Here is a 110,615-nt window from a genome sequence, read left to right on the forward strand (position 1 = left end):
ACAAACAAGTAAACACATGCCGGCCCAATAATCCAGCTCTGTATTCATAGGAGAAAGTCTGTTATCTAACTCCTCGAGTGGATGGAATAAAGAAAGATCACAAATGTAAGGGCCCCTCGAATCCATTGTAAATACCTTCTACATCCTGACAATAATCAAGGCGGCTAATGGATTGTTGGCCTTTATCTCGAGGGGTTGGAATACAGAAGTGATGCTCCAGTTGTACAGAGCCTTGGCCAGACCCCATCTGGTGAACTGGGCAACGAACCTCAGGGAAAATATGTTGGCCTTGGAAAAGGTATAGCACAGATTGAGTGCAATGAGACTGGCTAAGGGACAGAAAGCAGAAAGTGGTGGTGAATAGTGTACGGGAGAATGAGAAGCAATATGGGGTAGGTGGGACCATTTTATTGGGGATGTAGGAACAGAGAGACCTGGGGATGCATGTACACAAATCTTTGAAGGTGGCAGGACAAGGTGGGAAGGCTGTTAAAAGAGCAATGGGACCCTTGGCTTTATTAATAAAGGAATAGAGTGCAAAAGCAAGGATATAATGCTAAACCTTTATAAAACAGTTGTTTGGCCTCAGCTGGAGTATTGTGTACAATTCTGGGCACCACATTTTAGCAAGGATGTCGAGGCCGGAGGGAGCAGAAGAGATTTACTAGAACGGTACATTTACAGACGCTCCCTGACCAGTCACCATTTCATAAAATGATACAGTACAGGAGGAGACCATGTGCCCATCGTGCTTGTCCCAGGGGTTTGAAAGAGTGATCCATTTAATCCACTGCCCTGCTCTTTCCCCATAGCCCTGTAAATGTTTTCCCTTCCAGTATTTATCCAATTCTCTTTCGGATGTTACTCTTCAATCTGCTTCCACCACAATTTCAGGCAGTGCATTCCAGGTCACAACAACTCACTGTGTTTCCTCAAGTCGCCTCTGATTCGTTAATCTGTTTCTCTAGTTACCGACCCTTCTACCACTCAAAACAATTTCTCCTTATTTACTGTCAGAACCGATCATGATTTTGAACACATCTGTCAAATCTCCTCTTAAGCTTCTCCAGTCTCCCCATGTAACTGTAATCCCTCATCCCAAGAAACCATTCTAGTAAATCTCTCCTGTACCCTCTCCAAAGCCTTCACATCCTTCCAGAATTGGACACAATATTCCAGCTGAGGCCGAACTAGTTTTATATAGATTTAGCAGAATCTCCTGGCTTTTGTACTCAATGCCTCTATTTATAAAGCCCAGGCTCCCAAGTACTTTATTAACTGTTTTGTTAACTTGTTCTGTCACCTTCAAATAATTGTGTACAAACATCCCCAGGTCTCTCTGTTCTTGCACCTCCTTAAAATCCTTACAACCATTTAGTTTGTATGGTCTCTCCTTATTCATCTACCAAAATGTATCACCTCATACTTCACTGTGTTGAATTTCATCTGCCATGTGTCTGCCCATTCCACCTTGAATGTCTTTGTCCTCCTTGAAATCTATTACTATCTTCCTCAATGTTTACTACACTTCCAAGTTTCGCGTCATCTGTAAATTTCAAAATTGTGCCCTGTACCCCCAAGTCCAAGTCATTAATGTGTATCAAACAGCAGTGGTCCTAGTACTGAACCCTGAGGAACACCACTGTATACCTCCCTCCAGTCCGACAATAGCTATTCACCACAACTTTGATTTCTATCCCTTGGCCACTTTTGTATCCATGCTGCCACTGCCCCTTTTATCCCATGGGCTTCAATGTTGCTAACAAGATATTATGTGGTACTTTATCAAATGCACTTTGAAAGTCCATATACACAACATAAACTGCATTGCCCTCATCCACTCCCTCTGTTACCGCATCAAAAAACTCAATCCAGTTAGTCAAACACGATTTGCCTTTAACAAATCCATGCTGGCTCTCCTTCATTAGTTCATCTTGTCCAAGTGGCTGTTACCTTTCTCCTGGATTATTGTTTCTAAAAGCTTCCCCACCACCGACGTTAAATTGACTGCCCTGTAATTGCCAGGTTTATCTTTCTCCCTTTTTTGAACAACTGTGTAACATTTGCAGTCCCCCAGTCCTCTGGCATCAGCCCTGTATTTAAGGAGGATTGGAAAATTGTGGCCAGCACCTCTGCTGTTTCTACCCTTACTTACCTCGGTAACCTAGTATGCTTCCGATTTGGACCCTGTGACTTATCCACTTTAAGTAATCCCACCTTTCTCGTAACTCCTCTATATCTACTGTTATCTGACCCAGTATCCCAGCAACCTCCTCGTTGACCGTAGCTTTGTCGAAGCCGCCTTCCTCGGTAAACACCTGGGTAAAAGGAACACTCGTTATTGAGATTGTTGGAATAAATTTACCTCGGAGAATAAATTTACCAGGCGCACCAACATCAGCGTCCTCATTCAGGCTAGCATCCCCAGCATTGAAACACTGACCACACTCGATCAGCTCCGCTGGGCAGGCCACATGCCAGACACGAGACTCCCAAAGCAAGTGCTCTACTCGGAGCTCCTTCATGGCAAACGAGCCAAAGGTGGGCAGCGGAAATGCTACATGGACACCCTCAAAGCCTCCCTGACAAAGTGAAGCATCCTCACTGGCACCAGGGAGTCCCTGGCCCAAGACCACCCTAAGTGGAGGAAGTGCATCAGAGAGGGGGCTGAGCAACTCAAGTCTCAATGGCGAGAGCATGCAGAAATCAAGCGCAGACAGCAGACAGAGCATGCGACAAACCAATCCCACTCACCCCTTTCCTCAACGACTATCTGTCCCACCTGTGACAAAATCTGTGACTCTCGTATTGGAATTTTCAGCCACCAAAGAACTCATTTCAGGAGTGGAAGCATGTCTTCCTCGAGTCCGAGGGACTGCCTATGATATGATGATGATGTGCAAAGAGCTTACACAGCCTGAAAAAACAACGCACCATTCACAGCGGGGAGAAACCGTACACGTGTTGTGTGTGTGGGCGAGGCTTCAACTGATCGTCCAATCTGGAGAGACACAAGGACACCCACACCATGGAGAAACCATGGAAATGTGGGGACTGTGGGAAGGGATTCAATTACCCATCTGAGCTGGAAACTCATTGACGCAGTCATATCGGGGAGAGACTGTTCACCTGCTCCGTGTGTGGAAAGGGATTCACTTAATTATTCACCCTGATGAAAGACCAGCGAGTTCACAAGTGACTGCAGGGTTTGGATTCTGCTGTTAATCAGATCCAGGATTGAACCATGTTCATTCTGTCAGTTATAGGAACAGGAGGAGACCATTTAGCCCCACGAGTCTGTTCCACCATTTATGAGGTCATGGCTAATCTGTGAGCTAACTCCATATAACCGCCTTTGCCCCATATCCGTTTTACCTTTCTCCTGGCCCTGGCATCCAGGGAGGACATGGTCTTTACCAACACCGAGTACAGCCCCAGGCCCGAATCCTAAACAATGAATATTCAGCATTGGGAGAGGAACCAGTGAGTGTAGAACTGAACCCAGCCAGAGTCAGCACCTTCAGGGCAGAAGAGGCACCATGTAGAGGGAGATTTACTCTGTGTCTAACCTTTGCTGTACCTGTCCTGGGAGTGTTTGATGGGACAGTGTAGAGGGAGCTTTACTCTGTACCTAACCCGTACTGTACCTGTCCTGGGAATGTTTGATGAGACAGTGTAGAGGGAGCTTTACTCTCTACCTAACCCATGCTGTATCTAACCCATGCTATACTTGTCCTGGGTGTTTTTGATGGGACAGTGTAGAGGGAGCTTTACTCTGTATCTAACCTGTGCTGTACCTGTCATGGGAATGTTTGATGAGACAGTGTAGAGGGAGCTTTACTCTGTATCTAACCCGGCTGTACCTGTAGCTTGACCAGGTCCTATACAAGTTTAACATAACCTCACTGCTTTTGAATTCTATACACCTAGAAATAAATCCCAATGCTTTAACATTTTTAATTGCTTTGCTGACCTGCGATGCAGCTTTCAAATGATTTGTTCACCTGTATCCCCAGATCCCTTTGATCTTTTATCCTTTTCAGTTTCTTATTTTCTAAGCTGCAGGTGATGTTTCTGTTTTTCCAACCAAAGTGCATCACCTCATATTTATCTATGTTATAGTTCATTTGCCACTTAACTGCCCAGTCTGCAACTTTTTAATATCTTCTTGTATTATGTTGCATTCTTTCTCTGTGTTAGCTGTACCCTCTAGTTTGGTATCATCTGAAAATTGAGTTATTCCAAAGTCCAAATCATTAATACAGGCGGAAATGTTAAAATCTGTTGTTAGGGATGTGGTAACAGGGCACTTGGAAAATGATAATATGATTGGGCAGAGTCAACATGGATTTAGGAAAGGGAAATCATGTTTGACAAATCTAAGAGCTTTTCGAGATTGTAACTAGCAGGGTAGATAAGGGGGAACCAGTGGATGTAGAGTATTTGGATTTTCAAAAAGACTTCAATAAGGTGCCACACAAGAGGTTATTACACAAAATTCAAGCTCACGGGTTTGGGGGTAATGGATTGAGGATTAGTTAACAAACAGAAAACAGAGAGCAGGAATAAACAAGTCATTTTCGGGTTGGCAGGCAGTAACTAGTGAGGTACCACAAGGACCAGTGCTTGTGCCTCAACATATTACAATCCATATCAATGACTTGGATGATGGGAGCAAGTGTAATGTATACACGTTTGTTGACGATACAATGTTAGGTGGGGGGGGGGGGGTATGCTGTGAGGAATACAAAAGAGCCTGCAAAAAGGGATACAGACAGGTTAAGTGAGTGGGGAAGTGTGAAGTTATCCACTTTGGTCAGAAAAATAAAAAATCTGAATGTGTTTTAAATGGTGGCCAGTTTATTTGGGGGTTAAAATCTCCCATGATTATTATTCTATGCCTGCTACTCACTCATAGATTTGCTTAAATATTTCTTCCTCCAATTCCCTTCCACTATTTGGTGGTCTATAGTATACCCCTATTAGGGTGATGGATCCCTTCTTATCTTTTAACCCAATCTGTAACTACCTTACTGCTGGTTACATCCTTTATTTCTAACACCATTATGCTATCTTTCACAAGTACAGCTACTCCACCTCCCCTCCTTCCTTCCCTTTCCTTCCTAAATGAGCAATATCCGGCATTATTTAGTTGCCAATCCTCTTCTCCATGTAGCCATGTTTCAGTCATCCTATATCCGGATTCTCTCTACAAATTATTGCCTTCACTTCATCCATTTTGTTTTGAACACCTCGTGCATTGCTGTACAACAGTTTAAATTGTTTTATTTATTATTCCTCTCTTTGTATTTAGTAGTTAGTTTACCTTTATGCTCTTTGACTTCATCTGATTTCTGGTCATTCGTGTTATCCTTATTCCTATAGTTTGTTCTTTACTCTCTTTTCCTGATTCTTTTGTAAGGTTTCTTTCATTTCTAGCAGTTGTCTCCCCCGATGTTATTGGTCTTATTTACAGCCTGAGTTATCCTTTCCGATAGGACGTTGTTCCGAGCCCGGTTTGGGTCCCAGTGGTACAGCTCCCTCCTGTTCCAGTACTGGTGCCAGTGTCTAATGAAATGGAACCCTTCTTTCCCACACCACTCCTTTAACCATGTGTTGACTTTCCTAATCTGTTTGTCCCAATCCCAATTTGCACGTGGCTCGAGCAATAATGCTGAGATTATTATCCGTGAGGTCCTAACCTAGGAGTTAGCTCCTAACTCCTGAAACTCCCTTCGCAGGACCTCTTCCCTAACCATTCCTATGTCATTGGTTCTGACATGGAGCACATTAGCTGGAGCCTCCCCCTTCCTTTCCAGATTATTTTACAGTCGTTTCGAGATGTCCTTTACCCTGGCATTGGCTTCGGGGCTCTCAATCCTGAATGCAAATTAATACAATCTATCCTCCTAATGATAGAATCTCCTATAACTACAATCTTTCCTCTCTGCAACTCCTCCCCTTGAACTCCCCCCCCCACCCCTGTTTGATGGTTCCTTTGGCAGCATTCCGGCTGTCCTTCCCACTATCTTTTTCCTGATCCTCACAGGTATCGAATATTTTAGACCTATTGGACAGGAGCAGAGTCTGTTGATCCTCCTTCACTCCCTCTCCTATGTTCCCCATACCTGGTTGACTGACAGTCACACTCTCCCCTTCCTGCACCTGTGCTTTCTTCTGGTCTGTGACTGTACTCGAGTAAATTATACAGTCATTCTTGTACCTCCCTTTTATGTCGGAGTGTCTCGAGCTCAGATTTCAGCTCACCGACACTGAGCTGGACTGGTCGCTGTGGCATGAGTCCGGGGATCGACAGAGACCTGTAAAGGCAGCGAGAGGCAGCGGGAGTTCGTGGTCACTGAGGTGTAAGTCCGGGGATCAGCAGAGGCCTATAAAGGTCGCGAGAGGCAGCGGGAGTTCATGGTCGCTGAGGCGTGAGTCCGGGGATCGGCAGAGACCTGTAAAGGCAACGAGAGGCAGCGGGAGTTCGTGGTCGCTGAGGTGTGAGTCCGGGGATCGGCAGAGGCCTATAAAGGCCGCGAGAGGCAGCGGGAGTTCGTGGTCACTGAGGCCTGAGCCTGGGGTCGGCTAGAGGCCTATAAAGGCCGCGAATTCAGCAGTCGGGAGGTGCGTCACTGAGGCATGAGTCCGGGGTTGGCGAGAGGCCTATAAAGGCCGCGAGTTCAGCAGTCAAGAGGTGCGTCGCTGAGGCGTGAGTCCGGGGTCAGTGAGGCCTATAAAGGCCGCGAGTTCAGCAGTTGGGAGGTGCGTCGCTGAGGCGTGAGTCCAGGGTCGGAGAGGCCTATAAAGGCCGCGAGTTTAGCAGGCGGGAGGTGCATCGCTGAGACGTGAGTCCGGGGATCAGCAGAGGCCTGTAAAGGCTGCGAGAGGCAGCGGGAGTTCGTTGTTGCTGAGGCGTGAGTCCGGGGTCGGCGAGAGGCCTATAAAGGCCGCGAGTTCAGCAGTCGGGAGGTGCATCGCTGAGGCGTGAGTCCGGGGATCAGCAGAGGCCTGTAAAGGCCGCGAATTCAGCAGTCGGGAGGTGCGTCACTGAGGCCTGAGTCCGGGGTTGGCGAGAGGCCTGTAAAGGCTGCGAGTTCAGCAGTCGGGAGGTGCATCGCTGAGGCGTGAGTCCGGGGATCAGCAGAGGCCTGTAAAGGCGTGATTGTGCAGCTACAGGGAGAAGGCAAAAAAGAAGTAGAAAGAAATATAAAGGTGACGTTACAGCCAAAGGGGCAAGTGATTGGCTGGTGATTGGTGAGTAGTTTTTCTTTTTTCTTTTCTATATCAGTAAGTAACATTTAGCATTGTTGTTGCCAATTTAAGTGTATCTGAGGGTTAAGTCATGGCAGGAGAGCTCGGACATGTGTTATGCTTTGTGGGAAGTCAGGGACGCTTCTAGTGTCCCTGACGACTAGGTGTGCTGGAAGTGTATCCGCCTCCAGCTCCTGACGAACCGCGTTGTGGAACTGGAGCTGTGGGTGGATTCACTCTGGAGCATACACGATGCTGAGAATGATGTGAATAGCACGTTTAGTGAGTTGGTCTTACTGCAGGTAAAGGGTCCACAGCCAGATAGGGAATGGAATACCAACAGGAAGAGCAGTGCAAGGAAGGTAGTGCAGGGATCCCCTGTGGCCAACCCCCTGCAAAACAGATACACCGCTTTGGGTACTGTTGAGGGGGATGACTCATCAGGGGAGGGCAGCAGCAGCCAAGTTCATGGCACTGTGGCTAGCTCTGCTGCATAGGAGGGCAGGAAAAAGAGTGGGAGAGCGATAGTGATAGGGGATTCAATTGTAAGGGGAATAGATGGCCGTTTCTGCGGCCGCAACCGAGACTCCAGGATGGTATGTTGCCTCCCTGGTGCAAGGGTCAAGGATGTCTCGGAGCGGGTGCAGGACATTCTGAAAAGGGAGGGTGAACAGCCAGTTGTCGTGGTGCATATAGGTACCAATGACATAGGTAAAAAACGGGATGAGGTCCTGCGAGACAAATTTAAGGAGCTAGGAGCTAAATTAAAAAGTAGGACCTCAAAAGTAGTAATCTTAGGATTGCTACCAGTGCCACGTACTAGTCAGAGTAGGAATCACAGGAGAGCTCAGATGAATACGTGGCTTGAGGAGTGGTGCAGAAGGGAGGAATTCAAATTCCTGGGACATTGGAACCGGTTCTGGGGGAGGTGGGACCAGTACAAACCGGACGGTCTGCACCTGGGCAGGACCGGAACCAATATCCTAGGGGAAGTGTTTGCTAGTGCTTTTGGGGAGAAGTTAAATTAATATGGCAGGGGGATGGGAACCTATGCAGGGAGACAGAGGGAAATAAAAAGGAGGCAGAAGCAAAATATAGAAAGGAGAATAGTAAAAGTGGAGGGCCGAGAAACCCAAGGCAAAAAACAAAAAGTGCCACATTATAGCAAAATTCTAAAGGGGCAAAGTGTGTTTAAAAAAAACAAGCCTGAAGGCCCTGTGCCTCAATGCGAGGAGTATTCAGAATAAGGTGCATTAATTAACTACGCAGATAGCAGTTAACGGATACGATGTGATTGGCATCACGGAGATATGGCTCCAGGGGGACCAAGGCTGGGAACTCAACATCCAAGGGTATTCAGCATTTAGGAAGGATAGGCAGAGAGGAAAATGAGGTGGGGTGGCGTTGCTGGTTAAAGATTAAATCAATGCAATTGTAAGGAAGGACATTAGCCTGGATGATGTGGAATCGGTATGGGTGGAGCTGCGGAATTCCAAAGGGCAGAAAACGCTAGTGGGTATTGTGTACAGACCACCAAATAGTAGTAGTGAGGTTGGGGACAGCATCAAACAAGAAATAAGGGATGTGTGCAATAAAGGTACAGCAGTAATCATGGGCGACTTTAATCTACACATTGATTGGGCTAAACTAACTGGTAGCAATGCGGTGGAGGAGGATTTCCTGGAGTGTATTAGGGATGATTTTCTCGACCAATATGTCAATGAACCAACCAGGGAGCTGGCCATCCTAGACTGGGTGATATGTAATGAGAAGGAACTGATTAGCAATCTTGTTGTGCAAGGCCCCTTGGGGAAGAGTGACCATAATATGGTAGAATTCCTTATTAAGATGGAGAGTGACAAAGTTAATTCGGAAACTAGAATCCTGAACTTAAGGAAAGGTAACTTCAATGGTATGAGGCATGAATTGGCTAGAGTAGACTGGCAAAGGATACTAAAAGGTTTGACGGTGGATAAGCAATGGCAAACATTTAAAGATCACATGGATGAACTTCAGCAAATGTACATCCCTGTCTGGAGTAAAAATAAAACTGGGAAGGTGGCTCAACCGTGGCTAACAAGGGAAATTAAGGATAGTGTTAAAGCCAAGAAAGAGGCATATAATTTGGCTCGAAAAAGCAACAAACTTGAGGACTGGGAGAAATTTAGAATTCAACAGAGGAGGACTAAGGGTTTAATTAAGGGGGGAAAATAGAGTATGAAAGGAAGCTTGCAGGGAATATAAAAAGCTTCTATAAATATGTGAAGAGAAAAAGATTAGTAAAGACAAACGTAGGTCCCTTGCAGTCGGATTCAGGTGAAATTTTAATGGGGAACAAAGAAATGGCAGACCAATTGAACCAATACTTCAGTTCTCTCTTCACGAAGGAAGATACAAATAACCTTCCGAAGATACTAGGGGACAGTGGGTCTATTGAGAAGGAGAAACTGAAGGATATCCTTATTAGGCGGGAAATTGTGTTAGGGAAATCGATGGGATTGAAGGCCGATAAATCCCCGGGGCCTGATAGTCTGCATCCCAGAGTGCTCAAGGAAGTGGCCCAAGAAATAGTGGATGCATTGGTGATCATTTTCCAACAGTCTATCAACTCTGGATCAGTTCCTATGGACAGGAGGGTAGCTAATGTAACACCACTTTTTAAGAAAGGAGGGAAAGAGAAAATGGGTAATTATAGACCGGTTAGCCTGACATCAGTAGTGGGGAAAATGTTGGAATCAATCATTAAGGATGAAATAGCAGTGCATTTGGAAAGCAGTGACAGGATTGGACCAAGTCAGCATGGATTTATGAAAGGGAAATCATGCTTGATTAATCTTCTGGAATTTTTTGAGGATGTAACTAGCAGAGTGGACAAGGGAGAACTAGTGGATGTGGTGTATTTAGACTTTCAGAAGGCTTTTGACAAGGTCCCACACAAGAGATTGGTGTGCAAAATCAAAGCACATGGTATTGGGGATAATATATTGATGTGGATAGGGAACTGGTTGGCAGACAGGAAGCAGAGAGTCGGGATAAACGAGTCCTTGACTAGTGGAGTGCCGCAGGGCTCAGTGCTGGGACCCCAACTCTTTACAATATACATTAACGATTTGGATGAAGGAATAGAGTGTAATATCTCCAAGTTTGCAGATGACACTAAACTGGGTGGCGGTGTGAGCTATGAGGAGGACGCTAAGAGGCTTCAGGGTGACTTGGACAGGTTAGGTGAGTGGGCAAATGCATGGCAGATGCAATATAATGTGGATAAATGTGAGGTTATACATTTTGGGGGCAAAAACACGAAGGCAGAATATTATCTGAATGGCGGCAGACTAGGAAAAGGGGAGGTGCAACGAGACCTGGGTGTCATAGTTCATCAGTCACTGAAAATGGGCACGCAGGTACAGCAGGCGGTAAAGAAGGCAAATGGTATGTTGGCCTTCATAGCTAGGGGATTTGAATATAGAAGCAGGGTGGCCCTTACTGCAGTTGTACAGGGCCTTAGTGAGGCCTCACCTGGAATATTGTGTTCAGTTTTGGTCTCCTAGTCTGAGGAAGAGCGTTCTTGCTATTGAGGGAGTGCAGCGAAGGTTCACCAGACTGATTCCAGGGATGGCTGGGCTGTCATATGAGGAGAGACTGGATCAACTGGGCCTTTATTCACTGGAGTTTAGAAGGATGAGAGGGGATCTCATAGAAACATATAAGATTCTGACAGGACTGGACAGGTTAGATGTGGGAAGAATGTTCCCGATGTTGGGGAAGTCCAGAACCAGGGAACATAGTCTTAGGACAAGAGGTAGGCCATTTAGGACTCAGATGAGGAGGAACTTCTTCACTCAGAGAGTTGTTAACCTGTGGAATTCCCTGCCACAGAGAGTTGTTGATGCCAGTTCACTGGATATATTCAAGGGGGAGTTAGATATGGCTCTTATGGTTCAGGGGATCAAGGGGTATGGAGAGAAAACAGGAAAGGGGTACTGAGGGAATCATCAGCCATGATCTTATTGAATGGCGGTGCAGGCTCAAAGGGCCGAATGGCCTACTCCTGCACCTATTTTCTATGTTTCTCTGTCATGAGGCAGAGACATTTGCTACAGATGAGGCAGTGTGGGATCGTCTCGTTTTTCACAAGCTCCCAGATACTACAATCTCGACACATTGCCTGGTCTTTATCAATGAATGAATCGTTTTATTTTGTTATCTGTAGTTTATTTCTTCAACTGATTAATTAATTTGCTATTTATCACTTTTAAGCATCTTTAAATGCAGTTAGAACTGAGTCATTTACCTCGTTTAACTTTGCCTTGCACTAATAAATCCTTACTAAGTCAAGCTTAACACTAACCACTAAAGAGACTAAATACACAAAGGTATATCGATGTACTTACCGATATACTTATCCTAACTTGCTCGGGTTCCTCTCGGTGTGTTGATCATGACGTCACTTTTTCGTTTTCCTCCAGTGCGATTATTTATTATTTACTGTTGCTCCTGGGTTTAAATTACTGAGCACCTCCCTCTCCCTCAGCATCCAATTTGCGCTCTGTTTAGCAAGCCACTCACTTGCTAAGAAGAATCTCCAGCTCTGTGCTGCACAGCTCCTCCTCCTATTCCCTTCTCCAAAGGTATCTCTGTCCTCCTCAGCTATTCCACTCACATTGGTGAACAAAATGGCGCCGGATATTACCCGGGATGCACCGCGCGCCGGGACAGGCCCTATCAACGCTGCAGGGGCCTAGTGCGCAGGCGCGGGGAGGGCTTGGGGCGGGTCCCGGACGTGCGCAGTGCCGCCAGTCAGGCGATGGAGACGGAGGGCGGAGAGAAGCTTCCGGAGTGGGGAGGAGGCGGCAGGGGAGCAATGGAACCGGCGAGGAGGCTTTATAAACACTCGCTCTGGGCCTCAGGCCCCGAACAACAACCTCCGGCTCTGGCCTTTGTCCCGAGCAGGGCCCCCGGGGGAGGGGCAGCTGCGGGCTTTCTCCCGGTGACAGGCCGGGGAACCGTCGCCATCTTGCTGGGGCAGGGGCAGCAGGACGCATGCGCGGCCTTTCCCTGGACCAGGAACCAGGAGGAGAGAATGTTGTGAATTTCTATCCTGGACTCACAGTCAGGGCTTTTGTAAACTGCTGTTCCAGGCTGTGAGAAGGGCAGCATTTACAGGCCGCAATCTCAAACCCAACATCACATCCACATCTCACACACTCACTCCATTCATCAGGGCCTGAATATCAGCCGCCTTTCAATGTGGAAGGAGAAATGTCTATCTCTTCTGTCTGTGGGAAAACATTTCAAACATCAGTGTGACTGGAAAAGCCCCGAGACACACACACCTGAGTGAGAGTGTTCCAGTGCACTGACTGTGGAAAGAGCTTTAACCAGTTACACAGCCTGAAAAAACATCGCACCATTCACAGTGGGGAGAAACCGTACACGTGTTCTGTGTGTGGACGAGGCTTCAACTGATCGTCCAACCTGGAGAGACACAAGGACACCCCCACCATGGAGAAACCGTGGAAATGTTGGGACTGTGGGAAGGGATGCAGTTACCCGTCTGAGCTGGAAACTCATCGACGCAGTCACACCGGGGAGAGACCGTTCACCTGCTCCGTGTGTGGGAAAGGATTCACTCAGTCATCCAGCCTCTATACACATCAGCGAGTTCATACTGGAGAGAGGCTATTCACCTGCATTGAATCTGTGAAGGGATTTAATGCTTTATCAAACTCCTGACACACCAGCAAGTTCACTCTGATAAGAGACCTTTTAAATGTTCTGACTGTGACAAGAACTTTAAAAGCACAAAGGATCTGAACTAAACTGGGTGGCGGTGTGAGCTGTTGATAGCTAAGAGGCTGCAGGGTGACTTGGGACAGGTTAGGGGAGTGGGCAAATGCATGGCAGCTGCAGTATAATGTGGCTATCCACTTTGGGGGCAAAAACGCGACGACAGAATATTATCTGAATGGCGGCAGATTAGGAAAAGGGGAGGTGCAACGAGACCTGGGTGTCATGGTTCTTCAGTCATTGAAAGTTGGGATGCAGGTACAGCAGGCAGTGAAGAAGGCAAATGGCATGTTGACCTTCATAGCGAGGGGATTTGAGTATAGGAGCAGGGAGATCTTACTGCAGTTGTACAGGGCCTTGGTGATGCCTTATCTGGAATATTGTGTACAGCTTTGGTCTCCTAATCTGAGGAAGGACGTTCTTGCTATTGAGGGAGTGCAGCGAAGGTTCACCAGACTGATTCTTGGGATGACAGGACTGACATATGAGGAGAGATTGGATTAACTGGGTGTTTATACATTGGAGTTTAGAAGGATGAGAGGGGATCTCATAGAAACATATAAGATTCTGATGGGGCGGGACAAGTTAGATGCGGGTGGAATGTTCCCGATGTTGGGGAAGTCCAGAACCAGGGGACACAGTCTTAGAATAAGGGGTAGGCCATTTAGGACTGAGATGAGGAGAAACTTCTTCACTCAGAGAGTTGTTAACCTGTGGAATTCCCTGTCGCAGAGAGTTGTTGATGCCAGTTCATTGGATATATTCAAAAGGGGAGTTAGATATGGCCCTTATGGCTAAAGGTATCGAGGGGTGTGGAGAGAAAGCAGGAAAGGGGTACTGAGGTGAATGATCAGCCATGATCTTATTGAATGGTGGTGCAGGATCGAAGGGCCGAATGGCCTATTCCTGCTCCTGTTTCTATGCTGACACACCAACACACTTACACTGGGGAGAGGCCGTTCACCTGCTCTGTGTTTGGGAAGGGATTCACTTGTTCATTCAACCTTCTCACACATCAACTTGTTCACACTGATAACAGACCTTTTAAATGTTCTGACTGTGAGAAGAGCTTTAAAAGTAAACAGCACCTCCTGAAACACCACCGCATTCACAATGGGGAGAGGCCGTTCACCTGCTCCGTGTGTGGGAACGGATTCACTCAGACATCCCACCTGCTCACACACCAATGAGTTCACACCGGGGAGAGGCCTTTCATCTGCTTGCTGTGTGGGAAGGGATTCACTCAGTCATCCTCCTTACTGAGACACCGGCAAGTTCACAAGTGACTGCAGAGGTTGGATTCTGCTGTTATTACTGCTGTTAATCACATCCAGGACTGAACCATGTTCATTCTGGCAGTTGGAGTTTTTATCTGCTGATGTTGATCACACCTGCAACTGGGCTGGAGTTTAATGTTTGGATAAATGTCAAATAAATCAGCTTTGTTTCAAACACACTTTGTGTGGATTCTGTGGTGTCTCCATATTAAGAGGAGACCAATTGATGTCCTGTTACTGACTGCTCCATTTTTGGGCCTTTTCTCCTTCCTTACTCTGGATTATTTCAGTTCTCATCTAATTGGCCTTCTACCATCCTGGTAGTCCCATGATGCAGCGATATTGGAGTGTTGACCAATCACAGTAATCAGTCGCTATCAATGAGTGTACAACAGACCCAGACATGAGGCGAGGAAAACACCAGGGATGGAGAGCTTTAGGACCCAGAGGACCAAAGTCATCTGTTCCTCCCGAGCATTCTACACTTACCACACGTCACATCTCAAATTACTCTCATATTGTGTCCCAAAATGGCATTCTATGAATGGAATCGGTCCAATTTGTATTGAATGAATCAACACGAACTGCTTCCACTGTCTCCCGAGGGAGCCTGTCCCATAGATTGACCACTCTCACTGAAATATTGTTCCCACAGATTGGATTTGAATTTACCCCCTTTAAGCACAGGCCGTGCCCTCTGGTTCTACTGTTCTGGACAAGGTGAAATAACTTGTCATGCTCTACATTATCCAGTCCCTTTAGAATCCTACAAACAGTAATCCTATCACCTCTCAACCTCTGTCCCAGTGTGAACATGTTCAGTTTACATAACCCAGACACGTTGGCTCGATAATCAGTTACATTCTCACACAAACTCTCTGATGCTTCTGTAATAGCATTAAACTGACACTTCATAGAATCACAGAATGATACAGCACAGAAGGAGGCCATTCGGCCCATCGTGCCTGTGCGGCTCTCTGAAAGAACCTTCCAATTACAGAAACAAAATACTGCGGATGCTGTAAATCCGAAATCAAAACAAAATGCTGGAAATACTCAGCAGGTCAGGCAGCGTCCGTGGAGAGAGACCTTCTGTCAGAACCTTTCATCACACATTATAATTGATTCTGTTACTCACTCTGTATGATGCTTATATTGTGGTTAATAACGGAAAACTCTGTTGTTTCCTCTGATCTGATTAAAGTTTCCAGCCAGTGGGTTCAGTGGAATGGAATGTCTTATCAGTGTTGCCACGGTGACCTGTCTGCAGTGAAGCTCCTGTTTGAGTTTCTAACTCAGAATAAACTTCTCTCCCATAATACACATTATATCAGACGTTTCATGACAATGTATTTCAGCCACGTTATGCTAATATCTTTAAAACCTACAATGTGTTCATTTACACAAATCGTTAAATGTGGGAGGACAAGTTAATCAAGTTGTTTAAAAATTTTATCCTTGGTTTTATAAATCGGGTGTCAAGCACAAATCATTGATTAGGCTGTATTTAGAATATAGTGTCAAGTTTTGGGGCATTTTACTGTGAGGTGACTGTCAAGGCCATGGAGCGGGTACAGTGAAGATTCACTGAGATGCTAGCAGGGACAAGAGGCTTTAGTTATGGGGAGAGAGATTCGAGAAACTGGGGCTCTTCTGATTAGAACAAAAAGGATGAGGAGATGTTTAAAATGTTCGGGACACTCACTGACCCTCAGGACCTGCGTCCAGGGAGAAGCTGATGGGTTTATCTTTCAGTTGAAAGGTGTGTTCATCGATGTAAGCAACTCGTGTCAGCATCAAATACACTCAGAGCAGGTACAGCACAGGTTAGATACAGAGTAAAGCTCCCCCTACACTGTCCCATCAAACACTCCCAGGGCAGGTACAGCACGGGTTAGATACAGAGTAAAGCTCCCTCTACACTGTCCCATCAAACACTCCCAGGGCGGGTACAGCACGGATTAGATACAGAGTAAAGCTCCCTTTACACTGTCCCATCAAACACTCCCAGGGCGGGTACAGCACGGATAGATACAGAGTAATGCTCCCTCTACACTGTCCCATCAAACATAGAAACATAGAAAATAGGTACAGGAGTAGGCCATTCGGCCCTTCGAGCCTGCACCGCCATTCAATAAGATCATGGCTGATCATTCCCTCAGTACCCCTTTCCTGCTTTCTCTCCATACCCCTTGATCTCCTTAGCTGTAAGGGCCATATCTAACTCCCCTTTGAATATATCCAGTGAACTGGCATCAACAACTCTCTGCGGCAGGGAATTCCACAGGTTAACAACTCTCTGAGTGGAGAGGTTTCTCCTCATCTCAGTCTTAAATGGCCTACCCCTTATCCTAAGACTATGTCCCCTGGTTCTGGACTTCCCCAACATCGGGAACATTCTTCCCGCATCTAACCTGTCCAGTCCCGTCAGAATCTTATATGTTTCTATGAGATCTCCTCTCATCCTTCTAAACTCCAGTGAATAAAGGCCCAGTTGATCCAGTCTCTCCTCATATGACAGTCCAGCCATCCCTGGAATCAGTCTTGTGAACCTTCACTGCATTCCCTCAATAGCAAGAACGTTCTTCCTCAGATTACGAGACCAAAACTGAACACAATATTCCAGGTAAGGCCTCACCAACGCCCTGTACAACTGCAGTTTTACCTCCCTGCTCCTATATTCAATTCCCCTAGCTATGAAGGCCAACATACCTTCTTCACCACCTGCTGTACCCGCATGCCCACTTTCAGTGACTGAAGAACCATGACACCCAGGTCTCGTTGCACATCCCTTTCCTAATCTGCCGCCATCCAGATAATATTCTACCTTTGTGTTTTTCCCCCAAAATGGATAACCTCACATTTATCCACATTATACTGCATCTGCCATGTATTTGCCCATTCACCTAACCTGTCCAAGTCACCCTGCAGCCTTTTAGCGTCCTCCTCACAGCTCATACCGCCACCCAGTTTAGTGTCATCCGCAAATTTCGAGATATCACACTCAATTCTTTCATCTAAATCCTTAATGTATATTGTAAAGAGCTGGGGTCCCAGCACTGAGCCCTGCGGCACTCTACTAGTCACTGCCTGCCATTCTGAAAAGGACCCGTTTATCCCGACTCTCTGCTTCCTGTCTGCCAACCAGTTCTCTATCCACATCAGTACATTACCCCCAATACTATGTGCTTTGATTTTGCACACCAATCTCTTGTGCGGGACCTTGTCAAAAGCCTTTTGAAAGTCCAAATACACCACATCCACTGGTTCTCCCTTGTCCACTCTGTTAGTTACATCCTCAAAAAATTCCAGAAGATTCGTCAAGCATGATTTCCCTTTCATAAATCCATGCTGACTTGGTCCAATCCTGTCACTGCTTTCCAAATGCACTGCTATTTCATCCTTAATGATTGATTCCAACATTTTCCCCACTACTGATGTCAGGCTAACCGGTCTATAATTACCCATTTTCTCTTTCCCTCCTTTCTTAAAAAATGGTGTTACATTAGCTACCCTCCTGTCCATAGGAACTGATCCAGAGTTGATAGACTGTTGGAAAATGATCACCAATGCATCCACAATTTCTAGGGCCACTTCCTTAAGTACTCTGGGATGCAGACAATCAGGCCCTGGGGATTTATCGGTCTTCAATCCCATCAATTTCACTAACACAATTTCCCGCCTAATAAGGATATCCTTCAGTTCCTCCATCGCACTAGAGCTACTGTCCCCTAGTACATTCGGAAGTTTATTTGTGTCTTCCTTTGTGAAGACAGAACTGAAGTATTTGTTCAATTGGTCTGCCATTTCTTTGTTCCCCATTATAAATTCACCTGAATCCGATTGCAAGGGACCTATGTTTGTCTTCACTAATCTTTTTCTCTTCACATATTTATAGAAGCTTTTGCAGTCAATTTTTATGTTCCCTGCAAGCTTCCTCTCGTACTCTATTTTTCCCTTCTTAATTAAACCCTTCGGCTTCCTCTGTTGAATTCTAAATTTCTCCCAGTCCTCAGATTTGTTGCTTTTTCTAGCGAAATTATATGCCTCTTCCTTGGCTTTAACACTATCCTTAATTTCCCTTGTTAGCCATGGTTAAGCCACCTTCCCCGTTTATTTTTACTCCAGACAGGGATGTACAATTGCTGAAGTTCATCCATGTGATCTTTAAACGTTTGCCATTGCTTATCCACCGTCAACCCTTTAAGTATCTTTTGCCAGTCTACTCTAGCCAATTCACACCTCATACTGTCGAAGTTACCTTTCCTTAAGTTCAGGATCCTAGCTTCCGAATTAACTGTATCACTCTCCATCTTAATAAAAAATTCTACCATATTATGGTCACTCTTCCCCAAGGGGCCTCGCACAACAAGATTGCTAATTAGTCCCTTCTCATTACACAATACCCAGTCTAGGATGGCCAGCTCTCTAGTTGGTTCCTCAACGTATTGGTCTGGAAAACCATCCCTAATACACTCCAGGAAATCCTCCTCCATTGCATTGCTACCAGTTTGATTAGCCAAATCAATATGTAGGTTAAAGTCGCCCATGATAACTGCTGTACCTTTATTGCACACATCCCTTATTTCTTGTTTGATGCTGTCCCCAACCTCACTACTACTGTTTGGTGGTCTGTGCACAACTCCCACTAGCGTTTTCTGCCCTTTGGAATTCCGCAGCTCCACCCATACCGATTCCACATCATCCAGGCTAATGTCCTTCCTTACTATTGCATTAATTTCCTCTTTAACCAGCAACGCCACCCCGCCTCCTTTTCCTTTCTGTCTATCCTTCCTAAATGCTGAATACCCTTGGATGTTGAGTTCCCAGCCTTGGTCACCCTGGAGCCATGTCTCAGTGATGCCAATTACATCATACCCATTAACTGCTATCTGCGCAGTTAATTCGTCCACCTTATTCCGAATACGCCTCGCATTGAGGCACAGAGCCTTCAGGCTTGTCTTTTTAATGCACTTTGCCCCTTTAGAATTTTGCTGTAATGTGGCCCTTTTTGTTTTTTGCCTTGGGTTTCTCTGCCCTCCACTTTTACTATTCTCCTTTCTATCTTTTGCTTCTGACTCTATTTTATTTCCCTCTGTCTCCTTGCATAGGTTCCCATTCCCCTGCCACATTAGTTTAACTCCCCCCCAACAGCACTAGCAAACACTACCCCTCGCACATTGATTCCGGTCCTGCCCAGGTGCAGACCGTCCAGTTTGTACTGGTCCCACCTCCCCCAGAACCGGTTCCAATGCCCAGGAATTTGAATCCCTCCCTTCTGCACCACTCCTCAAGCCACGTATTCATCTGAGCTATCCTGCGATTCCTACTCTGACTAGCACGTGGCACTGGTAGCAATCCTGAGATTACTACTTTTGAGGTCCTACTTTTTAATTTAACTCCTAGGTCCCTAAATTCGTCCCATAGGACCTCATTCCATTTTTTACCTATATCGTTGGTACCTATATGCACCACGACAACTGGCTGTTCACCCTCCCTTTTCAGAATGTCCTGCACCCACTTCGAGACATCCTTGACCCTTGCACCAGGGAGGCTACATACCATCCTGGAGTCTCGGTTGTGGCCGCAGAAACGGCCATCTATTCCCCTTACAATCACATCCCACTCTTTTTCCTGCCCTCCTGTGCAGCAGAGCCAGCGACGGTGCCATGAACATGGCTGCTGCTGCTCTCCCCTGATGAGTCATCCCCCTCAACAGTGCTCAAAGCGGTATATCTGTTTTGCAGGGGGATGACCGCAGGTGACCCCTGCACTACCTTCCTTGCACTGCTCTTCCTGCTAGTCTTCCATTCCCTATCTGGCTGTGGACCCTTTACCTGCGGTAAGACCAACTGACTAAATGTGCTATTCACATCATTCTCAGCATCGTGCATGCTCCAGAGTAAATCCACCCGCAGCTCCAGAAAGACTGAGTTCAGTAGTTTTAGGTCCAGGGAAGAATAAGGCAAAACTTCATACTATTTACCCTCCTCGCCTCTCCTTCCCTGTAGGTGCTGACTCTGGCTGGGTTCAATTCTACATTCACTGGTTCCCTTCCCTTTCATCCCCTGAAGGTGCTGACTCTGGCTGGGTTCAGTTCTACACTCACTGGTTCCCCTCTCTCTCCCTTCCCTGAAGGTGCTGACTCTGGCTGGGTTCAGTTCTACACTCACTGGTTCCCCTCCCTCTCCTCCTCTGTAGGTGCTGACTCTGGCTGGGTTCAGTTCTCCACTCACTGGTTTCCCTCCCTCTCCTCCCCTGAAGGTGCTGACTCTGGCTGGGTTCAGTTCTACACTCACCAGTTTCTCTCCAATATGTGACCCATGTGCCCAATCTCCATGTGTGAACCTCGACAGTGTGTCGATGGACTATTCCACTGTCCTTACCTGAGGCCTCATACGTGCATTTCCCAGCAGGGTTACTGGACCCTCCTCCTAACGGCTCAGTGGGTAAAGGCACCGTCCATTGAAACTGAGTGCTAGGAACAGGAGGGACCCAGGATTAATCCCGTCTGTATATCCTTCCCTTCTAATACCATGTAAAAGTAGTTTACAAAAGTCAGGATTATAAGTAGGAACAAAGGAACTGGAGTCGGCCATTCTGCCACTTGAGCCTGTTCCACCATTCAATGCGATCACGGCTGATCTTAACTCCATCTTCCCACCTTCAGTCCCGAACCCTTGGTACCCTTGCCTAACAATCTAACGCACAGTTTTGACATTTTCAGTTTTTGGGGAACAGAATTCCAGATTTGCACTACCTTTTAAGAATAGAAGAAATAGGATCAGAAGTTGGCAATACGGCCCCTCGGGCCTGCTTTCCCGCCCTATCTCCAGATTCTTTGATTCCTTTAGTGTCTAAAATTTGATCTCAGTCTTGATTATTCTCAATGACTGAGCATGTACAGCTCCCTATGGTAGAGAATCCCAAAGATTCAAATGCTCATCTCATTCCTGAATGGCCAAATCCTTATCCTGAGACTATGACCCTAGTTCCAGCTCTCAGCATCTGTATGAAGAAGTGCTTCCTGACATCATTCCTGAATGGTCTCGGGCTAATTTCAAGATTCTGCCCCCTTGCTGTGGACTCCTCCACCAGAGGAAATAGTATCCCTCTCGTTACCCTATCAACTCTTTAATCATCTTAAACACCTCAATTATATCACCTCTTCGCCTTCTATATTCTCGTGAATACAAGCCTAGTCTGTGCAATCTGTCCTCATTATTTACAAATGCCATCACTCTAAGTACAGGATAGAAATTCTGAACAGTTTTAGTTTCATTGAAACATTCTTTCCTATCTAGCCCCTCCTAAGCTGCAAATCCCCCGTCCCACGCTCTCCCACTTCTCCAATCCTTGCTGTTTGAAATCCAGATACATTGGAGGATCTGAATGTTGTCCCTTTCTCTCCTGAAGGTGCTGTGTGATGGTGGAGTTTGGCCACAGTCACAGTTTCTCCTCCAGTACCTTGCCAAGTGGTCATTCTGAGCTTGTGAGCCGATACAGCTTGCTGCCATCATTTCGCCCAGGGGGAACAGCACAGCCACCATCCCTCACTGATTCTGTCTGGCAAAGCTGAGGCCTAGAGTAGCACACCAGCAACAACTTGCATTTACATAGCGCCTTTAATGTAGTAAAACGTTCCGAGGCACTTCACAAGAGTGTAATCAGTCAGAAATTGACACCGAGCCAAAGAAGGAGACATTAGGACAGGTGACCAAAACATAACAACATAAGAAATAGGAGCAGGAGTAGGCCATTCGGCCTCTCGAGCCTGCTCCGGCATTCAATAAGATCATGGCTGATCTTCTACCTCTGCTCCACTTTCCTGCACTATCCCTTGATCAAAGATCATACGGCCAAGGCATCTGAAGGTGGAACGAAGGAAGTGGGAGGTTGCACAAGAGGCCAGAGTTGGAGGAGGGAAGGGGTCCCGGAGGGTGTAAGACCGGAGGATGAGAATTTTCAAAGGTGAAGCCAACTTCATCGAGTTTTTTGATGAGGTAACAGAGAGGGCGATGCGGTTGATGTGGTGTACATGGATTTCCAAAAGGCGTTCGACACAGAGCCTATTATGTGGCACTTTGTTGAACGCCTTTTGGAAATCCACATAGTCGGCTTGCCAGCAAAAGTGAGGTCTGTGGAATAAAAGGGAGAGTGGCAGCTGGGAAACTAAATGGGCTCAGTGACAGGAAACAGAGAACAGTGTTGGACCAAAGGTATACAGTGGTGTTCCCCAGGGGTCGCTTCTGGGACCACTGCTTTTCTGGATATATATTAATGACTTGGACGTGGGTGTACAGGGCACAATTTCAAAATTTGCAGAGGACACAAAACTTGGAAGTATAGTGAACAGTGAGGAGGGGAGTGATAGACTTCAAATTACATAGTCAGGCTGGTAGAATGGACGGACACGTGGCAGATGAATTTAATGCAGAAAAGTGTGAAATGTGAAAAGGGAGAAAGGGACACACCGAGTAATTACATGCCAGTCAGCCCAACCTCAGTGGTGGGAAAATTATTGTAAAAAATTCTGAGGGACAGGATAAATCTTCATTTAGAAAGACACAGATTAATCAAGGACAGTCAGAATGGATTTGTTAAAGGAAAGTTGTGTCTGAGTAACTTGATTGAATTTTTTGAGGAGGTAACAAGGAGGGTTGACGAGGGTAGTATGTTTGATGTTGTGTTTCTGGATTTCAACAAGGCTTTTGATAAGGTCCCACATGGCAGACTGGTCACGAAAGTAAAAACCCATGGAATCCAGGGCAAAGTGGCAAGTTGGATCCAAAATTGGCTCAGAGGCATGAAGCAGAGGGTAATGATTGATGGGTGTTTTTGTGACTAGAAGGCTGTTTCCAGTGGGGTTCCCCAGGGCTCAGTAGTAGGTCCTTTGCTTTTTGTGCTATATATCAATGATTTAGACTTTAATGTAGAGGGTATGATTAAGAAGTTTGCAGATGATACTAAAATCGGCTGTGTGGTTGATAATGAAGAAGAAAGCTGTAGACTGCAGGAAGATATCAATGAATTGGTCAGGTGGGTGGAACAGTGGAAAATGGAATTCAATCTGGAGAAGTGTGAGATAATGCATTTGGGAAGGGCTAACAAGGCAAGGGAATACACAGTAAATGGCAGGACACTGAGAAGTGTAGAGGAATAAAGTGACCTTGGAGTGCATGTCCACAGATCCCTGAAGATAGCAGGCCATGTAGATAAGGTGGTTAAGAATGCATATGAAATACTTGCCTTTATCAGCTGAGGCATAGAATACAAGAGCAGGGAGGTTATCCTTGAACTGTATAAATCACTAGTTAGGCCACAGCTAGAGTACTGTGTGCGGTTCTGGTCACCGCATTACAGGAAAGATGTGATTGCTCTTGACAGGGTATAGAGGAGATTTATGAGGATGTTGCGTGGACTGGAGAAATGTAGCTATGAAGAAAGATTGGATAGGCTGGGGTTGTTTTCTTTGGAACAGAAGAGGCTGAGGGGAGACCTTATTGAGGTGTATAAAATTATGAGGAGCTGAGATAGAGTGAATCGGATGGACATATTTCCCTTCACAGAGGGGTCAAGAACCAGGGAGCATAGATTTAAATTAATTGGTAGGAGGTTTAGAGGGGATTTGAGGGGGAATTTCTTCACCCAGAGGGTAGTGGGTTCTGGAACTCACTGCCTGAAAGGGTGGTAGAGGCAGAAACCCTCACCACATTTAAAAAGTACTTGGATACACACTTGAAGTGCCATAACCTGCAGGGCTACGGACCAAGAGCTGGAAAGTGGTATTAGGCTGGATAGCTCTTTGTTGGCTGGAGTGGACACGATGGGCCGAAATGGCCTCCTTCTGTGCTGTAGATTTTTATGATTCTATGATGCATTTTGGTAGAAAAATGAGGAGATATAAACTAAATGGTACAATACTAATAGAGGTGCATGAATAGGGAGACTTGGGGGTATGTGTGCATAAATCGGTGAAGATAGCAGGGCAGGTTGAGAAAGCAGTTAAAAAGGCTTACGGGATCCTGGGCTTCATAATTAGAAGCATAGAGTACAAAAGTGTGGAAATTATGAGGAACCTTTATAAAACACTGGTTCGGCCTCAACTGGAGTATCGTGTCTGTTGTAGAGAGTAGAAATATATATATATAGACTTAGGCATTAGGCACCTGCTGGATATTTAAAACTCACATAAGCTTAAATGGACACACACATAAAATGGCTGCCCAGGCATGATGGGAAACCAGGTAGTCAAGCTGTGAACTGTTGAACGTTCACTGACCGAGCAATAACCCTGTGAGGCCCACTGTAGGAATGCCTGGGAAGACAGAGATAAGAAGGAAGCCATCTCCTGTGAGCAAGGCCATAAACCAATTAATTCCCCAGGAAGAAAGATAAGAGGGAAACCATTTGCTGTAAACAAGGCTATATACCAATTATTTCTCCCAGATGAAAGAACTAGGGAGAGAACCTATAAAGCCATCGATCAGCCCAAGCTGACAATGGTTCCCTGGATACTAGGAGAATTCTATTGGGTTAAAAGAACCTATATGTAATCTATAATCGTTGTGATTGGCTTGTGTCCAGCCGTGATGGGCTGTGTAACTGTAGTAAACTGTTTTGTAACTGTTGTGAAACATATAAAGGTACATGTAACTCTTTGTTCTGTGAAGAGAAACCTGGATACGGTCCTGAGTTTTTCCTTCCCGCTGAGCGTAATAAAAGCTGCTTCAGCATTGGAACCGACCCTGAGTGTTGAGTGATTCTTCTAAGAAAACACTAACGCTAACAATGGCGTAGTCGACGGGATTTCCCGGAGTCGCTGGACGCCCTTGGAAAAAAAACCCGGGTGAGTATAAAAAACAATTTTTAAGTATAAAGGGTGCGGAAGGTGGAAGCTGGTTGATCGACATGAGGAGACGGTCTAATATCTCAAACGCCTAGCCTGAGCCTGAATTAAGAGGACTTTTGTCCCACGTGACGGCCAGGAACCAAGTAGGCGTAGGGAACACACTTAGACCGTGGGATCGTGATACCGAGAGACATCTTCCGGACCCAGTAGTGTAATTTGAAATACCCCGGGGTAGAACCAAGCGGTGTACAGCGGCTAATGGAATCCAAACCTGTGAACAGGGTCGGACCAACGGGCTGAGCGGTGGTAGGTAGTCGTTAAGGATACGTAGAGCACTGCGGGAATTGCTTAAACGCGTTTTTAAGAATTGTATAAGTTTGTGTAACAGCAGAACTTGTGACCTGACAGTAGCCAAGAGACAGTTTACTACAAGTCGCGCTAGAAAGAAAGCGGACCTCTGAGAGTAGATTCCTAATGGTACTAGTCCTACCCAGGAATGGCCATGAAAACAAGTAAACTCGAGTGGGGACCAGAAGGGTCGCTTACCCGCCACCTGGCGGAAAAACAAAAGAAGCTAATTGAAAAAATGATTAAAGCAGGGTGGAATCCTCAGGAATTAGTTATGTGAGGAATTATTTAGATAAAACTACGAATTCCCTGAAAGGTCATGGATCCAAAAAATTAGTTATGTGAGGAATTATTTAGATAAAACTACGAATTCCCTGAAAGGTCATGGATCCAAAAATAGAGCCGGCCAAAACAAGAAGAGAGACTGTTGTAAATGTCTGATCGTTGAGTGAGAAGTGTCTGTGTGATTTTTGACTGCAGAATGAATTTTTTTATGTTTTCATGTTCCGAAAGCCTGGTTGGAAGAGGAATGCAAGTGTCTGTTTATTTTAGAAACAGAGTGAAAGTCTTTTTTTAAACCCTTTGTAATGTTGTCCTGTATGTGGGAAGTTTTAAGACATTTAAGTTAGAAACGCAGGTGTGGATTTATTCGGATGATAAGTTACGGAGCTAGGAAAATAAACAAATAAAGAATAGGTTTGTTGAGCAAAATATTTATTTGACATGCTCACTTACTTGCCGAAAGAAAACATGCAATGATTGATTGGGTTGAAAGACATAAATTTAGTCTCGGAATGAGATAAAGAATGCTTTAAAAAAAAAGAGCTTCTAAAAAAAAAAGTTTTAAATAAAGATTGAAATTACAACGTTTGAATTGGGATTTTGAGATATTCAGAGAAGGCACAGGAAATACTGAGGTGGATTTAAAAAAAAAAAGAAAAAGATTAAATTAAATCTGATCAGGTCAAACTCCTGGGCAAGTGGCGAGCTATCTGCGAAGGTGTAAAAGGAACTTTTGGAAAATGTTAAAAAAACAGCAAGCTTTAGTAACGACTTTGAAACTGGAGCATTTTGAGATAACGAAAGGCAGCACTCAAAAGCTGGACTCCATTCCAGTTATGGAGAAAAAGAAAAAGATAAAGACGCCACTTTGAAAGTAAACAAATGATTTTAAATTAACAACTTTATGGAGTTACGAACCCTCCGTGTAAAATACAAAACCTAATTTGAAGAAAGAAAAAAAAAAGATGTAACAGACTAAATGGAAAAAGACATAACTTACTAAATACTAGTTGATGTTTGCTGTGAAAAAGATATTGGTTTAATTAGAAGAGAAAAAAAAAATACAAAACCTAATTTGAAGAAAGAAAAAAAAAAGATGTAACAGACTAAATGGAAAAAGACATAACTTACTAAATACTAGTTGATGTTTGCTGTGAAAAAGATATTGGTTTAATTAGAAGAGAAAAAAAATTGGAATAAGTAAAAAAACACTCTACATGGATTCGAATTTTCAATTATGAAAAAGTTTCAATGCAGTTTGAAAAGATTTCCAAAATGTCCCGAACAGTCTAAACAAGCAGGAGGGTTTTGAAGATAACGAGGAGAAAGAGAGAAATAAAAAAAAAACAGAATTGAATTTCAGTAAACAAAATTGCTATTGTATGTGTGGTCTTGTTTTAAAACAATTAAAAAAAAAAAATTCTTTGGCAAGTACTTGAATTAGAAGTTAAGAAAACATTGGAGTTTACTCTAATGATTTATGCTGTTTAACGGATTCCTAATTTCGAAGCCAGTTTTGAAGGCACAAAGACTTTTTTTTTTCAGATGATTACGTGAAGTCACGTAATGACATCAGGTCTTCTTACAAACCTGGAAAGGAGTTAACCCTTTCCATTGACAGCCGTTTTATACTGAACATTATTAATTTGGATTTCTTAATAGGAAAAAAAAAGACTCACCTAACAGAGGAAACAAAAATAAAAACAGAACTAGCTTATGTAATAATACTTGCCTGATACAATAAAGAAATAGATACTCAATAAAACAAATTGAAGAGTTAAAAGCTAAGATAAACAGGCTGGAAGAGATAACGGGTCTAGACGGATAGTGCAGTGCGCAGCCATAGCACCATCACCTCTGGCAATAGAGCCAATGTACCCCACGGTGGGTAGGTGTAGTCCACAAACCCAACCTAACGGTAAAGCAGACAGCGATGTTTGGAGGAATAGCTTTGGCCTTGGTCATAATAGGAGTTTGGGTAATATTTAAGTGGGTAAAGACACGGGCGCACGCCCTACAGATTCAGCTCGAAATGGTTCGATTATAACCTTGTCCTTCTGATTTTGCAGGGTGACAGGGACACTCGTAGAGCAAAAAAACTTAACCCCTGGTGACGACCAGGCCGTCTGTTTAAAATTTAATGGACGGAATGTGCATCCCAGCAGCCAAGGACTGGAGCAAGGACAGGACTTATTTTAATGCATGGTTACAAGTGAATCCTAATAAGAATCCTAATAAGAATAAGAGTATGTGTACAGTGCTCCACGGGTATAAGGAGCAGATGCATTAAACGGAGGGATGTCAAAGGGCCTGATGAATGTACTTTCGGCATAATTTGCGTGCCTCCGGGACAATCCCAGCAATCAGTCATCCGCAAGAAGGGAATGGGGCTGTGTGGGTATTACGAGGAGGCGGGGGCGGCTGCAATATAATTGTATGTATGTTTCTCACCCCCTCCAACACCGCGCCCCATAAGAATCACTACATTGCCCGAAGAACTGCCTTGTCCCATAACTACTAAGGGACCAGAAAATGGGATTGCAATGTACAACGAAGGGGAATTATTGTATGATAATGTTAAACATGAAATTGTGCCTGTTCTGATCAATATTTCAGGCATCCAGATGCCGGAATATTGTACCGAACAGTCAAGGAAGATGTACAATGTATTAAGTAAAGTCGTAATGCAGCAGGTTGCCGATGCCATGGGTGCCAGTAAGTTCCGGGGACAGGGGTTAGCACCCAGGGTGAAGAGGGAAATAGTAAATGATGTTGCTACCGTTTTCAATACAGGAACCTCCGTAGTGAACTCGATAGACATACAAGGGCTAAATGAGAGGGTAGAACAGCTTAAAGGGGTGATGAAGGGGTTATTGGAGAGGGTGGAGCAAAACCAGGAAGACCAGGCCAACCTAGGAAAGGAGTGTGCCAAAATCCAGCTGGATGGCATCTCAGTCCTGGAAGCTCACGCTAAAACCATCAATCACCTCATTGATAGAGAACAAGAAGATACAATAAAGCAAAGACAGGGGCAACTCTGTCATGCTTATGGTCTGTGGATGGTGGGACAGATCCGCCACAACCTCGACCAGATCCAACGCGGGGAAGTACCCGATTGGATAGACAGTTCACATTTAGCTCAGTTGGCGAACCAAAGGGGGACACTGGATAATTGTACTCTGAAGGGACTGACCCGAGTATACCCCGCAATTCCAGATTGCCAGATGGGTAGGACTACCGGGATAGGGATAGTCCTGTTGATCCCTATAGCAACGCCGGACTCAGGGCCGTTCCCCTTATACCAACTAGAGAATATCGGAGTAATACGGGAAAATGTCTCCATACGCTACTACCTAACCACCACCTCTGCCGTTCGTCGAAACAACATACTTACTGGGATTTCCCTAGCAGATTGCAAGCAAAGGGGGGAAATCACAGTATGCCCTCACCCGGTGGGCCGAGGGGAACTAGACGAGTGCGGGTTTAACCGAACCAACGGGTGTGTACTAGAAATAGTGCCCGCACACATGCACTTCGCGAGGGCAGGCTACGGAGGGAGGGGAAGATACTGCGTCTCTACCACAGAGCGTTCATACCAGTATAATGACCTACAGTGCCCTATACCGCAGCCAAACTTTTGCTTTACACCACTACGACCTGTCGCGATCGGGCAAGCACATATCACCCAGGTTAGGCGCCGGAAGTCCGAAGTTATTGAAGAAACTGATCAGCTCCATGATCATTTGCAGGATTATGACGAGCCAGAGCAGGTCCCTATCCCACATCTAACCGAGGAATTACGGGAGTTAAGGCTCAGAGTGGGGCAATCCGTAAAACTCTATCACCAGCTACAAACTAAAATCAAAGAACTGGAAGAAGATACCGAGGTAGACTTACAAAGTCAGAGTTGGTGGAGAAAAGTCTGGGACTGGGGAATAAATGTGAACATCCACCCATGGATCCGAATTATTTCACACACACTGGTCGGAATACAATAACATGGGGCGTGATGGCCTGCCAGGTATGCAGGCGCCACAAACGGCGGAAACGGACTAATCACCGTTCCCTGGATATTAAACAGGCCTGTTTGATAAGGGGACGGGAGGAGCTAGCCTTTGTTAATTTGATTTAAGCAACCGGAACTCCTGAAACCGCGTGACTGGCCAGCACGTTGAGGCAAGGAGTACCGGGCCGTGCACAAATATCAGATAAAGGCAGTATTTCGGTTAAAAGAGGACTAGGACTAGTCCCTTTACCGAAAGGGGGAATTGTTGTAGAGAGTAGAAATATATATATATAGACTTAGGCATTAGGCACCTGCTGGATATTTAAAACTCACATAAGCTTAAATGGACACACACATAAAATGGCTGCCCAGGCATGATGGGAAACCAGGTAGTCAAGCTGTGAACTGTTGAACGTTCACTGACCGAGCAATAACCCTGTGAGGCCCACTGTAGGAATGCCTGGGAAGACAGAGATAAGAAGGAAGCCATCTCCTGTGAGCAAGGCCATAAACCAATTAATTCCCCAGGAAGAAAGATAAGAGGGAAACCATTTGCTGTAAACAAGGCTATATACCAATTATTTCTCCCAGATGAAAGAACTAGGGAGAGAACCTATAAAGCCATCGATCAGCCCAAGCTGACAATAACCGAACATATGGTTCCCTGGATACTAGGAGAATTCTATTGGGTTAAAAGAACCTATATGTAATCTATAATCGTTGTGATTGGCTTGTGTCCAGCCGTGATGGGCTGTGTAACTGTAGTAAACTGTTTTGTAACTGTTGTGAAACATATAAAGGTACATGTAACTCTTTGTTCTGTGAAGAGAAACCTGGATACGGTCCTGAGTTTTTCCTTCCCGCTGAGCGTAATAAAAGCTGCTTCAGCATTGGAACCGACCCTGAGTGTTGAGTGATTCTTCTAAGAAAACACTAACGCTAACAGTGTCCAATTCTGGGCACCGCACTTTAGGAAGGATGTGAAGGCCTTAGAGAAGGTGCAGAAAAGATTTCCTGGAATGATTCCGAGATTGAGGGACTTCAGTTACGTTGGGATTGTTCTCCTTGGAGCAGAGAAGATTGAGAAGAGATTTGATAGAGGCGTTCAAAATCATGAGAGATCTGGACAGAGTGGATCGCTTTCTCTCTTAGGCAGTCCCTCGGAGTCAAGGATGACAGAGTAGATAGAGAGAAACTGTTCCCATTGGCAGAAGGGTCGGGAACCAGAGAACACAGATTTAATGTGATTGGCAAGAGAACCAAAGGCAACGCGAGAAAAAACGTTTTTTCCTGCAGCGAGTGGTTAAGATCTGGAATGCACAGCCGGAAAGGATGGTGGAGGCAAATTCAATTTTATCTTTCAAAAGGGAGTTGGATAAGAATCTGAAGGAAAATAAATTGCTGGGCTACGGGAAAAGGGCAGGGGGGGAGGGATTAACTGAGAGTCAGCACGGGCTCGACAGGCCAAATGGCCTTCTTCCGTGTTGTAACCATTCTACATAAGAACAAAGGAAATAGGAGCAGGAATAGGCCATTTTGACCCTCGAGCCTGCTCCGCCATTCAATAAAATCGTGGCTGATCTGATCATGGACTCAGCTCCATTTCCCTGCCCGCTCCCCATAACCCTTTACTCCCTCAAAAATAAATCCCCGCCTTAAATATATTCAATGACCCAGCCTCCACAGCTCTCTGGGGCAGATAATTCCATAGATTTACAAGACTCTGAGAAGAAATTCCTTCCCATCTCAGTTTTAAATGGGAGGCCCCTTATTCTGAGACCATGTCCCCTAGTTTTAGTTTCCTCTACGAGTGGAAATATTCTCTCTGCATCCACCTTGTCGAGCCCCATCATTATCTTATATGTTTCGATACGATCACCTCTCGATCTTCTGAACTCCAATGTGTATAGGCCCAACCTGCTCAACCTATCTTCATAAGTCAACCCCCTCATGTCCAGAACCAACCTAGTGAACCTTCCCTGAACAGCCTCCAATGCAAGTATATCCTTTCTTAAATACGGAGAACAAAACTGTACTCAGTACTCCAGGTGTGGCCTAACCAATACTCTGTACAGTTGTAGCAGGACTTCTCTGCTTTTATAAGAACATAAGAAATAGGAGCAGGAGTAGGCCATACGGCCCCTCGAGTCTGCTCCACTATTTAACACGATCATGGCTGATCCGATCATGGACTCAGGTCCACTTCCCTGCCCGCTCCCCATAACCCCTTATCGTTTAAGAAATTGTCTATTTCTGTCTTAAATTTATTCAATGTCCCAGCTTCCACAGCTGAGGCAGTGAATTCCACAGATTTACAACCCTCTGAGAGAAGAAATTTCTCCTCATCTCAGTTTTAAATGGGCGGCCCCTTATTCTAAGATCATGCCCTCTAGTTCTAGTCTCCCCTATCAGTGGAAACATCCTCTCTGCATCCACCTTGTCAAGCCCCCTCATAATCTTACATGTTTCGATAAGATCACCTCTCATTCTTCTGAATTCCAATGAGTAGAGACCAACCTACTCAACCCTTCCTCATAAGTCAACCCCCTCATCTCCTGAATCAACTTAGTGAACCTTCTCTGAACTGCCTCCAAAGCAAGTACATCCTTTCGTAAATATGAAAACCAAAACTGCACGCAGTATTCCAAGATTCTATGATCCTATTCCATGATTCTATGGTTGCAGGTTTAAGTCCCACTCCAGAGACTTCAGCATAAAAATCTAGGCTGACACTCTAGTGCAATACTGAGGGAGTATTGTCGGAAATGTCATCTTTCAGATGAGACGTTAAACTGAAATCCCGTCTGCTCTCTCAAGTGGACGTAAAAGATCTACTTCGAAGAAGAACGAGGGAGTTATCCCCCGTGCCCTGGCCAAAATTCATCCATCAATCAACATCAGTAGAAAAGATTATCTGGACAGTATCACATTGCTGTTTGTGGGAGCTTGCTGTGAATGAATGACCTTTAAACACCTGGTCCACTTGGCACTAGACTGTCCCCCTCCTTCACCCTCCCCAATCCCTGCAACCCCCCCACCCCACCTCCTCCCATAGAGACCAGAATCTTGCGCAGGCCCAGCCCGGGTGGCAGGTTGCCTTCCCTGAAGGACATCAGTGAACCAGTTGGGTTTTTATGACAATCCGGCAGCTTTCTTGGTCACTTTTTTCTCATGCCGGCCCCACAAATGACCAGATTCATTAAATCCAATTTCACAAGCTGCCTCTTTTTGTGGGTTCTCTCTCACGCTCTCTTTCCTCTTTTTGTAATTTATTTTACAGGATGCAGAGAACAATCACATCAAGGTCTGACAGTAGCTCAATTCATCGGGACCTGTACATCATCAACCTTTGAACATAGAAACAAAAAGGGACTGTTCAGAGTGGGGAGAAACCGTTTACGTGTTCTGTGTGGACAAGGCTTCAACAGATCCTCTGGCCTGTCGAGACACAAGTGCAATCACACCGGGGAGAGGCCATTCAGCTTCTCTGAGTGTGGAAGAGGTTTCACTAACTCATCCCACCTACTGAGACACCAGCGAGTTCACACTGGGGAGAGGCCATTCACCTGCTCCGAGTGCGGGAAGGGATTCACTCAGTCATCCAACTTGCTGAATCACCAGCGAGTTCGCAATCATGATAGATCTTTTAAATGCTTGGACTGTGGGAAGTGCTATAAAAGTTGTGGGGGACTGACACACCATCAACGTGTACACACTGGGGAGAGATCGTTCACCTTCTCCGTATGTGGGAAGGGATTCATTCAGTCATCCGACCTTCTAACACACCAGCGAGTTTGCTTTGGGAAGAGGCCATTCACCTGCTCTGAGTGTGGGAAGGGATTCACTCGTTCATCCCATCTGCTGGCACACCAGCAAGTTCACACTGGACAGAGGCCGTTCACCTGCTCCGAGTGTGGGAAGGGATTTACTCAGTCATCCACCCTGCTAAAACACCAGCGGATTCATATGTGATTGCAGGAGTTGGATTCTGCTGTTATTGCTGCTGTTAATCTCACCCAGGACTGAACCATGTTCATTCTGACAGTTGGGGTTAGTTTTTGCTAATGTTACTAACCCTATTACTGGGCTGGAGTTTAATATTCTGGATACATTTCTTGATGTCTGTAAGAAATGTGTCCTAGCCAATCTCTTTAATGTTTCAGAGTTCCTAGGCACGGAACAGAAAACTCCTTTAGAAATGAACCCCAGTGCTTTGTTTGCTTTTTATGGCTCTATTAACCCGCGTCGCTACTTTTAGTGATTTGTGTATCTGTACCCCGAGATCCCTTTGCTCCTCTACCCCATTTAGTCTCCTATTTTCCAAATATTATGTGGCTTCCTTATTCTTCCTACAAAAATGCACCACCTCACACTGATCTATAGTGAAATTAATTTCCCAATTACACGTGCATTCTGCAAATTCATTAATGTCTTGTATTTTTTCTGTCTTCCTCAGTATTAACTCTACCTCCCAATTTGATGTAATTGACAAATGTTGAAATGGTACTTGCGATTCCCGAGTCCAAACGGTTTATATAAATGGTGAACAGTGGTTCCAGGACCCATCCCTGTGAAACACCGCTTCTCACCTTTTGCCAGTCTGAGTAGCTGCTCTTAACTCCCACTCTCTTTTTTCTGTTTTGTAACCAGTTTGCGATCCATAACAGTTTGTAAGGTCTACAAGGTGACCAAAGTCAGGCCGTGTGGAGTGAAGGGCAGAATGGATGGAAAGATGGCTACCGAACAGAAACCAGAGGGTTGGACTTGAGGGAAGTTTGTAGCGACCTTACCCTCCATTCTGTTCCCTGACCTTTGACTCCACATGACCTGACCCTGGTCATCTTGTAGACCGTACATACTGCAGACACAGTGCACCAGTGGTGGAGGGGGTGGATATTGAGTCTTGTGGCAGGGGCGCTGGTGCAGTGGATTTCTCAGTCCGTGAGTTTTGAGGCATCGATACTGGCGTTTTTCACCTCTTTCCACTTAAAAACCCACTTGCTGCCAGTTTATTAAAGGCGTTATTGGCCTCTCGGGTGGGACACACCAATAAATGAGGCCTTGTAAATTTCCCTGAGAATGACAGGCCTGAACCCGAGTTAGAAAACATTTAGCAATTAAACCAGACTGGGCGGGGCCTGAGGCGAGAGTTAGTAACGGGAAATTGGTGGCCAGTGAACTTCGCACCATGACTGAGGACCCGGATACTCAGGTTTCTGGGTCATTTATTGATTCATTTTGTTTATTCCCCGTCTCAATCGGACGGGTGGGTCATCGTGTTGTCCGGCGGAGGTGGGGGTCCTCACTGGAGGGCTCTCTACGCAGGGGTCCTTCTCTACACCATTGGGCATCTGGGGTGAAGAGTGTTGTACGGAGCAGTCGTGTGCAAGTTTTTAAGCTGCTTTCCAGACTCCAAGGCTTGATGTGTTTTTTGCGACCTTGAGGAGTCCACGGCCCATGTCTACATTCAGTGTAAGAGGTTGCAGCCCCTGGATAGTTACCTGCAGCACGTGTTCAACTTTTGGTGACACTTTAGCCCCATATTAACCTTTGGCCACCTAGTGTGGAGGGGGATGGGTAATTCGGAGGATCTTATCCTCGGCCTGCTCTTGGTCCGGGCTAAAGCAGCAATTTGCAGGTTCGAGGGGCTGGGGCCCAAGGAGTGGGGCCCAGGGGGGTGGGGCCTGAGTGGGTGGTGAGGGCCGGGGGTCGCTCTGGTTGACTGCCTCTCTTCCACGGTCTTGTCTGTGTCTGTGTGACCCTGGAGAGGGAGCATGCGATGTCCACCATTACATAAACACTTTACATATAGGAGCAGGAGTAGGCTAATTGGCCCTTTGAGCCTGCTCCACCATTCCACAAGATCATGGCTGATCTTTTACCTCAACTCCACCTTTCCGCACCATCCCCATGTCCCTTCATTCCCCCAAATGTATTGATCTCTATCTTGAATATATTCAATGACTGAGCATCCACAGCCCCCTGCGGTAGAGAATTCCAAAGATTCACAACCCTCTGAGGGAAGAAATTTCTTCTCATCTCAGTCCAAAATGGCCGATCTCTTATTCTGAGACTGTAATCTTTGGTTTTTGACTCCCCAGCCAGAGGAAACATCCTCCCTGCATCTACCCTGCCAAGCCCTGTAAGAATTTTGTATGTTTCAATGAGATCACCTAAACTCTAGAGAATATAGGCCTGGTCTACTCAATCTCTCCTGATAGAACAATGCCCCAGTTCCTCGAAATCGAGGAAGACTTGCTTCCACTCTAAAAGTGAGTTCTTAGGTGATTGTACAGTCCAATACGGGAATTACAGTCTCTGTCACAGATACGACAGTCGTTGAAGGAAAGGGTGGGTGGGACTGGTTTGCCGCACGCTCCTTCCGCTGCCTGCGCTTGTTTTCTGCATGCTCTCGGCGACGAGACTCGAGGTGCTCAGCGCCCTCCCGGACTTCCTCCACTTAAAGCAGTCTTCGGCCAGGAACTCCCAGGTGTCAGTGGGGATGTTGCACTTTATCAAGGAGGCTTTGAGGATGCCCTTGAAAAGTTTCCTCTGTCCACCTGGGGCTCGCTTCCCATGTAGGAGTTCCGAGCGCTTGCTTTGGGAGTCTTGTGTCAGGCATGCGAACAATGTGGCCCGCCCACTGGAGCTGGTGGAACGTGGTCAGTGCTTCGATGCTGGGGATGTTGGCCTGAATGAGGACACTAACGTTGGTGCATCTGTCCTCCCAAGGGATTTGCAGGATCTTGCGGAGGCATCATTGGTGGTATTTCTCCAGCGATTTGAGGTGTCTACTGTATATTGTCCACATCTCCGAGCCATACAGGAGGGCGGGTATCACTACAGCCCTGTAGACCATGGCAGATTTTAGGACCTGATCTTCGAACACTCTTTTCCTCAGGCAGCCGATGGCTGCGCTGGTGCACTGGAGGTGGTGTTGAACCTCGTTTTCGATGTCTGCCCTTGTTAATAGGCTTCCGAAGTATGGGGAAAGTGGTCCACATTGTTCAGGGCTGCGCCATGAATCTTGATGACTGGGGGGGGGGGGGCAGTGCTGTGTGGCGGAATCAGGTTGGTGAAGGATGTTTGTCATACGGATGTTTAGTGTAAGGCCTATGCTTTCGTACGCCTCAGTGAAGATGTTGACTATGAATTGGAGTTTGATCTCTGAATGTGCACAGATGCAAGCGTCATCCACGTACTGTAGTTCGACGACACTGGTGAACCTTTGAATTGAATGGTGACAGACTGGGAAATGTTTGTGTGCAGAGGGACCTGGGTGTTCTTGTCCAGAAAGTTAACATGTAGGTTCAGCAAATAATTAATAAAGGAAATGGTATGTTAGCTTTAGTTACAAAGGGATTAGAGTATAAGAGTAAAGAAGTCTTAAATACAATTATATAGGGCATTGGTGTCGAGGAAATTTCTAAGTTAAATTAACTCAGGCGGAGGCTTTCAGAGTCGTGCTTCGAGAGAGTTTTATTTTCTAACAAGATATCTCGGAGAGTCCGCCCAGTCCGCACTGAGGCAAAGCTCTCAACTCTACAAGCAAACCCGCTCTACATTTATAGTCAAAACAGGAGTTTTTATCTAAAACACACCACACAAATACATTAATCATACATTCTTGTAAATGCAATCAAAGCAAGAACTTTATCTAAAACACCTCATATGAGCATTAATCATACATCCTGTAAATACAAAGGTCATTCCAGGAGGCACACTTTATCTTGTCCTTGCATAGTTTTCTCCCTATCCGTATAAGCAGGGTATCTGGAAACTCATGTAAACACTAAATAGTCATGTATTTACAACATTCTTTGTTCCAAGATCTGAGGGGTTTGGGTGTTTTCTTTTCTAGCTCCACTAATTCTACAAACTCAGCAAAAAGTGAACTTAACCATTTCCTTTATAATAGGACATAGATCGTTTTCTTCCACAATTCCCTCGGTGTTGATCTTTTACTAGATCAACACAATTTCTTATACATTCTTTTCTTGTTCAAAAGGGGGTTCATACCCCTCAGGGTAGGGTCGCATTTTAAGACATTCCTCTTCATTGTAATCGTCTACTTTTCCCTCTATGCGATTTAACCTTCCTTTCATGGACACACTTTTCCTTTCTACTTGGGATACCAGGCTCATTACTTCACTAATTAACTTTTTCAATTTTATCCATATTCCACAAATGATTATTAACAATGTAAGCATCACTACACCCATGATTATTATGGGGTGTACAGCTAGCTTCAGTACTGCGGAAGCTTTTGGGGACCATCCGAAAAACACATCCCACCAGTGGTGTGCCGTCAAAGAGGTAACTTCATCTCGATTCTTACTAGCTGCCCCTTCTTGTAACTCATTTCGACTCTAAATTGGTGGATGTCTCTGCCTCTTTTTGACAGAGCTTCCTCAATTTGCTTGTCATTATGTATCAAATTGTGCAGTCTGGTCAAATTAATTACAGGGGGTAAGGGTTCAATCTTGTGCACAGACAGATATTTGTCTACATTTTGCCATTGCCCGAAGGTATAAGTTCTTTTTTCTTCAGGGTCATACAGGGTGAAGACTCCTTTCACGCATTTATTAATGGGGGGCCTATACAGAATTCCATCCAGATAGACAGGTTTATTTCCTGTCATACAGATCTCATTCTGTCCAATTTCCGTAATCTCAGTGTCATTTGTTGGCTTCAGTTCCCACTTACATACTCCAATGGAGTGCTGTAGTGAGCATGGTTCGTATATGGCAGTTTGATAAGGACATACCATTCCGAATGGCCACCTAGCACATCCCCTATGGTGATGTGTCAAATTCTTTTCATCAACCCAATCTCCTTTAAACTCTGGGTACCAAAAGTTCTGTCCAAACAACTGGGGCATTACTTGGAACTGACACCAAATTTCTTGTCTCGTCTTATTTACTATTTCCATAGTTATATTACATCCCTTTGAATCACAACTGGTATATCTTTCTTGGGGTTTAATGGTTAAATTAAGAAGCCTATCCCCTGATTGATTTTCAGCAACCCTTCCCACGTGTCAGCATGGAAGGATAATATTTTCCTTTCTAGCTCGGCTCTCAATAGCTGTCTGATCATTTCTTTAAACATGCAATGGGTGTACCTGTTTATTCCCTGTTGTTCCTTCATCAGGTTCTCTATTTCCTTTTCTATCCTTTCGTTCTGCTTCCAGGTCATTACGTCTGTGACATAACCTGATACCTGCAATTGCTGTAATCTTTCATCCCAGGCATTTCTTATTTTTATGCCTTCCCCTACCAGTCCTCCGATGACCTGGATTTTATTTTGTAGGGTTTCGATATCCATGGAGTTCAATGCTCCTATTCCTGCTCCCACTCCACCTAACACAGTCTCTAATACATCCCGTTTCCTTCTCGGGGGCCTTTCTCTTCTAAAAGATACCTCAACACTGGTGGTGTTGCAGCCGCCTTTCTCCTTCGGGGGATATTTAATTTGTATTGTTAAATTTAATACGCCTGGGGACTTTACCACTGGGATGCAGGTGGTCAATATGCGTTTCAGGTGTCCCGGATCTCGTGGGCAATGCTTATTTTTATTATGGGTCCATTGTTTAGTATAGGTTATTCCATTTATTATTTTCGTGAGGTTCATACACTTTACCCATTCTCTGTTTCCTAATTCAAAGTAGCAATTCTCTTCCGGTCCACACAATGTTCCATTGGTCTCCCGACTCTCACCCTGGTCCGTGCTGGTCAGGCAAGTCATATCCACCTTCCAGTTCAGAGATATATTAAATCCTTCCTCACTGGTCACTTTCACTTCTCCTGATCGCTGATCTATCCCTACTCTGCAAGCTTTACACATCACTGTGAAATTCCCTATCTTACAATTTTTTCCCTCTGGGCATGTAAAGTTACCTTGCTGCGTTGCCTTATCAATTTTCCCCCACTTCACATCTCACTTCCATACTTTTCCTTCTTCAAGTAATTCTTCCTCCTGTCTGACTCTCTTTACTGCTAAAATGATCAGAACGCCCAATGTCCATTTATAGTTTTTCCAAAAGTCCCACCTCATCTTCTCTTTTCTGCTTATTTCTATAACACTCTTGAACTAATTCGTTACAATAACAACACGCAAGTGCGATAGTAACCGTAACCAAAATAATAAATGCCCAGGCTGGCGCACAAATGAGTTCTGACATTCGTCCCTGGATTTTTGAGTAACTATAGATACTTTTAAGTCCAAAATACACAATTGTGAGTGAACACAAAATAAGAGCAGGTACAGTTCTTTAGTGAGAAGATGGCTGTTTTCTTAGTCGGGCGACCGTAGTACGTCCTGGTTCAATGCCTTTTCTTTCGGCTGTGATTCGTCGGGGAAATAATATTTACAGCGGGTTGCATGCACCCAGTTCGGGTGCTTTTCCAACTTCAAAGCGGTTCGTGTTGTGAGAATTATCTGATACGGTCCTTTCCACCTAGGAGAAAAGGATTCTTTATTTAATGTTTTTACTAACACTTGATCTCCAGGCCTGAAAGGGTGCATATTTCCTTCCGGCGGGGACACCTGTGTCTGCTTTATTTGTTTGTGCAGACTCCTTGCTATTTCACACATGGCCTGAGCATACTTTAGTGATTTTTCATCATTCCAAATTAATGCTATTTTTTCAGCCACCAGTGGTGGTTTTACACCGGTAGGCATTGGTCTTCCCAACAAGGCTTCATGTGATGTCAAACCAGTATTTCGGTTTCTTTGGTTTCTCATTGTATACAGTACCAATGGTAAGGCATCTGGCCACTTTAGTCCTGTCTCCTGACATATCTTGGTAAGGGTAGATTTTATTATCCCATTTACTCTCTCTACAATTCCCGAGGACTGTGGCTGATATGGTATATGTAACTTCCACTGAAATCCTAATGCTTCTGCAAGATTTTTCACTATTTTTCCTGTGAAGTGTGTTCCCCTGTCACTGTTGATTCCCATAGGTATCCCATATCTTGGTACTATTTCTTTAAATAGAATTTTTACTACTGTTCGGGCATCGTCTCTCCTAGTGACGTACGCTTCTACCCACCTTGTGAACATATCTACTACGACTAATAGATACTTGAGACCTGATACTGGAGGCATGTGAACAAAATCAATTTGCAAATTTTCAAAGGGCATACTTGGTTGGGGTAGATGATCATATTCAGCAGGTGTTTTACCTCTGTTATTTTGTTGACAAACTTTTTCAATTAATACTGTTATTCCTGGTGCATACCACTGTGCATTAATAGCATGTATCATCCCTCCTTTGCCCATGTGAGCCTGACTGTGTGCTAGGCGAGACAGGGGCAAAAATAGAGACCTAGGGCAAACAGTTCGCCCATCAGGGTGACACCAAATGTCGTTTTTGAGAAAACAACCTTGGTTTTCCCAAGTCCTTCTTTCTTGTATAGTAACTTGTTGTTGGGCTGTTTTAAGTTGTTGGATGTCAAGCATCTGTGGAGGGGAGACTGAGACTGCTTGAAGGCAGTCTGCCTGTGCCGGAGCGGCCTGTTTGGCTGCCTCGTCAACCCTCCTATTTCCTACTGATACTTCATCCTCACCGGTTGTGTGAGCTGCACATTTGATAACGGCTACCTTACTTGGCAACTGAATGGCGTCTAATAGATTAAGCACTAGTTGAGAGTGCTTAATATGCTTTCCACCAGAGGTGATAAAGCCTCTGTTTTTCCACAGCTGTCCAAAATCATGGACCACACCGAATGCATATCTAGAATCAGTATAGATATTAGCAGTTTGATCTTTAGCTATTATACAAGCTCTAGTGAGGGCAAACAATTCAGCAGCCTGAGCCGAGGTTCCGGGAGGCAGGGCAAATGCTTCAACAGTTTCGTGAAGGTTTACAATAGCATAGCCTGCCAAAAGCAAATCATCCGACGATCTGTACGATGATCCATCCGTATAGAGAATAAGATCAGGATTGTCCATTGGCTCTGTGAGCAAATTGGGTCTTGGTAAGGTGGCTATTTCCATTGTTAACAGACAATCATGCTGGTCTGGATCCTCTACTTCTTTAGTAGGGAGAAAGGTGGCTGGGTTTACTACCGGTGCGCGTCAAAAGGTATAGTTAGGGTGTGACAGCAGTAATACTTCATAACCTGTCCTTCTAGACGCTGTAAAGTGTTGTGTGGCGGCTGAATTCAAAAGTAATAACACAGCATGGGCTGTAATGACAGTACATGGATAGTCCAAAACAATGGATACCGACTTCTCCACCATGACCGCAGTAGCAGCTACAGCATGTAGACATGCTGGCATTCCCCTTACTACTGGTGGCAGCAAAACCGAATAATAAGCAACTGGTCTATTTCCCCCACCATGTTCTTGGGTTAGTACTGCTGTTGCAAATCCTTCTTTCTCATTCACATACATCTGAAAAGGTTTTCCATAATTCGGAAGTCCCAACGCCGGAGCATTAGTAATGGCTTTCTTTAACTGTTTAAATGCCTCCTCTCTCTCTGGGGTCCACTCCACTTTGGGTGGGGCATCATTGAGGGCAGCTGATCTTAGGACCGCATCCCATTCTCAATAATCGGGGATCCATTGTCTACAGTATCCAACCATCCCCAAAAATGACAAGATATCCTTCTTTGTCTTTGGTATGGTGGCACTTTGAATTGTCTGAATTCTTTCTGATCCTAGCTGCCTCTGCCCTTGAGATATGTGAAAACCCAGGTACTGGACTTGAGTCTGACAAAATTGTAACTTTTGTAACGACACTCGGTGCCCTCTCTCACACATAGGTGCTGTAACAGTTTCAGGGAATCTTGCATGCACCTGTATCCGTGGCTGGAAGCCACAAGCAAATCGTCTGCATACTGCAGCAGTACAGACTGGTCTGATAATGAACAGTCTTCGAGGTCTCTTTTTACTGCTGCCGCATATACTGCGGGGCTTTCGGTGTATCCTTGGGGCAACCTGGTCCATGTGTACTGCTGCTTCTTGTGGGTGAAAGCAAACAGATACTGACTTTCTTGATTTAACGGGATGGAGAAAAAAGCTGAACACAGGTCTATCACAGTAAAGACAGTTGCTGTTGGTGGTATAGCAGATAGTATAATGTTGGTGTCCGGTACCACAGGGGTGATAGGGACTACTATCTTATTAATAGCTCTCAGATCTTGTACAAATCTCCACTCATTCGGCCTATTAACCTTTGGTATGGGCAGTAGCGGAGTGTTACACGGGCTCTGTGTCTTTTCTAGAACTCCTTGTTCCAACAATACAGAAATGACTGGCTCTATCCCATTTTCTGCCTCTGGAGGCAGTCTGTACTGCCTAATGCTTGGTAACACGGCGTTCTTTATCAATTGTACCCGATGGAGTACTGCAGAATGTACTTGCCCAACATGATTCTTATGCTTTGCCCAAAGTTCAGAAGATACTTGATTCAATGCCATTGGCAGCTTAGGGCTTGGTTGTTCCGGGGGTTGCTGTTTTTCAAAAGTGGAGGCATGATTTTTAACCTTTCCACTGGAGAATCCCCTGTTGTGGGTGATAAATTCTATCTGAACATTCTGCAATTTTATTACTGCCCAAGGTTGATAGCCATGTTGCCGTTTTTCTTTTTCTATTCCTACAATCATCGGACCCATATCTTTAGGTTTCGCTGGCGGTTTTACAGCCAATGTCAGATGGGGTGTCGAGTTCTCTTCTCTATAACGCTGCTGCTGTAAGGGTGTCAAATCCATGGCTACCCCCAATCCTTCAGGTCCAAAATAAATGCGGGGCATAGCTTCTACTATTTCTTTTTTTTAAAAAGGATTGTACCAGACACTGGTAAGTTTCAGCTTTTTGGCGAGTGTACCAGGCTGTACAGTGAAGCTGAACTGCCTCAAAGCTTGTCAAAATTATATACATCAATTCTTCAGTATTAGGGTCGATTTTAGCTTTTAAATTTTGTATAACTTCACGTATTAAAGGGGAGTAGAAGTTGCCATTCAATTGCCAACAATAGAGGGCAGCCTTTTCTTTGTTATCCTCCCCTTTCTCTTCTTCAATCCCATTAAAGAACTGATGGATTTTATTTGGAGGGAGCTCCATGAACATCCCTTCCTTTGTGCAATAAATTGTGGCTCCTAGTTTGCACAAAGTCTGCCTTCCCAATAAAGGGAGAGGTGTTGTTTTCGAGACGATCAAAGTCTCATTATTAACTTGTTGTCCTTCAACTATCAATTTGGTAGGTTCAGATAAAAATTATTTCATGGGGATACCGGCCACGCCCATACTTAAGACGGTGGTGTTGCTTACAGGTAATCCCACAGAGGATGGTACAGAAGACATAGTAGCACCGGTATCCACCAGGAACTTCACAAGTGTTTCCCACTTTTACTATTGCTAAAGGGTTTTCTTCTATGTCGGCTGATAAGCGGAGGGCTGCCGCCTGTACCACTAAGCCTCCGGGGCATCTCTATGCTGATTGGTGTGGGTAGGGGTTAGAGAATGAAAACTGAGGGGCCAATGAAGATGGAGGTTCGGGGAAATCCCTTTGTAACCCTCCAAGCTGTTTCGGGGGGCATCTGCAATCTCGAGCCCAATGCCCTTTCCTTCCGCAATTTCTACACTCATCTTGGGAGCGATCGCGTTGGGGCCACTGTCCTCTTCCTTTTCCCTGTCCTCGTCCCCCAAACCCTCCTCTATTATTCTGTGCTTGTCCTCTTCCCTTTTGCTGATAGTATTGACCTGTTATTTTAGCCTTGTTGTCTTTATAGGTGAATAGTCCCTCCCTATCCATATTGGCCAGTACTGTAATTGTCTCTTTCCAACTTTTTCCTTGCCAGTCCAAAACCTTTATTTTGTATGTTCTTGCGTGTTGCGGCAACATACAATTTAACAAGGTTTGTACTGCCAAAGGTTCATTTTGCTCCATCGGTATTCCTGCATGATCGTCCCAACTGTTTTTCCATCTGCCTGCAAAATCTATTATTGATTCTTCTGCTTTCTGCAAGCAGCGGGTGACTTCCCCTATATCCCCATGCTTTTTAGCCCCTTGCAGAATTGCGTTCTTTCCTCGGTGTTTCAGCCAATGGGTTAATGACTCATTGCCGGCATCCAGCAAGTCATCATTAACTCTCCAGTCTCCATTTTCCCCTGTTGGGATGGGGAACATATCTTTTACCCCCTGCCAGGAAGATCCATAGGCCGCTTGCAATAATAATTTAACATCTCCTGGGAGTGGATTGTAAATTGTACACGTTTGCTCAAGCCAGTTGTGAAATGCTACCGGTTTCTTCACCGGATTTGGGGCGGCCGAGATCATATCTCTGGCTTCTCCAGGGGACCAGGGTTTCAGAACTGCTGTAGTTCCTATCATTACCCTGGGATTTTGGTGGACGGTAGAGTCGGCTGCTTCTTTTGCCGTTTGTAGCCTTGTTTTGTGAATACCTATCCTCCCTGTGTCCTGGTTTGCTACCCCTCCCTCTACTGCCTCGGCTTCCCCTGATCCTGATGCTCCCAGACCTCCTCCCCCGGCTTCTCCATTACGTGGCTGATACGGAGGGGCTGCTAGTTCCCCCGGGGCTTGATTTCTATGGGCCGCGATTATTTCTATAATTTCCTGCCAACTATCTTGTTTTGGGGGTTCTATACGGGGATAGAGTCCGACTGCTGGTGCTGAGGGGATAGGAAGGCCCGGAGGACTATAAGAGGGAGGTTTTTCATTTTCCCTTCTTTCCTTTTCTTCTGATTTAATCTTAGGGGGTTGATGCCTCTTAGCAACCTCTGTCCATTTTTTAAAACAGTTCTCCATATAGTCCCTATCCCAAGTAGGGTCTCCCCCTCCTTCCTTGGTTGTTTTTCTCCATTCCTCAATCAAAGATAACTTAAAACTTCCTCCATATGGCCAATCCCCATCAGACCAACCGTACAAATCGCTGCTAAACGTTACCGCGTATCTTTCATCTCCTGTTTCTTTTATTACAGTGTCCGCCGGCGAGCCGGGCGGCACAATGGGATCTCCTACCTTCTCTCGTTGCTTTGCTACCTTACGGATTCTTTTCTTGGTCTTAGGATGTACTTTCATTCTTTCAGTCGAGAGGTCGTCTTTCTTTCCTTTCCCAAGAGCTGGGCGCGAGCGCCCTGCTCGACTAGAGCCGTTTCCCATTCTTCCGGGTGCAATGTCTCGCGATCTTTTCTGAAATGAGAGTTAGGACACTTCTACAAAATATACAATAATTTACAAAGCGCTCACCGGTGTTCTCTTTTCCGCTCAGCTCGGGGTCTCCTTTTGCCTTTTTGTTACTTTAGCTTCTTTACGGTAGCTACCTTAAATGCCTCACCCTCCAGGGGATCTCGGCAGCTCGTCCCCCTTTCAGCTAGGACGGCCTCGGCACCTTCCTCCTTTAGCTAGGAAGGTCCTTAAAATTCCTCTTTTTCTTTTTAAAAGTTAAATTTAGTTCTTTTGGATCTCGTTTTTTTTAAAAAAAAGAGATCCTGCCTGACTACGCCAGAATCTGTCGAGGAAATTTCTAAGTTAAATTAACTCAGGCGGAGGCTTTCAGAGTCGTGCTTCGAAAGAATTTTATTTTCTAACAAGATATCTCGGAGAGTCCGCCCAGTCCGCACTGAGGCAAAACTCTCAACTCTACAAGCAAACCCAATCTACATTTATACAGTCAAAACAGGAGTTTTTATCTAAAACACACCACACAAGTACATTAATCATACATTCTTGTAAATGCAATCAAAGCAAGAACTTCATCTAAAACACCTCATATGAGCATTAATCATACATCCTGTAAATACAAAGGTCATTCCAGGAGGCACACTTTATCTTGTCCTTGCATAGTTTTCTCCCTGTCCGTATAAGCAGGGTATCTGGAAACTCATGTAAATACTAAATAGTCATGTATTTACAACATTCTTTGTTCCAAGATCTGAGGGGTTTGGGTGTTTTCTTTTCTAGCTCCACTAATTCTACAAACTCAGCAAAAAGTGAACTTAACCCTTTCCTTTATAATAGGACATAGATCGTTTTCTTCCACAATTGGTGAGGACACACCTGGATACTGTGTACATTTCTGGTCTCCTTATCCAAGTAAAGACATACTTGGCTTAATGGGAGTGCAATTATTCTGCTTTTTAGTTTTTCCTACTAAAATGGATAACTTCACACTTCTCCACATTATACTCTAATTGCCATGTTCTTGTCCGCTCAGTCAACCTGTCTACATCTCTCTGAAGCCTCTTTGCGTCCTCCTCACAGCTTACTTTCCCACCTAACTTTGTATCATCAGCAAACTTGGATACATTACACACAATCCCTTCCTCCAAGTCATTAATATAGATTGTAAATAGCTGAGGCCCAAGCACTGATCCTTGCGGTACCCCACTAGTTACAGCCTGCCATCCCAAAAAGTCCAGTTTATTCCTACTCTCTGTGCATTAACCAATCCTCAATCAAATTAAAAGGTGACACTGCTATTTACTTAACACATTTGTGACACATATTACCCCCAATCCCATGAGTCCTAATTTTATGGCACCTTATCAAGTGCTTTTTGAAAATCTAAATACTCTATATCCACTGGTTCCCCCTTATCCATCCTACAAGTTACATCTTCAAAAAACTCTAACAGATTTGTCAAACACAATTTCTCTTTCATAAAACCATGTTGACTGCCAAACATACGCCGGATACCTTCCGCGACCAATGGGCATGGAAGGAATCATGAGGTGACAATCGATTCTCACAATCATATTATGATTTAATTATTAATTGTGTGTGTCACTAAAGGATTTTTTCTATTTTGCATAGAAATACAAATGATGTACTAGACATGTTAAACTACTAGTTATTTAAATCAGGGCTGCAGCTACTGAAAGGTTGACTGTACTGAGGTTTGTGGCAAGAGCTGGCAGACATGTTGTTCTGAAATATGATATCTCACACCTTTAAGTCGTGTTGCAATTACCTTTTTCTGTTGCTTGGTGTCAGAAATAGAATAGAAATAGAGTTGTTAATGATTTTTGTTTTTCACATAACTATATAGTGATACGATCAGTCAAAGCAAATTAAAAGATGATGCTGCTATTTACTTAACACAATTGAATAATTCTACAAGGATGCTATCGCAGTCTTCCTCAGTATTAACTACATCCCCCAATTGTGTGTCATCTGCAAATTTTGAAATTGTATTTCTGATTCCCAAGTCCAAATCATTCCTGTAAATGGTGAACAACAGTGGTCCCATCTGAGTAAATACCTTCAATTCATCCTGCATGCTCAGCTCACACTGCCTGTGTGATTGACGGCAGTGTGGTTGGTCCTCCAACCAATCAGAATTTGCGAGGGGCGGGGCTTATGGCAGAGTGGCGCAGCTGAGCACGGATTGCCCTCATTGGGTGAAACTCTGCCCCATTGTTAAAGCTGATTTCTCTCAAACTCCAGGAGGAAACTGGATCGTTCTGTTGTGGCTTTAAACAGATGAAACTCTGTGGGTTGGAGCAAACATTGCAACATTTGGTAATGAGATGGATTCATTCAGGACAGACAAAAGGGATTATTTCAGGAAATATCAGTGTAGTTGTTGTTTCAATTAGGAACAGATAAAACCCTGTGGGATGAAGCAAACACGCTTCTCGTGTCTGGACAACCACATGTGCAGGAAGCGTCGTCAGCTGAAGGAGCTCAAGCTCCGGGTTTCGGAGCTGGAGCAGCGGCTGGCGTCACTCCATCCTCAAGGCTGTGATCTATGTGGATAGCAGGTTTCAGGGGGCGGTCACCCCGCAGCTGAAGTGTGTAGGCAGCGAGGGAATGGGTGACCCCCACACAGACATGGAGGACCAAGCAGGTAATGCAGGAGTCCCTGAGTGCATCTCACTCTCTAACTGGTACTGGTGAGGGTGATGGTTTGTCTGAGGAGTACAGCCAGAGCCAAGTCCATGACACCATGGCTGTGGTGGTGGAATGTCAGGAAAGCAGTAGTGATAGGTGATTCAATGTTAAGGGAACAGACAAGCATTTCTGTGGCTGCTGACATGACTCCAGGATGGTAGGTTGCCTCCCTGGTGCCAGGGTCGAGGATGCCATTGAGCGGCTGCGGGACATTCTGAGGGCAGAGGGTGAACAGCCAGAGGTCATGGTCCAGATTGGAACCAATGACATAGGTAGAAAGAGGGATGAGGCCTTGCAGGAAAACTTTAGGGAGCGAGGAGATTAAAAAGCAGGAACTCAAAGGTAGTAATCTCTGGATCACTCACAGTGCCACGCGTGAGTATAGAAATGGGAGGATAGAGCAGGTGAGTGTGTGGCTGGAGAGATGGTGCAGGAAGGAGGGCTTTAGATTGGGACCGGTTCTGTGGGGGTGGGACATGTAGAAGCCGGATGGGTCGCACCTGACCAGGGCCGGGACCATTATCCTCGCTGGGGGTTTGCTCGTACTGTTGGGGGGGGGTTAAACTCGCTTGGCAGGGGAATGGGAACCTGAGCCTAGATTCAGAAGGGAGAGCAGCAAATCTGGAAATGGAAAGCAGAAAATTAGTGAGTGAGTTTGGAAGGCAGAGGAAACAAAGGCTAGAAAATAGACAACAAAGGAGTTTGGCAGTGCTTAACGGTATATACTTCAGTGCAAGGAGTCAGGTGAATAAGGCAGAAAAGCTGAGGTGTTATTGAAGCAGTGAGGAGGGATGATATTTTAGAACGATCATCAAATGAGGCCGTATACGTTGAACTGAAGAACATAAAAGGGGCACTCACAATGCTGGGAATGTACTATCGACCCCCAAACAGTCAGAGGGAGATAGTAAAACAAACATGTAGGCACAGTTCTGAGAAATGCAAAAACAATCCGGCAGTAATAGTCAGGGATTCCAACTCCCACAGAATCAGAGAAATCTACGGAACAGAGGAGGCCGTTCAGCCCATCGTATCTGTGCCGGCCTAATCCCACTTTCCAGATCCTGGTGCGTAGCCTTGTAAGTTACGGCACTTCAAGTGATTATCCAAGTACTTTTTAAATGTGATGGAGTTCTCTGCCTCTACCACCCTTTCAGGCAGTAGGTTCCAGACCCACATCATCCTCTGGGTGAAGACATTCTCCTCAAATCCCCTCTAAACCTCCTACCAATTACTTTAAATCTCTGCCCCCTGGTTGTTGACCCCTCTACAAAGGGGAATAGGTCCTTCCTATCCACTCTATCTGGGCCCCTCATAATTTTATACACCTCAACAAGGTCCCCCCTCAGCCTCCTCTGTTCCAAAGAAAACAATCCCAGTCTATCCAATCGTTCCTCATAGCTAAAATTGTCCAGTCCAGGCAACATCCTCGGAAATCTCTGCACCCTCTCTAGTGCAATCACACTTTTCTATAACGTGGTGACCACGCAATACTCTAGCTACGGCCTAACTACTGTTTTATATAGTTGATGCATAACCTCCCTACTCTTACTTTCTAAGCCTCGGCTAATAAAGGCAAGCATCCAGTATGCCTTCTTAACCACCTAACTTGCCTGTCCTGCTACCTTCAGGGATCTGTGGACATGCACTCCAAGGGAGTACAGCGAAAGTTCACCAGACTGATTCCTGGGATGGCAGGACTGACATATGAGGAGAGACTGGATTAACTAAGCTTGTATCCACTGGAGTTTTGAAGAATGAGAGGGGATCTCATAGAAACATATAACATTCTGACGGGATTGGACAGGTTAGAGGCGGGAAGAATGTTCCTGTTGCTGGGGAGTTCCAGAACCAGGGGTCACAGACTAAGAATAAGGAGTAAGCCATTTAGGACAGAGATGAGGAGAAACTTCGTCACTCAGAGAGTGGTTAACCTGTGGAATTCTCTACCACAGTAAGTTGTTGAGGCCAGTTCATTAGATATATTCAAAAAGGAGTTAGATATGGCACTTACAGCCAAAGGATCAAGGGGTATGGAGAGAAAGCAGGAAAGGGGTACTGAGGTTGAATGATCAGCCATGATCTTATTGAATGGCGGTGCAGGCTCGAAGGGCCGAATGGCCTGCTCCTGCACCTAATTTCTATGTTTCTATGTCCCTCTGTTCCTCTACACTTCTCAGTGTCCTACCATTTATTGTTTATTCACTTGCCATGTTAGCCTTCCCCAAATAAATTAACTCTCACTTCTCCAGATTGAATTCCATTTGCCACTGTTCTGCCCACCTGACCAGTTCACTGATATCTTCCTGCAGTCTACAGCTTTCTTCTTGATTATCAATCACACAGCCAATTTTTGTATCATCTGCAAACTTCTTAATCATACCCCTACATTCAAGTTCAAATCATTGGTATGTACAACCAAAAGCAAGGGACCTAGTACTGAGCCCTGTGGAACCCCACTGGATACAGCTGACCAGTCACAAAAACACCCATTGACCATTACCCTTTGCTTCCTGCCTCTGAGACAATTTTGGATCCAACTTGCCATTTTGCCTTGGATCCCATGGACTTTTACTTTTGTGACCAGTCTGCCATGTGGGACCTTCTCAAAAGCCTTGCTAAAATCCATATACACTACATCAAATGCACTACCCTTATTAACCTTCCTTGTTACCTCCTCAGAAAAATTCAATCAAGTTAGTCGACATGACCTCCCATCAACAAATACATGCTGACTGTCCTTGATTAATCTGAAGCCAGAGAGAATTGGAAAATGATGGCCAGAGCCACCGCTATTTCCTCTCAACAGCCTGGGATACATTTCATCCGCGCCTGTACTTGGATATGCACTTGAAGTGCTGTAACCTACAAGGCTACGGACCAAGAGCTGGAAAGAGGGATCAAGCTGGATAGCTCTTTTTTGGTCGGCGCAAACTGCTCTGATTCTATGATACCAATCCCCTCCTGTCTGATATAAACCTACCCACAGTCACCGACACCAATCCCCTCCTGTCTGATATAAACCTACCCACAGTCATTGAAGTGGGGCAATAGGTCACACTGGACATATCAGACATGCAACAAAGGGTTAAAGTGTGTACATGCAGCAAATAGAAGCAGCCTTTGCAACCTAAGGCTGAAGAAACACAAAGATCCTTGATGTCTCGACCCAAGAGATAACATGGTGAGAGTTGATTTCAAACCGACACATCAGCAAAACTGGTACCCAGTAGAGCAAAGGTCAAAGCAGAGCAAGAGCACGGAGAGATAACATAACATTCCAAAGCTGCGTAGGGGTCCCAGGGGTAGACACGATGGAAACCATCTTCACCTTGAGTGACAAGGGGCTGTGTCCATTCAAATCAATGTGTGTCTCATGTATTGAATGTCCGGCCATTATAGGCCGAGTAACTGTATAAAAACCCTACGTGTTCTTTGTTCGTAGAGAAACATGTTCAGAGAGTTCAGTGGGGACTGACTACCGCCTGTTTTCTCCCTTGCAAATAAAATAAACTTGTGTGTTTGATTCCTAACAGACTGTGTCGAGGTTAATTATTTAATCTCCACTTCAGTCACTGACACCAATCTCTTCCTGTCTGGTACATACCAACTCCACAGGCCCAGAAAGATTAAACTCAGCCCGTTACTTGGACAGGACTTGTCTCCATTCCCGGGCCGAGGGGATTGCTGTACCAGATGGGAGGGGCAACATTTGGGGGCTCTCGATTCCCCACCAATTCCCATTCCCCTTTCTGGTGGATAATGGAGGGGCCACTTTGTGTAATATGCAAGTCAGTGAGAATTGTCAGCAAGCATTAATCAGCACTTTCTAATTGGATACGTTAATCATGGAACCTTTCAGACACTGAATTGTAGATTTTGTACCAAAGACCAATTTAGGATTGAAGTAATATTTCATAATTTTATTATAAACTCATTTCTGATGAGAGTCCCTGAATTGAGGGAAAGATCTCAGACAGTGTTTCTTAAAGGGACACTGAGCCCCGAGAACACAATCAGCAATATATCCAGAATATTAAACACCAGCCCAGTTATACATGTTAGTTTCATCAGCAGAAACACTCCCCAACTATCAGCATGAACATGGTGCAATCCTGGATGTGATTAACAGCAGAAAATACAGCAGAACCAACCCCTGTAGTCACTTGTGAACTCGCTAGTATTTCAGCAGAAGGGATGATTGATCAAATCCCTTCCCACATACGGAGCAGGTGAACAGTCTCTCTCTGGTGTGACTGCGTCGATGAATTTCCAGCTCAGATGGGTAATTGAATCCCTTCCCATAGTCCCCACATTCCCACGGTTTCTCCATGGTGCGGGTGTCCTTGTGTCTCTCCAGGTTGGACAATCAGTTGAAGCCTCGTCCACACACACAACACGTGTACGGTTTCTCCCCACTGTGAATGGTGCGGTGTTTTTTCAGGCTGTGAAACTGGTTAAAGCTCTTTCCACAGTCAGTGCACTGGAACACTCTCACTCGGGGGGGGAGGGTGAGTGTCTCAGTGATTTTCCAGTCACACTGATGTTTGACATCCTTTCCCATGGACAAAAAAGACACAGTTTCTGCTTCCACATTCAAAGGCCGCTAATATTCAGGTCCTGATGGATCGAGTGACTCTGTCAGATCTTGATGTGCGGGTTGGTTTGAATTTCCTGTCTTCAAATCCTCCCTTTCTAATACCCTGTAAAAGGAGTTTACAAAGCCATCATAGGATAGAAAGTCAGAACAGAGAATTTTAGTTGCTATGGAACATTCTGTCCTCCCTTGTTCCCCAAAGCTGTAAGTCCCCATCTCACACATTGTCCTTCCTCCCTGTGCTGAAATCCACAGTAACTGCATATCTCAAAACAATTGTTCCTCCGCTCACAGTTTGCTCCCCCAATTCTGGCTGGGTTCAGTTCTACACTCACTGATTCCCCTTCCTCTCCCTCTCCCTCCCCTGAAGGTGCTGACTCTGGATGGGTTCAGTTCAACACTCACTGGTTCCCCTCCCTCTCCTCCCTTGAAGGTGCTGACTCTGGCTGGGTTCAGTTCTACCCATAGAATCATAGACGTTTACAGCACGGAAGGAGGTCATTTCGGCCCATGTTGGCCGCGGCGGCCAATATGAGGCTATCCAGCCTTATCCCACTTTGCAGCTCTAGGTCCATAACCCTGCAGGTTACGGCACTTCAAATGCACATCCAAGTACCTTTTAAATGTGGTGAGGGTTTCTGTCTCTACCACCCTTTCAGGCAGTGATTTCCAGACCTCCACAAACCTCTGTGTGAAGACATTTCCCCTCAAGTCCCCTCCAAGCCTTCTACCAATTATTTTAAATTTACGCCCCCTGGTTGTTGACCCCTCTGCCAGGGAAATAGGCCCTTTCTATCCACTATGTCTAGACCCCTCATAATTTTATACAGCTCAATGCGATCTCCCCTCAGCCTCTTCTGTTCCAAGGAAAACAAACCCAGCCCATCCAAACTGTCCTCATGGCTAAGATTCTCCACTCCCGGCAACATCCTCGTAAATCTCCTCTTTATCCTCTTCAGTGCCATCACGTATGTCCTGTAATGCGGTGACCAGAACTGCACGCAGTACTCCAGCTGTGGCCTAACCAGTGTTTTACACAGTTCAAGCATAACCCCCCGCTCTTGTATTCTATGCCTCGGCTAAGAAAGGCAAGCATTCTGAATGCCTTCTTAACCACCTTATCTACCTGTACTGCTACGTTCAGGGATCTGTGGACATGCACTCCAAGGTCCCTTTGTTCCTCTAAATTTCCCAGTGTCCTACCATTTACTGTGTATTCCCTTTCCTTGTTAGCCCTCCCCAAATGCATTACCTCACACTTCTCAGGATTAAAGTCCATTTGCCACTGTTCTGCCCACCTGACAAGTTAAGAACATAAGAACATAGGAACAGGAGTAGGCCATCTAGCCCCTCGAGCCTGCTCCGCCATTCAATAAGATCATGGCTGATCTGGTCGTGGACTCAGCTCCACTTACCCACTCTCTCCCCGTAACCCTTAATTCCCTTATTGCTTAAAAATCTATCTATCTTTGACTTGATTAATTCAATGAGCCAGCCTCAACTGCTTCCTTGGGCAGAGAATTCCACAAATTCACAACCCTCTGGGGGAAGAAATTCTTTCTCAACTCGGTTTTAAATTGGCTCCTCCGTATTTTGAGGCTGTGCCCCCTAGTTCTAGTCTCCCCCACCAATGGAAACAACCTCTCTGCCTCTATCTTGTCTATCCCGTTCATGATTTTAAATGTTTCTATAAGATCACCCCTCATCCTTATGAACTCCAAGGAGTAAAGACCCAGTCTACTCAATCTATCATCATAAGGTAACCCCCTCATTTCTCGAATCAGCCTAGTGAATCGTCTCTGTACCCCTTCCAAAGTTAGTATATCCTTCCTTAAGTAAGGTGACCAAAACTGCACACAGTACTCCAGGTGCGGCCTTACCAATACCTTATACAGTTGCAGCAACACCTCCCTGCTTTTGTACTCCATCCCGCTCGCAATGAAGGCCAACATTCCATTTGCCTTCCTGATTACCTGCTGCACCTGCAAACTAGCCTTTTGGGACTCCAAAAGAGTTTCATGCACAAGGACCCCCAGGTCCCTCTGCACCACAGCATGTTGTAATTTCTCCCCATTCAAATAATATTCCCTTTTACTGTTTTTTTCCCCCAAGGTGGATGACCTCACACTTTCCGACATTGTATTCCATCTGCCAAACCTTAGCCCATTCGCTTAACCTATCCAAATCTCCTTGCAGCCTCTCTGAGTCCTCTACACAACCCGCTTTCCCACTAATCTTAGTGTCATCTGCAAATTTTGTTGCACTACACTCTGTCCCCTCCTCTAGGTCATCTATGTATATTGTAAACAGTTGTGGTCCCAGCACTGATCCCTGTGGCACACCACTAACCACTGATTTCCAACCGGAAAAGGACCCATTTATCCCGACTCTCTGCTTTCTGTTCGCCAGCCAATTCTCTATCCATGCTAATACATTTCCTCTGACTCCGCGTACCTTTATCTTCTGCAGTAACCTTTTGTGTGGCACCTTATCGAATGCCTTTTGGAAATCTAAATACACCACATCCATCGGTACACCTCTATCCACCTCTATATCCTCAAAGAATTCCAGTAAGTTAGTTAAACATGATTTCCCTTTGATGAATCCATGCTGCGTCTGCTTGATTGCACTATTCCTATCCAGATGTCCCACTATTTCTTCCTTAATGATAGTTTCAAGCATTTTCCCCACTACAGATGTTAAACTAACCGGCCTATAGTTACCTGCCTTTTGCCTGCCCCCTTTTTTAAACAGAGGCGTTACATTAGCTGCTCTCCAATCCGCTGGTACCTCCCCAGAGTCCAGAGAATTTTGGTAGATTATAACAAATGCATCTGCTATAACTTCGGCCATCTCTTTTAATACCCTGGGATGCATTTCATCAGGACCAGGGGACTTGTCTACCTTCAGTCCCATTAGTCTGTCCAGCACTACCTCCCTAGTGATAGTGATCATCTCAAGGTCCTCCCTTCCCACATTCCTATGACCAGCAATTTTTGGCATGGTTTTTGTGTCTTCCACTGTGAAGACGGAAGCAAAATAATTGTTTAAAGGTCTCAGCCATTTCCACATTTCCCATTATTAAATCCCCCTTTTCATCTTCTAAGGGACCAACATTTACTTTAGTCACTCTTTTCCGTTTTATATATGTGTAAAAGCTTTTACTATCTGTTTTTATGTTTTGCGCAAGTTTACCTTCGTAATCTATCTTCCCTTTCTTTATTGCTTTTTTAGTCATTCTTTGCTGTTGCTTAAAATCTTCCCAATCCTCTAGTTTCCCACTAACCTTGGCCACCTTTTACGCATTGGTCTTTGATTTGATACTTTCCTTTATTTCCTTGGTTATCCACGGCTGGTCATCTCTTCTCTTGCCGCCCTTCTTTTTCACTGGAATATATTTGTGTTGCGCATTATGAAAGAGCTCCTTAAAAGTCCTCCACTGTTCCTCAATTGTGCCACCGTTTAGTCCTTGTTTCCAGTCTACTTTAGCCAACTCTGCCCTCATCCCACTGTAGTCCCCTTTGTTTAAGCATAGTACGCTCGTTTCTGACACAACTTCCTCATCCTCAATCTGTATTACAAATTCAACCATATTGTGATCACTCATTCCGAGAGGATCTTTTACGAGGAGATCGTTTATTTTTCCTGTCTCGTTACACAGGACCAGATCCAAAATGACTTGCTCCCTTGTAGGTTCTGTTACATACTGTTCTAAGAAACAATCCCGTATGCATTCTATGAATTCCTCCTCCAGGCTACCCCCTGCGATTTGATTTGACCAATCGATATGTAGGTTAAAATCCCCCATAACTACTGCCGTTCCTTTTTCACATGCCTTCATTATTCCCTTGATTATTGCCCACCCCACCATGAAGTTATTATTTGGGGGCCTATAAACTACGCCGACCAGTGACTTTTTCCCCTTACTATCTCTAATCTCCACCCACAATGATTCAACATTTTGTTCATTGGAGCCAATATCATCCCTCACAACTGCCCTGATATCATCCCTTATTAACAGAGCTACCCCACCTCCCTTCCCTTCCTGCCTATCTTTCCGAATCGTCAGATACCCCTGTACGTTTAATTCCCAGTCCTGGCCACCTTGCAACCATGTCTCTGTAATGGCCACCAAATCATACCCATTTGTAATGATTTGTGCCGTCAACTCATTTACTTTATTTCTAATGCTGCGTGCATTTAGGTAGAGTGTTTTCATCCTAGTTTTTAAACCATGATTTTTAGTTTTTACCCCTCCTGCAGCCCTTTTATATTCAGTGGCCCTTTTTGTTTCTTGCCTTTGGTTTCTCTGCCCTTCACTTTTACTCATCTCTTTTCTGTCTTTTGTTTTTGTCTCCTTTTTGTTTCCCTCTGCCTCCCTGTATTGGTTCCCATCCCCCTGCCATATTAGTTTAACTCCTCACCAACAGCACTAGCAAACACTCCACCTAGGACATTGGTTCCGTTCCTGCCCAAGTGCAGACCGTCCGGTTTGTACTGGTCCCACCTCCTCCAGAACCTGTTCCAATGCCCCAGGAATTTGAATCCCTCCCTGCTGCACCACTGCTCAAGCCACGTATTCATCTGTGCTATCCTGCGATTCCTACTCTGACTAGCACGTGGCACTGGTAGCAATCCCGAGATTACTACTTTTGAGGTCCTACTTTTTAATTTAACTCCTAGCTCCTTAAATTCATCTTGTAGGACCTTATCCCTTTTTTTAAACCTATGTCGTTGGTACCAATGTGCACCACGACAACTGGCTGTTCTCCCTCCCTTTTCAGAATGTCCTGCACTCGCTCGGAGACATCCTTGACCCTTGCACCAGGGAGGCAACATACCATCCTGGAGTCTCAATTGCGGCCGCAGAAACACCTATATATTCCCCTTATGATTGAATCCCCTATCAATATCGCTCTCCCAATCTTTTTTTATGCCCTCCTGTACAACAGAGCCAGCCACGGTGCCATGAACTTGGCTGCTGTTGTTCTCCCCTAATAAGTCATCTCCCTCAACAGCACTCAAAACAGTGTATCTGTTTTGCAGGGGGATGACCAGATGGGACCCCTGCACTACCTTCTTTGTACTACCCTTCCTGCTGGTCTTCCATTCCCTAGCTGGCTGTGGATCCTTCTCATGCGGTAAGACCAACTCACTACACGTGCCACTTATGTCATTCTCAGCATCGTGGATGCTCCAGAGTGAATCCACCCTCGGCTCCAATTCCGCAACGCGGTCCGTCAGGAGCTCGAGGCGGACACACTTCTCACACACGTAGTCGTCAGGGACACCGGAAGCGTCCCTGAGTTCCCACATGGCACAGGAGGAGCATATCACGTGACCGAGCTCTCCTGCCATGCCTTAACCCTTAAATTGATAATAACAATGTTACAGTTTACTTACTGATATAAAAAGAAAAAGAAAAGCTACTCACCAATCACCAGCCAATCACTTACCCCATTGGCTGTGACGTCACCTTTTGATTCCTTTCTACTTCTTTTTTGCCTTCTCTCCCGCTGTAGCTGCACAAGTACGCCTTTTATAGGCCGCTCCGACGCTGCTCCCTCCTCTCACTAACTGCCGCTGACTCTCGAGCTCCTGCTGGGCCTTTATAGGCCGCTCCGACGCTGCTCCCACCTCTCGCCAACTGCCGCTGACTCTCGAGCTCCCGCTGGGCCTTTATAGGCCGCTCCGACGCTGCTCCCACCTCTCGCCAACTGCCGCTGACTCTCGAGCTCCCGCTGGGCCTTTATAGGCTGCTCCCACCTCTCGCCAACTGCCGCTGACTCTCGAGTTGATTGGCATCTTCCTGCAGTCTGGCTAAAAAAGTTCTCTTGAATGCATTTTAGGAATTCCGCAACCTCTTTCCCCCTCACACTAATTTTGTCACAGTTAATATTAGGATAGTTGAAATACCCAACTATTACTGCCCTATAGTTTTTGCACTTCTCAGAAATTTGCCAACATATTTTCTCTTCTATCTCCCTCTCACTGTTTGGGGGGTCTATAGTACATGCCCAGCAGTGTGAGCGCCCCTTTTGTATTTTTCAGTTCAAACCATATGGCCTCGTTTGATGATCCCACTAACATATCATCCATCTTCACAGCTGTAATAGTTTCTTTAAATCAATACCGTGAACCCCCATCCCTTTTTATCCCCCTCTCTATCCCGTCCCAAATCCTGTAACCAGGAATGTTAAGCTGCCATACCTACCCCTCTTTTAGCCATGTCTTTGTAATAGCTATAATATCATACTCCTAAGTGTCTACCTGTGCTCTCAGCTCATCTGCGTTATTCGCTATACTCCTTGCATTGAAGTATATGCCATTTAGTACAACCAGACCTTCTTGTTGACTACTGTCTAGCCCTCGTTTCCTCGGTCCTTCAAATTCACTTTCTACATTTTTGCTTTCCAATTCCAGCTTTACTTCCCTCCCTACTGAATCGATTCTCAGGTTACCATCCCCCTGCCAAGCTAGTTTAAACCCTCCCCAACAGCACTAGCAACCCCCCCTCCGTGAGAATATTGCTCCCGGCTCTGTTGAGGTGCAACCCGTCTAGCTTGTATAGGTCCCACATCCCCCAGAAATAGTCCGAATGCCTCAGGAATCTAAAGCCCTCACTCCTGCACCATCTCTCCAGCCACGCATTCATCCATTCTATCCTCCTATTTCTGTACTCGTTAGCTCGTGGCACCGGGAGTAATCCGGAGATTATTACCTTTGAGGTCCTGCATTTTAATCTCTCTCCTAGCTCCCTAAACTCTGCCTGCAGGACCTCATCCCTCTTTCTACCTATTTCATTGGTACCGATATGGACCACGACCTCTGGCTGGTCACCCTCTCCCCCCAGAATGCCCTGCAGCCACTTGGTGACATCCTTAACCCTGGCACCAGGGAGGAAACATACCATCCTGGAGTCACGTCCTCAGCCACAGAAAGGCCTGTATGCTCCCTTGATTACTGAATCCCCTACCACTATTGCTCTTCCATTCTTCTCCCTGTGCAGCTGAGCCACCCTTGGTGCCGTGTACTTGGCATTGGCTGCAATCCCCAGAAGCACCATCGCCCCTACTGGTACTCAGCGGAGAATACCGGTTGGAGAGCGAGATGGACTCGGGGGACGCCTGCACTACCTGCCTAGTACTCCTGTTCTCCCACTCCCTCTCTGCCTGCACACTCTTAAGCTGTGGGGTGACCACCTCTATAAACATGCTATCCATGTAGCTCTCAGTCTCGCGGATGCACCGCAGTGACTCCAGCCGCCGCTCAAGCTCTGAAACACGGAGCTCGAGTTAGAGACACCTCCTGCACACACAAGCGTCCAGGACTTCCCACATGCCACAGGACATGCAGTCCACGGGAATGAGCTGCCCTGCCATGCCTCTAGTTAGACTTGGAACTATCCGGCAGAAATAAACTCTAAACCTCAGCAAAACACACCCAGCAGCTAGTCAGCAAACAGCTGATTTAATGAATGAGGTTTTTTAGATAAGAAGTATCACTGATCTATGTAATTGCGGTTCCTAACTTACTCCAACGTCCAAGGATTAAAAAAAAGATATACTCACCAAGCAGCCGGCCAATCACTTACCTGCTTGACTGTAATTCTTTTTACTTTTTATTTCTTGCCCACGCAGGTCCGTTTGTCGCCGCAGCAAATCCTCCTTCCCGATCTCCAGCTCTGTCCCGCTTCTCCCAACCTCCCACTCTGTGCCGCCTTTTGTAGCCCCGCACTGGCTAGGCCTCGCGATGTTAGGTCGCTCCTCCAATGTCTATATAAATGCACGTCTTTATTTTGAAGTGCTGTAACCTGCAGAGTTACGGACCAAGAACTGGAAAATGGGATTAGGCTGGACAGCTCTTTGTCGGCCGGCAGGGGCACGAGGGCCACGATGGGCCGAATGGCCTCCTTCTGTGCTGTAAATGTCCATGAAACTCTTTTTGGAATTTATCTGCAAAACAAAAAACATTAAACCATGCCACCCGCCCTGGATGACACAGCAGACATTTACAAGGCCCTTTTTTTTCCTTTTTTTTGTGTTTTTCTTTTTTTTGGGTTTTTTTTTGGGCGCTAAAATCACATTTTTTCCAGTGCCCCCTATAAAAGGGGAGGGGGACACTAAAAGCACCGGCAATTAAAACAAATTAAACTTTAAAACGTAAAATCAAATTAAAATTTGGTTGCCGGGCGTGATGATGCACTCCAATCTCTCCGGTTGCCCACCTCTCGCGGAAGGCCGCGAGCGTACCGGTGGACACCGCGTGCTCCAGCTCCAAGGACACCCTGGACCGGATGTAAGAGCGGAAGAGAGGCAGGCAGTCAGGTTGAACGACCCCCTCGACCGCCCGCTGCCTGGACTGGCTGATGGGTAAATGTCCATGAAACTCTTTTTGGAGTTTATCTGCAAAACAAAACACATTAAACCGTGCCACCCGACCTGGGTGACACACCAGACATTTACAAGGCCCTTTTTTTCCTTTTTTTGGTTTTTTCTTTTCTTTTTTTTGGTTTTTTTGGGCACTAAAATCACAATTTTTCCCCAGTGCCCCCTATAAAAGGGAAGGGGACACTAAAAACACCGGCAATTAAAACAAATTAAACTTTAAAACGTAAAATCAAATTAAAATTTGGTTGCCGGGCGTGATGATGCACTCCAGTCCCTCCGGTGCCCACCTCTCGCGGAAGGCCGCGAGCGTACCGGTGGACACCGCGTGCTCCATCTCCAAGGACACCCTGGACCGGATGTAAGAGCGGAAGAGAGGCAGGCAGTCAGGTTGAACGACCCCCTCGACCGCCCGCTGCCTGGACCGGCTGATGAGTAAATGTCCATGAAACTCTTTTGAGTTTATCTGTGAAAACATAAAACATTAAACGGTGCCACCCGACCTGGGTGACACTCCAGACATTTACAAGGCCCTTTTTTTTTTCCCCCTTTTTTGTGTTTTTTTTTTGTGTTTTTTCGTTTTTTTTTTGGGCACTAAAATCACAATTTTTCCCCAGTGCCCCCTATAAAAGGGAAGGGGACACTAAAAGCACCGGCAATTAAAACAAATTAACTTTAAAACGTAAAATCAAATTAAAATTTGGTTGCCGGGCGTGATGATGCACTCCAGTCCCTCCGGTGCCCACCTCTCGCGGAAGGCCGCGAGCGTACCGGTGGACACCGCGTGCTCCATCTCCAAGGACACCCTGGACCGGATGTAAGAGCGGAAGAGAGGCAGGCAGTCAGGTTGAACGACCCCCTCGACCGCCCGCTGCCTGGACCGGCTGATGAGTAAATGTCCATGATGTTCCAGGTCTTACCAGCAGCCTGGTCTGCCTGATGGGTGATTGACAGCCGAGAGTCCGCGCATGCGTAGCCGAGTCCGGCACAACGCCCCCCCCCTTTTTGGTCACCATGGGTAACAACTGCGCATGCCCAGAGGACACCAAACGCTCCTCACGGCCTGCGCACTGGGACCCTGTGGAATGGGCGCGGGGTCTTCTGGGGAAAGCCGTTTGTGTCCGTTAGAGTCGTGGCCGGTGACGTAAAGTGAGTTTCCTCCGCTCCGATTGGGCAGCGAGTCGCGTGGGGGGAGGGGGAGAATAAAGGGAAATGCCGCCAACCTGAGAGCCGCTGGTCCGGGCCCCGCGCCGAGCTGTTGCAGTTTGGCAAAGCGCGTTCAAGGGGCATATGACCCGGGCCCACCGCCTGATTGACGGGAGCTTCCAACCAATGGGGTGCGAGGGGGCGGTGGGTCCTCCAACCAATCGGGGAGCCCGAGGGGCGGCACTTGCGCCGCTGATTGGCCTACCTGCAACAACAACAAACAACAACAATATAGCACCTTTAACAGAGTAAAACGTCTCAAGGTACTTCACAGCGGTGTTCTAAGACAAAACAGATACATTTAACACCGAGCCACAAAAGAACAAATTACGGCAGCTTGGTCAAAGAGGTAGGTTGAAGGAGTGTGTTAAAGGAGGAAAGAGAGGTTTAGGCCGCGAGTTCCTGAGCTTGGGGCCCAGGCAGTAGAAGGCACGGCCACCGATGGTGGAGCGATTATAATCAGGGATGCTCAAGAGGGCAGAATTAGAGGAGTGCAGATATCTCGGGGAGTTGTGGGGCTGGAGGAGGTTACAGAGATAGGGAGGGGTGTAGGGGCTGGAGGAGGTTATAGAGATAGGGAGATTTGTAGGGGCGGGAGGGGGTTACAGAGATAGGGAGGGGTGAAGGGGCTGGAGGAGGTTACAGAGATAGGGAGGAGTGTAGGGGCTGGAGGAGGTTACAGAGATAGGGAGGGGTGTAGGGCTGGAGGAGGTTACAGAGATAGAGAGGAGTGTAGGGGCTGGAGGAGGTTGCAGAGATAGGGAGGGGTGTAGGGGCTGGAGGAGGTTACAGAGATAGGGAGGGGTGTAGGGGCTGGAGGAGGTTACAGAGATAGAGAGGAGTGTAGGGGCTGGAGGAGGTTACAGAGATAGGGAGGGGTGAAGGGGCTGGAGGAGGTTACAGAGATAGGGAGGGGTGAAGGGGCTGGAGGAGGTTACAGAGATAGGGAGATTTGTTGGGGTGGGAGGAGGTTACAGAGATAGGGAGGGGTGTAGGGGCGGGAGGAGGTTACAGAGATAGGGAGGAGTGTAGGGGCTGGAGGAGGTTACAGAGATAGGGAGGGGTGTAGGGGCTGGAGGAGGTTACAGAGATAGGGAGGGGTGAAGGGGCTGGAGGAGGTTACAGAGATAGAGAGGAGTGTAGGGCTAGAGGAGGTTACAGAGATAGGGAGGGGTGAAGGGGCTGGAGGAGGTTACAGAGATAGGGAGATTTGTAGGGGCGGGAGGAGATTACAGAGATAGGAATGGGTGAGGGCCATGAAGGGATTTGTAAAGAAGGATGAGAATTTTGAAATCGAGCCAATGTAGGTCAGCGAGCACAGGAGTGATGGGTGAGCGGGACTTGGTGCGAGTTAGGATATGGGCTGCCAAGGTTTGGATGACCTTGGAGATATTTCACAACTCTCAAGAAAAATATATTCCCGTGAGGAGGAAAGGGTGTAAGAGAAATGGTAGCCATCTGTGGCTAACTAAAGAAATAAAGGACGGTATCCAATTTAAAAACAAGAGCATATAAAGTGGCCAAAACTACTGGGATGATAGAAGACTGGGAAGCTTTTAAAAGCCAGCAAAGAATGACTAAAAAAGTGATTTAGAGGGAAGATAGACTATGAAAGTAAACTAGCGCAAAATATAAAAACAGATAGCAAGACTTTCTATAGGTATATAAAAAGGAAAAGAGTGGCTAAAGTAAATGTTGGTCCTTTAGAGGACGCGACCGGGGAATTAGTAATGGGGAACATGGAGATGGCAGAAACTCTGAACAAATATTTTGTATCAGTCTTTATGGTAGAGGATACTAACAATATTCCAACAGTGGATAGTCAAGGGGCTATAAGGGTGGGGGAGGAACTTAACACAATCACTAAGGAGGTGGTACTCAGTAAGATAATGGGACTAAAGGCAGGTAAATCCCCTGGACTTGATGGCTTGCATCGTAGGGTCTTACGAGAGGTAGCAGCAGAGATTGTGGATGCATTGTTTGTAATTTACCAAAGTTCCCTGGATTCTGGGGAGGTCCCAGCAGATTGAAAAACTGCAAATGTGACACCACTATTTAAAAAAGCAGGAAACTATAGACCAGTTAGCCTAACATCTGTGGTCCATTATTTAAGAAGCAGTAGCAGGACATTTGGAAAGCAAAATTTGGTCAGGCAGAGTCAGCATGGATTTATGAAGGGGAAGTCATGTTTGACAAATTTACTGGAATCCTTTGAGGATGTAACAAACAGGGTGGATAAAGGGGAACCAGTGGATGGTGGTGTATTTGGACTTCCAGAAGGCATTTGACAAGGTGCCACATAAAAGGTTACTGCACAAGATAAAAGTTCACGGGGTTGGGGGTAATATATTAGCATGGATAGAGGATTGGCTAACTAACAGAAAACAGAGAATCGGGATAAATGGTTCATTCTCTGGTTGGCAACCAGTAACTAGTGGGGTGCTGCAGGGATTAGTGCTGGGACACCAACTATTTACAATCTATATTAACGACTTGGAAGAAGGGACTGAGTGTAACATAGACAAGTTTGCTGATGATACAAAGATGGGAAGAAAAGCAATGTGTGAGGAGGACACACAAAAATCTGCAAAAGGACAGAGACCGTCTAAGTGAGTGGGCAAAAATTTGGCAGATGGAGTATAATGTTGGAAAGTGAGGTCATGCACTTTGGCAGAAAAAAATCAAACAGCAAGTTATTGTTTAAATGGAGAAAGATTGTAAAGTGCTGCAGTACAGCGGGACCTGGGGGTACTTGTGCATGAAACACAAAAGGATAGTATGCAGGTACAGCAAGTGATCAGGAAGGCCAATGGAATCTTGGCCTTTATTGCAAAGGGGATGGAGTATAGAAGCAGGGAAGTCTTGCTACAGCTATACAGGGTATTGGTGTGGCCACACCTGGAATACTGCGTGCAGTTTTGGTTTCCATATTTACGAAAGGATATACTTGCTTTGGAGGCAGTTCAGAGAAGGTTCACTAGGTTGATTCCGAGATGAGCGGGTTGACTTATGAGGAAATGTTGAGTAGGTTGGGCCTCTACTCATTGGAATTCAGAAGAATGAGAGGTGATCTAATCGAAACATATAAGATAATGAGGGGGCTTGACAAGGTGGATGCAGAGAGGATGTTTCCACTGATGGGGGAGACTAGAACTAGAAGGCATGATCTTAGAATAAGGGGCCGCCCATTTAAAACAGAGATGAGGAGAAATTGCTTCTTTCAGAGGGTTGTAAATCTGTGGAATTCGCTGCCTCAGAGAGCTGTGAAAGCTGGGACATTGAATAAATTTAAGAAAGAAATAGACAGTTTCTTAAACGATAAGGGGCTATGGGGAGCGGGCGGGGAAGTGGACCCGAGTCCATGGTCAGATCATGATCTTAGTGAATGGCGGAGCAGCCTCGAGGGGCTGTATGGCCGACTCCTGTTCCTATTTCTTTTGTTCTTATGACCTCAAATTTACATAGTGGAGAATGTGGGAGGCCAGCCAGGAGTGCGTTGGAGTGGTTGAGTTTAGAGGTAACAAAGGCTTGGATAAGGGTTTCAGCAGCAGATGAGCTGAGGCAGGGACGGAGACGGGCAATGTTACGGAGCTGGAAATCGGTGGTTTTAGTTATGCGCAGGGCAGTGACTTTGTGCAGTCCCTTGTTCAGGGCCAGGGGAGACTGTGGGCCTTTAATGGATACAAGGCTCTTTGTTTCACAACCAAGTATCTCCGTTTTTAATACAGACTTTTTAAATTCATGAATAAAAGCAGATAAACCCCGTGGAAGAAATTGTTCAATATTTGTGAATAAAATACTGTTTTTACCCTCTGTGGAATTAAATAGTCGTTTCAGACAACAACTTGTATTTATATAGCGTCTTTAACGTAGTAAAACATCCCAACGCGCTTCACGGGACGTTATAAAATGAAATTTGACACTGGTACAAACCAAGCATATTCTCAATAAGTGGAAAGGTGGGACTTCCAAAGCTAGAGCTCCCTGGATGATAAAGGATATGGCGGTTATCATAAAACAGGGACAGGAGGCTAATGACAAATGTCAGGTGTAGATTACAGTCAGAAACCAGGAGAATATAGGGAGTGCAAGGGAAATTTAAAAAGGATATAAGAAGGGCAAAGAAAGAATACCAGAAAAGATTAGCGGGTAACGTAAAAAAAACCAAAATCGTATCAAAACAATAGTTCAAGGAATGTTGGCTCTTTTCAGGGACCAAATAGGAGCTCATCACACAGAGGCAGAGGTACTGAATGAGTACTTAGCATCTGTCTTCAGAAAAGAAGAGAATTAAGTTAATGTTGCAGTAGTGGAGGAGGGAGCAGAGAAATTGGATCGGGTGAACATCGATAGAAAAAGGTACTCAATTGGTCGGCATCACTCAAAAGTTAACAAGTCACCTGGTCCAGATGAGATGCATCCTAGATGGCTGAGGGAGGCTAGAATGGAGATAGCAGAAGCTCTGACCACAATCTTTCAATCTCTCTCGAATATATGGAAGTGGTGCCAGAGGACTGGAGGATTACAAATATTACACCCGTTTAAAAAAGGGGAGAGGGCTAAACCTGGTAACTACAGGCCAATCAGTCTAATGTCAGTGGTGGGTGAACAACTAGAGACCATTGTCCAGGACAAAAGCCTCACTTGCAGAGTTGGGTTAATAAGGGGCAGCCAGTGTGGATTTGTTAAAAGGCAAATCGTGTCTGACTAAACTGATTTATCAAGTAACAGAGGGTTGATGAAGGTAGTGCAGTATAAACGGCCTCTGATCAGTGTGAACTCACTCGTGTCGGTTCAGTTGCTGGGGGATTTTAAAACTCTTCCCACAGTCAGAACACTGAAATGGTTTCTTGTCAGTGAGAGCTCGCTGGTGTGTTTGCAGGTGTAAGGGGTGGTTTTCAGGGGGTCAGCTTTCCCTTCTGACCTTGTATGAGCGGTTTCGAATCGCTCCCACACCTTTGGTTCTGGAATTATGAAGGGACTGTGACAGACTTGGACAGACAATCGGTTTCAAGGTAGGAAGTAGGTATGGCTTTATTGTGTTTTAAAAAGAAGTAAAAAGCATCTGTTTAATGACACACACAGAATAGTGATACCAATACACACTGAGGGGTACAACACATTGAATAAAATGTCAAAATACAGCCTGTGAGGAAAAGAATACAGCTTAAACTCTAAATGGGGTAAAGAGGAGAATGCAGATACATTTACACAAGTTATCCCAGCCTCCCCCTCCCAATTCCCCTAACTAACTAAGTTATAGCTCTGGGGGTTCAGGGGGTTATGCTCACCAATCCTTTTTGACAGTTGCCGGTGAATCGCGGTTTCGGGGTTCGCTGCACTTTGCCTTCTAGGCAAGCCGTATCCCGGACGGAGGAGAGGACTTCGGACTGCGTAGTCTTCAGTTGGGGTGAGTCTGCTGATGCAGTAACTCGCGTTTTGGATGTATGGGGTAAGTACCCACTTTCTTTGGTTAGAAATAGTTTTAGTTAGTCCTTTTAGGTAATTTCTCACCCGTTGGTCAGAAGTAGATTGTAGAGTGAAAATAAATGTCGATTCTTTGGTTTTTGCTGAGTTGGTTTCGGTAGGTCGTTTCGCTGGTTGTGGTGGCCTGGGTTGCCAATTTGGTTGCTGACAACCTTCCGTTTCATGGGCCTCTTGCTGTCGGCATGCTCGGTCGGTCCTTGATGGTTTCTTGTAGTTTTCTCCACTACTCCATTTCTTCACTCCCCACCTCCTGCTGCTTGTTGATTTTTCCCTTGTAAAACTGGGAATAGATATACCCCAAAAAGGCTTCCTTATCTCCCGCCAAATCTGGCCCAGCTCTTTGTTTCAAGGGAGCTGCTCATTAGTTTTAAGCTCTCTTCTTTGTCAGAATTTGGCGGGCTCGTTCAGCAGTAATTTGATTATGATGTGGTAATGTGGAAAATCACCGGTTGGCATTGTTGAAGCAGTGTTTAAACTCTTGGGCTGTTTGGCTGGGCCCGTGATTTCTATAGGTCTATTTGCACATGCATGCCAATAATGGTCTCCGGTGATTAGCCTGATAGTTCTTGATGCGTTTGTCCTAGGGAGCGAATTTTTATGTCTCACAGTTCTTGTTAGTTATCGATTGACTCATTCTCCCAGACAAATTGAATTAGCTCCAATACCCAATTCCTGAGTGAAGTCCCACCCTTTGTTCTGGCAGTCTCTTCCAACATGCTCCTTTTGAGATCTTAAACTTGCAAAGCTCTTGAGTATCTTCCTCAGAGATTTTCCTAGGATACCAAAATGTTCATCGAGTTCCAAATTAAATTCCCTTTCCTATGAGTCCAAACACTGGGGGGGGGTCTCCATGAATGCATCCCCTTTTATCCTATGCAGGCCTCGTCTGCCCTTCAAACTCATTTTAAAAGTCTAAAAAGGGATTCTTCTCCTTTGCAGGGGAAAGGTACAAGGAATCTTTGCGAAATATTAGTAAATTCTACAGTTCCCCCCCGTGATACCATACCACTTATGGTATCGTCTTCCAGGCGAGCAAAATTCCTGACTCCCAAGATAACCTTCCCCGTAAATTAACCTTCCCCAAAATATGCATTACACTTATGCAACATCATCATAGGTACAAACTTTACAGGTACAAACTTTTTACATTTACACCCTCCCAGCTTGGAGGGGGTTCAGTCACTACAATTGCATTTCAGCACAGTTATATTTCATTTCAATTACATTATATTCACCAGCAATGTAGGCAACGTACAACCACATTACAGAAGGAAGAACACAGATTAAAATTAAACAACATCAATTGGTCTCCTGAGGCTTGTCCATCATCTGGTAATGTCTGGATCGGCGCTTTTGTTTTCTCCCCTTACACTTACACCACCATAAATACAGAATTATTCCAAGCTGGCAAACCACTAAAAGATGGGAGACTATCCTAATCCAAGGAGGGACTTCTATATTGTTGAGATTGTCCCACCAGGGTGGAACTGTGATGTCTGAAATCTCGCTCTCTATTACGGTTGTCTTGCTCTAGTGTGTAGAAATGTTTTTGCGATACATCCAGATTTCAACAAAGAGATAAGATGTTCGGGTAGAGGAGGAATTGCATAACCGAAATGTGTGACATAGTTTTGTAAGTTGGTAAAGTTTTCTGTTAGTGAGGTGAATAGTGGAGGGTTCAGGAATGGGGACAATCCATTCTTGGGCCACTCGAACTTCTGCCTCAGGTTTAAAGCAAAAACTGCTTTCACTCACCGGACACCATATGTGTTGTCCATATTGGTAGTGGGGTGCACTGGTGGTGACACGATATGTCCCACCTCCTGTGTATGCTACCTGTGGGGAACATGGTCTTGTGCCATTACCTCCATGGTACAGTTGATAGGTTGTGTAGCAGCAGCTTTAAACCCGCACTGTGGTCTCAAGTAGGCGTTCGAGTGCTGGGGACATAGCACTATGTGTGTGCCCCGGCTCCGGCATCCAGAGTCGTCAGTACCTGTCATAGCGTTCTCCCACTTTGACATAAGGTGGGCCCGCTGAGTAACGGACATGTGCACCCCCTTGAATGACCCCAATATTCTCCACCCTGTATACCGGTGCGGGTCGGGCTGTCCCACCCATGACCGGCATCCTCACTACTATCCCCATGATAGTGTGATTGGAACGCCCACAGTCCACTGGGACAGGGTAGGCTTCCGAAGCTAGATGGAGTTGACACGGGCTCAGCGAATTACTAAATGGGTGGAGGGCTGCGAGGTGCTTGTTGCTAATCCAGGAGGGGACTGAACCTTGTTTTAAATCCTCCAGGTTGCTGCAACCCTCACCCAGCAGCCATGCCCCGTACAGCACGCACACCTCCTTCTGTGCAGCCTGATCTGAAGCATTCCTGTCCTCCCGTATGAGTGCATTTACCGTTTTAGCGTGTCTTTCTAATTCTTCTATGATTTCTTTTAAATGAACTGTCATAGCCTGATCCTCATGTAGTTCCGAGCCCACCACTGTGTTTTCCTCTTTTAGGATTTTATGTAGCTGGTTCTTTAGAGTATTTATTTGTAGTTGTAGTTCCATGTCATCCAGACTATTCACCACAGAGGATCCCGTGTTATATGCTATAAAAATGTAATTCCAGATTCCCCTCCTATGTCTCCCAGTACCCTTGTCGATTTTGGCGTAGAATGTATATAAGTCTGCTTTGTCTACGTTACCAAAGTCTAACTCGTAACATTTTTTAAACATGTCTCGTAGCAATACTTGGTATAATAGTTCTGTTTCCTTGGGGCACCATCCAGGTAAGTGCACCTCAGTTAGGTTTAGGATAACTGAAGCTATGGTGTAGTGTACCCCCTGATAGAGTACCTTGTCAGTTGGTATGAGAACTAGCCCATTCCCTGGTCCCTCAGTGGTGGTAAGACACCTATCAGTTACTGTACGTCCAGTCGGGATTGTAGGCAGGGGTTTTTTGGGGCATGCTAGCAGTTCAGTGGCGTTAACTGGGACCGGGGGGTATAGGACCACACATGCAAGCAGACTTGTGTCCCATTCCATCCCTTCCCCGTTATCTTGCCATTTTCTGGCAAAGACGATCGACATGCCTGCGGGACAGGCCCTCTCTGACCCCCACATGCAGACATAGATCCCTTGTTCCGATTCCCACCACTATCCCAACACACGCTCATTCCCACCACTTATCCCAACACACGCTCACTCCCCCCTGTGTCCCCATGATAGTCCGGTAGGTATTGTTCCCCAGCCGTTCCCAATCGGCTGTGAAGTCTCCATATCATTGCTCAGTTTTCTGAGCCACCACCACCTATCCAGAGGAATCTGCCCTTTACAGGTAAGGCATACCCATTTTCCCTCGGTCACACTAACCCGCGCCGCAATGACCTGTACCCTGGGGCATGGAAGCCTCCCCGTAGGTGAACCCATCCTGGCTGGAGTATCGGGTGGAGTTAGACCCCAGCCACCTTGGCCACCGTCCCTCGTGGGAATAAACAGCAATCTCCTCCATCCCCTGTGTGCCACCTCTGGTAGTCACCATTGATGCTCTCCCTCTGGAGCACCCATAAATGCGGATTCCTCCACGTTACCTCGGTCCCCGATGCTTACCCCTGCCAGGGTGAGCAGACACAGGATCCTTCTCATCTTGGTTCCTTCCCTTCTTTCCACTCCTGTAAAACACACAGAACACACCGCCTTGCCCTTGAGAACTGCTCTCAGGCTGGCTGACACACAAGACAAACTCAAAACAATCACCTAAACATTACTGCAACATTAACCTTAATTCTAAACTAAACTTAAAATGTAAAACGGTGCAATCAGCTGCCTTAAACTAAAAATTAGAGCTATGTACAACCGCCACCCGTCTCCGGATGGCCTGGTTAATCCCTGTCGGGCCCATGCCTTGTGTGGCCTGATAGCTGCCTGGATGCTAGGGTTTCCCCGCAGCCGGTGAGCTGGAGACCCTTGTCTCTGGGACAGCTCGTTGCTACTGCTCCTGTGAGACCCTCATCGCTGGAGGCGACTGGCTGGTGATCCCTACTCTGAGCGGCCTCTGTACTTCTGACCTTCGGCCTTTCCTGTCGGGCTGCCCTTCTCCTAGGGTAGAATCGCTGAGGCTCAGATGCCGGTGACCACGGTATCTTTGGCCGTGGTGTACGGAGGGTCCTTCTCAGGGCTTGGGTTACTGGGGGTGCGTCCGAATCCCAAACGATGGGTGGGATACCCCTCCAGTAGTGCAATTCACCGCCCCTACAGGCACGGTTTCTGAGCCTGCCACATTCCCTGTGGGCCCTCCACCGTCGGGGGCGGCCAACGGAGGGTCCCCGTCCTGAGGACGGTTCACCCCTCCCGGCTGCCCTCTGTGCTTGGCTGACCCTGGGTTGTACAGCTTGCACTGGTTGATGTGGAACCACTTAGTACGGCGGGGCAGCTTTATGGCATAGACCATCGGGCTTGCCTTGTCGACAATGCTGTATGACCCCATATATAATGCTTCAAAAACCCCGACCCGAGCATAGTTCCTCACCATGACCTGGTCCCCTATCTCCCATTCGTGGTGTTTGCTGGGTTCTAGCAGCAATCTGTTACTCCGGTGCTGTCTGCCCATGTTACTAGCAGCCTGCCAGTGAATCTGTTTGAGGTGTTCAAACAGGTTCCTGACAAACCTGTCCCGGTTCACCTCTCTGAGCTGACCTTCTGTGAGCACCAGGGCTAGGACATGGGTGGGGGTCCGCATGATCCGGCCAGTCATGAGCTTGCATGGAGAATACCCCGTGCTCTTTGACTGGCTGGCTCGGATCCCCATTAGGACCAACGGTAAGACCTCCACCCACTTTTGGGGTGAATCTCCCGTCTCCTTCCGCAGCCTTTCCTTAATGGTGCGGTTTAAACACTCCACAATACCAGATGACTGGATTGTGGGCAACGTGCCATTTCCCCTCAATGCCGAGCACCTTAGGGTTGCCTGCATTACCTTCCCGGTGAAATGGCTCCACTGGTCCGACTCCACATACTGTGGGAGTCCCCACCGCAAGAACACTTCCCTCACTAAAATATTAGCTGTCCCTAGTGCAGTGGCTGTTTGGCAGGGGAAGGCTTCAATCCATTTTGAGAACATGTCCACCAGGACTAGGCAGTATTTGTAGCCTCCCTGGACGGTGAGTAGGGGCCCGATGTAGTCAATTTGGATTGACTGCCATGGTCCCTCTACCCTCCTGACGTGTCCTCGGGACACCTTCCTTTTCTGGGGGTCAGGGTTGTTCGCAGAACACACCAGGCAGTTCGCACAGAACTCGCGGATGTCCTCCCTGAGTCCCGGCCATCATCCTGCCTGTTCCACCCGTTGCCAGGTGGTCTCAGGCCCGGGGTGTCCCGCTCCTGGACCCTCATGGGCCAGTTTTAGGAATTCCTTCTGGTGCTGCTGTGGCACGACCCATTGTCCCTCTTTAAACAGCATGTCTTCCTTAACGGTAATGGCTGCTGTGCCGTACGGACCTTCTTCTCTCTCTCCTCTAGCTAGCGCATCCAGGACAGCTTTCAGGACCGGGTCCTGTGCCTGAACTGTTTTTAAGTCCGGGGCCAAAGCTATCCCTGTACTCTCTGCTGCCCTGTTCTTATTCTTGGCCGCTGCTATGTGGCCGGTGTTATAGGGATCCCAGCACTTTCCCGTGTGGGCACCTTCTTTGGCCAGTTTTTCAGCCTGTTGGTTTCCCTCTGCACGGGGTTCGGTTTTTGAATGAGCCTTCACCTTATGTATGTAGACCTTTCCCTCTTCCCCCACTGCTGTCATGATTTTCTCCAGCAGGGGCTTAATTGCCAGGGATCTCCCGTCAGCGGACGTGTATCCGCGACGGGACCAGATAGCCAGGTACTCCGTACACGAATTGCAGGTGAACATACTGTCCGAGCAAATCGTGTACGGGGTAGGGAATTCCTTGGGGTGGGTCACCATGTACATGATGATGGACAGTTCAGCATGCTGGGTGCTCCTGGTGCTGGGGAGCTTGATTGCCAGGGCAATACCTGTCCTTTGGTCATAGACTCCGCACCCAGTGAGTCGCTCGCCAGCAGATACCGTGCTGGACCCATCCACGTAGATGTCCCGGCCTGTAGGGTGTAACCCAGCCCGAAGGCCAATGTTCACCTCTCATACCCCTTCTATGGAGCACCTGTGGGCTTTCCCTGGGTAGACTAGGTTGGCTGCTAGCCTTGGCTCGCGGGGCCCTTCTACTCCTGAGGTCCATCTGGGAGAGCAGCGAGCAATGCGGGCACTGCTCACCGTCCCGTCCTTAATCCTCCCATCTAGGAGCATCTGAGTAGGTGTGTGGTGGATTAGGAGTGTTAGAGGAGATCCTCCCGTGAAGATTAAGGATCTTTTCACTGCCCAATGTGTGGCTAGGAGGTGTATCTCACAGTTGGAGTACCCCTTCTCCACATCTGTGAGGATCCTGGAGGAGTAAACCACTGGTCTCAGCTGGCCGTGCCGCTCTTGAAGCAGCACTGAGCTCAGGCTGTCCCCGCTGCCACCTCCAGGAAAAACTCCTTTCCCTCATCTATCGCTCCTAAGGCTGGTGCGGTCTTCTTGAGCTGATTAAATGCTGCCTCGCAACCCTCATCCCAGTCCCACTCTACACCTTTGTGTAGGAGCCTGAGCAGAGGGGCTGCGGTGGCTGCATAATCCTCAATAAAATCTCTGCAGTACCCGGTGAGTCCGAGAAAGGATCTTACCCCTGTCACTGTGTTAAGAACATAAGAACTTAAGAATTAGGAACAGGAGTAGGCCATCCAGCCCCTTAAGCCTGCTCCGCCATTCAACAAGATCATGGCTGATCTGGCCGTGGACTCAGCTCCACTTACCCGCCCGCTCCCCATAACCCTCAATTCTCTTATTGGTTAAAAATCTATCTGTGATTTGAATACATTCAATGAGCTAGCCTCAACTGCTTCCTTGGGCAGAGAATTCCACAGATTCACAACCCTCTGGGAGAAGAAATTCCTTCTCGACTCGGTTTTAAATTGGCTCCCCCGTATTTTGAGGCTGTGCCCCCTAGTTCTAGTCTCCCCGACCAGTGGAAACAACCTCTCTGCCTCTATCTTGTCTATCCCTTTCATTATTTTAAATGTTTCTATAAGATCACCCCTCATCCTTCTGAACTCCAATGAGTAAAGACCCAGTCTACTCAATCTATCATCATAAGGTAACCCACTCATCTCCGGAATTAGCCTAGTGAATCGTCTCTATACCTCCTCCATAGCTAGTATATCCTTCCTTAAGTAAGGTGACCAAAACTGCATGCAGTACTCCAGGTGCGGCCTCACCAATTCCCTGTACAGTTGCAGCAGAATCTCCCTGCTTTTGTACTCTATCCCTCTCGCAATGAAGGCCAACATTCCATTCGCCTTCCTGATTACCTGCTGCACCTGCAAACTAACTTTTTGGGATTTGTGCACAAGGACCCCCAGGTCCCTCTGCACCGCAGCATGTTGTAATTTCTCCCCATTCAAATAATATTCCCTTTTACTGTTTTTGTTTCCAAGGTGGATGACCTCACATTTTCCGACATTGTATTCCATCTGCCAAACCTTAGCCCATTCGCTTAACCTATCTAAATCACTTTGCAGCCTCTCTCTGTCCTCTACACAACCTGCTTTCCCACTAATCTTTGTGTCATCTGCAAATTTTGTCACACTGCACTCTGTCCCCTCTTCCAGGTCATCTATGTATATTGTAAACAGTTGTGGTCCCAGCACCGATCCCTGTGGCACACCACTAACCACCGATTTCCAACCCGAAAAGGACCCATTTATCCCGACTCTCTGCTTTCTGTTAGCCAGCCAATTCTCGATCCATGCTAATACATTTCCTCTGACTCCGCGTACCTTTATCTTCTGCAGTAACCTTTTGTGTGGCATCTTATCGAATGCCTTTTGGAAATCTAAATACACCACATCCATCGGTACACCTCTATCCACCATGCTCGTTATATCCTCAAAGAATTCCAGTAAATTAGTTAAACATGAATTCTCCTTCATGAATCCATGTTGCGTCTGCTTGATTGCACTATTCCCGCTAGATGTCCCGCTATTTCTTCCTTAATGATAACTTCAAGCATTTTCCCCACTACAGATGTTAAACTAACCAGCCTATAATTACCTGCCTTTTGTCAGCCCTCTTTTTTAAACAGAGGCGTTACATTAGCTGCTTTCCAATCCGCTGGTACCTCCCCAGAGTCCAGAGAATTTTGGTAGATTATAACGAATGCATCTGCTATAACTTCCGCCATCTCTTTTAATACCCTGGGATGCATTTCATCAGGACCAGGGGACTTGTCTACCTTGAGTCCCATTAGCCTGTCCAGCACTACCCCCCTAGTGATGGTGATTATCTCAAGGTCCTACCTTCCCACATTCCCGTGACCAGCAATTTTTGGCATGGTTTTTGTGTCTTCCACTGTGAAGACTGAAGCAAAATAATTGTTTAAGGTCTCGGCCATTTCCACATTTCCCATTATTAAATCCCCCTTCTCATCTTCTAAGGGACCAACATTTACTTTAGTCACTCTTTTCCGTTTTATATCTATGTTGGGGGGCCTGTAACTTCTGTACTGCCTAACTTCTAGCCTTGTCTGTGCACGCTGGGGAAAGGGCCATAGTCAGCCCCAGGAATTTGACTGCATTCTGGCCGATCTGTGCCTTCTTGGGGTTTACTTTAAACCCTTCTTCTTTTAGCAGCTCTAGCAGCTCGGCCAGCAGTGGGCCATGCTCTTCCCCCGATCGGTAAACAGGAGCAGGTCATCACACCCGTTAATATCCCATGTGTTCCACTTCCAGGAAGTGTACCAAGGGATCACCCTGTTGGGTGAGCTTACTTAGGTGGCCTATCATAGCCCTCAGTTTTTTGGGGTCATGGGGACTACGAAGTTGCTTTCTAGGGGTCCTCCTGCTCCATCAGCGCCAGGCAGGCTAAACTTTTGCTGCTGGACCGGATGCATTGGCCCTGGTTCCGGCCCTTCTTGTATTGGCTCGCCCACATCCCCCTGCTGCCAAGCCGAGTTAAAACTCTGGGCCACCGTATTGGTAGTTCTCAATCCATGTCTGCCCTGCATCTGGCTGACACCCCTGCTTCTCCGGGCCGTTCCCAGAAGCTGCAGCCGGTGACTGAGGGGTTTCTCCTTGCTCTACCAGGTGTTCCTGGGCTAAACCCGGGTTTATCAGGCACACCATGCCTTTAGCCCGGGATAGAGCAACGTTCAAGCTTTGGATTTGCTGCTGGCAGGGGCCGTGGTCTCCTGCCTCAAATTCGCTGGTACTGGCTACCTTATAGGCGACCTGAATGTCTCTCACCCTCTCCCCATACTCTTTAACTTGCTTGGCGAGGCAGTAATTCTCTTCCCGCAATGCCAGTTCGCTATTCTTGGCTTCAATAATCTGACACTGTAAAAGGTCCAGTTGGGTTTTGTGCCTTTTATTAGTGAGCTCTCTACTTTCCTTTAACTGTCCCACCTCTGTCCACAGCCTTTCCCCAACTGTGGCCCTTGCACTGGACATCTCTTCTGCCTGCCTCAATACTCCCTTTAATTTCTCATTCTCCTCATCTAGAAGCCGGATCTGTCGCTGAAGGCAAACTAGCCAAATGGCCTTCTCTATCGACCTTTTATGGTCCTTGCTCTCGGTCCATTGAGCTGCAGCATCTTCTGGACGCTCAGCATATAATAAATCGAGTACCCACTCCTTAGCTACATTTACCCTCTTAAACACATACGAGGAAATCCCCTCTTCCAATTTGCTTCTTTTCCTGAAACCAGTCTCTTTCTTATCACGTCCCTTGCCCCAGAGTCCCTTCATGGTTGCCATTACATGTAATGGGTGGTTTTCAGGGGGTCAGCTTTCCCTTCTGACCTTATATGAACGGTTTCGAATCGCTCCCACACCCTTGGTTCGAGACTCTGGAATTATGAAGGGACTGTGACAGACATGTACAGACAATTGGTTTCAAGGTAGGAAGTAGGTATGGCTTTATTGTGTTTAAAAAGAAGTAAAAGACACACCTTTAATAACACACACAGACCAATACACACTGAGGAGTACAACACATTGAATAAAATGTCAAAATACAGCCTGTGGGGAAAAGAATACAGCTTAAACTCTAAATGGGGTAAAGAGGAGAATGCAGATACATTTACACAAGTTATCCCAGCCTCCCCCTCCCAATTCCCCTAACTAACTAAGTTATAGCTCTGGGGGTTCTGAGGGTTATGCTCACCAATCCCTTTTGACAGTTGCCGGTGAATCGCGGTTTCAGGGTTCGCTGCACTTTGCCTTCTAGGCGAGCCGTACCCCGGACGGAGGAGAGGACTTCGGACTGCGTAGTCTTCAGTTGGGGTGAGTCCGCTGATGCGGTAAGTCATGTTTTGGATGTATGCGGTAAGTCATGTTTTGGATGTATGGGTTAGGAATAGTTTTAGTTAGTCCTTTTTTAGGTAATTTCTCACCCGTTGGTCGTTCAGAAGTAGATTGTAGAGTGAAGATAAATGTCGATTCTTCGGTTTTTGCTGAGTTGGTTTCGGTTGGTCGTTTTGCTGGTTGTGGTGGCCTGGGTTGTCAATTTAGTTGCTGACAACCTTCCATTTTGTGGGCCTCTTGCTGCCGGCGTGCTCGGTCGGTCCTTGATGGTTTCTTGTAGTTTTCTCCATTTCTTCACTCCCCACCTCCTGCTGCTTGTTGATTTTCCCTTGTAAAACTGGGAATAGATATACCCCAAAAAGGCTTCCTTATCTCCCGCCAAATCTGGCCCAGCTCTTTGTTTCAAGGGAGCTGCTCATTAGTTTTGAGCTCTCTTTGTCAGAATTTGGCGGGCTCGTTCAGCAGTAATTTGATTATGATGTGGTAATGTGGAAAATCACCGGTTGGCATTGTTGAAGCAGTGTTTAAACTCTTGGGCCGTTTGGCTGGGCCCGTGATTTCTATAGGTCTATTTGCACATGCATGCCAATAATGGTCTCCGGTGATTAGCCTGATGGCTCTTGATGCGTTTATGTCCTAGGGAGCGAATTTTTATGCCTCACAGTTCTTGTTAGTTATCGATTGACTCATTCTCCCAGACAAATTAAATTAGCTCCAATACCCAATTCCTGAGTGAAGTCCCACCCTCTGTTCTGGCAGTCTCTTCCAACATGCTCTTTTAGAGATCTTAAACTTGTGAAGCTCTTGGGTATCTTCCCTCAGAGTTTTTCCTAGGATACCAAAATGTTCATCGAATTCCAAATTAAATTCCCTTTCCTATGACCCCAAACACTGGGGAGGGGGGGGTCTCCATGAATGCATCCCCTTTTATCCCCTGCAGGCCTCGTCTGCCCTTTAAACTCATTTTAAAAGTCCAAAAAGGGATTCTTCTCCTCTGCAGGGGAAAGGTACAAGGAATCTTTGCGAAATATTGGTAAATTCTACACAGGTGGAATGAACAAATGAATGCCTCCCCACACACGGAGCAGGTGAACTGCTCCGATGAACTTCCAGCGCAGACGAGGAACTAACTCCCTTCCCACCGTCCCCACCTTTACCCGGTTTCTCCCCGGTGTGACGGTGCACGTGTCTCGCCAGATCAGGCGATCGGCTGAATCCGGGTCCACACACGGAACATGTGTGCAGTTTGTCCGTGCTGCAATCGCTGCTCTCCCCTCCCGTGTGCAAAGGTCAATGATATTCAGTTCGTGATGAATCGAGCGATTCTGTCAGATCTTGATGAGCTTCCTGTCTGTAACAGAACTCTGTAAAACCAGGGAGAAGGCTTTTTTAGATCTGGTAATGTGTAATGAGACAGGATTCAATAATGATCTCATAGTAAAAGATCCTCTAAGGAAGAATGATCATAGCATGGTAGAATTTTAAATTCAGTTTGAGGGTGAGAAAGTTGGGTCTCAAACTACTGTCCTGAACTTAAATAAAGACAATTACAAAGGTATGAAGGCAGAGTTGGCTAAAGTGGACTGGGGAAATTGATTAATGGGTAAGCTGGTAGATAAGCAGGGGCAGACATTTAAGGAGATATTTCATAACTCTCAGCAAAGATATATTCCCAATGAAAAGGAAAGATTCTAAGAGAAGGATGAACCATCCGTGGCTAACTAAGGAAGTAAAGGATGATATCAAATTGAAAACAAAGGCATAAAATGTTGCCAAGATTAGTGGTAGGCCAGAGATTTGGGACATTTTTAGAAACCAGCAAAGGACGACTAAAAAAATAAAGAGGGAGCAGAGATTATGAGAGCAAAAAATATGAAAATGGACAGTAAGAGCTTCTACATGTATACAAAAAGGAAGGGAGTAGCTAAAGTGAACATTGGTCCCATAGAGGATGAGACTGGGGAATTAATAATGGGAAACAGGGAAATGGCAGAGACTTTGAACAAATATTTTGTATTGGTCTTCATGGTAGAAGACACTAAAACATCCCAATAATAGATAATCAAGGGACTACAGGGAGGGGAAAACTTACAACATCACTGGAGAAAAAGTTAACTGTTAAATAATGGGACCAAAGGTGGACAAGTCCTCTGGACCTGATGGCCTGCATCCTAGGGTCTTAAAAGAAGTGGCTGCAGAGATAGTGGATGCATTGGTTGTAATCTACCAAAATTCCATGGATTCTGGAGAGGTCCCAGCGGATTGGAAAACCGCACATGTAACGTCCCTATTTCAAAAAGCAGAAAACTATAGATCAGTTAGCCTAACATCTGTCGTTGGGAAAATGCTGGAATCCATTATTAAGGAAGCAGTAGCAGGACATTTGGAAAAGCATAATTCAATCAAGCAGAGTCAGCATGGTTTTATGAAAAGGAGATCATGTTTGACAAATTTGCTGGAGTTATTTGAGGATGTAATGAGCAGGGTGAATAAAGGGGAACCAGTGGGTGTGACTTATTTGCATTTCCAGGTGGCATTCGATAAGGTGCCACATAAAAGGTTATTGCACAAGATAAGAGCTCATGGGGTTGGGGTAATATATTAGCAACGGTAGGAGATTGGCTAACTAGCAGAAAACAGAGTCGGGATGAATGGGTAATTTTCAAGTTGGCAAACGGTAACTCGTGGGGTGCCACAAGGATCGGTGCTGTGGCCTCAACTGTTTACAATCTATATTAATGACTTCGATGAAGGGACCGAGTGTAATGTAGCCAAGTTTGCTGATGATACAAAGATGGGTGGGAAAGCAAGTTGTGAGGACACAAATAATCTGCAAAGCGATATAGATAAGGCTAAGTGAGTGGGCAAACATTTGACAGATGGAGTATAATGTGGGAAAATGTGATGTTATCCACTTTGGCAGGAAAAATAAAAATTATTATTATTTAAATGGAGATTACAAAATGCTGCAGTACAGAGGAACCTGAGGGTCCTTGTGCATCAAACACAAAAAGTTAGTATGCAGGTACAGCAAGTAATCAAGAAGAAAATGGAATGTTGGCCTTTATTGCAAGGGGGATGGAATGTAAAAGCAGGGAAGTCCTGCTAAAGCTGTACAGGGTATTGGTAAGTCCACACCTAGAGAACTGCATGCAGTTTTGGTCTCCGTTTTTAAAGAGGGACATACTTGCATTGGAGACAATTCAGAGAAGATTCACGAGGTTGATTCCTGCGATGAAGGGGTTGACTTATGAAGAAAGGTTGAGCAGGTTGGGCCTATACTCATTGGAGTTTAGAAGAGTGAAAGGTGATCTTATTGAAACATATAGATACTGAGGGGGCTCCACAGGGTAGATGCAGGAGGATGTTTCCACTCATGAGGGAATCAAACCTCTGGGGCATAGTTTAAGAATAAGGGGCCGCCCATTTAGAACTGAGCTGAGGAGGAATTTCTTCTGAGGGTTGTAAATCTATGGAATTCTCTGCCCCAGAGAGCTGTGGAGGCTGCGTCATTGAATATATTTCAAGTGGAGATAGACAGATTTTTGAACAATAAGGGAGTGAAGGGTTTGGGGAGTGGGCAGGGAAGTGGAGCTGAGTCCATGATCAGATCAGCCATGATCTCATTGAATGGCGGAGCAGGCTCGAGGGGCAAAATGGCCAACTCCTGCTCCTATTTCTTATGTTCTGATGTATTGTTCTAGGAAACTGTCCCGAATGCATTCCAGTCAACCTTTTACTAATTTAATGTGTCTATGATGTTCCAGGTCTCACCAGCAGCCTGGTCTGCTTGATGGGTGATTGACAGCTGAGTCCACGCATGCGCAGCGACGTCCGGCACAGCACCTCCTCTCGGTCACCATGGGTAATAACCGCCCCGCCCCTTGCTCGGAGCTGCGCCTGCGCGCTGGGACTTTGTGGCACGGAGTGGGCGCGGGGCCTTCTGGGGAAAGCCGTTTGTGTCCGTAGTAGTCGCGACCGGTGACGTAAAGTGAGTTTCCTCCGCTCCGATTGGGCAGCGAGTCGCGCGGGGGGGGGAGGGGGAGAATAAAGGGAAATGCCGCCAACCTGAGAACCGCCGGTTCGGGCCCCGCGCGGAGCTGCTGCAGTTTGGCGGAGCGCGCTCTTGGGACACATGAACCGGGCCCGCCGCCTGATTGACGGGAGCTTCCGACCAATGGGGAGATAGGGGCGAGGCTGGAGGAGCGAGCTGGCAGCGGGTCCTCCAGCCAATCAGGGAGCTCGAGGGGCGGGACTTGCGCCGTTGATTGGCTGAGCCGCAGGGCAGCGACTGTGCTGCCCTTGTTCGGGGCCCGGGGAGGCCGTGAGCCTTTGTTGCCCATGTTAGACACAAGGCTCTGTGTTCACAACTTACGGGCTCACATTCAAAGTGTGGGCCAGGGCTCAGTTGGGAGCACTCTCTTTTGCCCCGAGTCAGAAGGTTAGAATCACAGAAAGGTTACAGCACGGAAGGCCGTTCGGCCCGTCGAGCCCGTACCGACCCTCAGCTAGTCCCACTCCCTGTCCTTTCCCCACAGCCCGGAAAATTCCTCATTCCTGGAATCATTCTCGGAAATCCTTTCTGTACTTCTCTAAGGCGTTCACATCCTTCATAAAATGTGGTGCCCCAAATTGGACACAGTACTCCAGCTGGGCCCATACCAGTGTTTTATGCAGGTTCATCATAATTTCCACACTTTTTTACTGTACACCTCTATTTGCAAAGCCCAGGATCCTGTAAGCCTTTTTAACTGTTCTCTCAACACGCCCTGCCACCTTCAATGATTTATGCACACATACCCTCAGATCTCTCTGTTCGTGCACCCCCTTTAGGATTGTACCATTTAGTTTATATGTCCACTCATTCTACTAAAATGCAGCACTTCATATTTTTCTGCATTAAATTTAATCTGCCATGTGTCCGCCCATTTCACCAGTCTGTCTATGACTTTCTGAAGTCTATCACTCTCCCCCTCACTGTTCACTATAATTACAAGTTTTGTGTCTTTTGCAAATTTTGAATTTGTGCCCTGTACACCCACATCCAAGTCATTAATATAGATCAAGAAAAGCATTGGTCCTAGAACTGACCCCTGGGGAACACCGCTGTATACCTACCTCCAGTCTGAAAAACAACCATTGGCCACTATCTCTGTTTCCTGTCACTCAGCCAATTTTGTATCCATGCTGCCACTATCCCTTTTATTCCATGGGCTTCAATTTTCCTGGCAAACCTATTATGTGGCACTCTGTCAAAAGTCTTTTGGAAATCCATGTACACTGCGTCAGTCGCATTACCCTCATCAACCTTGTCTGTTATCTCATTAAAAAAAACTCGATCAAGTCGGTTAAACACGATTTGTCCAGTGCCTGGGAGACTAAATTATTACAGCAGTTATTTTATTCTCACTCTCCACGCATCTCTCAAGGGTGCTGGTCAGTACTGAGCTTACGGTTTACATCCCACACAATTATAACAGAAAAGCCCCAGAGCAGGTCCCCTTGTACACTCTCAGGGTTAGAATCCCCATGTACAGTCCCAGGGTTGGAATCCCCAAGTACAGTCACTCAATGTCACTTGCTCCACTTGACCCACCTCATTCCCCAGAACCAAATCCAGCAATGTCTCCTTCCTCATTGGGCCGGAAACATACTGATCAGGAAAGTTTTCCTGAACACTGTTCAGAAATTCTTGCCCCTCTCTGCCCTTCACTGTATTGCCATCCTAGTCTACATTAGGAGAGTTGAAGTTCCCCATTACCACTACTCTGTAGTTCTTGCATCTCTGCAAATTTGCTCCTCCATAAATCATAGAATTATAGAAATATCACGACACAGGAGGAGGCCATTGGGCCCATCTTGTCCATGCCGGTGTTCATCGTGTCTTATATTTTTAGCATTAGTTAGTGGCCTATAGAATACATTGAGTAGTGTAATGGCGCCTCTATTTTTCCTTAACTGTAGCCATATAGATTCTGTTCATGACGCCTCCAGGACATCCTCTCTCTCCAGCACTGTGACATTCTCCTTAATCAATACTGCCATACCACCTCCTATCTTTCCTTCCCTATCTTTAATGAACACCCTATATGCAGGAATATTTAATACCCAATCCTGCCCCTTTTTGAGCCAGGTCTACATTATTGCCACGAAATCAGATTCCCATGTGGCTAGTTCACATACACTGTAAACCTATCTTAGACTATCCTGTGTTCTCTCTTAGTCTGATCCCACCTAATACCTTACTATTTCTTGATTTGGTGCTATCTGTCCCTCCCAATCCTTTGTGCCCTTTGTTTCTCCTTTCTAATGCTACATCCTGGTGCCCATCCTCCTGCTAACTTAGTTTAAACCCTCCCCAATAGCACTGGCAAACCTCCCCATAAGGATATTGGTCCCGGCTCTGTTGAAGTGCAAATCGTCCGGCCTGTACAGGTCCCGCCTCCCCCAGAACCGGTCCCAATGCCCCAGGAATCTGAAGTCCTCCATCCTGCACCATTTCTCCAGCCACACATTCATCTGCTCTATCCTCCTATTTCTATACTCGCACATGGTGCCGGGAGTAATCCGGAGATTACTACTTTTGAGGTTATGCTTTTTAATCTCTTTCCTAGCTCCCTAAAATCTGCGTGTAGAACGTTGTGCCTTTTTCTACTTATATTGTTGGTACAGATATGAACTGCGACAATTGGCTGTTCACTCTTCCCGCTCAGAATGTTCTGCAATCGCTTAGTGACATCCTTAACCCTGGCACCATGGAGGCAACATACCATTCAGGAATCACATCTGCGGCCTCAGAAACGACTGTCTGCTCCCCTAACTATCGAATCCCCGACCGCTATTGCTGTCACAACTTGCTCCCACCGCGCCCCCCCCCCTGTACAGCTGAGCCACCCGTGGTGGCATGGATTTGGCTCTGGCTGTACTCCCCAGAGGAACCATCACCCCCATCAGTACTCAGAACAGAATACTGGTTGGAGAGCGAGATGCACTGGTGTTTTATATAGGTTTAGCATAAATTCCTGTCTTTGTTAACCTGTCCTGCCACCTTCAAAGAATTGTGCACAGGCACCCCCAGGTCTCTCTTGCACCCCTGTTAAAATTGTATCATTTAGCATGTGAGGTTATCCACTTTGGTGGTAAAAACAGAGAGACAGACTATTATCTGAATGGTGACAGATTAGGAAAAGGGGAGGTGCAAAGAGACCTGGGTGTCATGGTACATCAGTCATTGAAGGTTGGCATGCAGGTGCAGCAGGCGGTTAAGAAAGCAAATGGCATGTTGGCCTTCATAGCAAGGGGATTTGAGTACAGGGGCAGGGAGGTGTTGCTACAGTTGTAAAGGGCATTGGTGAGGCCACACCTGGAGTATTGTGTACAGTTTTGGTCTCCTAACCTGAGGAAGGACATTCTTGCCATTGAGGGAGTGCAGCGAAGGTTCACCAGACTGATTCCCGGGATGGCGGGACTGACCTATCAAGAAAGACTGGATCAACTGGGCTTGTATTCACTGGAGTTCAGAAGAATGAGAGGGGACCTCATAGAAACGTTTAAAATTCTGACAGGGTTAGACAGGTTAGATGCAGGAAGAATGTTCCCAATGTTGGGGAAGTCCAGAACCAGAGGTCACAGTCTAAGGATAAGGGGTAAGCCATTTAGGACCGAGATGCGGAGGAACTTCTTCACCCAGAGAGTGGTGAACCTGTGGAATTCTCTACCACAGAAAGTTGTTGAGGCCAATTCACTAAATATATTCAAAAAGGAGTTAGATGAGGTCCTTACTACTAGGGGGATCAAGGGGTATGGCGAGAAAGCAGGAATGGGGTACTGAAGTTGAATGTTCAGCCATGAACTCATTGAATGGCGGTGCAGGCTAGAAGGGCCGAATGGCCTACTCCTGCACCTATTTTCTATGTTTCTATGTTTCTATGTATTGTCTCTCATTCTTTCTACCAAAATGTATCACCTCACACTTCTCTGTATTGAGTTTTATCTTCACTCCATTTACAGGGTTTTAGAAGTGGAGCATTTACAGACGGGAAGCGCAAACCAAACATCACGTCAAGATCTGACAGTCACACGATTCCTCGGGCCCTGATTCAATCGGTCCTCAAATCGTCTGGCACACCAGCCAGTTCACACGGATGAGAGAACTTTAAAATCTTCTGAGTGTGAGAAGAACTTCAAAATCTACAAGTACCTGAAGAGAGACCAGCGAGTTCACACTGGGGAGAGCCCATTCACCCACTCCGTGTGAGGGAAGGGATTCACTCAGTCATCCACTCCGATTAACACCAGCAAATTTACACTGGGGAGATCTTTAACCCGCTCCATTAGTGGGGAGGGATTAATTGCACCATCCATGCTTCTGAGACACCAGCTTGTCCATTCCGATGAGGGACCGTTGACCTGCTCCCTGTTTTTGAAGCAACTCACTCATTCTTCCACCCTCCTGAGACATCAGCTTGTTCATTGTGGAGAGAGGCCAATTAAATGTTCTGACTGGGAAGAGATTTGAAATGTCCCAGGATATGAAGAGACACCAGTGGGAGAGAGCAGGAGAGATTCCGTTCACCTGCTCTGTGTGTGGGAAGGGATTCACTCAGTCATCCCACCTGCTGAGACACCAGCGAGTTCACACTGACGAGAGACCATTTCAATGTTCTGACTGTGGGAAGAGCTTCAAAAGCTTCGGGAATCTGATGACACACCTGCGTACTCACAGTGGGGACAGACCATTTCACTGCTCCATGTGTGGGAAGCGTTTCACTCGGTCATCCACCCTGCTGACACACCAACGAGTTCACACTGATGAGAGACCATTCAGCTGCCCCGTGTGTGGGAAGAGATTCACTCAGTCCTCGAGTCTGCGGACACACCAGCGAATTCACACTGGGGAGAGGCCATTCACCTGCTCTGTGTGTGGGAAGGGATTCACTCAGTCATCCCACCTGCTGAGACACCAGCAATATCACACTGATGAGAGACCATTTAAATGTTCTGACTGTGGGAAGAGCTTTAAAAGCTTCGAGGATATGAAGAGACACCAGCAAGTTCACAGTGATGAGAGACCGTTTACATGTTCTGACTGTGGGAAGAGCTTTAAAAGCTTCGGGGATATGAAGCAACACCTGCTTGTTCACACTGATGAGAGACCATTTACATGTTCTGACTGTGGGAAGAGCTTTAAAAGCTTCAGAGATATGAAGAGACACCAGCTTGTTCACACTGATGAGAGATTGTTTATATGTTCTGATTGTGGGAAGAGCTTTAAAAGCTTCGGCGATCTGAAGGGACACCAGCGAGCTCACACTGACGAGAAACCATTTCACTGTTCTGACTGTTGATAGAGGTTTAAAAGCTCCAGGGAGCTGTCGCGACACCAGCGAGCTCACACTGACGAGAAACCATTTCACTGTTCTGTTTGTGGGATGAGCTTTAAAAGCTCCAGGAATCTGAAGGGACACCAGCTTGTTCATAAGAATACAAGCAGGAGTAGGCCATTCGGCCCCTCGAGCCCGCTCTGCCATGCAATGAGATCATGGCTGATCTTCTACCTCAACTCCCATATCCTTTGATTCCCTTAAGATCTAAAAACCTATCGATCTTTGTCTTGAATATACTCAACAACTGAGCCTCCACAACCCTTCGGGGTAGAAAATTACAAAGATTCACCACTCTGAAGAAATATCTGCTCATCTCAGTCCTAAATGGCCGACCCTTTATTCTCAAACCGTGACCCTGGTTCTAGACTCCATAGCCAGAGGAAACATCCTCCCTGCATCTACCCTGTCAAGCCCTGTAAGAATGTCGTATGTTTCAATGAGATCACCTGAACTCCAGAGAATATAGGCCTAGTCTACTCAATCTCTCCTCATAGGACAAGCCTCCCATCCCAGTAATCAGTCTGGTGAACATCCGTTGCACTCTCTCTATGGCAAGTATATCCTTCCTTAGGTAAGAAGACCAAAACAGTACACAATACTCCAGGTGCGGTCTCACCAGGGCCCTATATAATTGCAATAATACATCTTTACTCTTATACTCAAATACTCTTGGAATAAAGGCCAACATACCATTTGCTTTCTTAATTGCTTGTTGTAACTGCATGTTAACTTTCAGTGATTGGTGTACAAGGACACCCAGGTTCCTCTGAACACCAACATTTCCCAATCTCTCTCCGTTTAAAAAAAAAATACTCTGCTTTTCTAATTTTCCTACAAAAGTGGATAACTTCACATTTCTCCACATTATACCATTTGCCATGTTTTTCCCACTCAATTAGTCTCCCGATATCCCCTTGAAGTTTCTTTGCAGCCTCCTCAGAATTTACATTCCCACCTAGATTTGTATCATCAGCAAACTTGGATAAATTACATTTGGTCCCTCATCCAAATCATTGATGTAGATTGTGAATAGCTGGGGCCCAAGCACCGATCCTTGCGGCATCCCACTAGTTACAGCCAGCCAACCCCAAAATGACACATTTGTTCCTAATGTACACACTGATGAGAGATTTTAAATGTTCTGACTGGGAAGAGCTTTAAAAGCTGTGGGATTCTGATGGCACACCAGTGTGTTCACACTGGGGACAGACCATTTCATTGCTCCGTGTGTGGGAAGAGATTCACTCGGTCCTCGACTCTGCTTAGACCCCAACGAGGTGACACTTGGAGAGGCCGTTCACCTGCTCTGTGTGTGGGAAGGGATTCACTCAACCGTCCCATCTGCGAGTTTACACTGGGGACAGGCCAGTGAAACGTGTGGGCTGTGGGAAAAACTTTAAAAGGTCCCAGGAGCTGAAGAGACACCAGCTGGAGAGAGCTGGCAAGAGACTGTTCACCTGTTCCGTGTGTGGAGAGGGATTCCCGCAGTCCTCGACTCTGCTGACACACCAGCGAGTTCACACTGTTCTGTAGCACAGGGCCCTGCAGAAAGCTGGGGCGACATGAATGTGGAACGGATTAATGTTTTATAAATTCTTGTACTGCTGTTTAATCTTCAAACTGTTATTCTGATGATTCCCTTTACTTGACCATTCATGGTATCACAGAGAATGTACGGCACAGAAACAAGCCTTTCGGTCCAACGGGTCTGTGCCGGGTTTTATGCTCCACACGAGCCTCCTTTCACCCTACTTCAATTAACCCTATCAAAGTAACTTTGTGTTGCTTTGTCCCTCGTGTTTATCTGGCTTTTCCTTAAATGCATCGATACTATTGGCTTCAACCACACCATGTGGTGGCGAGGTCCACATTCTAACCACTCTGTGGGAAAGATGCTATTCCTGAATTCCTAACTGGACCATAAATATGAGGAGATTCTGTTAAGCTGACCAATATGTTGTTGTACTTTGTCTTTTTCTGATGAATGATACATTTCTGAGTCTCTGTACCCATGTTGGGGGATAAAGTATCAAACAAGTAAACACACAATGTCTGGGTGTGAGTCCAATAATAACCCCACGGGCCGTACAGATGTGATAACCAGATGGGCTTGTGGTTATAGTCTGGTCACAGATGGACTAAATTCCTGGAATTAGCAGAGGTTCAGGAGGCAGTCAACAGATGGGTCCAAACAATCCCATTTCCTGAACGGTAACCAAGCTTGTGTGTAAGAACAGGCCACTTAAGCTGTTGTCAGTTGGAACAGACTCGAAGATCACATGTGAATCCACTGTACTTCTGCAGACTGAGGGAATTATCACCCGATCTGTGTTATGCAGCGCTCTTAATAAAGTCTGGAGAGACAATTGTGTTCTTGTGAGGTTGATTATCTGGTATTAGAAACCCGGGGACTCGGATCATTAGAGTCAACCTCAGTGTGTGGAAAGTGATCCCTGGTGTATCCCACCCACTGACACACCACAGTGTCCACATTGTGACTGCAGTGGTTCAATTCCACTGGAACGTCGAAACAGGTAAAAGGACAGGAGTTGCATCTCCTGTGCTTAATAAGAACATAAGAAAGAGGAGCAGGAGTAGACCACACGGCCCCTCGAGCCTGTTCCGCCATTTAATACGATAATGGCTGATACGATCATGGGCTCAGGTCCACTTTCCTGTCTACTCCCCATAACCCCTTATTCCCTTATCGTTTAAGAAACTGTCCATTTCTGTCTTAAATTTGTTCAATGTCTCAGCTTCCACAGCTCTCTGAGGCAGCGAATTCCACAGATCTACAACCCTCAGAGAGAAGAAATTTCTCCTCATCTCAGTTTTAAATGGGCGGCCCCTTATATTAAGATCATGCCCTCTAGTTCTAGTCTCCCCCATCAGTGGAAACATCCTCTCTGCATCCACCCTGTCAAGCCCCCTCATGATCTTACACGTTTCGATAAGATCACCTCTCATTCTTCTGAATTCGAATGAGTAGGGGCCCAACCTACTCAACCTTTCATCATGTCAACCCCCTCATCCCCGGAATCAACCTAGTGAACCTTCTCTGAACTGCCTCCAAAGCAAGTATATCCTTTCGTAAAAATGGAAACTAAAACTGCACGCAGTATTCCAGGTGTGGCCTCACCAATACCCTATACAACTGGAGCAAGACTTCCCTGCTTTTATACTCCACCCCTTTGCAATAAAGGCTAAGATACCATTGGCCTTCCTGATCACTTGCTGTATCTGCATACTAATCTTTTGTGTTTCATGCACAAGTACCCCCAGGTCTCGCTATACTGTGGCACTTTGCAATCTTTCTCCAATTAAATAATAACTTGCTCTTTGATTTTTTTCTGCCAAAGTGAATGACCTCACACTTTCCAACATTATACTCCATCTGCCAAATTTTTGGCCACTCACTTAACCTGTCTATGTCCTTTTGCAGATTTTTTGTGTCCTGCTCACATATTGCTTTTCTTCCCAAGACACTTAATGGGCAGAAATGGCCTCCTTCCGTGCTGTAAGTTTCTATGATTCTATGATGATCGGTGAAAGAACCAAAGGTGATGTCAGAAATGACTTTTTTATGCAACAAGTGGTTGGGATCTGGAATGCACTGCCTGAAAGGATGGTGGAGGCAGACTCAATCTTATCTTTCAAATGGGACTTGGATAAGTATCGGAAGGAAAAATAAATTGCAGGGCCATGGGGAAAGGGCAGGGGAGTGGGACTAGCTGAGAGTCGGCACGGGCTCGATGGGCCGAACACTGCTGTAACCATTCTATGGTTCTAGGTCAGGTAGCGTCTGTGGAGAGAGAAACAAGGAGTTAATGTTTCAGGACTGACCCTTCGTCAGAACTGGAAACTGTTAGTGATGTAACAGATTTTACCCAGGTGCAGAGGCAGGGAAAGTAGGGAGGGGAGGAAAAAACAAAAGGGACGTTCTGTGATACAGTGAAAGGCTGGAGTGGTTAAATGCTGCAAATGGGAATGGCAGAATCATCAACAGCTCCCGTCAGAAAAAATCGGGGCAGAAGTTACGGTCTGAAATTGTTAAACTCAATGTTGAGTCCAGAAGGCTGTAAAGTGCCTAATCAAAAGATGAGGTGCTGTTCCTCGAGCTTACGTTGAGCTGCGTTGGAACAGTGTAAGAGGCTGAGGACGGAGAGATCAGAGTGGCAGTGGAGCGGGGAATTAAAGTGACAGGCGACTGGAAGCTCCGTGTCACAAAGAAAGTCCTGTGCGGCAGCCTGTGGCTCTGGGGCCCAGTGCGCAGGTGCAGGGAGGATTGTGTAAGCATCGGCTCCCCAAGGATTGTTGGACATTACGTTTTAATATTTCTCACTGCAGAAAAAAAGCTGGCAGCCCCTGCTGTGGGAGGGGCCCAGGTAATTTTCCATGTTGTACACGAAAAATCCATATCTAATGGGTGGGGGTGGTCTGGGAAGTTGCAATGGCCAGGAAAAGGCAACTCATCACAGGTAATGGGCAAAGATGGAGGGTCCATTGTTAAGCAATATGAACTGGTCAGTGATCGAGCCATTACCTGGAATGAGATAACCCCGAGAGGCGGGAAACCAGAATAATAGAAAGCCATTAAGTCCCAGACCAGTTGGAAGCGCAACCCCATCACCAGCCATCACTGGAATACACATGGGCCACTCAGACAGGATCCTCGAAACAAGGAAAACGTTATTGGGCCAGAAAAGGCAAGCAGACTTTGGATATGAAAGGTTACTGCATAGCTATAGCTTTTGCCCTCGCTTGCTTCACCTCTACAAGGACCGAGCACTTCATCTGGAATGGAGAGAAGAAACCATAGACAGTACAGAACCAGAAGAGACATGTTTTCAACAGGGAGAAGCAGCGAGTAAGCCAACAAATCGGTGAGCATCATCCCTGCCCACGCATCTTTAAGATCACAGCCACTGTGTGAGGAGGTGTGCGTTCTCCCAACCAAACCTTAGAAGGCTTTTAGTGGGGTGGTTTTGCTGCAAGGACCATAGAGGTGTGCCCAGCCGGTCGGTACAGATTCGGGGGTGCACTATGGATCCGAGCAGAGGGTTTAGACGTTGGGTACTTCGCGATAGGAGTGGTTTCGACACGCCAGGGTATTGGATTGTACTACATCGTCACTGTGTTTACTTGTAGTTTTGCTGTGTTGAGGTAGTTTTAATAAAGCATTGACAGTTGAGGTATTTGTCCGTGACTCATTCACCTGTTCAGTACATTAATCACTCCCAGGTCTAGAACCATTGTAATGTTGGGGTGGGTTGAAAACACCTCAGGGAAACCACTTACAATTGACAGGGTCCAGGGTATGTGTCCTGAGCATGCGCGGTGCGGACCTGTGGAGCAGGAGAGGGCGGAGCCATGTGGCACACATGCGGTGTCAGCGATAACTTGGCATGGAGGCAGTGATCCTTACCAACGGATCCATTACAGACTCAATCCATGTCCGGACCAGGGTCAAACAGGGCTGCGTCATCGCCCCAATCTTCTCAATTTTCCTCGCTGCCATGCTCCACATCACAGTCAACAAACTCCCCGCTGGAGTGGAACTTAACTACAGAACCAGTGGGAACCTGTTCAACCTTCATCATCTCCAGGCCAGGTCCAAGATCATCCCAACCTCTGTCGTCGAGCTACAGTATGCGGACGACGCCTGCGCCTGTGCATATACAGAAGCTGAAATCCAAGTCATAGTCAACGTATTTACTGAGGTGTACGAAAGCATGGGCCTTACGCTAAACATCCATAAGACAAAGGTCCTCCACCAGCCTGTCCCCGCCGCACAGCACTGCGTCCCCAGTCATCAAGATCCACGGCGCGGCCCTGGACAACGTGGACCAGTTCCTATACTGCGGAAGCCTCTTATCAACAAGAGCAGACGTTGATGACGAGATTCAACACCGCCTCCAGTGCACCACGCAGCCTTTGGCCGCCTGAGGAAAAGAGTGTTCGAAGACCAGGCCCTCAAATCTGTCACCAAGCTCATGGTCTACAGGGCTGTAGTAATACCCGCCCTCCTGTATGGCTCAGAGACATGGACAATGTACAGTAGACATCTCAAGTCACTGGAGAAATACCACCAACGATGTCTCCACAAGATTCTGCAAATCCCCTGGGAGGACAGCCGCACCAATGTTAGCGTCCTTGATAGGGCCAACATCCCCAGCATTGAAGCACTGACCACACTTGATCAGCTCTGCTGGGCAGGCCCCACACTGTTCGCATAGAGCCAAAGCAAGCGCTCTACTCGGAACTCCTTCACGGCAAACGGGCCAAAGATGGGTAGAGGAAACAGAATTGGAGCTGAGGGTGGATTCACTCTGGAGCATCCACGATGCTGAGAATGACGTGAGTATCACGTGTAGTGAGTTGGTCTTACCGCAGGAGAAGGGTCCACAGCCAGATAGGGAATGGAAGACCAGCAGGAAGAGCAGTGCAAGAAAGATAGTGCAGGGGTCCCCTGTGGTCATCCCCCTGCAAAACAGATACACTGCTTTGAGTACTGTTGGGGAGGATCACTCATCAGGGGAGGGCAGCAGCAGCCAAGTTCATGGCACCGTAGGTGGCTCTGCTGCAAAGGAGGGCAGGAAAAAGAGTGGGAGCGCGATAGTGATAGGGGATTCGATGGTGAGGGGAATAGATAGGCGTTTCTGCGGACGCAACCGAGACTCCAGGATGGTATGTTGCCTCCCTGGTGCAAGGGTCAAGGATGTCTCGGAGCGGGTGCAGGACATTCTGAAATGGGAGGGAGAACAGCCAGTTGTCGTGGTGCACATTGGTACCAACGACATAGGTAAAAAAAGGGATGAGGTCCTACGAAAAGAATTTAAGGAGCTAGGAGCTAAATTAAAAAGTCGGACCTCAAAAGTAGTAATCTCGGGATTGCTACCAGTGCCACGTGCTAGTCAGAGTAGGAATCGCAGGATAGCGCAGATGAATACATGGCTTGAGCAGTGGTGCAGCAGGGAGGGATTCAAATTCTTGGGGCATTGGAACCGGTTCTGGGGGAGGTGGGACCAGTACAAACCGGACGGTCTGCACCTGGGCAGGTCCGGAACCAATGTCCTAGGGGGAGTGTTTGCTAGTGCTGTTGGGGAGGAGTTAAACTAATATTGCAGGGGGATGGGAACCTATACAGGGAGACAGAGGGAGACAAAAATGAGGCAAAAGCAAAAGACAGAAAGGAGATGAGGAAAAGTGGAGGGCAGAGAAACCCAAGGCAAAGAACAAAAAGGGCCACTGTACAGCTAAATTCTAAAAGGACAAAGGGTGTTAAAAAAGCAAGCCTGAAGGCTTTGTGTCTTAATGCAAGGAGTATCCGCAATAAGGTGGATGAATTAACTGTGCAAATAGATGTTAACAAATATGATGTGATTGGGATTACGGAGACGTGGCTCCAGGATGATCAGGGCTGGGAACTCAACATCCAGGGGTATTCAACATTCAGGAAGGATAGAATAAAAGGAAAAGGAGGTGGGGTAGCATTGCTGGTTAAAGAGGAGATTAATGCAATAGTTAGGAAAGACATTAGCTTGGATGATGTGGAATCTATATGGGTAGAGCTGCAGAACATTAAAGGGCAAAAATCGTTAGTGGGAGTTGTGTACAGACCTCCAAACAGTAGTAGTGATGTTGGGGAGGGCATCAAACAGGAAATTAGGAGTGCATGCAATAAAGGTGCAGCAGTTATAATGGGTGACTTTAATATGCACATAGATTGGGCTAGCCAAACTGGAAGCAATACGGTGGAGGAGGATTTCCTGGAATGCATAAGGGATGGTTTTCTAGACCAATATGTCGAGGAACCAACTAGGGGGGAGGCCATCTTAGACTGAGTGTTGTGTAATGAGAGAGGATTAATTAGCAATCTCATTGTGCGAGGCCCCTTGGGGAAGAGTGACCATAATATGGTGGAATTCTGCATTAGGATGGAGAATGAAACAGTTAATTCAGAGACCATGGTCCAGAACTTAAAGAAGGGTAACTTTGAAGGTATGAGGCATGAATTGGCTAAGATAGATTGGCTAATGATACTTAAGGGGTTGACTGTGGATGGGCAATGGCAGACATTTAGAGACCGCATGGATGAATTACAACAATTGTACATTCCTGTCTGGCGTAAAAATAAAAAAGGGAACGTGGCTCAACCGTGGCTATCTAGGGAAATCAGGGATAGTATTAAAGCCAAGGAAATGGCATACAAATTGGCCAGAAATAGCAGCGAACCTGGGGACTGGGAGAAATTTAGAACTCAGCAGAGGAGGACAAAGGGTTTGATTAGGGCAGAGAAAATGGAGTACGAGAAGAAGCTTGCAGGGAACATTAAGGCGGATTGCAAAAGTTTCTATAGGTATGTAAAGAGAAAAAGGTTAGTAAAGACAAACGTAGGTCCCCTGCAGTCAGAATCAGGGGAAGTCATAACGGGGAACAAAGAAATGGCAGACCAATTGAACAAGTACTTTGGTTCAGTATTCACTAAGGAGGACACAAACAACCTTCCGGATATAAAAGTGGTCAGAGGGTCTATTAAGGAGGAGGAACTGAGGGAAATCTTCATTAGTCGGGAAATTGTGTTGGGGAAATTGATGGGATTGAAGGCCGATAAATCCCCAGGGCCTGATGGACTGCATCCCAGAGTACTTAAGGAGGTGGCCTTGGAAATAGCGGATGCATTGACAGTCATTTTCCAACATTCCATTGACTCTGGATCAGTTCCTATCGAGTGGAGGGTAGCCAATGTAACCCCACTTTTTAAAAAAGGAGGGAGAGAGAAAGCAGGGAATTATAGACTGGTAAGCCTGACCTCAGTAGTGGGTAAAATGATGGAATCAATTATTAAGGATGTCATAGCAGCGCATTTGGAAAATGGTGACATGATAGGTCCAAGTCAGCATGGATTTGTGAAAGGGAGATCATGCTTGACAAATCTTCTGGAATTTTTTGAGGATGTTTCCAATAAAGTGGACAAAGGAGTACCAGTTGATGTGGTATATTTGGACTTTCAGAAGGCTTTCGACAAGGTCCCACACAGGAGATTAATGTGCAAAGTTAAAGCACATGGGATTGGGGGTAGTGTGCTGACGTGGATTGAGAACTGGTTGTCAGACAGGAAGCAAAGAGTAGGAATAAATGGGTACTTTTCGGAATGGCAGGCAGTGACTAGTGGGGTACCGCAGGGTTCTGTGCTGGGGCCCCAGCTGTTTACATTGTACATTAATGATTTAGACGAGGGGATTAAATGTAGTATCTCCAAATTTGCGGATGACACTAAGTTGGGTGGCAGTGTGAGCTGCGAGGAGGATGCTATGAGGCTACAGAGTGACTTGGATAGGTTAGGTGAGTGGGCAAATGCGTGGCAGATGAAGTATAATGTGGATAAATGTGAGGTTATCCATTTTGGTGGTAAAAACAGAGAGACAGACTATTATCTGAATGGTGACAGATTAGGAAAAGGGAAGGTGCAACGAGACCTGGGTGTCATGGTACATCAGTCATTGAAGGTTGGCATGCAGGTGCAGCAGGCGGTTAAGAAAGCAAATGGCATGTTGGCCTTCATAGCGAGGGGATTTGAGTACAGGGGCAGGGAGGTGTTGCTACAGTTGTACAGGGCCTTGGTGAGGCCACACCTGGAGTATTGTGTACAGTTTTGGTCTCCTAACTTGAGGAAGGACTACTTGCTATTGAGGGAGTGCAGCGAAGATTCACCAGACTGATTCCCGGGATGGTGGGACTGACCTATCAAGAAAGACTGGATCAACTGGGCTTGTATTCACTGGAGTTCAGAAGAGTGAGAGGGGACCTCATAGAAACGTTTAAAATTCTGACGGGTTTGGACAGGTTGGATGCAGGAAGAATGTTCCCAATGTTGGGGAAGTCCAGAACCAGTGGTCACAGTCTAAGGATAAGGGGTAAGCCATTTAGGACCGAGATAAGGAGAAACTTCTTCACCCAGAGAGTGGTGAACCTGTGGAATTCTCTACCACAGGAAGTAGTTGAGGCCAATTCACTAAATATATTCAAAAGGGAGTTAGATGAAGTCCTTACTACTCGGGGGATCAAGGGGTATGGCGTGAAAGCAGGAAGTGGGTACTGAAGTTTCATGTTCAGCCATGAACTCATTGAATGGCGGTGCAGGCTAGAAGGGCTGAATGGCCTGCTCCTGCACCTATTTTCTATGTTTCTATGTTTCTATGAAACGTTACAAGGACACCCTCAAAGCCTCCCTGATAAAATGCAACATCCCCACTGATCCCTGGGAGACCCTGGCCAAAGACCGCCCTAAGTGGAGGAAGTGCATCTGGGAGGGTGCCGAGCACCTCGAGTCTCATCACCGAGAGCGTGCAGAAATCAAGCGCAGGCAGCGGAAAGAGCGTGCGGTAAACCAGTCCCACCCACCCCTTCCCTCAACGACTATCTGCCCCACCTGTGACAGGGACTGTGGTTCTCATATTGGACTATTCAGCCATCTAAGGACTCATGTTTAGAGTGGAAGCAAGTCTTCCTCGATTCCAAGGGACTGGCTATGATGATGATGATGATGAGCGTGGCGGCTGGAAAGCTTCCTGGAGCGCGGGGGCTTGTGGGTATTGCAGCCGCCATTACTGTTAGTCCTTTCAACCAACCTGTGCTGAAGCTGGGACCTTAAAATCAGTTTCACTGCCCATGGGCTGGGGAAGGGAAACACGAGGCAACATTCTTCCTCTTAGCCCTTTCTAAACTCGTTTTCGAGGGTTTTAGAAGTGGAGCATTTACAGACAGGAAGCTCAGACCAGACATCACGTCAAGATCTGACAGAGTTACTCAATCCATCAGGATTTGAATATAATCGGCCGTTGCACATGGGCGAAGTGATCGCAGCGCGGACAAACTGCACACGTGTTTCGTGTATGGACCTGGACTCAGCTGATCACCTGACCTGGCGAGACATGTGCACCGTCACACCGGGGAGAAACTGGGTAAAGGTGGGGACAGCGGGAAGGGAATCAGTTCCCCGTCTGTGCTGGAAATTCATCAGAGCAGTATCACCAGGGACAGTCCGTTTACCTGCTCTGTATGTGGGAAGAGATTCTCTCAGACATCCAAACTATGCACACACCAGAGAATTCATACTGACGAGGGAGTCTTCAAATGTTCTGACTATGGGAAGAGTTTTAAAAGTTCCTAGGAGCTGATTAGACGCCAGTGAGCTCACACCGGGGAGAGGCCATTCACCTGCTCGATGTGTAGGAAGGGTTTCAGTCAGTCAATCATAGGCAGTCCCTCGGAATCAAGGAAGACTTGCTTCCACTCTTAAAATGAGTCCTTAGGTGGTCGAACAGTCCAATTCGAGAACCACAGTCCCTGTCACAGGTGGGACAGATAGTCGTTGAAGGTCCTCCCAGGGGATTGTAGGATCTTGTGGAGACATCCAACCTGCTGACACACCAGAGAATTCACACTGACAAGAGGCCCTTCAAGTGTTCGGACTGTGGGAAGAGCTTTAAAAGTTGCAGGAATTTGAAGGGAAACCAGCGAGCTCACACCAGGGACAGGCCGTTCAGCTGCTCTGTGTGTGGGAAGAGATTCACTCAAGTCATCCCAGCTGCTGAAACACCAGCGAATGCACACCGATGAGAGACTGTTTACATGTTCTGACTGTGGGATGGGCTTTAACTGTTCCAGGGATTTGAAGGGCACCAGCGAGTTCACACTGGGGAGAGGCCATTCACCTGCTCCGTGTGTGGGAAGCGATTCGCTGAGTCATTAAACCTGCTGACACACCAGCGAGTTCACATTGGGGAGAGGCTGTTCACCTGCTCCGTGTGTGGGAAGTGATTCGCTGAGTCATTAAACCTGCTGACACACCAGCGAGTTCACACTGTTTTGTAGCGCAGGGGCCTGCAGACTGCTGGGGCGACATGAAGGTGGAACGGTTGAATGTTTTATAAATTCTTGTACAGCTGTTTAATCTTTAAGACTGTTGTGCTAATGATTCCCTATATTTGACTGTTCATGGTGTTACATAGAATGTACAGCACAGAAATAGACCATTTGGCCCAACTGGTCCATGCCGCTGTTCATGCTCCGCAAGAGCCTACTTTCACCCGACTTCAATTAACCCCATCAACATAGCTTCCTATTCCTTTCTCCCCCATGTGGCTTCCCCTTAAATGCATCTCTGCTGTTCACCTCAACTACTCCTTGCGCAAGTTTCACATTCTCACCACTCTGGGTAAAGACATTTCTTCTGAATTCCCTTCTGGATTTATTAGTGACCAACTTATATTATGAACCCTTAAATATGATGAGACTTTGGTAAGCTGACTAGTATGTTGTTGTACTTTGTCTTTTTCTGATGAATGAAACATTTCTGAGCCCCTGTACCCATATTATGGATGAAATACCAGACAAGTAAAGGCACAATGTCTGGCTGTGAGTCTAAAAATAACATCACGGACCATACAGATGTGATAACCAGATGGGTTTGTGGTTATAGTCTGGTCACAGATGGACTAAATTCCCCCAATTAGCAGGAGTTGAGGAGGCAGTCAACAGACGGGTCCAAACAATCCCATTTCCTGAACGGTAACCAAGCTTGTGTGTAAGAACAGGTCACTTAAGCCGTTGTCAGTTGGAACAGACTCGAGAAGATTGAGCGCGAAGCCATTGTACTTCTATTCTACAGACTGAGGGAATTATCACCCGATCTGTATTACGCTGCGCACTTAATAAAGCCTGGGAAGACAGTTTGTGTCCTTGTGAGCTCGATTATCTGGTATCCGAAACCCTAGGACTCTAGATCATTGGAGTCAGCCTCAATGTGTGGAAAGGGATCCCTGGTGTATCCCACCCACTGACACACCACAGTGCCCACATTGTGACTGCAGTGGTTCGATTCCACTGATTCCGATGCCTTTAATCACAGCCAGGACTGAACCATGTTAATTCAGGCAACGGACTTGTTCAGAGCCCCCAATAACTGGGCTGGATTAGTGTGCAGAGAGAAGCTGATGTTATAGAATCACAGAGCACGGTAGGATGGCTTTCAGCCCATTGTGCTGGTGCCGGCTCTGTGAAAGAGCGATGCAATTAGTCTCACTCACCTGCTCGTTCCCCACAGCCCAGCAAACTTCTGCTTTCAAGTGTATATCCAATTCCCTTTTGAAAGTTATTATTGAATCTGCTTCCACCACCCATTCAGGCAGTCATCATCATCATAGCCGGTCACCAGCCACCACACAGAGCTAAGTCTTGGTCCAGTGGCAAGAATTAACCAAAATGACTGGAGACCAGCTCTGCTTCACGGATGTATTGCACACACACATTGCAGTGTGGGCTGTCTCGTGCTCCCTCTCCTGGGCCCCAATCACGTTGCTCCACAATCACTTACCACTCCTGCGTCCCAACTTCGCCGCTCCTGCTGTACCTTCCCACTCTCCAATCAGTAACCTGGAACTTGGTGATGTCCAATCCAGTCACCCTCTTCACAGCTGTCGCTCTCCAGCCATCGTTCCCTATATTACAACAGCGACTACCCTTAAAAAGTACATAATTGGCTGTAAAGTGCTTTGGGACATCCAATGGCTGCGAAAAGAGCTATATAAATGCGTCTTTCTTTAAAATACAGATATAGCTAAGCTTCCAGCCCCAACTCTGTGTTCACTGTGGCCCCTCTCCCAGATTCCAGCACCAGCTCTGTGCTCACTGTGGCCCCTCTACCAGATTCCAGCCCCAGCTATGTGCTCACTCAGCTGCTCTCACCTGGGGACAGCACGTCTCAATCGGCTCCAGCACACTTGAGCTGGACACCAGGCCCTGCCCCCTTACTGTGCCACCATTGGTTGGAGGACCCACCGCTAGCTTGCTCCGCCCACTTCCACCAGGCTGTTCCTATTGGTCGGAGCTCCCGTCAACCAGGCTGAGCCCTGGGGTCACATACTACAGGTCACCCCATTCCCTCGCAACACCCAGTGACCGGTGCAGCTGAATCCACTCCATTTGGTGTCTGGGGGCTCCCGGCCACTCTCGGGTATGGATTTTACTTTATTCTCTCTCTCTCCGCCCCCACCTCCAGTTAAATTGGTTCCGAAAACACACTTTCGTTGGTGATTCTGCCTCAACGGCCGACCTTTGCCAGGAGCCCCCGTGCGGCACCAAGCCCAGTGCGCAGGCGCAGGAGAGGCCGGATTGTGGGACTACTGAGCATGTGCGGTGCCGAGCACGTGAGCTGGACATTTAAAGGGACACTGTCACAGAATCATAGAAATTTACAGCATGGAAGAAGGCCATTCGGCCCTTCGTATCGTGCCGGCTGACAAAGAGCTATCCAGCCTAATCCCACTTTGCAGCTATTGGCCCTATAGGTTGCGGCAATTCAAGCACGTCAAGTGTTCACGGTAGAAGACACTAAAAGCATTCCAATAATTTGTAATCAAGGGGCTATTGGGAGGGGGGAGCGTAAAACGAGCTCTATCTCTGGAGAAAAAGTACTCGGCAAACTAATGGGACTAAAGATGGACAAGTCCCCTGGACCTGATGGCCTGCATCCTAGGGTATTAAAAGAAGTGGCTACAGAGATAGTGGATGCATTGGTTGTAATCTACCAAAATTCCCTGGATTCTGGAGAGGTCGCAGTGGATTGGAAAACTGCAAATTAATGTCCTTATTTAAGAAAGGAGGGAGACAGAAAGCTGGAATCTATAGACCAGGTAGCCCAACATCTGTCATTGGAAAATGCTGGAGTCCATTATTAAGGAAGTAGTAGCAGGACATTTAGAAAATCATAATCTTCTTCTTCTTAGGCTGTCCCTCGGAGTTGAGGATGATTTGCTTCCACAATAAAATGAGGTCCTCAAATGACTGATGAGTGCAATGCTGGACCTACAGTCTCTGTCACAGGTGGGACAGACGGTGGTTGAAGGAACAGGTGGGTGAGGTGCTTGGGTTGTCGTGCGCTCCTTCCGCTGTTTGCTTCTCCTCCACTTTGAGTGGTCTTGGGCCAGGGATTCCCAGGTGTCAGTGGGGATGGTGCACTTTTTCAAGGAGGCTTTGAGGATGACCTTGAAGCATTTCCTCTGCCCACCTGGGGCTCGCTTGCCGTGTCGGAGCTCCGAGTAGAGCGCTTGTTTTCGGAGTCTCGTATCGGGCATGCGGACGATGTGGCCCATCCATCGGAGCTAATCGAGCGTGGTCAATGCTTCGATGCTGGGGATGTTGGCCTGAGCGAGAACACTGACGTTGGTGCGCCTGTCCTCCCAGGGGATTAGCAGGATCTTGCGGAGTCAGCATTGGTGGTACTTCTCCAGTGCTTTGAAGTGCCTGCTGTACATAGTCCACGTCTCTGAAGCATATCGGAGGACAGGTAGCACTACTGCTCTGTAGACCATGAGCTTGGTGCCGGATTTGAGGTCCTGGTCCTCAAACACTCTCTTCCTCAGGCGGCCAAAGATTGCACTGGCACACTGAAGGCGGTGTTGGACTTTGTCATCAACGTCTGCCCTTTCAGTCTCCTGAGGTATGGAAAATGGTCCACATTGTTCAAGACTTCGTCATGGATTTTGATAATCGGGGGGCAGTACTGGGTGGCATGGGCAGGTTGGTAGAGGACCTTTGTCTTACGGATGGTTAGTGTAAGGCCCATGCTCTCGTATGTTTCAGTGAAGGTGTTGACGATGGTTTGGAGTTAGGGCTTCAAGTGTGTGCAGACGCAATCGCGTCTGCATACTGTAATTCAATGTCAGGGGATGGGATGACATTGGATCTGGACTAGAGGTGATGGAGTTTGAACAGTTTCCCATTTGTTCTATAGATTAGCTCCACTCCAGCAGGGAGTTTACTGAGGGTGAGATGGAGCATTGCAGCAAGGAATATCGAGAAGAGCATTGGTGCATTGACACAGCCTTGCTTGACCCTGGTCTGTACATGAATTAGGTCTGTGGTGGATCCGTTGGTCAAGATCACGGCTTGCATGTCATCGGGAAGCAGGCGGAGAATGGTGACAAACCTTTGAGGGCAGTCGAATTTGAGGAGGACACTCCATAATCCGTTAAGCTTGACAGTGTCGAAGGCCTTTGTGAGGTCAAAGAAGGCCATGTACAGAGGTTGGTGCTGTTCCCTGCATTTCTCTTGAATTTAACGCATAGTGAAGATCATGTCCATTGTGCCCTTAGTGGGTGGAATCCGCATTGCGACTCTGGGAGGAGCTCTTCAGCCACAGGGAGAAGACGATTGAGGAGGATTCTTACCCTGTGGCAGACAGCAGGGAAACTCCTCTGTAATTACCGCAATCGGACTTGTCACCGTTCTCGAAGATGGTCAAATTATGGCATCTCTGAGATCCCCTGGCATGCTCTCCTCCTTCCAAATAAGAGAAATGAGTTCATGTATTCGTGCCAATAGTGCTTCTCCGCCATGCATTAGTGCTTTGGTGGGGATTCTATCTGTTCCTGAGACCTTGTTGTTCTTCAGTTGTCGGATGGCCTTTTCAACCTCATGCCGGGCTGGGGTTGTGCTGAGGTGGTGGCGGGTAACCTGCTGCAGGATGGAGTCGAGGACGCTCACATCGAAGACAGAGTCTCAGTTAAGGAGATCTTCGAAGTGCTCCTTCCAGTGGGCATTGACTGCCTCTCTGTACTTGATAAGTACCTCTTCATTCTTGGCCCGCAGTGGGATAGGACCTTGGGTGCTTGGACCGGAGGTGGTCTTGACTGCGCTAAAAAATCCACGCATGTCATGGTTGTCGGCTAGTTGCTGGATCTCCTGCGCTTTCTCCACCCACCATCTGTTCCTTAGGTCACGAGTTTTTTGTTGGACCTCAGCCTTCAGACATCTTAGGGATGCTTTCTAACTCTCAAGTTGTGTTGCTGTTTCCAGTTCAAGAATGCCTTATTAGCTCCTAGATCTCCTGCTCGTTCTCATCAAACCAGTCTTGATGTTTCCTGGTCGAGTGACCAAGCATGTCTTCACAGGTGCTAATTATGGAGGCCTTGAGGGCAGCCCAGAAGCTGTGGACACTCTGCGTCTCTGGATCACTGGGAGTCGTCAGATTGGTTGTGAGGCGCTGGCTGAATAGGGCTTTCTTAGCAGGGCATTTGGAGGAGCCAGCATCGTGAGAGCGGAGTGGGCATGGGATAACAAAGGATGGCGGCAGCAACTGGGAGCAGTGGTAGTCGGAGGAGCCAGCATCGCAAGAGCGGGGCAAGCGCAGGACAACAAAGAGCGGCGGCAGCAACTGGGAGCAGCGGCAGTCGGGAGAAGGTCAGCTAGTGTAGGGGCAGTAAGTAAACAAAGAAATAAAAAATGTTTTTAAAGTGTGACATCACAGCCAAGCAAGTAAGTGATTGGCTGGTGGATTGGTGAGTATTTTATCTTTTTCTTTTTCTTTTCTTATCAGTAGGTAACCTTTGGCATTGTTGCCAAATTAAGTTAATTTAAGGGTTAAGTCATGGCAGGAGAGCCCAGACCCGTGTCATGCTCCTCCTGTGCTATGTGGGAAGTCAGGGACACTTCCAGTGTCCCTGGCTACTATGTGTGCAGGACTTGTGTCCAGCTGCAGCTCCGGACAGACTGCATTGCAGCACTGGAGCTGTGCATGGATTTACTCTGGAGCATCCGCGATGCTGAGGATGTCGTGAATAGCACGTTTGGTGAGTTGGTCACACCGCAGGTAAAGGTTACACAGGCAGATAGGGAATGGGTGACCATCAGGAAGAGCAGTGGAAGGAAGGTAGTGCAGGGGTCCCCTGCGATCACCTACCTCAAAAACAGATATACTGTTTTGGGTACTGTTGGGGGAGATGGCCCATCAGGGGATGGCAGCAGCAGCCAAGTTCATGGCACCATGGGTGGCTCTGCTGCACAGGAGGGCAAGAAAAAGAGTGGGAGAGCTATAGTGGTAGGGGATTCTATTGTAAGGGGAATAGATAGGCGTTTCTGCAGCCGCAATCGAAATTCCAGGGTGGTATGTTGCCTCCCTGGTGCACGGATCAAGGATGTCTCGAAGCAGCTGCAGGGCATTCTGGAGGGGAAGGGTGAACAGCCAGTTGTCGTGGTGCATATAGGTACCAATGATGTAGGTAAAAAACGGAATGAGGTCCTGCAAGCTGAATTTAGGGAGCTAGGAGTTAAATTAAAAAGTAGGATCTCAAAGGTAGTAATCTCAGAATTGCTACCAGTGCCACGTGCTAGTCAGAGTAGGAATCACAGGATAGTTAAGATGAATATGTGACTTGAGGAATGGTGCAAGAGAGAGGGATTGAAATTCCTGGGACATTGGAACCGGTTCTGGGGAAGGTGGCACCAGTAGAAACTGGATGGTCTGCACCTGGGCAGGACTGGAACCAATGTCCGAGGGGGAGTGTTTGCTAGTGCTGTTGGGAAGGGTTTAAACTAATATGGCCCTGGGATGGGAATCTTTGCAGGGAGACAGAAAGAAATAAAATGGGGGCAGAAGCAAAAGATAGAAAGGAGATAAGGAAAAGTGGAGGGTAGAGAAATCAATGGCAAAAATCAAAAAGGGCCACATTACAACATAATTCTAAAAGGACAAAGAGTGTTAAAAAAAACACACCTGAAGGCTCTGTGTCTCAATGCGAGGAGCATTTGTAATAAGGCGGATGAATTAACTGCGCAGATAGCTGTTAACGGATATGATGTAATTGGGATTACGGAGACATGGCTCCAGGGTGACCATGGCTGGGAACTCAACATCCATGGGTATTCAATATTCAGGAAGGATAGACAGAAAGGAAAAGGAGGTGGGGTAGCGTTGTTGGTTAAAGAGGAGATTAACACAATAGTAAGGAAGGACATTAGCTTGGATGATGTGGAATCTGTATGGGTAGAGCTGCGGAACACCAAAGGGCAGAAAACGCTAGTGGGAGTTGTGTACAGACCACCAAACAGTAATAGTGAGGTTGGGGATGGCATCAAACAGGAAATTAGGGATGCGTGCAATAAAGGTACAGCAGTTATCATGGGTGACTTTAATCTATATATAGATTGGGCAAACCAAACTGGGAGCAATTACGTGGAGAAGGATTTCCTGGAGTGTATAAGGGATGGTTTTCTAAAACAATATGTTGAGGAACCAACTAGAGAGCTGGCCATCCTAGACTGGGTGTTGTGTATTGAGAGAGTATTAATTATCAATCTTATTGTGCAAGGTCCCTTGGGGAAGTGTGACCATAAAATGGTAGATTCTTCATTAAGATGGAGAATGACACAGTTAATTCAGAGACTAGGGTCCTAAACTTAAAGAAAGGTAACTTCGATAGTATGAGACGTGAATTAGCTAGGATAGACTGGTGAATGACACTTAAAGAGTTGATGGTGGATAGGCAATGGCAGACATTTAAGGATCACATGGATGAACTTCAACAATTGTACATCCCTGTCTGGCGTAAAAATAAAATGGGGAAGGTGGCTCAACCGTGGCTAACAAGGGAAATTAGGGAGAATGTTAAATCCAAGGAAGAGGCATATAAATTGGCCAAAAAAAGCAGCAAACCTGAGGACTGGGAGAAATTTAGCATTCAGCAGAAGAGGACAAAGGGTTTAATTAAGAGAGGGAAAATAGAGTATGAAAGTATGCAGCGAACATAAAAACTGACTGCAAAAGCTGCTATCGATATGTGAAGAGAAAAAGATTAGTGAAGACAAATGTAGGTCCCTTGCAGTCAGAATAAGGTAATGGGGAACAAAGAAATGGCAGACCAATTGAACAAATACTTTGGTTCTGTCTTCATTAGGGAACACACAAATAACCTTCCGGAAATACTAGTGGACCGAGGGTCTAAAGAGAAGGAGGAACTAAAGGAAATCCTTATTAGTCAGGAAATTATGTTCGGGAAATTGATGGAACTGAAGGCCGATAAATCCCCAGGGCCTGATAGTCTGAATCCCAGAGTATTTAAGGAAGTGGCCCTACAAATTGTTGATGCATTGGTGATCATTTTCCAACAGTTTATCGACTCTGGATCAGTTCCTCTCGATTGGAGGGTAGCTAATGTAACACCGCTTTTTAAAAAAGGAGGGAGAGAGAAAATGGGTAATTATAGACCGGTTAGCCTGACATCAGTAGTGGGGAAAATGTTGGAATCAATTATTAAAAATGAAATAGCAGCACATTTGGAAAGCAGGGACAGGATCAGTCGAAGTCAGCATGGATTTATGAAAGGGAAATCATGCAACAAATCTTCTAGAAGCTTTTGAGGCTGTAACTAGTACAGTGGACAAGGGAGAACCAGTGGATGTGGTTTATTTGGACTTTCAAAAGGTTTTTGACAAGGTTCCACACAAGAGATTGGTGTGCAAAATTAAAGCACATGGTACTGGGGTAATGTATTGATGTGGATAGAGAACTGATTGGCAGACAGGAAGCAAAGAGTAGGAATAAATGGGTCCTTTTCAGAATGGCAGGCAGTGACTAATGGGGTACCGCAAGGCTCAGTGCTGGGACCCCAGCTATTTAATATATACATTGATGATTTAGACGAAGGAATTGAATGGAATATGTCCAAGTTTGCAGATGACACTAAGCTGGGTGACAGTGTGAGCTGTGAGGAGGCTGCAAAGAGGCTGCAGGGTGACTTGGACAGGTTAGGTGAGTGGGCAAATGCATGGCAGATGCAGTATAATGTAGATAAATGTGAAGTTATCCACTTTGATGTCAAAAACAGGGAGGCAGAATATGATCTGAATGGTGACAGATTAGGAAAAGGGGAGGTGCAATGAGACCTGGGTGTCATGGTACATCATTCATTGAAAGTTGGCATGCAGGTACAGCAGGCGGTGAAGAAGGCAAATGACATGTTGGCCTTCATAGCGAGAGGATTTGAGTATAGGAGCAAGGAGGTCTTACTGCAGTTGTACAGGGCCTTGGTGAGGCCACACCTTGAATATTGTGTACAGTTTTGGTCTCCTAATCTGAGGATGGACATTCTTTCTATTGAGGGAGTGCAGCGAAGGTTCACCAGGCTGATTCCCGGGATGGCAGGACTGATATATGAAGAAAGACTGGATCGACTATGCTTATATTAACTGGAATTTAGAAGAATGAGAGGGGTCTCATAGAAACATATAAAATTCTGACGGGATTGGACAGGTTAGATGCAGGAAGAATGTTCCCGATGTTGGGGAAGTCCAGAACAGGGGTCATCATCTAAGGATAAGGGGTAAGCCATTTAGGACAGAGATGAGGAGAAACTTCTTCACTCAGAGAATTGTGAACCTGTGGAATTCTCTACCACAGAAAGTTGTTGAGGCCAGTTCATTAGATATATTCAAAAGGGAGTTAGATGTGACCCTTGCAGCTAAAGGGATCAAGAGGTATGGAGAGAAAGCAGGAATGGGGTACTAAAGTTTCATGATCAGCCATGATCATATTGAATGGTGGTGCAGGCTCGAAGGGCCGAATGACCTACTCCTGCACCTATGTTTCTATGTCTTTGAGTGCTCCAGTGTTGATTTTCCTGCGACATCGTTTCTGTTGCTGCCGCTGTTTTGGGGCTACATTGATGGAGATGCCAAATCGGATTAGCCGGTGGTCCGTCCAGCAGTCGCCAGCTCTTGTCATGGTGTGGGTGGTGCGCATGTCCTTGCTCGGATGATGACGTAGTCTGGAAGATGCCAGTGCTTGGAGCGAGGGTATTGCCATGACACCTTGTACTTGTCTCTCTGACGGAACAAGGTATTGGTTATGACAAGGCCATATTCTAAGCATTTTGTCAGGAGGAGGGCACCGTTGGAGTTGGTTTTCCCTACCCGCTCTCTGCCAATCACACCTCCCCAGAGGTCTGTCTCCTTTCCAACTCTGGCGTTAAAGTATCCAGGGAGGTTCAGCTTGTCGCCCGTTGGGACTCGAGACAGGAATTGTTCAAGGCTGGAGTAGAATTCCTCCTTGGTCTCGTCTGTAGCTTCCAGTATTGGGGCATACACACTGATGACATAGTGCACTGGTTCTGGGCTAGGGTGAGCTGAAGAGTCATGAGTCATTCATTTATCCCACAAGGGGAGTCTCTGAGACGGCCAACTAGCTAGTTTTTTATGGCGAAACCTACCCCATGGATAAACCCCTGGTTTATCTTTCCAGAAGAAGGTGTAACCACCACCTTGATCCTTGAGCTGCCCTTCCATTGCCCGCCGAGTCTCATTTGGGGCGGCAATGTCTACGTCGAAATGTCTGAGTTCCCGAGCAATGATAGCAGTACGGCGTTCTGGTCTTTTGCTGTTAGTTAGATCTCTTAATTTCCAATGAAATACGAACTCCGATTGTAGTTTTAATGTCACTTTATTTCTGGCAGACAGCAACAAGCTTCTGGCTTTAAGCCAGGTCTTTGTCCTTCTGAGACCACATGGTCAAAATGGCTGTACTTATACCTGGATCAATTTACAGAAAAGAACTCGCCTTCTTTGACCTTTTGGCTCAATTAATAGTCTTTTAACCTTTTAATTGGCTCACTACCCAAAGTCCTAAAATGTCAAGTTGATT

The 110,615-nt window shown here is 46.4% G+C and overlaps 2 protein-coding genes and 1 long non-coding RNA gene across 5 annotated transcripts; 2 read left to right on the plus strand and 1 right to left on the minus strand.

Moving 5' to 3' along the window:
- Positions 1 to 13,961: 13,961 nt before the first annotated feature.
- Positions 13,962 to 33,778, plus strand: LOC139232765 (zinc finger protein 436-like). The gene is made up of 2 exons (XM_070863267.1): positions 13,962 to 14,184; positions 33,225 to 33,778. Exons 1-2 carry the CDS (start codon positions 13,962 to 13,964, stop codon positions 33,776 to 33,778), a joined length of 777 nt encoding a protein of 258 aa, XP_070719368.1.
- Positions 33,779 to 52,573: 18,795 nt separating this feature from the next.
- On the minus strand, positions 52,574 to 62,972 carry LOC139232578 (uncharacterized). 2 transcript variants are annotated; one of them, XR_011588037.1, is made up of 2 exons: positions 62,879 to 62,972; positions 52,574 to 61,223 (listed from the first exon to the last, which is right to left on the minus strand). It is a non-coding gene; the product is annotated as an uncharacterized lncRNA (long non-coding RNA). The 2 variants fall into 2 exon arrangements; XR_011588036.1 differs by having other exon boundaries at positions 62,576 to 62,972.
- LOC139232573 (zinc finger protein 623-like) lies at positions 62,930 to 90,187 on the plus strand. Of its 2 annotated transcripts, none has more exons than XM_070863000.1 (3): positions 62,930 to 63,210; positions 82,520 to 82,617; positions 86,763 to 90,187. In XM_070863000.1, exon 3 carries the CDS (start codon positions 87,272 to 87,274, stop codon positions 88,097 to 88,099), a length of 828 nt encoding a protein of 275 aa, XP_070719101.1. In that variant the 5' UTR covers positions 62,930 to 63,210; positions 82,520 to 82,617; positions 86,763 to 87,271; the 3' UTR covers positions 88,100 to 90,187. The 2 variants fall into 2 exon arrangements, with proteins under 2 accessions (XP_070719101.1, XP_070719103.1); XM_070863002.1 differs by having other exon boundaries at positions 63,100 to 63,124; positions 82,520 to 82,743.
- The last annotated feature ends 20,428 nt before the right edge of the window (positions 90,188 to 110,615 follow it).

The sequence above is a fragment of the Pristiophorus japonicus genome, chromosome 20 (genome assembly GCF_044704955.1).
Source record: "Pristiophorus japonicus isolate sPriJap1 chromosome 20, sPriJap1.hap1, whole genome shotgun sequence".
NCBI lineage: Eukaryota > Metazoa > Chordata > Chondrichthyes > Pristiophoridae > Pristiophorus > Pristiophorus japonicus.

Coding starts and splice junctions, on each gene's coding strand:
- LOC139232573 (XM_070863000.1), top strand. CDS start 87,272: ATGTCCCAGGATATGAAGAGACACCAGTGGGAGAGAGCAGGAGAGATT.
- LOC139232765 (XM_070863267.1), top strand. CDS start 13,962: ATGCTGACACACCAACACACTTACACTGGGGAGAGGCCGTTCACCTGC. Junction 14,185..33,224: donor GCCGTTCACCTGCTCCGTGT/GTGGGAACGGAT, acceptor TGTGTGGACAAG/GCTTCAACAGATCCTCTGGC.